We start from the raw sequence: 144179 nt of genomic DNA, 5'->3' as shown, positions 1-144179 counted from the left end.
GATTCCACTCAATATCAGCAGATTCTGGAGAACAATGTCCAGGAATCAGTGACAAAGCTGAAGTTGTGACGGGGCTGGATCTTTCAACAAGACAACAACACTGCTCAAAATCTACTAAGGCATTCATGCAGAGGAACAAATACAACGTTCTGGAATGACCATCTCAGTCCCCAGACCTGAATATTATTGAAAATTTGTGGTGTGATTTAAAGCGGGCTGTCCATGCTCGGAAACCATCAAACCTGACTGAACTGGAGATGTTTTGTAAAGAAGAATGGTCCAAAATACCTTCAGCCAGAATCCAGACTCTAATTGGAAGCTATAGGAAGCGTTTAGAGGCTGTTATTTCTTCAAAAGGAAGATGCACAAAATGTTTCTTTTGTGGTGCCTAAACTTATGCACATGCCTAATTTTGTTTAAATAATTCTTGCACACTGTGTGTAAATCATATAAACTTTATTTCACTTCTCAAATATAACTGTGTTTTCCTCTAATATGATATATTTAACTGAAATTTCTTATCCAAACGACCAATGATTTATAAAGGAAAATCATGAACATTTTGCATACCACTGTACGTTTGTGTGTGTGTGTATTGCAGACCCAAAACAAAGACAGGGTGGGGATAAACAAGAAAGACAGTTAGCTCAGCTCAGTGCTATCATAGCAGTGTGTAGATTCAGATTCAGACAATGCAGGCTCCGCCTCCTTTTCTTTATTTCTTTTTTTAATCAGAGAGGGTGAATTAAGAACAACGGCATTAAAATACAATGCACTGCATTTACATCTCTAACAAAGGCTATTATCTGCATTCTTCAATTTGATATTGATTGTTCAAATCCACAGCGTAAACCTCGTCACATTTGAAACAATAGGTAACAGAGGAGTCCGAAGTTCTCCTTGTTCTCCATTTCCTAGATGTGCAATATATAATGACTGCGGGTCAGTGGTACAGGGAGTCTTCTTTCAACTGGAAGGTCCATATATAGTCCATGTATAGTCTTAGTGTTAATATATTTATATATTGTAAAACATTTTGGTAATGCATGTTTATTATTAATTATTTTTATCTTTACTGTCTTTGCTACTGTAACAATGTACATTTTCCCACTGCGGGACAAATAAAGGACTATCCTATCTTGTCTTCCACAGTGCAACTACTGTGGTATGCAGAGACGACCGACTACACACAGCAATAGAAGACAATAGAACCAAGCTTGTGATAATGTCAAGCAACAAATCACAAAGGCTTAATCAGTTTCTGACCATTTTAATCACACATAAGCTGGGTTCCAGTTACATAGGAGCCGAGCTCACATGAAAGTAGTGAAGTCATAGGGGGGCTAACACATTACCAACCACCATTATTTAATCGAAAACAATGCAGTTTTCATTGCAATGCCTATCATTTACATAAAGGAGATAAGCAGTAGAAACAGAAACATAATAAAACAGCCCTGTTCAGAATGGTCAGTTTAGAGTGCCTGTCTCTTTAAATGCAAATGAGACACAGGAAACTATTTCAGCGTCACTGAGGCTCCTGCAGCTAACAGCAGTTAGCATTTGGAAAAGCTATTATTTGCCGACTCTAGCCGGCACATTGTCGTCATATATAAAATGCATCCACTGGACACGTAAATCCTCTGAGGCTTGAAGTTTGTGTAGAACTCTGTGCTGCACTGTGCAGCAAAGAATAGAAAACTCCTCTGCTCCCTTGCCTTCACTCTCGCAGAGCTCCGCGAAACAACAATTCCAAATCCGATGTCAGATACAGTGCGGAAGTCAACACGGCGTGTTTTATCTCCTGTACTTAGACTCAGAGGTGATTCTGGGGTCTGAGTAAAATATAAACTTAGTAAAAAAAAAAAAAGAACCCACATTATAAAACAATATAAATATATAGAAAAATTAATTACTGTAAATAACTGAAAAAAAAACATATATAAACTGAGTAAAAAAGATATGCATTACACTGTAAATAATCCTCTTCATTTTCCAATTTACAGAAAGAACTTCACACAGGTTAAAGTGAGGTGGGGCCCCTTTAGGGAGGTTTCCTACTGAGATGTCATTGTGCCCATTGTTTTTTTAAGGGGACTGGGAGGTTTCTGGTCACTGCACATTTCAGTAAAAACAGCCCTCAGGCTCTGAGTGTCGGGGGCCCCCTATCAGCTCGGGGCCCCAAGCAGTTGCCTGCCTTGCCTGTTCACTCTGCTTAGACTGAGGCAGACCACAAAAACATGACTGAGTCAGATTTTTTCACACTTTGCCTACTGATAGGGCCTCCAGCATGGGCGGGTGGTGTATAGGGACGATTTGGGCGACGCACTACCAACTAGGAGAAAGATAGTATTTTTCCCAACCAATTCCAAAGATCCTTAGTACTAATAATCCTTTCAACCATCTTTGCCAGCAAAAGTAGTTATTATCAGTGTTCTAGACATATTGTCTATCACATGGAGAATCGCCCCAGCATTCTCCCATTGACTCTCATGTTAAAACTTTTTTTCAGAAAATTACTCTCCAATGCCTTGAATGAATGCCAAAACTACCATCAGCATGTCCATATGGGCCCCATTAGGGTTATAATCAGGTTGACAGGTTGGGTCCCAAGTGGGTTTGTCCATGGCTTCCATGGTGGCTCCACCCAGGTTGGTCCTCTTCAAGCTCACGCCCAGTTAGTACCTTTTCCAGGCTGCCTGGGTACTAACTGAGGATGGGCTTTAAGTGGGCAAATTATGTGGGTCCCAAATGGTTTCCAGTAATATGGGTAAAGCCGGGTGGGGCCAGCATGGAAACCACGGACAAGCTCGCTTGGGACCCATACTGTCAGCCTGACTATAACCCATAACCCTCATGGAGCCCATATGGACATGTTGGCTGGGTACATGTTTGAAATTAAATGTATACATGCACTTCTTTGTTTATTCGTCAAACAAGACCAGACTGTAAATTAACCTCCATGGAGGTTTTGAGTAGGAGGGTTCAAAGATGTTGCTTTGATGCAGCCTTGAAGCTTCTTCTCAGTGTTGCTATGCAGCCATGCTACCTTGAGGCTATTAGAGAAGTGGAAAGACACAACCACGAAAACACACGCAAACTTACACACATCTAGAGAAAGAGGCAGACGATACATCTCTGAGGACAAGGGATGAGTCATCCTCTATTCCGGTCCCAACTCTGACCCAGGCGGGTCATGTAAACAAGACAAGGAAACTGAAAACCTAAATATGGGGGTTGCCTATGCAGGCGGAAAATGCAGTAACTGTAGGGATAGGCAGACCGCTAAAGATTCAACCAATAAGAAGAAGTTAAAGGTCGCTACGGAATGCCTTTTGCACGGAAAACAAATAGCACTCGCTCAGGCACAGCCAGCTCCTCTAGCCTGCAGGAATGTTGATTGGTGGGTTGGGTGGGCAAATGTTCCTGGAGCACAACTCCACCTCTCCCAGTGATTTGCATCTGTTCAGCCTGTAAAGACATGTGCTCAGCTGTGTACGAGTGTGACTGTAGTGTGAGCTCAGCTGCGAGTGTGTCATTGTGTCCATATGAGTAAGGAACAGTGGGCTGAAGTTGCTGCTTTTGTGCATGTGGGGGCATGTGTTGCCTCTGTGTGTGTGTGTGTGCGTGTGAGACTAAAGCCCAATTTATACTTCTGCGTAAAGTGCTCTGGGTAGGTTACGCAGAGACTCTGCGTCGTCGCAGAGCCTGTCGAAGAGCCTTTGTGTCGTCTCCGACTGCACAAAATATTTTTTAAGTGTCCGTCACTCCGTCAAGGGACAACGGAGACGGCAAGAGCTGCGATTGGTTCTCAGGACAGGCCGAGCTAAGCTGCTCTGTGCCGGCTCACAGTGAGCACCGAGCGTCCACAGAGGCGGGGCTGATCCCCGCCGATAACGCCGCTGCCAAACTATAAATACGTCATATCTTAACACACACAGCACATGTTTAGACTCTAAATGGCCAATTTCTCGCCTCAAATTATCTTAAAACTGCGTTCCGTCACACAGAAAAGTGAGAAATGGCTACTGTTTCAACAACAACAGTCTTTCTCTCTCTTTCTTTCTCGGACGCCATTGCTCACTCTAGCCTGAAGCAGAACAACCTTGCGCAGCGACCCCTACTGATCGGGCGGGAAATTGCAGCTGCAGCGCGTGTCCGTCACCACGACGCAGAAGTATAAAGGCTCGAGGCGTCTTCGTGGTGACGCAGACGGATAACGCATGCGCAGTCGGAGAAGTATAATGTGGCCTTAATGTGACATTCTCCTGCTGCTTTAATCGCCTGGTCCGTACCTCAGCTGTCCCAATGGACCAACGCCAGACGACACACATAGCTATAGTGTGTGTTTATAGTGCATGTGTGTGAGTGTGTGTGTGTGTGTGTGTGTGTGTGTGTGTGTGTGTGTGTGTGTGTGTGTAGAAGTGAAGCGGTGACACACACTGGTCTGGTTGAAGCGTTGGTCAAGATAATACAAGTTTATGCATCTGTGAGAACACCAAATATGTGAACAAACAAAGCATTAAAGCATTTCCATCCCTCAGGGCAGCCAAGACATGTGAGTCACTTTGTCATCATCATACTGTTAAATACAGGTTATGCAAGCCTCACACAGAAACTTAAACAAAGAATCAAAATAGTTTCACAAATTAATTTTCTTAAATTTGGAATTTAACTACAAACGACTCTACTCTTCACTTACACTCACAGACTGGACATAATCTTCTGGTTGCAGCATATACTCCCACTTTAAAGCCTCAAGATGTTACCGGCAACCGAGCATTTGCAACAGTCACATTTGACGATACAAACTCATATGTGCCATGCATTATCTTTTACTTTCCTTTCAATGAGATCATGCTGTTTTTACAAAATTGACAACATGTGTTTGTGTATTGTGGAAGACCTGTAACTACTGATTGAGGCCATTCACTTCTCAGGAAAACATTTACTGATGATATAAACCATGTGAGGATTGGGCTCTTCTTTTTGCAATCAGCAGAGCTGTCCCCTGGTGGCTCAGTGCTACGTCCATCCCACTTCCTAGATTTCACTTTTGAAACTGGAAGAGTATGTCCATTTTTATATCTCTCGGTTAGCAATACATCCAGAGCAGGTCTGGTTTTTTTTTTGCCTTTTTCCTGTACAGAGCTACAGTTTTCGAGTACCGTAAAATTCGAAATTTATTGTCTACCCCTTTAAGTCCTGCGTAAAGTGCTCTACTTAGGTTACGCAGAGCCCTCTGCGTCGACGCAGAGCCTGTCATAGAGCCTCTGCGTCGTCTCCGACTGCACAAAATAATTTTTAAGTGTCCGTCACTCCGTCAAGGGACAACGGAGACGGCAAGAGCTGCGATTGGTCCTCAGGACAGACCGAGCTAACGCTGCTTTGTGCCGGCTCACAGTGCGCACCGAGCGTCCACAGAGGCGGGGCTGATCACCGCCGAAAACGTCGCTGCCAAACTATAAATACATCATATCTTAAAGCAGACCTAGAGAGGTCCTGTTGCACATATATGTTAGTTATGGAGGTCTACTTAAATACATTAACTTGTTTTTATGGTCAAAAACCTCCTAGTTGCTGTAAACGAGATGATTTCCTCTTTTCTGACGGTGTTTCCCAGCCCCGAGACTTGAGACTCAACTCTCTCACTCAGAAGACAGAGTCTTGTGATTGGCCAGTATATTCAGCACACCCGCTCTCAGAAGCGCAGCTCCCCCCTCTGGAACGGTGGATGCACTGCTACTCATTATCAAAACATTGTTTTAACAATGTTTAAAAATAGCTTCTTCACGACTCCCCGCCGCAGTCCCTTTTATGACTTTGACCCAGAGTCAGAAGACACTGTCGCTCGTGAAACACCTCCACACGACGTTATTCTTCTTCTGCGGTTCAATGTACGCAACCGGATGTGCCCGGACTAGTGCCCGGAGCAGGAGGATCTGCTGTTCAGGAGAACCGGTGTTTACGTAACCGGACCAGGTTTTTTCAGAGATGTCGCTGAGCCCGAGATTACAATAAAACACAGCGTTCTCAGCAGTGGCTGAACTGTTTGTTTAGAACCTTCAGGGCTTCTTAAACAAGGTAATGATGCAGATACACACTAAAAAACAGCGTTGGAACTTCCGGTCTAGGTCCGCTTTAAAGGGACAATATGTAGTATTTATGGGTTTATATTACCCAAAATCCACTTTTGTATACATATTATGTGCTCCTGCATTGTCTAGTCGCTGTATAATATTCTTTGTATCATTTTCGTAGTGTTTCAAAAAGTCATTTAAAATAACATGGTCACGGGCCGCGGTTGCATAGCCACTGTTAGCAGCGAGACGCCATGTTTCTGCCGGAGCCTGTAAGGACAAACGCGAGAGAACAAATCAAGCGTCTCTTTACTTGTAGCGGAAGTCCCGCCTCCACTCTCTCCGCTTCGTCTGCTACGGCCGCGGTAGCTCGCCCTCTCCCTCACCTCACGAACCTCATCTGCTGACACGGAGAAAGACGACGAGGACGACATTTGACCAGCTGCGGATACCGTAGCGCTCAGGGAAGGGAGGGGGTGAGCAGAGCAGCAGGTCTTTGTTGTAAATTTCAGCCTCTCCTCTAGATGGCACTATAAACTACTTACTTCCCCTTTCATACACACAGCACATGTTTAGACTCTAAATGGCCAATTTCTCGCCTCGAATTATCTTAAAACTGCGTTCCGTGACACAGAAAAGTGAGAAACGGCCACTGTTTCAACAACAACAGTCTTTCTCTCTCGGACGCCATTGCTCACTGTAGCCAAAACAACCTTTCATAAGCGACCCCTACTGATCGGGCGGGAAATTGCAGTGCGTATCCGTCACCACAACGGAGAAGTATGAAGGCTGGAGTGGTCTCCGTGGTTAGGCAGTCGGATAAGGCATTACGCAGTCAGAGAAGTATAATGTGGCCTTTATCCTCACTGTTGTACAACCTCACCGTTGATGCTCCCCCTTATTTCCCCTCTCCTGGTCATTTGTTTTCAACAGAGCTGTCGAACACAAACCATAGAGCCATGTCCATTTTGCATACTTCTGGGTTTTTCAATTCTCGCCATTTTGAAAAAAAACAAAACAGTTTGATGTTTACTCGTGTGGCCCCTCACTTGGTCAGACAGTCATTCCCTCTTCCTCCAACAATGGTCTTCTCTCCTTCTTTTTCACCAGCTCTAACATGATGAATGTCTAAAATAACACTATCGCTGCTTTGATCTTATAGTGCCTGGTTAAAGGGTGCTTGTAGTTCTGTGAAGCAATTTGTGTTTCTCACAAGACCCACAATTTCACAAGACCTCCTGATACTGAGGACTCCAGTTCGGCAGCCTTGATCTTGCAAGGTTGGTTTTCCACTAAGAGACAGTAGCGACAGTAGCCCCCAATCTCCCTGCAACAAGACATTTAACCATCACAATGACTCTAAAGATGTTAAATTAGGGTACAAATCCTGCATAGTTCCACTTCAATTACTGTGAGAGCAACAAACACAAGTTCCATGAACTTTAGTTTTATTGGAACAAATAAAACCTAACCACAGCACGTACAAGCGATTGTCCTGCTCTGACTCCATTTGGCAGAGGGCAGGAGAGTGTGTGTGTGGTTCAGAAAATAGAAGTCAGTGTGCCAAAGTGGATGTAGGGACAAAGGAGCTTTAGACCATATGGTCAGAAGGTGACTTGGTTGTTGACTTATTGGATTGAACTAATCTGCTTTTACATGATTAGGAATACAAGGAGTGGAGAGAGAGGACAATGCACCATTCACATTAAGAAACCAACTTATTATAAAGCAGTTAAGATGAGATAGAAGAAATCTAAGAAATATATTTACAAGGTAAAGCTAGAAAATAGAAAGGGCTTTCTAAGGAGGGATAGTTACTGACAGAATATCAACAATGACTTCACTGCACGTGCAGCTGTTTCCATGGCCTTGTGTGGGAGTCAGACACTCTATATCTCGCTGATAGCATGGCTGCCAGCCAAGGACAGAAGGAAGAACGCACTTAAACCACTGAGCAAAGACGCACCAAATAAAATGTACTCTTGCTTAATCTCGCTTCATCGCAGACAGGCTTTTCCAGCTAAAAACTAAAGTTTGTAAACTCGCTCACTCTCCTGCACCAAAGTCCACAGAGACAACCATCATTTTTAACTTGAGGCGACTCAGGCGCTGCTGGTCTACTGCTGTCTTGTTTGGAAAGTTTGGGTCACTTATGTCAATCTGAACAAACAATTTCCAACCACTGAAGTCAAAGATAACACAGTTGAACTTAGCAATGGTGGCAGCTATGTATTGACAACTCCTGTGTGCCATGATGTAAAGTTGCTGACTTTCTCTAAAGTGTTTGGAGTGGGCTTGTGGTTTACAAAAATGAGTTTCTAGCTAAAACAGGGATATTTCATTATATTAGCTAAGATTATCGTTGCCTTTTGTTAAGTGGTATTCCTCTCTTTCCCTGTTGATATTGTGTTAATACACTAAACTATGTCCTTAAACATTTTCTTTTGGATATAACCTTCCAAAAAAGCAAATATCAGGCTATCACAAATATCATATGAAGTCAGAAGTTCACCAAAATATTTGTTCATATATTTTTTTAACCTGAGATCTTGGTAATATAAATAAAATGATAATGAGGGGATGCTGTGAACGATAAACCAGATTACCCACACCAGTAGGAAATTAAGATCCCTCCTTTGAAGATCTGCAAGCAATTCACACCTGTGTCAGATTCCAGTTTACATACCCAACCGCCCACTCGTCACCTCTCTCTCTTTTTTCTTCTTTTACAGGTGATGTTGCTTAACCGGTTGTTCCTCCGGTTGCATAGATACCTGATTTTATCTTCCCTCGGGACAAACGCCTGCAAGTGTAAACATCCATGAATCATCATCGTTGTTACAGGAGATGATCAGTCTACAGTCATTCTAACCACAGAGTCATCTTCTTTTACCCACTCCTTTCTTCACTGGAGTATTCCTGTGCACGACAGACAGATTTGTGCAGAGGAAAGGGTTATTATGAGGATTTTACAAAACAACAAATACATACGTTTGGTAAAGAAAAACAAGATTATGTGGCCAGAGCAGAGGTAAAAGTCACTTAACTGCAAGGAATGTAGAGTTGTAAAGAGATTATTCAAGCCAATTATTCAACCAACTTATTCCTGGAGTTCCTAGCCCGAGTAAATGACCTTTGCATGCAGTGAGTCCACTGCAGCACTTTTCCTTTTTTTTTTTGCTTTTCCATTAGATACGGTACCTGGTACTTTTTTGGCACCTTCTTTGGCGATGTTCCAAGTGAGTTGAGCTGATATTAAAATGTTAACAGACTGCCGGCCACTGATTGGCATAGAGTGCTGTTGGAAGAGTCAAGATTGCGACGTCCCACACAGGAATCATACTGAACTGTAGATCTTAAAACCCCCCAAATCTCCAACATTTAGCAAGGACATTTCTAAAATCTCAATATTCAACAAAGGAGTCTGGTGTATTTTGTGACAGCATTGCCGAATGCCGTGAGATTGTGAGCCGAATCACATCCCATTCTGCTGTGTTCAGTGACTATGTCAGACAGACTCTGTGCTCTGGTCATGCAGGAAATACTGAACGATACGGTGAAAAAAATCTTCTAATTAACTGATTCTACGACAGCATTTACATAATATAGTAATAACCAAATAGAGTAGAGTCGAGTATTGCAAGAACTGTATAAGCACCAAGCACCTAAAGGAGCTGAATGTTACCACACAGACAACAAGGCTGATGTCACAAGTCACAGCAGGGTAGACACAGCTGCAGCTATAGTTTCACACTAGTACCACATAGTGTCAACACTTGCCTATTAGCTCACTATAAACCTGTAGCCATTATTCCTTTTATTGGCTGCAGCTGGTCTGGCACCTTTATAAAAACATTAAAGCGTTTTTGTAAGGTAACATCTTGTGTAAAACTGTGTGTAAGAGTTAACTAACTTAGCACCAGGGTTACAAAATTCCGGCAAAATTGGAAACTTTCGGTGTAAATTTACGAGAATAAATGGGATGTTTTCAAAAGTGAAGGTTGGAAACTTGTATAAATGGTTGGTAAATAATATATTGTAGCATAATCTTGGCTACAACAATCAGATTTGATGATCAGCAAGTCAGTTTTTCACATGTGTGGCTATAGAACCACAATGTCACCAGTGTGACATTCCAAAGCACCATTCTCATGCCTGATACCATTATTTTAAAAGATTCACTGAAATGAAAATAAAAACATACAAGTTTTCACTTTGAATGAAGGCGTTTGAATTTTGCCCATCTCTCATTGCACAAGCTTCTCTATCACTCTTTTGTTCACATAGCATTGTCCATATGTATCCTTGTCTGTTTGCTCTTTCAGAGAAATGTTTTAAGTCTGTAATACCTGTCTGACTCCAGGCTTGTCCAGTGTCCCGCATCTGAAAGAGGAAGCAGGGACAACAAAACATGGCACTGGTCTGAGGGAAACCACACAGCCAGTCCTTCTCATGCAGCTCCTGGAGAAAAGAGTGTAATTCCTTCCTCTGTCTTTCGTTTGCTGCTTTATGACGACGTTCTGGTGGTCGGGTCAGAGTTCTATAAGCCAAAGCTTTTCTTCTATGAAACGGCTTATTTTGCAGCGGGAGAAAGTTGTTGTTGGTGTTTCTTTTTCCATGATGAAACCGGCAATTAAGCGCTGGTAAAGTTAGCACAACTCGAATCGAGCGGAGGCATTTCCGTTTCCGCCGGTATCACAGGCGTCCGATCGGCTGTGGGAGGTCTTTGGCCATGAAATAATTCAGCGCCCGAGAGTTTTATTATCTTTTACACCACGAGGGTTTGCCTATATGTGTGTCATGGATGTGTTACATCGATGGTCTCACTCTGAGCAAAAGTTTACGAGATCGACGTGAGCGCCCGAAAACCGGAAATACGTCACCAGACCGGCAATCGCTATAAACGGGTCAGAGAAGTTAACGTTTTTAAAGCGCCCATAGAGTGGTCCTGTTGCACATATGTGTTAGTTATGGAGGTCTACTTACATACTTAACTTGTTTTTATGGTCAAAAACCTCCTAGTTGCTGTAAACTCTTTTCTGACGCTGTTGCCCTGCCGCGATATTTCAGACTCAAATCTCACACCCAGAAGACAGAGTCTTGTGATTGGCCAGTACCGGGAAGTGACATGCACCGGGAGTGGATGCACTGCTACTCATTATCAAAACATTGTTTTAACAATGTTTAAAAATAGCTTCTTCACGACTCCCCGCCGCAGTCCCTTTTATGACTTTGACCCAGAGTCAGAAGACACTGTCGCTCGTGAAACACCTCCACAACGGACGTTATTCTTCTTCTGCGGTTCAATGTACGCAACCAGATGTGCCCGGACTAGTGCCCGGAGCAGGATGATCTGCTGTTCAGGAAAACTGCTGTTTACGTAACCAGACCGGGTTTTTTCAGAGATCTCGCTGAGCCCAAGATTACAATAAAACACAGCGTTCTCAGCAGTGGCTGAACTGTTTGTTTAGAACCTTCAGGGCTTCTTAAACAAGGTAATGACGCAGATACACAATAAAAAACAGCGTTAATTGGAACTTCCGGTCTATGTCCGCTTTAAACTAGACTTGAATGCAGATTACACACGGTAGTCACGGACTGTACAATGTGTAGCACATTTATTTAAAATGTTTTTATAAATTATTTATAAATATTCCAAATTGGAATATTTCCAAAGTTCCCAAACTAAAGTTCCCATGGTACGTTTCTGGGAACAAACCAGTATTTTTCCACCCCTTTACAACCCTACTTAGCCCTGCTAGATACTAGATGTTGGCATGTTTGAATCATCACAGACGTACGTCTGCTCTGTATTCTTCATGACTGTCATGGACGTTCATAATGACACGGCAGTGTCAATATCACACACTGCCACGAAGTTGCGTCACAGGGAACTGACTCATGTGTCCCGATGTTCACAGAATGGTTTGACCCACTGTAGTGACTCACGACAGCTCCTGAACCAGAGGCTCTCACAGATACTGCACTTTTGTTTCATAACACTGGTCCCAAGCATTAAGTTGCAGAAACAACTCTGGTTTCAAGAGCTTCGGGTTATGGAATTTTGTTTCTTTTTAAATCAGGCACTGCGGATCTTCCCAGAAAACTGATTTTCAAGAAACTGTGCTGAAAGATCAGATTTTTAAAAAGTAATCCTTTTAGGGTTAATGAGCAGAAATGTTATCCGACTGTGGAGATACAGATCTTGGAAATGTTGCCCTCACTGAACCCTTTTAAGGTTGGGACATGTGTGTGCAGATGCCCCTTAGGGTCTGTGTAACGTACATTTGTCATTCGCCTATCTGCCCATTTTCACATGCCAACTAACACCCCCCGCCCCTCCCTTGCTTGGAACCTCGCCAGAGCAGGTACCAAAAAAAGCAGTATGGGGTACTATTCCTAATGGAAAAACAAACAAAAAAAAGGAATAGACTTGAGAGTCGAGTTCAGTAGGGCTAGACCTCCGCTTCCGGAATAGAATATGAGCTGGAGTAAGTGGAACAATAGACTGACACAGACAGACCCTTGGCTCTTTGTGGACGTGGAAGTATGACCAGCTTCCTCTAACAGATAAAACACCACAGATCACCAAACAGCAAGAGAATTCAGTTAATAATCATTTTTATTTTCTTTAGAAAAAGAAACTATCACAACTTCATTTGGTTACTGTACAGTTTCTCTTCTCATAGTCACTCAGTCTGTGATTTCATGCTGGAATATCAAACACCCTCCTACTAACGCACACAACTAGTACAACATGACAATATACAATTTTTTTCTCTTTTTCCATTTTTTATATTTTTCATCCTCTGATATTCTGGAGTGAAAAGCAATAGAAACTACTTCTATTTTAAAAAAATGGAGACAGAGTAGAAATCCCTGACAACTTCGCTTAGAAAACGAGGGACGGGAGAATAAAAGTTGGGAGCGGTGTGGTCCATAGTAACATGCACAGGGTGTGTCTGTGTGCGTGTTGTGCAGATTTTGGACAGCACCATAATTCACTATATATGTTTGAGTTTAAGAGGTTCCTTGCCCTACATGAGACAGAAATATATGGTGGGGGAGGAGAGAATGTAGGTCAGATTGTGGAGCATGCAGACCCCCTTTCACAGACACACTTATATATATATATATATATACATATACAGATGTATACATATGTATACATATATATATATATATATATATATATATATTTTCTCTCTCGCTCTCACAGGACAGAACTGCATGCATGTTCATCCATAGTCGGGACAGAGGACTGAAAGTGGAACACAGTTATTATAAGATTAAGGGATGTATCAAGTATGTCTCCCTGAGAAACACTTCTTTCTGCAGTACCATAAAACCCTACTTTGTCACTGACCCATCCTGTCAACTCACCTTCACCTCCCACAGAGGGAAGAAAAAAAGAAAAACAATCTTGGCTCATATTAAAACATGCTACTCTTCATTTTATCCCATGACTCTTGTTGACTTGCATCACTCCTCCTCCATTAGAATTAATGCACCAATGCTAGCAACAGAACAACAGCTAACAACCAGGGGGCAATGGACAAGTGAGATCCATAATAAACTTTTCCAAAGGACAACTTTCCTGGCAGTTGGCCTACATGTGCACATGTGTGCAGTGACTTTCGGCTCTCTGCCTCACACAGCACTCTCACACAAACCAGTTTGTGAAGTACAGAGTGTGGCGGACGGTGACATCTTTGTGACAGAGTTCCACTGGAGCTACTGTCCTCCCCATCCCCCACTCTCTCCACTCAAATGTGGGAGCTGAGAGGAGGAGGATGGGACTGTAAATAGGTTGCCCTATGCTCCCTCTCAATGCCATCGCCACCAAGCGAAACCACATACACACATGTATGCACTTTAACCAAGCTCACATTCAAGCACCAGGGATCGGGAAAGGTAGAAGAATCGGAGCTCAATTATAAAGTAAATACTTATTGCTAAATAAAAAATGACTACATAATGCCAATCCCTCAATATCTGTACAAAGGCATTTGTGTTATTTGTGTGAGGGATAACTTTATCAGTGTCAGGGCCCAAACACTACAGCATGATTTTATTATCATATATAGCAATTGGTGTTTGCTGTGCAAATCTTTGTTTGCCAACTCTAAACTGATAAGAGTCATCTATGTAGCCCTTTCAAGTGTCACTTGTATAAAGGATTGCCCCAGAAAGGGCGGCGTGCTGAGTGTTTAGGGTGTGAAGTGAGGCAAGGGACAGTGCAGGTGTGCTTGAGCGTGTTTTACTAAAAACACAACACTCACATGATGACACACACACACACACACACACACACACACACACACACACACACAGGTTCAAAACATTTGCTCATTTATAGAGTTGTCCACTCACACAAGGAAGGTTTTTCTTTAAAAAAAAAAAAAAAAAAAAGCATTATCTAAATCAAACCATATCAGTTTGGATGTGTACAGAATCTCCACAGTCACTCGAGAAAATCCTCGGTATAAAAACCTTTTTTAGACCGTTTCTTTTAATCTCACTCTCTCTGTTCAGCTAAAATTAAAAACCAGAAACTGGGGTGTCGACACCTCTCAGTATAAAACAAATAAAAGAACAATCAAACAAGTCAAAAAGTTAAAACCTAGGCTCCACTTTCCCCTACACTCTGACTCCTCCTGGGAAGTGCAGAGAAGGAGAGAGTGGATGGAGAGAGGAGATAAAAGAACTCTCTCTCTCTCATTCTAGGAGACCAGCTTAGGTAGGACAGTGCGAAGAGGTATGGCCTCCCCTGAATCTCCCAACATGTTGCTCCTTAGTTTGTTGTTGGCAGCAGGGGTGCCTAAGCCTGGCCCCCCTTTGGCCATGATAGAAGGGAAGGAGGTGCTGTGGTGCTCAGGGAGTCGTTTTACCATGGCACCTTGGCTCTTCTCCTGTATTGGAGGCTTTGGCAGTCTACGATACAGCCAAGGGTGCCTGAGGGCCTGGCTAGGGGTGAGACGAGATGAGGGGTCCCAGTCCAAACACTTCTTTATGAAGTCAGTAAAGGTGGGGTCCTCACAGCCCTTAAGAGCAGCACTCCATTCCTTGCTACCAGGAGGGCCTCTCATCTTCCCACGACGGGAGCGAGAACCTGTCAGCACAGTGGCCCCTGTGGGAAGGGTGTTGATGCCACAGTAGCGAGGGTGGCCCTTTGAGTTGATGAAGTTCTTTGCCCTTTTGGCCTGCTCCAAAACCTTCTGCGGAGGCATACCCAGAAGCTCCATGACGCAGGCCAGCTGGTCGCCCTCATCTTCGCCAGGGAACAGAGGGTAGCCAGTGAGCAACTCTGCCAGTATGCAGCCGAAGCTCCACATGTCAATAGGAAGGCCATAACGTGAACCGAGAATAACCTCTGGAGCCCGATAGAACCGAGACTGGATGTAGGTGTAAACACGCTGGTGTTCGAAACAGCTGGAGCCAAAGTCAATTACCTGAGATCAAAGAAAGAAATGCATAAATGAACATCCACATCAGAGGTCCAAAAGGGTTTGCAGATACATTGGAGAGGCCAGGCTTCTTACCTTGATGCCGCTACGTCCCTGCTGTTTGAGCAGGATGTTCTCTGGCTTGAGGTCACAGTGGATAATTCTGTGTCGGCTCAGGGCCTCCAGGCACTGCAGGATGGAGTGTGCAAACTTTCTGACCAGTGGCAGGCTGAAGCCCTGGAACTTGTTGCGCTTGATAAGCTCATATAGGTTCATGCTCAGCAGCTCAAAGGTCATACAGATGTGATTGCGGAACGTGAAGTTTTCTAGCATGTGTACAACGTTCATGGTGCCATTTCGATCCTGCTTGCGCAAGTGCTCCAGGATGCGGATCTCCTCCTGCGCCTGTCTATGGAAACGCTTCTCGTTACGCACCATTTTCAAGGCCAAGTGTTGCTGTAGTTTGTGGTCGTATACCTTGGCCACCTGGCCAAAGCTTCCCTTACCAATAATCTGAAAAGGACAAACGATAAGAAGATAAGAATCTGAGGTATAAATTTAATTAACAATTATTCATAGTACCAAAACATATGTGTCTGACCTTAAGAAACTCGTAACGGTAGGCGAGGTGGTCATGGGGGACATGAATGTAACCACCCTGATCATCATCATAGCCACAGTTGTTGTTGCCACCAGCAACAGCGGGCCTCTTCTTGGCGTTGGGTCCCACAAAGTAGATGTCGGGGTAGGAGTGAATCTCCGACTGCTCCAAGGTGGTCAGTTGAGATCGGTACAGTCTCAGAGCCTGGTCAGGAGTGAGTGGGCCACACAGCTTCCCACTGTTCCCTCCACTCCCAACTCCCTGTGATTCTGTGGAGCCCTTACCGGATTCAGTGCTGTCATAAACACACAAGTTGTGTTGTTATATTTTTTCACACACACATATTTCTTCTTAACTTTTATGTAGCAACAACACAAGCTTTGAGATGCATTTTGAAGTGAAAGCAACCTTCATGCGTTTCCTCACCCATCTACACTGTGCTCCTTGGACACACTGGGTACCAGGGCAGTTTTACTGGGCGTCTGTCCAGTGGTCCCACTGTTCTGGCTGGATGCTGTCGTTATAGCATTTATCTTGCGGTTGTTGGTCGAGTCTTCGTACAGGTACTTGACCTTCAGCTGGCCACCTCGCACAGTTACCTGATCCCTCAAGACAGTCTTGTTACTGACAACCTTCAAGACAGAAGAGACAGGCATTTAATGAGAAGCATTAGAAAATACAATTGGTATACACTTTCCTGTAGCTTGTGCAGTCTGGTTGATTTTCACCATTTTCTCTTTGGAGCTCACCCTACAACATTGGGGGTACATATTTTTACGACACCATCCATCCGCTTTTTCCTTACTGTTGTATAAGCTCACCGCTGACCTCCTGATTCTAAGGACACTGCGCTGGCGGCCCTGATCTTGTAAAACTAGTTTTTCAGCAAACAGACAGTAGGGGGAGTGGAGACAGCCCCCAATCTCCACACAAAAGGCCACTTAATCATCACCAATGACTCAGAAGCTTTAAAATTGGGGTAGAAAATACTGCATGGTCCCACTTCAAACAACACAAATAGCAAAGTTTAATCAGAGGACACAATGGCCTCTCCCTTGTGATGGGGGTTCTGTGGCAACTAGGCCTGTCGCGATATTCAATAAATCAATTAATCGCACGATAATTAAAATTAGCTCGATAATTTTTCTGGCCGCGATAAATGCCATTTGCATGCTTTTTTGTTTTCCCCGTCTCTCTCTCTCTCCCTCTCTCTCTCGGGTCCTAAAGTGTGTGAAATTTGATGTAGTATGCATGCCAGGTGGCTAGGTGGCGCTGTGAAGCACTGCCATACAACAACACCAGGAGCGCGCGCATGCGCTGAAACTTCCTTCTACTTCTTTCTAGTAGCGCAGAGTCGCCCACAGTCGAAAACCAAAACATTAACTCGGCGTAATTGCTGAAATGACTCCTGGATCGGTATCACCCACCCTCCAGAGTGGATATCTTAAAAAAGCTCCGCTGTCAACCCTTTAGACGGGAACGCGCCAGCGCTGCTCACGCTGACACGGCGCTGACACGACGCTGAACCTGGGGCGAATGTGGTGCCAACTTCAGCGCCGTGTCAGTGTGAGCAGTGCTGGCACGTTCTTGTCTAAAGGGTTGACAGCGGAGCGTTTTTAAGATATCCACTCTGGAAGGTGGGTTCATTTTTTTGCGTTTTTAAGCCCCAAAAACGCCGTCGCCGTCTAAACGAAAGGCACATCTGATAAAATATTGTGTCGGATTCACCCGGGAGCGTTGCCGTGTAAAGCCAGAGTAACGATGAGTGAACCGTCATGTCAGTCACTTGTCAGTCTCATGGTGTGTGGGGAGGTGGGACTCCTGGCGTAGCCTACCACAGCAGAGTGCAGCTAACCCATTTTATTTATTGCTTTTGCTTGTTTGCTAATTTATTGTGTTCTAGTGTTAAATATTCTTTAAAAATAAAAGTTTATTTCTCTTTGAAAAGGTGTACCTGCATTATTATACCATTATCATTGCATTAGATGAAAATGATCTCAGAACAACAATATTATCGTTTATCGCAATAATTTCTGAGACAATTTATCGTCCAGCAAAATTTGTTATCGTGACAGGCCTAGTGGCAACCCCTAAAGGAAGAAGCCCAGAGAAGTGAATGTAAAAATGCAAAACATAAATGCTAGAAAGAATTCATCAGTTCCCATCCTTGCATTAGAGTATAGTAGTTAAAATGTTGATGGTACCTCATATGGTAATGTTTGTTTCAAATCTATAACACAGAACAATTGCAACTGGATATTTTATACAAAGTGCTAGTCTTTTGCGTTTAAATTGGTGTCTTTGGGATACATCATATTATACATATCATATAGTATTAACATAAAGTTGAGGAACAGACTTTTGTTTTAGCTCATTTGCAGGCAAATTGTTGAGATGGAAAAAAACTGAAACTCTTCAGATCCATTTAAATGTTACCAGCACATACTAAGAGGTGCTTAAGTGACACTCATCATACAGTATATCATCACACAAGGGAACTTCCAATGATGTCATCATTATTTACTGTGCAAAGGTAAAATAAATATGGAGCTGACATCAAAGAAACAGTAAAGTGCACCCCTAGCAGAGATGCAGATAGCAGTGGATGAACCAGCACAACTGGATTCTTTGTCGAAACAACAGACCCACCCCAACTCAAACATTCGCACAACAGCCCATATTAATGTCTAGTGTATGTTTGCTAGCTGGTCGCAAAGAGGTAATCATCTTTTGGAAAGATTTTGATATTATTTAGTTTGGGAGGTTCATTATGACTTATGACACCTATAATGGTGTATCAAATAAATCAAGTAATGGGAATTGCATTTATGAGCATTATACAGAAAGACTTCTTTAACAGGACCTAAAGGGTTAGAAGAGTTCATGAAAAGTTCTAGAGTTTTGCTTTTGCTTGCAAGTAAACAGCTTTGTTTCAGCAAACCCAGGAATTCTTTTTCGCTTCGCTCTCCGTCTCCCTCTTTTCTTTCTCATAGGCAGAAAGAACCATCCACAAGATTATGGAGCACAGGGGAAAACACAGTCATTAAAGTTTGATTATACTCTTAAACTCTAGAAGCACTGTCGCTGTTAATAAAACACGCCGACATAAACCCAGCATTGCCTTCCTATTTCTGGAAAGGCATATTAACTGGCTCTCTCTCTCTTTTTCACATGCATGGCACAGTGGTCTCACCCATTTAAGGGAGGGGGAAACGTCTGACCTTAATAATTTCTTTTCTCCCATTGATTTTGTGGCACTCTCTGTGCTGTAAGCACAGCTGAGCTGGTCTGTGGCTTAACCCTTGTCAGCTGATAACAACAACACAACAAGAACCATACATTAAAAGTAGGTGTTGACAAGTTCTACTGGAGGAAGATTCAGGTCAGCATGTTTACATTTTAAGTGCGCGTCCTAAAATAGAGGTGGAATGCAGAATGGGTTTCCATACATGTAACCATATAACTTATTACAACAACTCTACTGTTGACCCAGAGTTTCATGCAGCTGTTGCCTCGAGGCTGTGATACAAACACAGCGAATATCATTGATTTGGCCTCTTCACCAAAATACACACAGACACAAATCTTCTAAACCATAAGCAACAACAACAAGAAGAAAAATCAAAGTTTTCTACATGTGGAGCATCAACTGTGTTGGATTATTGGCGAACCGGAATGGGAATACTACTTGGGGGAGAAAAAATTAAAAGTGGCAAATGATGTAGACAAAACCCAATGTGAATCTCCTTTAACGTGGCAAATGTTGTGGATTTAAAGTCCTCCGTGTGCAAATCTGCATGGAACAACAGATGGAGAAGAGCTAATCTCTTAGCTGTCAGTGAAACACCTAAGTGCGCCTTTTCCCTGTCCCTCAGCAATCACACAGAGGGTTACTCAATGTAGGAAATGCATAGATGTTTTGTCAAACACATCTGCATGTCCTAGTTCATGGATAATGACAATACTAATGTGTTAAAGTGCTGAGCTGAGCTGTCCACCCCTCTATGCCTTTGTATTGTTTATTGTATTATGGCTTGGAGCTAAGTGCTACAACATTTCTTTAGTCGTGTGTCCCTCGTCTAACATTGACCAGGGATGATCATTGGTTTACCAGAGCACAGGGAAACTTTTGAGTGTATACGCTGAACTGGGACTAGCTAATCAGAGATTAAACGATTAATCGATGAATCGACTATTAATCGATTACTAAATTAATCGCCAACTATTTTGATAATCGATAATCGGTTTGAAGCTTTTTCCATTAAAAAAAACAAGATTTCTGGTTGCTTTAGCTTCTTAAATGTGAATATTTTCTTGGTTTCTATGCTCCACATAAAGAAATCATTAAAACTGAATCATTTTGGTTTGTGAACAAAACAAGGCATTCAAGAACATCGTAATTTCCAGGTTTGACACTGATCAACGTTTTTCAACATTTTCTGGACCAAACTATTCATCGATTAATCGAGAAAATAATCGACAGATTAATCGATTACGAAAATAATCGTTAGTTGCCACTCTAAAGCTAATGTCAGTCACATTCAACAGAGGATGTTACCTCTGCGAGAGTGACAAGGGGAGAAGGACAGGCCTAGAATAGAAAACTCGGCCTAACCTCTGTGCAAGCTCACTGATGGGAGATTACACGAGACCGAAGAGGAGTAGGAGAAGGGAGTTGATTAGTGATTTTGTTTGTGGGTCACATTTTCAAGCCCAATAAATCTTTACAATGCATCAAACAAGCCATTTTCCCTCTAATGGTGTGAGAGGCCATGGAGTATCACAGACGGAGTGTGTGTGTGTGTGTGTGTGCATTTTCAGCCTAATGGCCTTTTTCAGAAAGGCTACCACAGCACGATAGCAGCTGTAGTTGGTACCAGAGTTGCTCTGGTTTGCCAAACAGTCTAAATTAACATTCAAACTATAAAAGATAAATAGATAAGGAAAAAAGCAGCAGCATTTACAGTATATGTATTGTTTGGCAAAAATGTGACTTACAATAATTTCCACTGAAGCATGGAAAATAGACACATGCTCTATGACTGGTTCTTGTGTTATATGTTAATAAAATGAGGACAGCGGTAAAATCCACTGATACTGAATTTTTTTCACTTTCAAATTACAAATGCTCACAAGGCTAGTAATCACTATTAACCCTATGTATTTAAATCGACCGGACACAAAATGGCTACTTTGTCTAATACTGTCACGCGTTGTTGCATCTCCTCAGGCAGTCAATCAATATTGCTCACATCTAGAGCTGAAACGATTAATCTATTACTAATTTAATAGCCAACTATTTTGATAATCGGTTAATCGGTTTGAGGCTTTTGTCATGATGAAAACAAGATTTCTGATTGTTTCAGCTTCTTAAATGTGAATATTTTCTTAGTCTTTTTTTTCAGGAGTAACGGGGGAATCTCTCCCTGAAGAACAGGATGTTGGGAGACAAAATGTGCTTCGGCAGGAAATAAGACTGCTGTTGGCTTTGTGCGGATGTTTGTGTGTATACTTACTGTGTGTTTGGGCATCGGCGGCAGCCCAGACGGACTGTTTGTATCTCCATCGTCCTTGAGGATGTGGTCAGTCCTCATGTACGAGTCATACAGGCCGTCACCGTGGCGTGCTGACGGGACAGAGACAAAAATAAATAAATCAGTGTGATAATGTGGAACCGTCAAGTCTGCAACAAAGATGGACTCAAGGATAAAAAGCAAATCTAATCTTCACCATAAAGGCAGACAGTCACTTGTTTGTTTAAATCAAGCAAAGTCCAATTGATTATTTCTCCAACTGACCCATGACCTCGGGTCCAACAAATCTGTAGACATTGCCCCCCAGCAGGACTGTCATACTCCACTGCTCTTTGTGGATCAGTGGACATGCATCGTATCTGCTACAACACTGCACTGTTAAGACAGTCAATTTATTGCAGTCAATATATTGAATCCAAGGCCAGGGCTCCGACCTTACCAGCTTAGGTAGGGCTTAGGGTCTCGGATCGCTAGCGCTGCAAGTGGTATTATTGGCCTAATGGGGGTAACAGATGCCTCTGTGACGACAGCATCTTTCCATCTGCCCATCTGTCCATTCAGGCCAAGTCATGTAGTCCACACACCAGGTGTGCTCAGAAATAGAGCTCATATGTAGAGATGTGGTTCCTGTCATTCAATAGAGCCGTGTGTGTGTGTTCACCTTTTGTGGCATCACGCCAAACGCCTATATGAGATGATACAGCGAATCCATAGACAAAGGGAGCACTTGGGACTTAAGGGGGAACTAAGTTTCTCAAATGACAAATCCTCATCAACCTGCTGTTGCAGCAATTTACTTGAGCATGGGTTACAGGTAACAACAACCAGTATGATCGCTGATAGTTTGAAGATGCTAGTTGTTGAGCTAGCATATTAGCGAAAACCAAAAACAGTGGAAGGCAGGATTGGGGTTTTCTAAACCCAGCCACTCAAGACTGTTAAAGCCATGTGCCTGATGCGTCACAGCCTATGTCCCTTGCGCTAGCGCATCCACAGAGCAGCTCCAAGACAGATTATACTTGCTGCCTGGATACAGACGCATTAGACCTGAACAGCACAGCAAACAGAGGAATTAGGGCTCTGCACACAATATTAGGCAGGCATAGACCCCATTAGCCTGAAGCAAACTTCTAATCACTCAGTGGGGGCCTCTGCACTTTCGGCACAGCATCTGACACCGCTGTTGTCTGAGCAGTTTCTCACAGGAAAAAAAATTAAACACAGCAGCCCACACTTCAAAGTAACCAAACATCCAGCCTTTACGTTCAGCTGGTGTTCAGCTCTCTCCTTTGCGGAAAAAAACCCTCTGCTGCGAGTAGCAAAGACTGGGGGAACAAGGTTCAGGGAACCAGGCATGCAGCAGATCATGTGTCATAAAACGTGTCAGTGGGAGCATGGTAGGGTAAAGACATAGTCTTTTGTCCTACCCATGACAAATTGTCTCCTTGCTGATAACTCAGTACAATGTACAGAATATGGTACATGTGACTGGAGCTTGAGAGCAATTGCCAAGATTCACAGATCTCAAAGGTTATTCGACACGGCACAAATACAGTCTGTAGCAATGCACATGTCATGCAAAAACAAAATATGAGTCACGGTGCTTATGAAGTCATAAAAAAACTCTGATTATCAGACTATTGTCGGAAAACACAGCAGCGCTTACTGGTAGTCTCTTAAAACAGACCGAAGTCTCGTGATTGAAGTGGAGTCTCAATAAAGATAAAATGTTTACAACCCAGGTCTGATTAAATGTTCACAACACAGACATTAGATACACGTGTCTGTTGCCTGTCCACAGATTGACACAGAGTTATATTTTAAATACGTATATATATGTACACTTGTTGACACTTTCAACAACATACTTGTTTTCCAATTGAATTGATATATATCAGTCTTATTCATTAATCGACCACTTTAAAGAGAGTTGTAATACTGTGTCATTGAGCTGGTTTTATTCAACATATTCACACCGACTTTGTCAAATTTTGAATCTTGCACCATTCACTCACACATTGTCTTATCCAGTCTCGTGATCTTTCCAGTAATAGTTTGTGCTTTTTGTAATAATGTGTCCTGTGTCCAGGCTACAATCAAAATCCCTCTCGGGGTATTTTTGGTTGATGACAAAACCAAGAATAAATGTATTATTCAAAGCAAATGTATGGCATGTGTTGTTTCTTTAAATGCAAAGACTTGACCGGTGAAAACAACACCTGACTCATTAACACACAATCCTGCTTTGAAGACAGTGAGCACTTCAAAAACAAGGAAACAGAAGGTAATGACAAAGAGTGGAACTCTTTGTTGTAGTTACCTGTTGCTATTGGGCCCTCTGGTTTTCTGCTTATTATCATCATGTTTGAAATTAATATGTGAAGCCAGCATCCGAAGAGGAAAGAACGAATACAAAAGTGGAAAACGAGTGTTCACACTACGACAGCACGTAGCAAACTTTGTTGTTGTTGGCTAATGATAGCAGTCCCAGCACATTTGAGCAGCGGTTCTGACTGAACTGTTTTTTTTCTTCTTTTATGGCTTTTTATCTATAGTTTATCCTTGAATTTGTTAAACAACGGAGTTGAGTGTTCAGCGTGCTGCTCTCACAGTCGCCTTGGCTGACATTAGCCTTGTGGACGCCGTTTGAAAAAAACTGAGCAGGCGGTGGTGGGGGTCGTTTCTCGCTGCTAGCTAGCCAGCTAGCTCGCACAGCCACAAAAACAGTCGTCCGTCCGGGTGCCGCTCCCTCGGTTAAAAATAGTCTGAGTCCAAATATTACACTTCGGATGTCTGACCCTTGTGCACTTCGCCTTTCTCTGTCGGTGCAGTGAGTCGATCCAGTGCACCATTCCCGTGCTATTCCCGGTTAGCTGACTTTGTAGCTAGCAAACAGCGATGCTACCACTCGGTGAAGCCCCAAGGACGGTATCCTCCTTCGGGGCAGCTTGGGGCTGCTTCTCTGCTCTTTTTTTGGAAGGGCGGGCTAGCCTAAATAGGCTAGCTCCCTAGCTGTGTTGATGCCCCATGTTGGCTGCAGGAACAATCGGAGCATCCCTCTCGAGTAGAATAGGTTCACCTGGAGTCTGTGCGATAAGGCGGCGGCGTTTAATTCCCTCTTCTTCGCTGTAGGAGTATCTTATTCGACGCAGATGGGAGTTGTTGCTAAGGGCGTCTTCACTGAGCCCGTGGTCAGCAGGCAAACAGAGGGAGGTCGCAGGGCGGCGCTTAGTATCCACACAATAAGCAGAAGGGCGACACATAGCGGCCAACAACTGCTCTGCAGAGGATAAGCTCTTGTTTATTTGAAAGGAAAGATCCGACCTAACCAACTAAATAAATTCTGTCATCATATACAGTTGGAATGGCAGGGGCGAAAATTAATCCAAAATGTGACCTGGGGCCAAAGGCAGTCCAGCCCTGGGGACTGTATTTGTGGGGAAGCATTATTGTTTAATTTCTATTACCGAGATGGGACTTTTCTCTGCATCACTGAATATAATTTCCTCTAAGGACGCCCTTTGGAACACTGTCATGAAGGGGCAGTAGGGAATTTCATAACGGCACCCTTTTTAATAGGAAGCACTCCCATACAGTAGGAAACAAAGTTTCAAGGGAAATGTAATCTCATCCAGGAAGTACTGAACTTATCTTTTAATGAACTGATTGTTATGATGCAGTACCCTGAAAACAACTGCTTTACAAATCACTTGTTTGTGTCCCGTGTAAAACAAAGTCATGGCAGTTTCATGCAGCCGTGCAGTGATGTCTCCCTCCATGTTGAGGAGGTATTATACTGTAACAGAAACACAACCAAACTGTGAAGAGGCGCGCTGGATACATGTCGTGGAAACACGGCATTATAGGGTACTTTTCTCCACAAGAAAGGCACTCCTTTAGAAACAATACTTTCAAAATGTATACTTTTGCTTCAGGGCCACACGGTGTAGTGGTTAGCAGCAAGAAGACCTGGATTTGAGCCCTGGTCAGAACAAGGGCCTTTCTGCATGGAGTTAGCATGTTCTCTCCGTGTGTGAGTGGGTTTTCTCCGGTTACCAAACTTGAGTGTTTTGACACGGTGGGTAACTGAGTGACCTTGGTGGAGGTTTGTGCTCCCTGAGTACTTTCACATGTTTATTTTTAAGCTTGGGATTGAAGGGGTTAGGTGAAGTTAAAACACATTGATCAGCTAACTAACCATTCACCCTGGGTTAGGGGAGTTGGGAGTTAGGGTTCACCAAGTTAGGTTTAACTGGCTTGATTTATTCATCTTCTCTCAAAGTAAACCATATTTCAGGGCACTGGACTTCAGTGTGTGCACCATTTTCTGACCTATCATTGATTAAATTGATTGATATAAGCATCGATTCATCACAAAAACAATGTGCAGATGATGGGCTGCTGGAAACAGCAACCTGAGGACTAAGAAGACCTGTCTTCAGACCCACACAGTGCTGGCTGTTCACTTTACATACCCTGTTAGGAAAGCTGAACCGTGGATTGAAACTGGAGAGGATATGAGATCTATACAGGTCTAGATATAGTTAGGAGCAGGGCAGAGGACAGATGAAGTGAGAGCAGCAAGGCATGAGAGGGGGAACAAGCTATATTCAGACAGTGAGACATGCTGGGCAGAGGGTGATGCTAATCTTGGCCCTTTCTCAGAGGTGAGAAGAGGGGTCTGTCTATATTTGCTGCCATAAATAAGCATAGTGACACAGTTTTAGGTGGTCCTCTGGGCAGCAGCCAAGATTTAAGGCCAGCTCGACCATGCAGAATATTCTTAGACGGTGCTGTATAAAGAGAGTAGGGTGACAATGCCTATAAACTGATCTGCTTATTGCACTTTCCTCTGTGTGGAGTGGACTCTAATCGCAGCCAACACATTTACAACCACAGCAAAAGCTGGGACCAGGTGCAATGCTATACCTATAGGTCCCTGCAGGGGTTGGGAATGCTCTATTTGATCTGTCAGTCTGTGACAGACACTAACACCTGTGGGGTTTATTAGTCTCACACCTTATTTTGAAGGTCCGGTGAAAACAAAGCAAGACTTAATGCGGTCACATCACAAAGCGATTTAAGAAATCATGCACATCTATTTGGGAAATTAACACACAGCTAATTATCTGCATGGTGAGGATATGCCGTCGTACTTGTAGTTTGTGTGCTCTATTGCCCCCTGGTGGTGAATTGCAGTACATGCTCAGCTCTTCCTCTGGTCCTGAACAACTGTTCTCTTCAAAAAATAAAGAAATAATAGATGTGATGCCACAACCAATAAATACAGATTTGACTGTGTAAATTGTGATTATGCAGTAGTAATAGTACTACTGTTATCAGTAGCCACAGCACATTTTACCTTAATGGGTTTATTTGTGAGGACACAACATCAATAAATATGCCTGAGTTTTAGACTTTATTTTTATATGCGGAATAAACTAAGGGTCCGAATTCCTGTACAGCACGTCCGGTATCTGTTTACTCCAGGTACCTGTGAACGACGCGAGTCTGCTTTCTCGACAATGTCGTGGAAACACAGGTCAGTTCCACATCCGTGTAATATAACAGAGTGGGAGGACGACATGAGGGAATGGCCTCATGCCTCAACATATGAGGATAATTGAAATTATTTTGTCGGCATGGGTGGTTGAATGAAATTAAATTATGAAATGATTAAAGTAGTCAATATCACCCGGGTCAACTGTTACTTGGGACACAATAACAACACTTAATCATAAGATTGAAACACGTCTGCGGTCCTGGATGATCTTCTGTGGGTTTATTATCAACAAAGTCAAACAAACAGACATAGGAGTGCTTTTAGCCACAGCACGTTTCCTTGTTCGTCAGAGGATGAAAAAAGGTTGTTCAGTGCTTTGCGTCCACATCACCGTCCCTGTCTTCGTTTACATCAACTGCTGTTATATAAAGCAGACTGCACACACGATAGCTATTTTCTAGAAGCGATATTATCTGTGAAAGTTGTCCTGTCTGCAGCATGAAGCTACACAACTACTAACTGGAAATGTCAAACAGGAAGTCTGTAACATAAACTAGCCTACGCTGTCGGGGGCCGACAGCAAGGGGTATATCTGCGAACTTGTCCAATCCTCAACTTTCCAATATACCCAAAGTACGCACTCGCACTTGCCACTAACTGTTTTAATTAATTATTAATAAATTCAACAAAATAAGTGTTAAATATTATGATATAATGCTGACTACACTTTATACATGTTCAAAGTAATACATTTATATTATGATGTAATACATATTATGAATAAGTGCTAAATAAACCCATGATATCCTCAATGTGTCCAAATGAGCTCAATAATAAAGAAAAAATGCCATAACTATTTTTTCTGTGTTCACAAATAAGTTAACCAGTTAACTTATTATGTAACTATTACCAATCATAGCCAAATTAATAATGATTGTACTTGTAGATAGTTGTTACATTAATCATTGTACAAAATTTGAAGGCAATATCTCCATCAGTCTGGAAGATAAAGCCGAAAATGTGTTTTTAGCATAATAAATTAATTAATTTGCTAATTAATAATAAAGCTACAAAGATAGGGATAATTCTCAGGTGGTATGTGATGCCCATGAAAAATTTGAAGCCAATACCTGCAATACTTTGGAAGATACAGGTGAAAATATGTTTTTTATATCATTAATTAATTAATTAATTAATTAATTAATTAATAATAATGGTAGACAGCTCAAAATCAATAGGGATCATCTACAGGTGGTATGTGACCCATAAAAAAATAAGAAAATGTAATCTCAAACGCCTTTCCAGTTATTGCGTTAATGGCTAAAATCTGCGGACGCGGACGACGATGCGGACGCGCGAGACCGATTCCATAATATCCGCGCGCGTTTCTCGCAGATATAATAATGGCATACATCTACTTAAATGTTTCTGCTGAAATTAAGGTCTATTGAGATGATTGCTTTATTGAGATTGAAGCTACCAAAGCGATGCTATCAAGTTAAAGCAGCACACTTCTTGTCGTGGTACTAGCAGTTTGAGTCACTAGCGATCATTTGTTACACACTTCTCACAGTTCATTTACATGCATGTAAAAATCCAATAATATCTCAATGTCATGTAGGCAATTCATAGTCCGATTACTCCTGCATATGCTTCGTCAGACATGGCATTCTGCACATGCACCAAAACCTCCTTTGACCCGGAAGTAGAAGGAGACGATGTATAAGGGGCAGCTGTGGCCTAGTGGTTAGGGCTTCGAGCTCGAGACCGGAAGGTAGCCGGTTCAATCCCCAGTCCGCAGCTGAAGTGCTGTTGAGCAAGGCACCTAACCCCCTCACTGCTCCCCGAGCGCCGCTCACTGGCATGGCAGCTCACTGCGCTGGGTTACATGTTCTACACCTCACTGTGTGCTGTGTGTGTTCACTAACTCACTGCAGAATTGAATTTAAAGGGTTCTTAAAAAAAAAAATAAACTGCAGTACTGTTGCTGGAAAAAAACAAACAACACTATGGTGTTGGTCCAGCAGGTATGAAACATACAGAACCACAACACGGTTCCATCTCGTGTGCAGAGCCTGAAAGAGGCAGCACTCGTCCATTTACAAGTCAGTGACCTTTGAAAAATTTTGTGTAAAGTACAGAATAGGGATACTGGTAATGGGATAATGGGATCATGGTAGAACTAGTCATTTTCTGATATAAAACGTACTTAAGTTTTAGAAGTAAACGTTAGAATTGAGCGACAGTAGCTTGAAGGTTATGCGTTCAATTCCCAGCTCCACTATTGCTCCACACCAGCCGATGTGTCCTTGGGCAAGACATTTAACTCCACGTTGCCCCTGACATTGGGGAAAACATGTTAACTCACACAGAAAAGTCTCCCTCTTGTGAACCCAGGTTTTCATGCAGCAAGGCAACAGTGCTAGCCACTACAATGCCATGTGGCCCTATTCTACATATACAGTTAGGCCCATAAATATTTGGACATCGACACAGTTCTCTTTATTTTGACTCTATACACCACTACAATGGATTTGAAATGAAACGAACAAGATGTGCGTTAACTGCACTTTCAGCTTTAATTTGAGAGTATTTACATCCAAATCAAGTGAACGGTGTAGGAATTACAACACTTTCTATATGTGCCTCCCACTTTTTAGGGGACCAAAAGTAATTGGACAATTGACTGAAAAGCTATTTCATGGACAATTGTAGGCTATTTCCTCATTATTTCATCTTCAATGACACAGGTAAAATTTCTGGAGTTGATTCCAGGAGTGACATTTGCATTGGAATCTGTTGATGTTAACTTTCTATATGAGATCCAAGGAGCTGTCACTGTCAGTGAAGCAAGGCATCATTAGGCTGAAAAATCAAAACAAACCCATCAGAGAAATAGCAAAAACATTAGGTGTGGCCAAATCAACTGTTAGAACGAACACTGCAATAAAGGGATGACCTTTTTTTAATTATTTCACTTTGATATTCTGTACAGTTCTACAGATATATTGATACACACATCTTTCAATAAAACAAAAATGAATAGCTAAAAAAAAGCATTAAGTCTCAACATCCTAGACATGATATCATGTGGACGGTGTGAGCCGTGAAATAAATAACACACATGAACACAAGGACACACATTATGGCTCGAGGGCAAATGCCGAAACTCACCTCACACAGGGGAACACGGAACAAAAGGCACTGCCAGCAGAAGAGTCCGTGGTGATGCTGAACAGGTGTGGGTTGACTGAGAAGCATGCGCTTATGGACAATAGGCCTCATTCATTAGCAGGTACAACGGTGAAAAGTTGTTTCATGGTTCAGTGCATTCATTTTTGATTAAAATTGCATGCTGATTACAGTTAACCCATAATTTGTAATTCTAATGAATTGTAAATGTTTCATTATATGTGCACTCAATGTTTAAATACTTGGTAAGCAAGGCCTAATGAGGGAGTGCTGATGACACACAAGACGAACACAATTCACATTTTCCTCACTGATCAACAAGGACGTATGGACACACACACAAACATGTTTTTATATCTTAGTGAGGACACATCACTGACATAATGCTTTTCTTAGCCACTTACCATAACCTTAACCACCACAACTAACCATAACCCTTACCTTAACTGTAACCTAAACCCAATTCTAACCCTTACCCTAAAACTAGGTCTTAAGCCTGAAAAAGCACATTACAGTTGTGGGGCCCAGACAAAATGTCCTCATAAAGATAGGTTTGTACATTTTTTGGAGCTCACAAAGATATAAATACAAGCACCCCCCCCCCCACACACACACACACACACACCAGCAGAAATGATACCAAAAGAAAAGTACTATTTGAAATCACAACAAACTTAAACCTTGTCACTCTTTGTCCAGTGTCTACAGAGTATATATGCATTGCAAACACATCGTTGGTACATTGTAGCCATTATCATGAATTTCATATATTTTCAGTTTCTTTTTTTTTTAACCTTTTTTTTTTGAGTGGAAGGCGATAAGATAGACAGAGAAAACTAAAACAGAAATGCATGCCCAGCCCCAGAATTGAGGGCCATTCAATTGAGGACCTGCATCAATATGTGCAAAACAGAAGCAGATAAAAAAAGTTTTTACGTACACCTTCTTTTACATCCATATACTTTCAAATGTCTCTCTTCCCTTTAAAATCCTCTCAAAAGATCTGTCCCTCTAAGCCTTGGTGTAAAAAAATATCATATCATATCTCACATTCAAATATAACCCACATACCACGGCAGTGTCCGTAAAAGTGTAAAATCTGTAAAGGTATTTGAACTGTGTCCCTTCACTCGCAGGTGAAGATCATGCAAGGTTGGTTCAATCAGGTACTCGGGGGAGATGTGAAATCACAGTTTCATCGACTCTTATAAGAGATTAAGATTGTGCGCCTGTTTGAAGGAGCAGGGGCAGAGATTGGAGATCTTTCTGTCAGCATCTTCACTCCTTCACATGGCATTTTGAGTGGACTAATGATAAAAGTGTGCAAAAATAAGGTATAGTTGGGGTGAAGGAGACTTTAAGTCTTTTCCTTGCTTGACACGTGCTCCCTGAGATAAATCAGATAATGGATCTCACTTTCTTGTCCTTCCATTCCTTCCTGTCCCATGATTTGAAAACAAACAGCCCCACTCTGCTTACAGTGAAAACACTGATGTCAGACAGTACTCCAGTCCTAACCCTTAACTTCTCCCTCACAAATCCATGTTATGGGACTTTTTCAGTACACTGTTCAAGCACTACTCAGCTCAACTGTACTCCCTATTTTGGGATAGTACCTGGTACCTGGTGAGTTTTTTGGGACCTGCTCTCTCTAAGCTGATACTAAAATGTGTCCACAGATTGCCGGTCACTGATTGATCAGAGAGTTTTGTCACTGGTAGAGTGACTGTCCACAGACTGAGCAGCAAATAGCATCAATATCCTTTTTGTTTGTGTCGCGTGTCATGGCAGTTTCGCACAGCCACGATATGGTGGCCCCGCTCATGTTGACAACTACATGTATCATACCCAAACCGAGCTGAGTCTAGTAGATCCGAGTAGAGCTAGAACCGTATAATGGAAAAAGTGCCATTACACTTCAGCAACAACATCAAAACGTCTGATGATAACAACCTCCATACATCAGATCAGAGAGAAAAAAAACCAGGAGAAACACAGCATGATTGTCCTTCCACCCCGAAGAGATGCAGAAAAATACTTGTCATGCCTTCTGTCTGTAGTCTAACTCTATGTGCAGAGGGTTGAGCTCGGAGACACACATGCATAAGTAACACTTGCAGTAGCAGCAGCAGTAGCAGAAGAAGAGTCTTTTAAAAACACCATTGATTCACATCAGTGCCGCATGAGATCTCAAGTCTCAGGTCTCACACACAGAAGAGGTTTAGAAGTCTCTTCTGTTTGTGTCCTTGGCAAATGAAAACACTACATGTCCAGTCAGCGAGACGGCCGCACACACAGACCCTGTGCACTTTCACGTCGTCATATTCAACCCCTGATTCTTTCCATGGCGAGTGGACATATGGAAAGCGTGCGTGTGGGGGGCGGGGGGGGGGGGGGGATGTGTCCTGAGAAAGTGTATGCATAAGTGTGTGTGTGTGTGTGTGTGTGTGTGTGTGTGTGTGTGTGTGTGTGTGTGTGTGTGTGTGTGTGTGTGTGTGTGTGTGTGTGTGTGACTGTGGGGAGGGGACGAGGACAAGTTCAGCTCCGACTCCAGTCCTGGAATAGATCACTGGTTCTTGAGGGGTCAGCACTCAAAGGGTCAGTCGCTCCCTGGTTTGAGGTCACACAGTAACAGGTGAGGGGGTCAGGGGTCATGTTGTTGCAGGGCCTGTTGTAGTTTCTGCCGATACGTGCCGTATTTTTGCTCCACTGCCCGCACACGCTCCGTCTCCTCTTTCTCCAGGATTACCAGGAAGTTTTGCAGCTCGGGAACAGAGAACGCATGCCACTGTTGGAGGAGTGAACAATATGAGTTAATAATGCTAAAGCAATTACACAATTAGGGAATGTATCATTAGGATATATTGATACCAATACTATTATTGATGCGGTTTCATCGTTCTTTTCTCCTGTTTTAAGTTAGGAGCTTAGGTACGTTTCTTTGTCATTTCTTTTCTATTTTCTTTTTGTAGGTAAGATTAGGTTTTGGTTGTTATTTTGGCATTGTTCCTCTCTGGAAATTAATAGCGCTGTTACACTTGGTTGAACAGTCTTTCGATTTATTTGGCTTTATTTGAAAAGAAGAGGTGGAAAACGCAGGCACGCACGGGTGCCAAAGAATGGAATTGTTGGGGCTGGTACCGTACTGTACCAAATCGAACCGTTCCACTCAGTGGAAACATAGCTTTAGTCATTGTTGGGTAAAGTCAGATAGTACCAACCATATATATCATATGTCGATACTTAAAGCTCACATAGAGTGGTCCTGTTGCACATATATGTGAGTTATGGAGGTCTACTTACATACATGAACTTGTTTTTATGGTCAAAAACCTCCTAGTTGCTGTAAACGAGCCGATAGAAATCTGTCTTTTCTGACGCTGTCCTCAACCGCGAGATTTCAGACTGAACTCTCACCCCCAGAAGACAGAGGCCGTTTCTCAATACCCAAGTATGCCAGTATGTACTTGCTTACTTGGAAAGTACATACTTGAGAAGTACGACTGGAGTACATACTTGCCAAGTACGGGAGTACACGAGCACGATTCTTCAATTGGAACAGCAGCTACTTCCTTGTTCTACTGTTTGAATGGTGGGTGGCTCGAAGCACTTAAGCCTCATTACCGCCACCTACAGTGTTGATGAATGAACATATAAAATACTTTTAATAAATACATATATTGTTGTTATTTTCACATTTTAAATATTTTATACACTATAAAATGTGTCCATTATATGTAAATACATATACAATGACAGTGCGACTTTAATATAAAATCTAAAATTCAAAGTTACAATAAGTTAAAACATTAATATTATACAAACGTTCACACTGTCAGGTCAAAACGTTTGCATTAAAAACAAAACATGTCAACAACAAATCTATGGATCACACCAAGTATGTAATGACGGAGCCGTCTGAGCCAGCGGATCATTTCATCAGGACAGGCCGAGGTGACGCTGCTCTGTGCCGGGCACTGTGAGCGCCGAGCGTCCGCAGAGGCGGAGCTGATCACCTCCGACAGCGCCGCTGTCATACTATAAATACGTCATATCTTATTACACAAACATGTTTGGATTCTAAATGAATCATTTCTTGCCTCAAATGATTTCAAAACTGCATTCCGGGACACAGAAAAATATTTATTTCAGGTTTATATTTGTATTTTATCCTGCTATGTTCTGCCGAAATGCATTCTGGGATATATGGCTTTCCCAAGTATGCTCAAGTCACCACCCGATGCATACTTGGTAAAATGGGCGGAGCGAGAACACTTCCGGGTATGAGAACCGTACTCGCTGCTCGCGTTCTTGAGAATTGGAACAGAACTTGGACTGAGGCTGATGATGTTTTCACAAGTACGGGAGTATGCAAGTACGGACAAGTACGCACAAGCATGGATATTGAGAAACGGCCAGTCTTGTGATTGGCCAGTATATTCAGCACACCCGCTCTCAGAAGCGCAGCTCCCCCCTCTGGAACGGTGGATGCACTGCTACTCATTATCAAAACATTGTTTTGACAATGTTTAAAAATAGCTTCTTCACAACTCCCCGCCGCAGTCCCTTTTATGACCCGGAGTCAGACCCAGAGTCAGAAGACACTGTCGCTCGTGAAACACCTCCACAACGGACGTTATTCTTCTTCTGCGGTTCAATGTACGCAACCAGTAGTGCCCAGAGCAGGACGATCTGCTGTTCCGGAGAACCGGTGTTTATGTAACCGGACCGGGTTTTTTCAGAGATCTCGCTGAGCCCGAGATTACAATAAAACACAGCGTTCTCAGCAGTGGCTGAACTGTTTGTTTAGAACCTTCAAGGCTTCTTAAACAAGGTAAGGACGCAGATACACACTAAAAAACGTAACTTAAATTGTATTCAAGTTCTCACCTCCACCTCTCCCGTCTCATTTTCCTTCAGGACAAAGGTCAGTTGCTCTGGGTCCGGCCCTGCAATCAACCTCAGGAGAAGCGGGTGCTCGCACAGAGGAAGCTTCTGGAAGAGATCTGTGTTCACGTAACGAAAAACACACGGTTATTTCATGCTGTACTGTAAGTTTAAATGCTGCAGATGATCAGGTCTGTTTTGCTCACCCTGTCCATCACGGTGAGTCAGCCTGTACAACGCAAACTTGCGGGGATTGTCTAACACCATGAACTTCTTCAGCAAGCTCTGGATGACCTCTCTGGTGGTGGTCAGAGAGCTGATGTGGAGGTGCTTCACACAGTCACATGGTAGGTAGAAGGATGTCTTGTTTTCACTTTGCCCACACTCAGTCTCTTCCTGGTCCACTAAAGGTGCCTGATCGTGGCCGTCCGTCTGCCTCGACGCTCCCTCTGAATCCCGCTGAATCGCCTCCACAGAGGAGACGGTGACTGGTCGACTGAGCCTCAGGTGGACCTTAATGAAACCTGTGTAGGATCCGTCTGAAGCCTGGAACACAAAGAGAGACAGAGGGAGACAGTTAGAGTAGAAAGATATATGGTTCTCTGAAGCAGTGGTTCTCAACCTTTTTGAGTCGCGACCCCAAATTTAACATGCACGGCTGTCCCCGACCCCGCCATCCACACACACACACACCGGTGTGAACGCATGATGGGTATGATGGATAAATCACTGTCCGTGGTGCTGAAACAACGCCGGATCAATACACCGTTGGCAACGTCGCATTTACATATCAGACAAGCACTTACGATCACACTTCAGCTATTCGTTTTTATTTAGAAACACTTTTGGATTTTTTGAAAAACATACAGCAGCATCAAGAGGGTAACTTTTTACGCGAGTAATAGACCGACAATTGTCGCTACATCCCATCGTATTGCTGGTAGTTGAGCCGGTTAAAATGTAAACAAATAACGCAAACTTTTTTTTTCTTTTTAATGAAATGAAACAATAACTAGGGATGGGAATTACACGGCATTTTGAGAGTTGACTGTCGAGGTTTAGTGTCAAATTTTGTCTAGTTTTTTTTTTTGCGGGGGTGGAAACTATTCTTCACTGTACTAATTAATATTAAGCTCAAAAACATGGCTGTACTGTCCAATATTGACCATCAAAGCAGCGCTAGTAAAAATGAGGGGCAAAAAAAAGAGAAAAACTCTCCGCTGTCACGGATGTATCTCTAGATGGCGGTCAGGTGGTGAAAAGCTGGTGTATCCAGTGTACTTTTTCGGCCCAACAGCTCGTCGTCATTCTAACGTCTGATCGGACGCTACATTAATTTTGATTTGTTTTGATGGGCTCTGTCACACTGTCCAGACTTAAATGAACTTAACAGAGCCATCGTCACTGTGATGTGACACCTTTGCTTTCCCTGAAAACAAAATGGCTTCTGTACAAAGAGGGGGCTCATAGGGCAGCTCTGTTAGTTTGATATGAACTCACCAGTTTCATGCCAGTTTCACTGACTTGGTCGTTATATTCTTCTATTCTGGTCTGCACCTCTTCTACTGACAGATCCTTCGTTCCTCTCTCCTCTTCCTCTTTTGCTTCATTCTGCTGCAACGGGAGCAAAAGAGAAAATGTCACAACTGAAATATCACAGTAATAATTTGAGTAGTGTCACCAGGAGATGGTGCTACTTCCTCCATTACAAGTCCTGTCAAAGATGACAGGTACAGTATTGTGGTCTTGGACCTGTGATGACCTTTGAGTTTAAAGGATTAAAGGATAAGTACCTTTGATAATTGCAGGCTATGATAGCATATTGCTAGTCAGCCAAGGGTCAACGATCTAGTGATGATGAATAGATGAGGCCTTGTGAAGCGCAGCGGCACATTACCCAAACTGTATTGATACTGTGTCGGTACTGTGTCACTCAATACTGACACCTCCTGGATCTTAAAAATCATTAGTGGCAACCCAATAACTATGGAGGATGAAAAGTGTCAAAATTAAATAAATAAATAAATAAATAAATGTGTCATGAATTAATTAAATGTGTCATTAATTAATTAAATGTGAAATTAAATGTGTCATTAATTCATTAAATGTGTCATTGATTCATTAAATGTGTTATTAAATGTGTCATTAATTAATTAAAATACCAATTAATTTTATGCAATAACATATATAATTATTTCACTATTTCATTAATAGTTTCATGTTCAGAAAGTGCCAAAATTAAATAAATAAAAGTGTCATTAATTCATTAAATGTGTCATTAATTCATTAAATGTGTTGTTAAATATGTCATTAATTCATTAAAATACCACTTCATTATATGTAAAAAATGTATATATTTACTTCACTATTTAATGAATTATTTCATGGTCCATGTTGCAGTGCATCATTAATTGATTTTATCTGTCAAACTCGGCTATCAAAATCAGTGGGCGGGGCTAACGCTGATCTAGCCTGATCCATTGCTTTGGTCTGAAGTAGCATGCCTTGAGAGAGAAATAATGGAGGAACTTTCTCGGGAGTTGGTGAGAGAAATTTTCAATAGTACCCAGCTGCAGCCCCGGAGACCAACACCCTGGCGTGACAGATTTTGTTTAGTTAGTTTTACAAACAATCTTACAACAATAATCACCGTTCAAACAATAAAAAATAGAGATATCTGAGAGACTTTGTGAGTCAGTAGTGAGCTCCCTCAAGCAAGAGCAAGAATGTGCTCTGGGGGCTCACAGGAAGGATGGCAGTCTACCCATCTTCCTAGTTAGTTGCTCCATCATATTGAAAGAATAAAAGTTGTGAAATGTACAATATTACATGTTTGTTAGTTGTTAGTTTAGTTGCTAAAAGTTGTTAGTTGGTTAGGGGTTAATTGCTGATATTTATTAAACGCTTAAGGGGGGAGGGGGTCAAACCTGGGACGGATACTGTGAAATGCTCGATCAGTATTTTGAAGCAAATGGAACTGACGACATGAGGAAGCGGAGAGCTGTCCTCATAAGCGTGGTAGGGGCATGAACGCATTCTTTAAAAAGAAGTGCACTGACTCTGATTTCAAGGTTTTATCAAAACTAAAGCTGAGCAGCATCTTGGACAGGGCTGTACTGTAGGCAGAGTAATAGCTGTAAATGTTTTAGACTAGTTTTATAGCCTAAAACTAGCTTTACACGACACCGATCTGAACACAAACCGCAAAAGTGGCGTTGCTTTCCCACTTTTTATTTCGCGTTGAGACGAGCGTCTTTGGGTGGAAATCTGCATGCACACAGTGACGCAAAAGTGTGTGAAATTTGATGTAGTATGCATGCCAGGTGGCTAGGTGGCGCTGTGAAGCACTGCCATACAACAACACCAGGAGCGCGCGCATGCGCTGAAACGCCCTTCTACTTTTCTATAGTAGCGCTGAGTAGCCCACAGTCAAAAAACCACAACATTAACTTGGCGTAATTGCTGAAATGACTCCAGGATAGGTATCAGAGCAGCTAAGGCAACTTGAATGTCGGACTGATGGGTATAATCCGACATGTTTGTTGTTGTTTGGCTGTACTGCACATGGATCTGACGTCAACTCGTACAGGAGGATAGCCAGTGTGACGACGCTGAAGTGGGCACCACATTCGCCCCTGGTTCTCTTTAGAGAACCTGAGGAGGGTGGGTTCATTTTTTTGCGTTTTTAAGCACCAAAAACGCAGAACCGGGGTTACGTTCTTTTTCTAACTTCGTTCGGTGTTTCACTATGGGAGATATGGACTACTCCTGGATTGCATAAGTCTCCCGAAGCCTAGCAACCACAAAAAGTTGCGTGACAGAGTCACTCCAACCCAGGGGTACCGGCATCTAGCACAACTTGCGCCAAAGAAGGACCCGAGACATCTAGCCTATAAAACTTGACAAAAGTGTGAGGCGATGCCCAGCTTGCTGCAGCACAAATGTCCTGAACAGACACCCCTCTGAATAGAGCCCAGGAAGTGGCCACACTCCTGGTGGAATGAGCCCTCAAACCCTGGGGCGGCAGCAAACCCTTGCAACTGTACACCACAGAAATGGCCTCCACAATCCAGACAGCCTCTGGCGGAACAATGGCTTGCCCTTATGCTTATTGGACCAGGATACAAACAGCTGGTCTGCCCTTCTGAAACCTGCCGTCCTACTCACGTAGGTCTGTAGAGCCCTCACCGGACACAAAGTGTTAAGTCTCTGCTCCTCTTCCGAGGCGAATGGAGGCGGGTGAAACGCCAGTAACTCTACTGTGGGACACCTGTATGACAACTCCACCAACTTAGGCACAAAAGCTGGGTTGGGCCGTAAACAAACCTTGGAGAGACCCGGACCGAACTGTAGACAGAAGGGGCAAATAGACAGCGCCTGAAGGTCGCTCACATGCTTTGCCGTAGACAAAGCCAAAAGCAGAACCGTTTTCAGAGACACAAACTTCATGCCCACTGCCTCCAAAGGTTTAAATGGATGCTGGGAAAGGGCATCTAGCAGTGGCACGACTCTCAGCACCTCTGAGAGTCGTGCCTCGCCGGTGGAGCGTGAGCTCCCTCTGGCGGCGAGGGGGGTGCATGACATTGTTTTATTTTTGTGTTTTTTATTTTGCACTTCGCCCTCAGCTTTGTGCCTGGCTGCGAAAGTGCTGTTTTTATTTGTACCAATTTTGAACATGGTGGAAGTGCTTGGTGACACTTTAACTTGTCGGGACCCTGAGTCTCCCCCCTGTGGGCCTGCAGCATGGGAGACTGAATGAGGAGCCCTGGAGAACATGTAACGGTCAGGGTTCCAGAACCACACATGACAGGGTCCTGGTACTTCCCCTCCATGATTCTTAACTTGACCGGAGGGGAAGAGGGAGAAGCTGGGGATGTAAGGACGGCCGCTTCTTCTTTCCATCAGTGGGGTGAGACGGGCGGTTCTTTGCTGCAACCGCTGCAAAGGAGTGTTTGCCCCACGGTCTCTGGGTGTCAGACCTGGGCTGCTGGTTGCCCTGCTAGCCAGACTGCCTCTGAGGGTGGGCACTGCCCTGATGTCTCCTCACTGCAGCCACTGAGGCTGCAAAGCTGGACTTGGTGGCCTGAGGGGGGCGAGGGGATTGTCTCCTTGGCAGACAGAGATCAAAAGCCTCACCCTCCTGCTTTCTGAGGGTGGAGGTTTCCTTCATTTTCTCCAAAGCTTGGCCAAACACACCTTTGGCGGGGTCGTATGAGGCGTCCATAACCTCCGCCTTCTGTGCATCACTCAGGCTGGAGTGGTTCAACCACAGTTCTCTCTCACCAGAGACAGCAAGGCCCATGACTCGGCCGCTGCCCTGCACTGCTCCCCTGGATGAGCGCAGGATGAGGTCATTCACCACGCAAATTTCATCCCAAAGAGCTGGATTTGGTGCTCCGGAGTCCAATTGTCGGCCCATCTCCTCTAAAATCTCAGCCAGGTACGCAGACAGCAGTGTAACTGCATTGAGGGAGCAGACTGACTGTGCTGCATATTTATACATCCTCTGGAAAATGGAAGATGTGACTCGTTCCATTTTACTGGGCAGAGAGATGGTAGATGAGGCTGAGACAGAGCGGCGATCAGGGTGAAGGTGGTGAGCCACTGAAGGTTCCACTACCGGAGGTTCGGACAGCCCCATCTCTTTCATCCCATGGATCTCCAGTTTAGAGCAGCCCTTTGCAGGGAGTTTACTCTTAAAGGGACAGGACCAAAAACGGCTAATTTCTTTCATGCACACGGGCACGGCTGGAAGGAGCTGTTTGGCTGGTGGTTGAGCTAGTGGAAGTCTCTTACCATCATAAAGGTCCCTCTCAGTGCCCCCTGCGTCCTGTACAGCAGGCCACTGTATTCCCAGCTTAGCTGCAGCTCGTTTACAAACATCGTAAAGGCTGCTGTCAGCTGGAGGAGCGACCTCAGATGCACTGGAGGGGCGAGACTGCACTGGGAAAGTGGCATCGTCCTCGTCCTCCTCCATTTCATCTAAGTTGAGGATGTCTGAGTTGGCGTCACCCTCAGCATCCTCCCCCGGCTCTGCGTGGGGGAGCTCCTCGAAGAGTGGCGGCATGTCTGTGTATCGCTTGTCCATCATGTCCGCCCAGCTCGTAGTAGCGCGCGCCATGTAGGGGGTTTTAGCCACAGCGGTTTCTCCCGACAGACATGGGTCTTGAGAATTAGCGACCGCCACTCTAAGTCTCCTCTCCAAAATTTTCTCTGGCATATTCGCGCAGTGAGGACATGACTGCGGGTCAGCCAGAGACGCCTGAGCGTGTTTAGCACTCATACATGCAATGCACATGGGATGAGGGTCCAAGCCTGATATGGAAGACCCGCATGACACGGGACACAGGCGGGATGCAGCCTCTTTGACCTTCGAATCCGGCCTTTTGGAGGGGGCCGCGATCGAGGACATGGCAGCTGGCGACGAGAGAGACGTTAGTCATGCACGGAGATCGTTCACCAAGCACCGTAAAGGCAGCACGCCGTAACGCGTTAGCTTCACTCCCGGTGACTGATGAAGATTATCGGCTAAGACACCGTGCACCCGGCAGGTTAGCTGTGATGCACCCGGCTAACAAGACACCGCAGAGTTAGCTCGACGTGACACGTTGGCTCCACTCCCGGTAAATACTCCGCTAACAAACAAATGTCAACCGCACCCCGCTGACTCGCCGCAACACGTTAGTCTGTGGGTAAAATATCTATAATTAGCCGACCCCTGGTAGGCAATACAAGGTGGCCGGCGGAGCAGCTCGCCTTGACGCGGACACTACACCAGGATAAAGTGGAAAAACTTCTTGCGAAGTACTTACTCAGCGATATCAGACGTACGCCAGGGACTGCGTTTGGCGACAAGGACCTTAACGGTATGTCCGTGAACCGGAATTGTTTCTTCACGGGAAGAAAGGGAGAATGATTTTGAGGGGCGGGTCGGCTGTGATTGTATGAAGGGGGCGGTACCCAAGCACAGAGAAAGATAAAAATATATATATATATATAACAAACCAATAAACCAATAAGAACCAGCGCGGCGCGGCGTGTATGTAAATTCCTATGCTAGAAAAAGACCTTGAATGCACCAGTGTTACTGCGGCTGCAACTGACGTGTGTGGATCAATAATGAGGAGAGAACGTGGAAACACGACAGAAAGGCAGCCTTTGGTTGAGAAGAAATGTAGGACAACATCTACATCTTTCTGCAGTGCTTTCAAACGCGTGCTCTTCATATTATTGATCCACACGTCACTCCCTAACTGCAGGCACGTAACTGGTGCGTTCAAGGTGTTTTTCTAGCATAGGAATTTACATACACGATCAACAACAAAGGGCTTGCGAAGGTTGTGAAAATTTTTTTCATAAATAAAATATATCCACTGGACACAAAAATCCTCTGAGGCTGGAAGTTTGTGTAAAACACTGTGCTCCGCTGTGCAGCCACTCTTCCTCCCTCGCCTGCACTCTCGTATTTCACAGGGACAAGGAGGAGCTACGGTGGAGCTGTGAAGTACTCTGCCTGGCGGGGTGCCAACATTCACGGCGAAATGTGTTACTATGTCGTCATTCCGAGGGAGGTTTAAACATTGCGTGTTTTATCACCTATACTTACACTAAGTGGAACCACTAAAACATGACTGAGTCTTGTTTTTTCACATTTTGGGGACTGGTATGGCCCCCTGAGTCCCAATTATCAGTACTAAAATGATTTAAAAAAATGGGCCCTTTAAGAACACATATTGCACTTGGAATGAAGGATTTTTTATATACATTTTTAGTTGAGCTCAAAGGCTCAAACTGACCAGATGGTAGCTACCTGCCAGGATACTCCTCACTTTCCTCCCCCGGTCTTTCTATAAAAAATTACCAATTATTCTGATTGCTGTTGACACCATTTTAGAAAGCTTGTGTTTATTCTTGCAGCTAAAGTGTGACCATAACAGGCAGGAAAGTGGAAAGTTGGAAGACTTTCAACAGCAGATTTTTACACATTTATACTGAGCTTTCTCAGAAGATGTAGGCACTGAGAGCATTCTTAACCTCTTCTTCCCTGACCCTCCTTTTGGAGTCCCTGCTCGAAAATGACATGCCCAAACTAAATAGAGTAAACCTATGCAGTTACAAGCTCTATGTGGATTATCTTGGTATCAAAATAAAGATAACACTGTGAGATTCTACCAGAGGTGTAAGTTTCACTGTAGATGCCACTGTGTCAGATTAAATGTACATGGAACACAGCATAACTGAAGGATTTTTTTCTCTCGCCTAAAAAATATTGCATTTTAAAGCAAATATCCCCTTTAAAATATGCAGTAGGAGCTTAAAAACACATGGAGGTCATGTAACGTGGACATGAGCTGTGCAAAGTCTGATGCTGCTGAAATAAAGCAGAGTGAAATTACAGCGGTTTTAGTAAAGAGATGTCTGGGCGTTCTCACTTTTGGCACAGCTTGGCACCATCTGTGCCATTTGAGATTTCTTAGGTACCAAATTATTAAAAACCAATTTAATTTTATTTACATGTCACTACAGATCTAAAAATAACTTGTTTTGAAAAAAAAAAAAGTATAATAACTCGCCGTTAATCGATGCTCCCTGTGCGGTGCGCAACAACAACTTTGTGGCTCTGCAGCACCTTCAGTTACGGTAGCTCTGGCTTACCTTGGTCAATTAGGGTGATTGACAGCTCGTTTTAAACCTCTAAATCGGTAGAATCAGACCCCAAATGCACGTCAATCACTTCATGAGCGAGTCAAAAGGACATAAATGCATATGACGCATTTGGGCGGACATTCGCCCTTCTCTAATCACAACGCTCTAATGTCGCTCTGTAATGATCAATCAGACCGGGATTTGTCCCCAAAGCATGCTGGAAAGTGTAGTTCTTCATTAGAAGTGGTTTTGTTCCGGTGGAAATAATTTGTTTTGATAAACAGCAAAGGTAAGACAATATTTCTGGTTGTATTTCTTGAAAGTCAGTTGTGGTTTTGCTCTTATTTCGGGGCTGGATCCGTGAATCTTGGTCGTAGAGTGACGTTTTTTTTTCGCTCCTGCTGTTTGATCAATCGGTGTTTTAACTGTGTTTCGTGAACATAATAATGGTTTATATGAGCTTTTAGCTGACTTTCTGACCTTTCTGTGGGTATGCAGCATGTCTGTGTTTGTTAAAGTTAGATATGGTTTTATGCCCCTTTTTCGCTGTGTCTGACGCTGCCCCCGATCCCAGGGGCAACCATGAAGAAGAGGTTAAGGATGCACTCTGTGTTTTCAGTGAAGTTCAACTGGAAATCCATCTAATACTGTGTGCCGAGATATTTCAAATGTTTCTACAAGTTGGGCATCTAGTGAAACTGTGCCCATGTTCAGCACCTGCTTGCACATAATAGAAGAGCTATTAACATTATCAAACCTATCAGGCTACACAGTCAGTGCTATTGTAGGAATTAAAAATGCAATGAACGTAGGTGTGAGTGTGAGAGTGGATGGTTGTTTGTCTCTGTGTGTTGGCCCTGTGATGGACTAGCGACCTGTACAAGGTGTACCCCCATTTTCACCCTATGTAAACTGGGATTGGCAGCCGCACCACGGTGACCCTCATGTGGAGGAAAAAGTAGTAGAAGATGGATGGATGAATCTTTGAGGCTAAGGCCATAGTCTGACCAAGACAGGTAATTCGACAACTTGCAGTCCAACATATGGAGGAGAAAATCGATTTATTGGCCGTGTATGTCTGACTCCACCTCCGTAGGTGGCACTGTATCTCTCTATAAGCGAGTGCATATTGAATTGAAGTTTCCTGTTGACCTTTACTTCACAGAAAAACAAACAGCAAAGATGGCCGGCGGTGAGATGGATCATGCTGTGGTTCTGTATGTTTCATACCGGCTGTACATGTTCATCATGATACAAATTAAATCGAACATGGTTCTTGTGGTTGCTGCGTTGTTAGTTTTTTTCTCAGTGATTCTGGCTGGACCACAGAGCGGGCTACATGGAGGTTTCTTTTGGGCCACATGTGGCCCACGGGCGGCAATTTGTATATGCTGGATCTAAGGGTGTTTCCTCCACCGTGTGGCCTCTCTTATCAAAATCTACTTGTGACAACACTCTCCCATCCTCCATCTTTGTAGAATGAAGATCAGCTGCTGCTGGGACTGTAGCTTTAGTGGATTCTTATAAAGTCTTCTTCAAAAAAACTGCAGCTCTGCAAGGAGTCAGGAAAGGCCATGAATGGAGCAAATCACACGTTTGCCTCCTCCACAATATCAACAGCAGTGCCTCATTTTTACTTTTACTAGGAATGAGAGGGTGATCGAGAGAGGCAGAGAAATGAGGAAGAAGGGAGGGAGGCAGGCTGTGAAGAAGGCCAGTGAGGAGTAAGGACTGATGAAAGAGCCAGCCTTAGCAACACTGAGTTTGACTAGGTTATTTATAGTACAGCGGGGATGCTCTATCTCACAATAGCTTTTTTCCTCCCCTCTTCTCCTGTTCGTTTGCATTTTCTGGGGCAGAAAGAGAGAGAGAGCGTGAGTGAGTGAGTGAATGTGTGTCAGAGTGAATGCAGGGCAGGAATGGTTTTTGAAGAGGAGTCCTCGGTTTGTGCTATGAAGTCACTCTTTCATTCACAACAGAAACAGCTTCCCTGACTACATGTGTTTCTCTGTATGAACTGCACACACATGTAGATCAAGTTAGAGGTACTGTACCTTGTGGAGATGAAAAACACATGCACACCACAAAAGTGTAGGTGTTTAACTATTCCTGCTGAACAATAAAGAGGTGAATAACAGTGAATAGGCTGTGTCTGTGAGTGAATACAAAGAGCAAGGACAGAGTGGCTGCTTTTACTCTGTGCAAATATGTGTCCTTCTGTCAAGGCAACTGCAGTCATGGTTGCTAAATTTAACAGATGAATTAAAACCATTCTGACTGGAATAAAAGTGCATTTAACCATCACATTATAAAGTATTACAAGTGTGCTGATGATCATTCATAGAAGATCGGAAAGGAAAACGAGACAATCTTGTGTGAACATGCTACACTGGTGGGTCAGGAATAGAATCCGAGGCACATGAAGGAGCGGTAATCACAAGTCTAAATCAACAAAGTAAAAGGAAGAGTGCAGGAATTCCTGCGTTTGTATACAAGTTTCTAAATGTATCAGAGGCGGTGCCCTGTCCACCCATTCTGCATACCAGTGAGAGTGGTCACAGGACAATAGTGCAGTTTCCGCCCCCGAAGAGTTCCACAAAGTCCAGGGCCATGGCTCTTCTGACTGGACATAATCATGAAGGAGCCGTTGACCAGCAAGACACATGCACAGAGACATGCGACCTAAAAAAAAAAACTTGCACTAAGATCAACTATTTATGAAGTGTTAAAAATGAATTCATTCACATTTGGTTCCTTTTTGTTCTTTAGCATGACATTCTTCTTGGAACCGAGTGATACATTCTCAGACTAATGGTAATATTCTTCTTACATGCAGTATATCAACCCTACATCAGTAACGTAGACACTTTATCATGTAATATTACCGGTACTATAGGGTTTCAAAGGGGTGGAATTTAGAAATATTCCAAGTGAAAATTTGACATGGGAATTATATGGGGGGGGGGGGGTGCTAATCTCAGCTGACATTTTAACACGTTAGCATAAAGATCGCTAGCTTAAAATGCTAACAGTCCACGCACCAGCAGTCTCTGTGCTTCTTTCGCTGTCATTGTGAAGATGTTCAGCCACAGACAATTAGTGTCATGTTCTCCTTGCCTTCTTGTCAAACAAAGCTTCGTTGATGACAATCACGCTTTAATTTCGCACTGCACGCACACACACACACACACACACACACACACACACACACACACACACACACACACACACACACACACACACACACACACACACACACTGCACACATAAGCACAGGAAAGTTCTATGCACTATCTCTCCCCTCTCTCTCGCTCTCTGTACTGCATATTAATTAGCCATGTGTATTCTCCGTGATCGTCAGCTGATTGACTGAAAAAGCAACAAAAGCTCTGGAATGTGAGATCGCCACACCCAAACTAGGAGTGATTCACAGCCATAAAACAACCTTAATTCAAACACAAATTTTATGGTTTTAAGACCCACAATACTGTGTCAATAATGTTAACATGATAGTACAGCTGCAGCGCTCACCGCCAGCATATTAAAAATGCATAGCTTTTAGGACTATCAATGCTTTCTGAACATATTCACACACTTTTTAAAAAATACTGCGATAATACCGAAAACCGAGATAATTTTGGTCACAATAACCGTGAGGTTCAATTTTCATACCGTGACATCCCTAGTACTAAGCTTGTTAAATGTTTATTGGACATTTCTGGCTACAGACCAATAAGTGTAAACAAAAATATTGGGTATTTAGCTGGTTTCTATATGGTGAATTTTAGTGTATTATTGGGTTATAAGCTGGTAATAAGCAGGTAGCTACAGCCCCCAATTACTAGCTATTTACCCAGTAAATATATGGTAACAGAAATGTGTTACTTGGTATTAACCTGTAATTAGAAGGTAAGAACAATGGGCATAATACTGGGTGATTACCCAGTAAATTATAAAGCGTTATTATATTAATACTTAAATTACATTATATTAACGCTTATATTACTTAACACTAAACTGTAGAACTGCAATCCGGTCATTAAAATTATTACAAATGGGATTTCTTTCTGTTTTTTTCCCCTTTTTTTTCCTTTGGCGGCCCTCAGGCCAATGTTGGGTTCCTAAATTGGCCCTTGGTTATCAAAACTTTGAGAACCCCTGCTTTAGAGTGTCCAATTTATCTAATCCCCATATTGCAGGTTGTTGGACAGTGGGAGGAAGCCGGGGGATCCCGGAGAAAACCCATGCACACACGGGGAGAACATGCAAACTCCATGCAGAAAGACCCACCGGGGATGAAACCCGGGTCTTCTTGGTGCAAAGGCAAGAGCGCTAATCACTACACAAACCGTGTGGCCCTGGATCAAATATCTACCTCATAATATCATCAAAACTTACTTGACTTATGTTTCCAATTTTGAAAATTTCCAGAATTTTGCAACAACTTTGCAATTTTGTACCAACTACTTCAAAATGTTCATACATGACTCTGCGACTTTGTGCTGAATAACATTTTAGTTTACAATTCCTCTCAACATTCTATTCTTGAGTTCTTTTTTTTGTGCCCTTGTCCACTTTCTTCATTTTATCATATTAGTTCAAAACATTAAGTGCATGCAAGGAATCATCCCAGACGCCACTATACAATACGATCACATTATTTAAGTCACAATACGATATTATCAGGCTATTTAAGTTACAATACGATGTGATCACGATATTTAAGTATTTAAGTATGAGTATTTGTGAAATCATATATTGCGATTTACTCACAAAACAGCTCTAGTAAGAATGAGCACTTGACACCATCTAGTGGACTGAAATGTCAATTGAGAATTTTTTAATGCTAACCCACAAAAACTTTAATGTTTACTAGATGCTTTTCGTGTCTCAAAAGTGATATAATATCGCCAAGCAAGATATTGCGATATTTCAATATAACAGGTGACAGAAACAAGTCCAGGCTAGTAAGATGTGTGAGATATCTAGGACTGTTACATAAGGAACATACACACATACATATGCCATGTATACACACACAAACCCTCGGGGTGACAATGGGTGTTGATGCTCTTGCTCTGATGAGACCAGACAACAGAGGTCAAATTGTTGCTGTGAAGAAGTAAGTGTTAAAGAAAACTGATGTGTGTGTGTGTGTGTGTGTGTGTGTGTGTGTGTGTGTGTGTGTGTGTGTGTGTGTGTGTGTGTGTGTGTGTGTGTGTGTGTGTGTGTGTGTGTGTGTGTGTGTGTGTGTGTGTGTGTGCGCGTGTGTGGACATCATGATCTTCAGGAAACACTAGACTCTGGGATCTATTACAACTGTCCTGTCTGAGAACGTGATCTAACCCTAACACTCAAATAAAAAATGCTAAAAATTCCGTTCATTGGGACAGCTGAAACAGTCGTATCCCTAACAATCACCAGTTCATGCCTAACCCTAACCTAAACCTGACCTCAATTCATAGCACAAAACTTGACAAGTTCCTCAGAAGTGACGTTCTGCCTCATAAAGTCTGTCAGGTTTTGGTTTCCTTGAGGACTACTGGTCCTGACAAGGTCAGTGTTTATGGCAGAAAAAGAGCTAAGAAATACACGATCACATGCAAACACACACACACACACACACACACATGATTACCTAAACCTTAACCATCATAAAGATAGGTTTGTTTGTTTGTACACACACAAAACACATTAAACGTGACTGGTTTATCTGGAGTTCTGGAAATAGTTTTAAGGAATGTTAGCAAGTCAATGCATGGACGAAGACTAAAACAGTGAAGCAAAACACCTTAAAACAGAAAACAGGATCATATCACAGTGTCACAGGATGCCACACAGATCTTTGCATATCTCTTCTCAATATTCAAATACAGGACAGAATGGAAATTCCCTGGATCAAGGCAGGGCTACATTTAGAGCCTGCAACTGAGCATGATGTTCAGCAGCTCATGGTGCAGCTGTATCATATAAACAGCACAATATTTCTATGCTGGTGTGGTGACAAAGAGTTCAGTCTCCATCAGCTGGCAGCTTGTGTCCTGGCAGCCCAGACAAACTAACCCCAATAGCCTCCTGTCTCAGTGTGGCAGCGAGCCTGATTCCACATGATGACAACACAGCTGGTCAATTATTCAGAGATTATCCCGGGCTTCTCCAAGTCAGACGCCACAAGCAGCGCCAGGACAAGTGCAGTAAGAACAGGGCTGGACATGCTTTGCATCAATGCAAATGTATTTTGTCATTTATTTCCAACGGACAACGACTGACTCACCTGATGCTCTGATTTCCCCTACTCTCATTTCTGGGTCCTGTTCTTTTTGTATAAACCTATGGGTGCTCTGAAACTCTCTACCACATGATCTGTGATAACCCATTCTGGTTTTCTTGAAAAAAACTCCCCAAAAACCACCTGTACACAACCTGCTTTTAAGAGCTAGAGCCATTGTAATAAGCACTGCAGCTGTCTTAGTTTGCACTGCCCTTTTAATTTTCCATCTTCAGTCAAGTGGCCTTGAAAGACTTTATTATTATCATTATGATAAAGCTGCATTCAAGTTAAAAACCAGACAGGAAACACAATTATGTGTAATAATGTAAGTACAGTCAACCATAACAGAATCTCAGGAAGGGCACAGGGTGCCAACAAAACCATGTGTTGCCATGGTAACTAGGAAAATGGTTTGATACAGTCAAGTAGTTGCCCTGCACACAACACGCACACACATGCACACACAAATTAAATGCCGCTATCCTTCTTGGGTTACTGCATTGACAAAGCCTTATCCTTAACCTTAAACAGTTAATGCCTAACCCTTATCTTAACCTAAATACCACTCAAACGTTAGCCTTAAACCAGTTCCTAAGAGATGAGGTTCTGCCACATTCGGACCAGATTTTGGTCTTCGTGAGGACTGCTGGTCCTGACGAGGTCAGTGTTTATGCCCGAAGAGGTCCTACAGAGGTGAGAAATACAAGTATACACACAGACACACACAAACCTGTCCTCACCCCCTATGGTTTCTAAGTTTTGTGATCCTCAAAAAGATACCCATACAAGAACACACACAAAACCTTCTCTCTCTCTCTCTCTCTCTCTCTCTCTCTCTCTCTCTCTCTCTCTCTCTCTCTCTCTCGCTCTTCCTACCTCTTAAGCACCAGTGTTGTTACTACGGAAACCTCTCCCACACAGTGTAGAGAGGAAACCTCTATGGTATCTGCAGGCTAACATAATTAGCTCATAGTTTTTTTTCTGCAAAAAACAAAGCAAACGTGACATCGTATGTGGCCCAGAGGCTGAGATGAGATGAAACTCCACTGCAGTTACGTCTTCGCTCTCCAACCACTGCTGAAATCTATGCTGACCTTTCCACATAATATATGAGCTGTCAAACGTGGATCAATGTTACACAATGCTTGGCCTGACAGTAGAAGCCCTTCCTACACTACACTCTCAGACACATTCACACACAGACCTGGAGGCCTATTTAAGCACTTCCTCTCCATAGTTCTGCTTTTCGTCTCTATCTTTTCTCCATACAAAAGTCTTTCTCAGACCCACTGAAACATTAACGATCTACGTTTGTCTGACTCCTGCAGTTAAATCATCAGAGACAGGCAGATTCTGTACCTTTGCCGAGTGCCGGGGCTTGCGGAACAACGAGGTCTTGGCGGTGAAGAAAGTGAAGTCTTCACTCTCATCGTCCAGGCTGCAGTACCCGCTGCTCATGCTGTTACTGCTAGTCATGGAGGGGGTCATCACCGTATTCACAGTCATAGAGCAGTCCAGGGTTGGCCTCCAGTTCTAGGATGGAACCCGAGTGGCACGTTGACGGCGAGGGGAAGTGCTGGTTTATCTCAAGAGAGCGAGAGGCAGGGCTGATGTGGCAGTCGGAAGCAAATCAGAGTCACCAAGCCTCTAAGTCATCCAGAAGAAAAGTCAGTGCTCCTCTGCTGAGGCATCCACAGAGTTTATGTCCCACCTGTGATGACCAGACAGGTGAACCCGGCTCAGATTCAGGGCTTTGCGTGCCACCAGAGACGGGACCAGGAAATCGGAGAGTGAGCACAGACGTGTCACTTCCTCTTGACATGTGTGTGTGTGTATATGCTCTCACACACAAAAATGACACACACCACGCAGCATATGCACCTGGTCATTTGCAACTAAAGATACACACAGACATGTAACTCTCACACACTCACTGTCATGATGATGGGAGTCAGTTTACAGCACGGTGTCAAGTTTAAGCCTGGTCACCTGAGAGCACCTGTTACTTGCGCAGCAGACACACACTCATAAAAGCATGCAGACGATACCACATCCTGCTTTTGCCTCTGTCTCTGTGACGACCCACTACACTGCAGGTTCACTTCAAGTCCTGGTTTGCGGCCGCAGCTCAGTTACATCGGTGGTTTGCTGTGTGTGAGTATCCATCCGTCTCCCTGGAGTCCAGAGTAAACAGCAGCAGGAAGATCTGTGGCTACAGCGACAAGACATTCACTGCACCCTGCACTGCCTCCTCTCTCCTCTGATCCCCGCTGCTTTGGAAATACTACAGAAAGACTCTTTCTCACTCTCTATCTTTGCACTTGCTTTGCTCTAGCCTTCGCTCGCAGCCTTGCTCAACTATCTGTGCGTTATCAGCTTGCAAGCACCACCTTCCTCTTCTCTCTCCCCCCCTCTCTGTCTCTCTCGTTCTCTCTTCCTGCAAGCGAGAGTACCGTGCAGAGCCACTTCCTCTTGCACACACACACATACACAGAGACAGAGAGGGAGGGAGGGAGGGAGGGAGGGAGGGAGAGACATGGGTAAACAGAAAGAGATGCTGAGTGAGAGATATGAAGCCTCACAGCTCCTGGTTTACATACATAAGAGCTGAGAGGTTGAGGAAGATGGCTGCTTTTCCTAGTGACAACACTAGAAGCCATTACAACCAATTGATGAATCTGATGATTCTTTTCTCAATTCATCAATAAGCAGTTGTTTGGGTCATGACATGCTGACAAAATGACATCATTGTGATCATTAAATTGTTAAGGATTTTGTTGTTATATGGATCAAAGAAGAAAATATTCACAGTCAACACTGAAATCACTTGGAGACATGACACACATCTTAGTAAGGACACATCACTGACATAATGCATTCCCGAGCCCCTTAACCTAACCTTAACAGTCACAACTAAGTGTCTTAACCTAACCCTAACCAATTCTAACCCTAAAACCAGGTCAAAACCAGGTTTTCAACCTCACAAAGATATAAATACACACACACACACACACACACACACACACACACACAGAAACAGCTGCTCTACCACTGCTGTAAGATCTTATCGTTGCTTAATGAGAGCTTAAGAACAATAATGAGTGATTTCCATCAGTATAGGGAGTACAGTGACCTCTGACCCCAAACTGACCCGACAATCTGCCCCCTGACTCTGACAGTGACCCCCCCCGTCAAAAGCACTTTAATGCTGCTGTCACGGCAGAGATTGATAGAGCATCTGCCTGCTCATGAATGTGTGATTAATAGAGTTTTCACAATAGTAGAATTTCAAACTCAATACCAATTTTCAGGAAATTACTAATACTAATAAAGTAAAAAACAAACATAATAGCCACTGTTTTTTTGTTTTTTTTAAATAAAGACTAGAATAAAACATATAAATAGCAATGGTGACAATAATTTCATTTCTGATCAGAGTTGAAAATGTTGTCCTTTCTCAGCTTTAATCTGATATTTTAGGAGAAACATCACATTTCCACACATAAATATATGCATTATCCTGCACTGTTGCTATCTATACTAGTGTTATAATAATGTTCAGTAGTAGAGTATCAATTTTCTTTTTGACAGCTTTATACCGATTGTCACTGGTCAAAAGAAACGTTTAGTCCTGGGTTTAAATGTTTTTTTTTTTTTCCTGTATTATTGCCATGCCAAGGTCAAATAACGTTTTTTTTAATCTAATTTGGTTTTCAATCTGCATTAGTGTGAACAAGACCCAGGTGAACACGCTCATTTCTGCTTCATCTACTTCACTTTTGGCAGAAATGTGTCACTCTTCGGCACATTGCTATGATGCCATTAGCATGGCTAATAAATATTTGTATCAATGCGATGAATTGAGAGAACAACTGAAAGAAACGGAAGTAAAAAAAAATATTACATGATATTTTTGTCTTTCACAAGGGCCATCGTGTCAGATTATCAATCACAGTGGCACGTCGAGTCTTGCTGTGTCTTGTTCGGGGGACTGGCAACAATACAAGTATGATTCTGACCAATCATCGTTCACGCCACTGTATGAGTTCATCGGTCATCGGGGAGGCGGAGCAAGGAGTTGTCAATCACGGCTACTGAAGAGCTGAGGATTATGCTCGTGGTCTTGTGCTCGGACACAAAAAGAAAAGAAAGACAAAAAGATTGGCTACCCGTTCCGGGGGTCACGAAGAGGACAGTATGGACTGTATGTCCTTCAGAAAGAACATGAGGTAAGTTATGTGTACAATAGGGGCGGGTCGGAATATTGATTTGGTGATATATCGTCGTCCTTCCTCGTACAATGCGATAAGTGATATCAACATTTTAAAGTAAACAGTCCCTGCCAGATTTATTCACTGGGCTTCACTACTCCATGACTCCTGGCCAAGGAAGATGGAGTTAACAGTGTGATAATGGCAGAGAAAGCTACATTAAGAGATGCTCCATCCACATTCAATACATACTTATAGAACATAAGTTGTGTCGAGAAATCCTGCACTTATAACTTTTACCAGATGTATTGTTTTCTTCAGTTAGACAGATATCATGAAGATATCAGGCAGGGCTGGGTCAAAAAACATCGATTCAACAATTCAAATCGATCATCTATTTAATAATATGATATCGATTCCTAAACTATTACTATTACGACTAACTACTATGTTCTGATTGGCTGATAGGTAAGACAGCTGTATGAATGAACTACGCAGGAATCGTTGTATAATTAACAGTATTCTGTAAAAACATTTTCATAACCAACTATGGGCCTGATTTACTAAAGCTTTGCGCGTGCAAAAACGTGTGCAAACTGGATTGCACACGCATATTTGCGTTGATGCTGATCTACTAACAGGGCGCAATGAGGAGTGCGTCCCTCAGAAGGGCAAAATAGCACTCGCAACCAATTTAGCGTTCTTGCCTTAATGCATATGCAATGTGGGGCGTTTATACACAATTTTCCGTGTGATGGGAGGAGAAAATGTAAATATGTTATTTTAGCACGTGCAAACCTGAAAACTGATTGCGGTGGTTATTTTTGCGTCTATATTAAGCACGTTTGAAAGGCAGGTCTTAACTGGCACAGCGGTGTGCACATGGCTGCGGTTATTTATAGTTATATTATATTTGTAAATCAGGAAATCACGCTTTTCCAGAGCATGTTCAACTACGCGTTCACAGATGACACACATTCATTTCTTATTGGTATATATGAATAAATTAAATATACATATCCAGAGGAGAAATGCGTGTTTGTACTGGTATGGGCTTACCTTGGTCTGCAGTTTGTGGTTCAAGGAGGGGTCGTACCTATGTTCCCTGGTTAAGACCGGAGGAACGGGGAACCCCGCTTTACCTTAACGGGTCCAGCTCTAACCTGGTCTACTCTCGGTGCACGGCGAAGCGCAGGCGGCACAGTGCGTAAACGTCACCAAAACCTCACAGGCAGGTTTCCACAGGCACATTTAAATGCAATAAATAATCACAACAATCACTATTTAATATAACTATCTGAATCAGCTATAGATATATCATCGATTGTCCCGTCGCCTCTGATGTCAGATCAAAGGCTGTTGGCACGCGTAATGGAAACTCAGCCTGACTGAATGAACACAGATGAAACCAGGGACAAACTGGGACTAAAAAGCCGTTGTGATGATCCGCTTTATTTATTTATTTACTTATTGACAAGAAAGTCCCACATCCATTGAAATTAGACCTATGTGTCATCTTGAGAGAAACAGCAGAGCGCCACCTGGCAGCTGTCAGTGAGCTGCAGGTGAGTCAGGAGAAGAGCGCAGCACCTTTTGTTTTTTTTACTGCAACATCCATAGTCCATAGTTTTCTTTGTTTGATACATCAGGTAATGATGGAGCTGTCCATCATACTGACGCAGGATTAAAATAATAATATAAAAAGGTCCTATGGACCCTGGGAACAAGGATGTCACGTCCCTCGATCTCAGTTATCTGCTCATCGCAGAATGTCAGCTGTACTTTCTGTTCAGTGGCTTCAAATTTCATTCTGCGCTTCCGTTGAGTCTGCTCTTTCTCCATGTGGACAACTCTTGACTAGCGCAAAATCCTCATTTAAATAGGGCGGTCTTAACCACTTCTGCGCCTGTAGTCAATTGCGGTCACAATCTTATGTAAGTTATGCTGCATCAGAGCAGTCTGTTATCCAATTGCTCAACTTCCAGGAGCATGCCACAGGGATGTCAGACTAGGCAAGAAAATATTAAAGAATTATACGCGTACCAGACTTCTTGTTGGGGTGTCATGGAGAGCGTCAATTATACACTACACGTCCGTTCATCGTTTCCCGATGTACACAATTGGGTTTCACAGTATAAATGTGTCCCACATGACCACAACGCTTGAAAATCAGCCTGAATTCATGTAGCCTGATCCCAGCCTTACACTCACTGAGCTTAGTGCCGTTGTCTTCTTCTACTAAATCGTCCATGACGAAGGACACGGGGGTGAGAAAAACACCACAGGGCAGAAACACCCACTGGTAACAGGAATGGTGTTTGTTGTGTTTTTAGCAGTTTCACCCATGTTCACAAAGTCCATAGACTAATATTAATGAGAAAGAGGCTCCAGTAATACAGTCAACTCACATTTGATTATATTTAAGCCTGTGCACTTCAAGAGAGCAGCAGACTGCAGAGAAAGTGTTGTTGTGTGTTGCCCTTTCATCGAGTGTGTTTCTGTCCAGAAGACTGATTACCTGCTCTTTGCTCTTTGCTTCCATCAGTGTAACCATGTCCATGTCACCATGGGATTGTGTGTGTGTGTGTGTGTGTGTGTGTGTGTGTGTGTGTGTGTGTGTGTGTGTGTGTGTGTGTGTGTGGGTGTGTGTGTGTGTGTGTGTGTGTGTGTGTGTGTGTGTGTGTGTGTGTGTGTGTGTGTGTGTGTGTGTGTGTGCACTTCCATGTGCTTCCTCTTTAGAACATTTTCTGACATAAATAGTGACCATGTCAGTCTAATCTTTAAATTGTGTATAGGTTAAGGTTAGGTGAGCTGGTTAGTATAGGTTATGGTTAGGCTGTCCAAATGACTGCAGCAGAGTCCTAAGAAGAACAGCTGCATGCGTGTGAGTGTTGTATGCTACACACAAAGAAACACACATGCATGCATACTGAGCAGCACTACTGCTGGCGTCAAATCGATGATGCACGGTCAGCCTGCCGCATGTATGCTGAGGCTGCAGCAGTGCGAGCACGACCTCCACGACACTGACACATGCTCACAGCAAGAACTGTGAAACAGACAAAGAGGGGAAAGAGGAGACTGCAGGAGATGAACTGTCATCTCTCCTCTTATCTGCAGCATAAACGCACTCTATCGAACAGACACGTGTGGGAAGAGGCAGGCCTTCGTCACAAAGCTCCAAGATACATCATCTGTAGTTGTGTTTTTATCTGACTTACAGCTCATCACTATATGTTCCATTAAACATACAGAGAGGAAAGGAGAGATGAAGAGTAACACACTACTTTTACTCTCATTACTGTAACTGAGTAGTTTAAGTATGAATGAATGTGAGCTGTATTTATTGCCAAGCTGTTACCGGGAAAACCTGATTTCTTACCTCCTGTTACAGCTTATCAGGCCTTTAGCTAGGATTTTTTTAGAGGGTGTCCCCCTCTTGCCCTCCGGTAACCCGGTAAAACAAATGCGGGAAATTTGAAAATGTGAGGTAAAAATGGGGCATTCTGAGGCTTTTGGAAGGATTCATTAAGTAAGGGCAAGTAACTCAAAATGAAAGATAAAAAACTAAAAACCGAAATTAATTATTATGCCAATTTTGTAACATTTTTATTTTTTTATTTAATTTTGTTGTTGTGGCTGGGACTGTTAATACTTGCCTCACTAAAGTCAAGGCATTGCAATTATAGAGGGTGCCTCTCATCTGTTGCGGGCCTTTTTTTTTCTGCGCACCGCCCCTGCTGACTGACGCAGAATAGCCAATATCTCTATGCGCAGTTATATCCCCACGTCCATATATGACACATACATGTTAATGACAAGGATCGAATACAGTCGCAATGAAATACAGGGGATCCGAGTAGATCTTAGTAAAACGCGTTGACAGATTCTCAAGAGCGCACTTTTTATTGTTTTCACTCCGTGGTCTCATTCTTTTTTGTAGAAGACGCTTTAGCTCTGTAATTAAGGGAATAACAGATGCATCAGGTGAGCTGATCTCTTTAGTTAACTGCTCAAAGAGAGAGAGAGAAGAGAGTTCTGTCTCGGGGAGTTCATAATCTGCGCTGCAGCCAAGTTTCGCTTTTGCGCAAAGAGTTCTATTTCATCCTTACTGACCGCCAGAGGCGGTGCTTTAGCACTGGATATCTCCATCTCGCGCATGCGCAGGTCGAGTGTTTATACCAACAAAGTCACCCATGACCCCTGATGACGCCGGCTAGCCTATATCTTCCGGTGACATCAGAGGATCTGTTCCTTTTCATCTTCTCGCTATGCAGGTATACGCATGTCAGTAAATCCTAGCTGAATTAAAGCGTTCATCGCCGCTTTGTCGCCGGTAGCCCTGTGACAATTTGTCGGAGCTGCGAGCTGCTCGCCCTCCAAGGGCTGCGACGAGCGGAGACGGAGTTTCGTCGCGGTTCGCCGTGGACACTCCGAAACAGAAGTTTGGATCAGCCAACGCTACAACTGGCTGAGTATACCAGGCGTCTTTCGCCTTTGAGAGTATATCTTACTTTGTTAAATAAATCGGTGAAGGCGTTGTACTCGCTCCCGCTCCCGACATTTTTCTTTGTATTGTTACGGGCGCTAGCGGTTAGCATTGTCTGCTCGACCTAGCGTCTGTGTAATTTGTAATCGGTACACAGTCGGTGGTACCCGCCTTTTGTTGTAGTTTTTCTATGTTGGAGAAGCCAGTGTACTCGCTCCCCCCTCCCAACATCAGTACTTCTACTGTCCGTGAGTAATTGTACAGCGTTTATCGCTTTCGTTTTATTTTACGGTGTCGGTGACAACAGCGCGCGTGCTCTTTATCCCGACACTTGTGCCTAATTACGGCGCTAGAGGTTTGCATTATTTGCTCGACCGGCGTCTACTAATCGGTACAGCTAGTTGTACCCGTCTTTTGTTGTAGTTCTATACGTCGGTGAAGTCAGTGTACTCGCTTCCTCTCCCGACATCAGTACCTCTACTGTCCGAAGTGAGTAGTCGTACAGCGTTTATCGCTCTCGTTTTATTTTCCAGTGTGGGTGAATACAGCGCACGCGCTCCCTATCCCGACACTTGCGCTTAACTACGGGCGCTAGAGGCTAGCATATTTGCTCAACCGTCTGTATTCCGGCGCAGCAAGCTGATCTTTGCCGGTGAAGGCAGTGCTCTCGCTCCCGCTCCCAGCATAGGTGGATGCTGATGCCCTCATAGTTAGTGTGAAGAACCCACTAACTGTATTCGGCGGTGCGACACCTGTTGGTGAAGGTGGTGTGTTCGCCCCCTCTCCCAGCATCTGTTGTTTTCCCACTCTACAGGGGCGACTGTCACCATGCTTGGTGACCACTCCTGCACGACCTGTATGGCCTCTCTGCAGCCAGAGGATGGTCACGATAGGTGTCCTCCGTGCCTTGGCCTCGAACACCTGAGGGAGGGGCTTTCGGAGGATTCGTGCATGAACTGCAGCTTCATGCCCCGGGCAGTGCGGGTTGCCAGACTAGCTGAGGTCGAACACCTGCTGGGTCATGTTCCGGGATCGGACCAGTTGACCCCAGCCCAGCGACCGCCTCCAGCACAGCCTAACCGGCCTAAGCGTCGGGCTGCAGAGGCTGTGGGCGCCTCCTCCGGAAGGAGGGTCAAGGAGTCTAGACTGGCCTCCAAGGTGGACCAGTTGACGGAGGAGTTAGACCAGATGAAAACCCTCTTCCTAGCCATCCAGTCTGGGACCAGTGTAGTGGACGTGGGCGTTTCCGCTTCCCCTACCCCAATGCTCGAACCAGATGAGGATGTGCTCTCTGTGGCAGCTTCAGCCACTGAGTTCACGGACTATGGGGCAGACCCGGTTCCCCGGGGTGCTGCCTCTCACGCCTCTGGGGGGAGCTCCTGCTCCTCAGCCCGCAGTCGCGGTGCTGGGTCAGGGGATGACTCTATGGGGGCCATCATTCGCATGGCCCTTGCCCGCCTGCAGGTGGACATTCCGCAGGCTCAATCGGCTCCCGCCAGCGCCTTTTTCAGGCGTGAACCAGCCCCTATCGCCTTAACTGTGCCCCCGTCAGATGAGTACCTGAGGGAGTTGCATGCATGCTGGAGAGATACCAGAGCACTCTCCCACGCAACATCAGATGGCCGGGCGCTAGCAGCCATGCAGGATGCAGCCAAGTTCGGCCTGGCCCGCATGCCTGCGGTTGAGCCAGCTATAGCGGCTCTCATTGTCTCACCCGATGAGGCTCTAAGACAGGACGCCAGGTGTCCGCGCCCCCAGTGTCGGGCTACAGATGACCTGCTCTCCAGGGCCTATGACGCAGCAGCACGCATGGGACGCATTAACAATTCCCTGTCCCACCTGATGCTTGCTCTCTCAACATCCCTCCAGGGGGCCACACTGGACTCTTCCATCCACAGCTTCAGTGATGCATCTCTACAGGCATTTGCCCTGATGTCCAGAGAACTCGGGCGCCTGATGTCTACACTCGTTCAGGCTCGCCGCCAGGTATGGCTGGCACAGTCACCTCTCACTGAGGCGTGCCGGAGAACCCTCCGCAGCATCCCAGTGGAACCCGGTGAGATTTTTGGGTCAGCTGCTGTAGAGGCGCTTGAACGTACGGTCCAGGCCAGGCAGACTCGACAGCAGCTCTCGGGGCTTCACAGAAGTATGCCTCCCCCAAGCAGGCCTAGGGTCTCTCCAGCTCCCCCCAGGCGGCACTCTCAGCCACCGACTCTCCCCAGTGGCTACCTTAGGTCTCGGCAGTCGGTTCAACAGCCGGCTCGACAAGGCCCTGAGGCCTTTCGAGCCCCCGACAGATTGCCCCCAAGACGTCCTCAGAACTTCGACGCTGCCCGTCGTCCCCCCAGGGCCCCTAGAGGCCGGGGGACCAGGCGCTGAGAGTCCGGGGCCGGTTGTCGGCTGTTTCTCCCAGCAGCAGCTCAGCTACTGGGCTGCTTCCACCACGGACCCCTGGGTGATTTCCACCTTAACCCACGGGTACAGACTTCAGTTCCGACGCCGGCCCCCAAACTATGGCCAGGTCAGGATGACCATCATACGCGACCTGGCAAAAGCCGATGCCCTCAACCAGGAGTTGTCCACCCTCCTGGACAAGGGTGCCATCGAGCCAGTAGATCCCCTACCATCCGGGGGTTTCTACTCGATCTACTTCCTAGTGGAAAAGAAAGACGGCGGACTCCGCCCTATCCTCGATCTGAGGGGACTCAACAGGTTCCTGAAGGCCCTGAAGTTCCACATGCTCAGTACTGCAGAGGTTCTGCGTACTGTTGCCAGGGGGGAATGGTTTACTTTAATAGACCTGAAGGATGCATACTTCCATGTCCCCACCACACCACAGGCAATTCCTGCGGTTTGCTTTTCAGGGTTGCCATTATCAGTTCAGGGTTCTCCCATTCGGCCTCTCCCTTTCACCACGTGTGTTCACCAGGTGTGTGGCAGCAGCCCTCTCACCCCTGCAGGCGCAGGGCATGAAGGTCCTGCCATATCTGGACGACTGGCTGGTCTGCGCGTCATCCCGGTCTCAGGTGACCCGAGACACGGAGGTTCTACTCTCACATGTGGCCCAGCTCGGGCTCAGAGTGAACTTTACAAAGAGCTGCCTGGTTCCCTCACAGAGAATGCTCTTTCTGGGGGTGACCCTGGATGCTGTTGCCATGAGGGCCTACCCATCACCTCGGCGTGTAGAAGACATCCTCCGCCTCCTTCTCCTCTTTCAGAGGGGCCGCTGCTTGCGATACGTCCAGTATATGTGCCTCTTAGGCATGCTGACAGCTGCTGCCACTGTGGTTCCCTTAGGGTTGCTATCAATACGCCCCCTTCAGAGGTGGCTGAACAGTTTCCACTTAGACGCCGAGCGACACCGGCACAAGAAACTCAAGGTGTCACAGCGCTTCCTCCTTGCTCTGGCCCCATGGAGGGAGAGGTCATTTCTCCTCCAGGGCATGCCCATGGGCTCTATTGCATCCCGTCGAGAGACTGTCACAACAGATGCATCCCTCACAGGGTGGGGTGCTGTGTGGCAGAACCGGACAGCTCGAGGCCTGTGGAACGCACAGGACTGCTTGGACCATATAAATGTCCTGGAGCTACGGGCAGTACACATGGCGCTACAGTTTTTTCTTCCATTCCTAAGAGGGAGGAATGTGCTGGTGCGGTCAGACAACATCTCAACCGTCTCTCACATAAACCACCAGGGGGGAACCAGGTCCGCACGGTTGCTGCAGGTGTCCCGGGACCTCCTGTTGTGGGCGGCCCCCCGCCTAGCCAGCATAAGGGCGATGTATTTGCCCGGGGAACGGAACTGGGTCGCAGACTCCCTATCACGCTGCAAGCCTCCACCAGGGGAGTGGCGGCTTCACCCAGAGGTGGTGCTCAATATCTGGGATGTATTCGGCAGGGCAGAGGTGGATCTCTTTGCCACGGAAGAGTCAACCCACTGCCCCCTCTGGTTCTCACTGATGGAGGAAACCAGCCCTCTGGGCCAGGATGCTATCGCCCACGATTGGCCAGAGAGCCTACTCTACGCCTTTCCACCGATGCCTCTGATTCTTCAAATACTGCAGAGGGTCCTACAGCAGGGCCACAGGCTGCTACTGGTGGCCCCCTTCTGGCCAGGGAGGGCATGGTTCCCTCTGCTACACAGGCTCTGCCAGGGCTCACCGTGGCGTCTCCCCGACAGGTTGGATCTCCTGTCTCAACTAGGGGGCCAGGTCTGGCATCCCGAACCGCATCGCCTCCAGCTCTGGGTGTGGCCGCTGCAGGGCCCGACCCGCTGCTGACAGAGTGTCCAGACACTGTTCAACATACCATACTGAATGCGAGGGCGCCTTCTACCCGAATACAGTATGAGAATAGGTGGAAACTGTTCTCTGCCTGGTGTTCAGACAGGGGTGAAGACCCTGTGCACTGTACAATTACAAAAATTCTCGAGTTCCTACAGTCACTCCTGGACAGCGGACGGTCCCCCGCTACCCTGAGGGTATATGTGGCGGCCATTTCTTCTCAACACACTCGAGTTGATGGCAACACCGTGGGGTGCCACAGACTTGTGTCTCTTTTTCTAAAGGGAGCCTTAAGGTTAAAACCCCCAAGGACACCGAGAATTCCAGCCTGGGACCTGCCCCTGGTGCTGGATTCCCTGTGCCTGCCCCCCTTTGAGCCCCTGGCGCAGGCGGAGTTGAAGTGGGTGTCTACAAAGACTGCCTTTCTCCTCGCCATCACTTCAGCAAAGCGTGTCGGGGAGCTACATGCTCTCTCCGTGAGTGACTCGTGTCTGAGGTGGAACTCAGATGGCTCAGGGGTCACTCTGTGGCCGAATACGGCTTTTCTCCCTAAGGTTCTGTCAGCGTCAAACCTTAATCGACCTATTCACCTGGCACAGTTTATTTCCCCAGCAGGGGAGGAAAGGTCAGGACTTCTGTGTCCCGTCCGGGCCCTGAGAGTCTATATAGAGCTGACCACAAGCATTAGACGTTCAGAACAGCTGTTCCTCTGTTACGGAGGCCCTAAGGAAGGCTGTGCCCTTTCCAAACAGCGGCTCTCGCACTGGATTGTGGATGTCATCAACCAGGCGTATAAAAACAGTGGTCGCCCCCTACCATCCGGGGTGAGGTGCCACTCTACTAGGGCCATTGCTACATCATGGGCGGCACTGCGCGGTGTGCCCCTGGGGGACATCTGTGATGCGGCATCGTGGGCATCACCAACTACCTTCTCCAGGTTCTATCGGGTGAATGTGGCCACCCCCCACCCACTGGGTGTGGCCCTGCTGCCCGCCTCTACTGCTCCCTCTCACTGAGGTACGTACTGGCATTCCTCGTGACTTTGTTGTCATGGTCATCCAGTGCTAAAGCACCGCCTCTGGCGGTCAGTAAGGATGAAATAGAACGAAAGTTACGTATGTAACTACGGTTCTATGAATCCTGGATGACCGCCAGAGCGTTCCGTCACTCAGAATACGCGTGGTTTCGCGAGAAGATTCTGCAGGAACAGATCCTCTGATGTCACCGGAAGATATAGGCTAGCCGGCGTCATCAGGGGTCATGGGTGACTTTGTTGGTATAAACACTCGACCTGCGCATGCGCGAGATGGAGATATCCAGTGCTAAAGCACCGCCTCTGGCGGTCATCCAGGATTCATAGAACCGTAGTTACATACGTAACTTTCGATTTTCCAGCATTCAATAGGTGCTATTCCACCGTGTCCTCGCGCCTTGTTGGAATCGTTTTATTGGTGTTCCAAACTGATCTTTTGCGGCCAGCACGCGCCTCTCTATACCCACGCGTCATCACAACATCGTTTTGGTGGTTACCGGGGGAAACGGGAGGAAAAAATAGGGCGTCTTTTGGACGTCCTTCCTAAAAGTAGGGCGTCTAATTTCTCATTATTTTCAGTACAGGGCCCCCAGGACGCCCTGCTGGCTAAAAGCCTGGCGCTAATTAAAGTTGTGGAATTAGTTCATTATACTAACACTAAAAATGAGCAGTAGAAAAGGGCCAAAGTCAGTGGCTATATATTATATATTATATATGATTGGCTAAGGGACTATTGTGTATGAGGGGGGAAAAATATTAAAAAACTACTTTAACAAATGTGTATTATATTTATTTTTCTCAGAATAACTTATATATATACATAAAATATATATATTTCATAAAAAACGACAACTAAGAACACCCCTGAACATTCTGTAAATTGATTCAACAGGAAGTAGTCATGCCTCCACCTCAACAACCCTTTTTAAATTTTATTTCTAGTCATGTCATGTTGACTATTAACTTTTAAATTCTCACCTTAAGGCGAGCAGTGGAGGAAGAGGAGGAGGAGGAGGAGGAGCTGCTGCTCGTTGCAGATGGAGGTTTTTCCGGCTGTCTGTCCCTCTGGTTGCAGTCCAGCTGAACCTGACGCTGACACTCCAAGTGACAGGTGTAGCTGCAGTCTGATGTACACACAACACACAAACACACACTAATTAAAAAAAAAAAGAGTGCAAGCCAAGGCTATGGAAGCCCGTGTTCTGCCACTTATAAGAAAAAGAAGCAAATAACCAAGTCATAATTATGGGTTAGCATCCCATCATTATGAAATGCTTCATCATAATTATGATACTATTTCAAAATAAGGGCTGAAAGTATCTCGTAATAATAATATATATGATAATAATTAATTCTTAATTCGGATTAAAGTATCTATGAGAGAGTTAGTCCAACTTACAATAAAATAAGTCATGATTATGAGAAAGTATTTTATAATTATGAGATGTCAAGTCATCATTATGAGATTATAAGTCATAGTTATGAGATAGTAAGTCATTATTATGAGATACTAAGTAACCCTCTTAGAAATAAAAGTGCTAAGTATAACCATATAAGGTTCTTCGGCTCGTCTTCATGGGCGAACCCTTTTTGGCTCCACAGGTCGAACCGTTTTATAAAGGTTCTACCTGGAACCCTTTTGGAGGGTTCCACCAAGAACCCTTTTAAAACCCTTTATTCAGGAAAGGGGTTTTAAAGGGTTCTCTGGATCAAAATGGTTCTTACTGGAACCATTAGTGTTACCAAGAACCCTTGAAAAACCCTTTCTTTGGGAAAGGGTTTTTCAGAAGCAAATGGTTCCAGGTAGAACCTTGTAGAAGGACACTTTTGGAACAATTATTTCTAAGAATGTATGACTTGGTTAAGCATTCTTTTTTTCCCTGGTGGTTCAAAGAGGTTTCCATACTGAACAGTTGGACAGAACCAATCAGTGAAAGACAAACCTAATTTAAAGACACTGAGCTGATAGTTCACTCCTGTTACAGAGTGTGTTATGAAAATAGCCACACAACACAACCTTTACACAGGGAAATAGCTCCATCTAATGGCTAATGACAGACTTTTCACACTTAAGATACAAGACTGTACTGTTTAACACCCATCTATTAAACTCCAGGATTGTCTCATAGACATACAGACGTGGATGACTCGTAATTTTCTGATGCTTAACACAGAAAAAACTGAGGTCATGGTCCTTGGGCCAAAAGATATAAGAGCAGCACTTGGAGCTCTAAACCTAGGCAGTAACACTCCAGTCCCTTGCACTACAGTAAGGAACCTAGGAGTCCTGTTTGACCAGGATTTATCGCTGGATGAACATATTAAGCATATATGTAGAACAGCCTTCTTCCACCTTCGCAACATCAAGACAATTAGAAATATTATATCAAGACAAGACTCTGAGAAACTTATCCACGCCTTTATAACCTCTAGGCTGGATTACTGTAACTCCTTACTGTCTGGATGTCCTAGTAAGTCCCTGAGAAGCCTTCAACTGGTCCAGAACGCAGCAGCACGGATACTGACTCGAACCAGACGACGTGACCATATAACTCCTGTCCTGGCTTCTCTTCACTGGCTCCCAGTGAAAAGTAGAATCGATTTTAAAATACTTTTACTTACATACAAGGCCCTGAACAATCAGGCACCTTCTTACATTTGTGACTTAATCACTTTATATCAGCCGAATAGACCGCTGCGCTCCTTGAACTCAGGTCTACTGGTTATTCCTAAAATAACTAGAAGTAGAATCGGTGGTAGAACATTTAGCTACCAGGCTCCTCTCCTGTGGAACCAACTTCCGCTTTCAGTCAGACAGTCTGACTCGGTCTCTGCCTTTAAGGTGAGACTGAAAACCTACCTTTTTAACATAGCCTATAGTCGAAGCTAGATCAGGTAGTCCTGATTAGAATAGTCTATCTTATGCTGCCATAGGCTTAGACTGCTGGGGGAATTTCCCATCATGCACTTAGAATGAGCACACAGACTTTGCACGAGCCGCACTTTCTCTACCCCGTCCTTGATTTTTCATCCCTCACCACTTACCTGATGTACCCCCATGAGATGTAGCACATAAATCTACATATAGCACATCTCTAACTGATTTTAATCTCTTACAGTTCTGCTGACACCAGTGAACGACATGAGGTCAGGACAGGAAAGAAGACTCCGTCATCCTCAAGTCTCTGACCACAACAGTCTTCACTACAGGCTGTGATAAACCCAGTGATCCAGATGATCCTGGCATTTAAAGACTTTTTTCATTTTTTTTTCACTTTTTATTCTTGTCATTGTGTATTGTATGTTTTGGGTAACATCTACTGCACGTCTGTCCGTCCAGGGAGTGGATCCCTCACCTGTGGTTCTCCCTAAGGTTTCTACCCTTTTTCCCTTTTACAAGGGTTTTTTTTTTCCCTGGTAGTTTTTCCTTACCCTGGTCGAAGGTCTAAGGACAGAGGATGTTACCAACCCTGTGAAGTCCCGTGAGACAAACTATGTTTTGTAAACTGTGGGCTATATAAATAAAGATTGATTGATTGATTGATTGATTAAGTGTTGTGGAAAATGTGTTAAAAACATGACAGATTGATTAACCCGCATGTTGCCATAATAAGGAAAAACAATCCAGTCTCCAAATGACGCCTCTGTGTGGTCTAATTTTGGGCTTTAGGTGACAGGAAGTCCTTATCACATAAACAAGTTGGACTATTTATATAACACACAACCAAAAATCATGCAAAGCAAGACATGATGTAGTGTATTCATGGATGGCACATTTATTTATTAAAGGCCAACAGTAGCAGGAGCACTTACTAAAGGTCAACTTACACTTATCTCGCTGCTTTCTTTTTTTTGTTTTTAATTATGGTACTTTCCCCAAAACTTCCCCCAACTGTCCACTGTTTTTTTTTATTTCTGTTCCACATGTGACTGCCTCATCTTTTTTTTGACTTTGTTGTTGCCAGAAGCAACTGAGACACAGAGTCTCTCTTCTAAGTTATTTACTGTGCTAGTCCATATATTTTTTTTTTTTCTGTTATTTTTTTCCGATTAAATGGACAAAGAGAGGACTGCAGCTATACGGGGGAATCGAAGTCAACTCATGACACCGTTTAGACATTTGTTTTCATTCAGATTGTTTTCTGGTGAAAATGTGTGAACAGGAAACACGCAGCAGTCTGCTGCACCTCTCTGTAGCTGCGGTCAGACTGGGTTTCTGTTTATGTCATGAAAAGAGAGGGGGACACATGCATCAGCATAAGCGCTGTAACCATGGCAACACACTTTTTGATGACCACTGTATGGGACCAATGGGTGGAGACTTAAAACATTTATTCCCCCCAAACTGCTGAACGACTGGATTTTTTCAAGCAATATACTGAGAAAAATTTGTATGCAAAAGATGAATATCCCCCTGGTGACAAAGACGCTGATTCGTCGGCTGCAACAGCACGAGTGAAATTGTTGTAATAACCACATGTATATTTTCATTTGACTGGACCTTTAAAAGCTATGCAATGAAATTTGACCTAACCTAATAAATACCCAATGTATATTTAAATTGTAAAATAATATGCCTTATTACAGTCTGGCACTGACTGGCATTTAACAATAAACTTCTTTAATCTTAATTAGGGGATGCTGGGACTAGGAGAGTAAGGACAGGGACATGTCTACCAAAGGACATTCTTTTCAGGACAGTTTAGAGGTCACTGCCTGGAGAGAAGAGGATGACAGAGACATGTTTGGACAGAGAGTGTAAGGGAAGAGCTGTGACGCAGGGACGTGTCAAGGAAAAAGAGGAGTTCAGTTCAGGGAAACTGCTCGTGGCAGGTCAGAGGTCACAGCAAAAAAGAGAGAAAACAAGGGAAGGGAAGAGAGGAACTCCTTTCCTGTCTATCTTTATTACACTCACTCCATCCAAGAGAGTCCATATCTGCAATAAATACTTGTCTTTTTACTCATTGACTTGGTTTGTTGAGAAGACATTGACCACTATAAGTGGTGCAGATGTTGAATGTTGAACTCCAAGTACGTCTTGTTGATTTCTCCTTGTAAACAAACAAAAAAGTTGTGTTTACAGTCGGTGTTACACACCAAGACTCCTCATGTGCATCGCGTTTCTTAGTATCACGTATGTGCGGGTGTTTTTCTCAAAACAGAAATCGTTTGTGTTGGGCGTTGGCAACTGTCAAACGGTTCCACTGAGGAGTGGACACTTTTCCTGTTCCAAACCTACAGTACGATACGCCACTGTCAGCAAGTCATGGTTCAACGAGGATCCAGATTTTTCTCACACTGATAACAAACAGTTTCTGTCTCTCAAACACAGACAGATGTATAAAAGACATAGGGCCTGATTTACCAAGATTCCAAATAGAGAGCGCTAAATTGCGTGCGCGAGTTTAAAGACTGCGCCTGTTACTGGATTACATTTTGCGGGTGAACTACTAAGATTGCGACCGCAATTGACTACAGGCGCAGAAGTGGTTAAGACCGCCCTATTTAAATGAGGATTTTGCGCTAGTCAAGGGTTGTCAACATAGAGAAAGAGCAGACTCAACGGAAGCGCAGAATGAAATTTGAAGCCACTGAACAGAAAGTACAGCTGATGTTCTGCGATGAGCAGATAACTGAGATCGAGGGACATGACATCCTTTTATATAATTATTATTATTTTAATCCTGCGTCAGTATGATGGACAGCTCCATCATTACCTGACGTATCAAACAAAGAAAACTATGGACTATGGATGTTGCCTTAAAAAAAAAAAGAAGGTGCTGCGCTCTCCTCCTGACTCACCTGCAGCTCACTGACAGCTGCCAGGGGGCGCTCTGCTGTTTCTCTCAAGATGACACATAGGTCTAATTTCATTGGATGAGTGACTTTTTTGTCAATAAGTAAATAAATAAATAAAGCGGATCATCACAACGGCTTTTTAGTCCCAGTCCGTCCCTGGTTTCATCTGTGTTCATTCAGTCAGGCTGAGTTTCCATTACGCGTGCCAACAGCCTTTGATCTGACGTCAGAGGCGACGGGACAATCGATATATATGATGATATATCTATAGCTGATTCAGATAGTTACATTAAATAGTGATTGTTGTGATTATTTATTGCATTTAAATGTGCCTGGAACTGTGGAAACCTGCCTGTGAGGTTTTGGTGACGTTTGTGCACTGCGCCGCCTGCGCTTCGCCGAGAGTAGACCAGGTTAGAGCTGGACCCGTTAAGGTAAATCGGGGTTCCCCGTTCCTCCGGTCTTAACCGGGGAACATAGGTACTACCCCTCCTTGAACCACAAACTGCAGACCAAGGTAAGCCCATACCAGTACAAACATACATTTCTCCTCTGGATATGTATATTTAATTTATTCATATATACCAATAAGAAATGAATGTGCGTCATCTGTGAACGCGTAGTTGAACATGCTCTGGAAATGATTGATTGCGTGATTTCCTGATTAACATAAAGTATTTTTGTTTATGGATTTCTCAGAGGATATGTGCGTAACCGCAGCCATGTGCGCATTTCTACGTCAGATGCCCTTCCTGACGCAAATCTCCCATCTATTTGGGGTTGGGACCAGCACAAGGTGTACACTGGATATGGCCCCACTGTGGCTGGGGTTGAGTAATGGGGATTGGGCACCTTGCTCGGGGGCACCCCAGTCCTTGACCTGGCGGGGATTGGAACGAGCAAATCCTTGGTTACACAACAAGTTCCCTTTCTGCTATATTTCAAAACATTTCAATATCTGAATTTCACTCACCTTCAAATTCATCAAATGGCTTTGCTCCTATCTAAATCACCTAAACTTTCAAATAGATTTGTTTGTGCACGACCACTGAGATCAGTTGATGGAGCATCTTAAAACCCTACTCTTCATCAAAGCTTTTGGTAATAATTGATGGTGCATATTTAGATTAAGATTTCCATTAATCATTCTTATTTTGTTCTTGTGTATTTGTTCACCTCACCTCTCATCTGTCCCCCATTTTTTGTTTCATCCCAACCAGCAGAGGCAGATGGCTGCACATCTCTGGTTCTGAGATTATCCCATACATAGCACCATGCACATCGGGATAGAGCTGCAACTATTATTACTATGTAGTAACTACAACAACGATATTTTCATCAATGAATATGTTGTTTATTTTCTCAATGAATCAAGTGTTTGTTTGGTCTATAAATTGTTGAAAAAATATTGTTGAAAAATGTTGATTGAATAGAAATGATGATGTTCTCAAATGTTGTTTTGTCCACAAACCCACACAAGAAATTTAAAAATCAGAAAGCTTGTGTTAATTGAAATTAAATAACTGATTATCAAAGTAGTTATTTAGTAATTGATTAATCAAATAATTGTTGCCCTACTCGAAATATTTGATTTGGTTTGATTTGACTGATAAGCACTTTGTAACATTGTTAAGAAACGTGTGTGTGTGTGTGTGTGTGTGTGTGTGTGTGTGTGTGTGTGTGTGTGTGTGTGTGTGTGTGTGTGTGTGTGCAGGCCTAATGCAACACACACACACTCTTGTGACGCAGTGTTGGATGTGAGTGCTAATTAGTGGTTGGGGAAACTGCAGCTGTGATCGAATGACCGAGAAGGTTACACCCACTTAGCAATTCATTGTGAACCTGCTTATTCGTGCAATTATCCAATCTGCTGCCACATGAAGGCAGTGTATGGGGTCAGGCACACATTGTAGACGTCAGGATCATCAGTTACTGTCACATCAGCTGTTCTCAGCCACTTTGACTGAGACATATTAGTTGGGATTTTAAAACATGGTGATTTGGTACAGTACAGAACGCTAAGGCCCTCGGTCGGGCTTGTGTTTCGACTGAGCACAGTATGTTTACTTGGTAGGCAGGCCAACACTACAACAACACAATGGACAAAAATGGAGGACATCCAGCAGGTCGTGTTTTTCTATTCGGTTTTTGGCTGTTTGTCTCAACAAGACATCAAGCAATCATGTATGCGAATAGAGTGCGGGCGTTGAAGAAACACCAGTTGTAAAGGAGTGACATGTTTCTGTTGCCCAATCAGCTGACTACCGTGAGTCTAGCTCCACCCATACCTTACCATTATTCAGGTACCCCATGGGAAGGGTAACAAAAAGTGGAACAGCTGGAGCCAGTTATTTTGGAACCGAACCATTCCACTCTGTAGAGACTAGGTATGTAACGATACACTCAACTCAACTTTTTTTTTTTTTATCAAAATGAGCAACAGAAATTATGACCAAATAAAATTATCTTTTATTCGTGGGAAAACAGTCTCAGAGGTGCTGTCTTTACAGAAACTCTGTAAAACAGTTTGTGTCCTCTTATAAAAAGTGCAACTTACATCTTAAACAACAAAATACATGAAAAATATCTCGTTCCTTTAGAAACACTCTCACAGACCACATTATACTTCTCCGACTGCGTAACCACGGAGACCCCTCGAGCCTCCATACTTCTCCGTTGTGGTGATGGATAGGCACTGCAATTTCCCGCCCAATCAAAGTTGTTGCCTACCGTTGCCATGTCTTCCCTCGTTCTGTGCCCCGTACCTACGTAGTGACGTAAGTCACCAACCAGTGACTTTTTTTAAGATAACGTAACCTATTTCTTAAAAGAAAAAGAACATATCCTACTTCTCTCGCAAACGCGATTCATTTTTTCTGTCAACCAGTGCGAATCGTCATGCATTTGTACCGGTTATTAATTGTGTTACGATGCATCGTTACATCCCTAGTGGAGACATGACAAAAGTGACAAGTCAGCCAATCGATTATTGCAGTATTGCTGCTGACTGTGTCTGAATCTTCTCATGGCTGCTTCCAGCATATTAATGCACCTATATATCTATAACTGGTTTCATTAGCTTGAGATCGATGTACAGCATTTCTGTGGACTCCCCCAAGTTGTCAGCTTTGAATCCAATCAAAAACCTTTGGTGGTGATGCAGAAGAGGAGTTTGGCAGCACGAACGTGCAGCTAACAAATCTGCAGAAATGATGTGATCACGGAGCAGGATAAAGCAAATGTTTCCAACATCATGGGGAGTAAGAACCTGTCTGTCTTGACAGTAAAGGGAGGAACTACCTCATGAAGGAGGACAGTAGGAAAGAGAAAGTCAAAAGGGTCAACATAATGAAAAAATTTTCTGTTTTCTGATGGTGGTTTCAGATAAAAAAAATCCCTCTGGATGGCAGGTTTGAACTCGAACTGCTTCCCTTTTGCTCTTCTATGGAAAGTCCATCATTACACAGACCTTCAAACAGGGAAGTTGGTTAATTCAAAGAAAGCATGGCTGATTCCCCTCTGCTTTGTGTTTAAGAGAATGTGCGTTCAGGTCCACTTATTGTAACACAACATGTTTTAAAAGTCCAGATTTGGATTCTACGCAAGTTTTTTTTGTAACTACAGTCCTTTCATCCTGCTTCTACCAGCCAATTTATTATGTACATAGGACTTCCACTAGTGTCAGGGGTGACACCTGCTGCTGCAAGGTCTAAAGTGGATCTATGCAGGATTTTTGCCCTAATTCAACACCTTCATAGTTATTGTGATGGTTAAATGGCTTGTTGTGGGGCTGTTTTCACTCCCTCTACTGTCTGTTAGTGGAAGACAAGCCTTTTTTTTTTTTTTTTTTTGTTAAGATCCCTTTAAGATTTTAAAATCCCTTATTAGTCACTTAATTAGTGGGGAAATTTCCAATTACTGCATTTAAGCCAAGATAAAAGCCACCAAACCAGAGTCCTCAGAATTAGGAGGTCTTGTGCAAGAAACCCTAATCGCTTCACAGCACACACACAGCCTAGCCAGCTAAGATCAAGACAGCTATAGCATAATTTTAATGTTCATCATGGCAGAACCAGCAAAAAAGAAGCAGAGAAAACTGCTGTCGGAGGAAACGACTGTGTGACCGAGCGAGGGGCCACACGCGAGTCAACATCGCACCGGCTTTTTTCGAATGGCGAGAATTGAAAAAGACAGAAGCCTGCAAAACAGACACCAAACAATGGTGGTTTCAGATAAAAATCCCCTCTGGCTAGCAGGTTTGAACTCGGACCGCTTCCCTTTTCCTCTTCTGTGGAAAGTACACAGCTTGTGTTTTCCATAGAGTTAAAGGCGACAAAGTGACCAATTTCCACTTTAATATAATCTTCTAAGTAGTTATTTAAGTTACTGTTTCCTTTACCTCATTTCAAATCAGTCTGGACATTCTCCTCAAACACCAACAAAGCATTTTCACCCAGGCAACTGATGCTGACTGCATATTTTTTTCTGTGTGAGCCATTCTCTGTAAACCTCAGCAATGGTTGTGAATGAAAATCAGAGCTGATCAGCAGTTTTCTGAAATACCGGCACCAACAGCCACATTCGAAACCATTTTGATGCTTGGTTGAAACTTCAGCCTTCAGTCGCCTTGACCATGTCTACTTGCCTAAATATATTGATTTGCTGTCATTGGCTGTTTAGACATTTGCGTTAAAAAGCAGTTGGACATGAGATTTGAAGATGAGCTTTTCTGTAAGATATCATCTAATCTACTATTTAAAACAACCCTCCAGATATGATTCTATGGGTGAATTCAATTTCCTTGCTTAACCCTCAATCTTAACCCTCAATCTCAAAAATGCGCTCCCTCTAGTGCAAGTGCTGTCCCGATTCTCAGAAAAATTAAGTTGAAGGGCAAGTTTAAGGGCTATATCGCCCTCAATATTGAGATTTTCCGAGACCACCCTTGGGAGCAAGGGCTACCCAGAATGCATTGCGGGTTTTCACATAACAAAGATGGCGCCGAAAGCAGCGAAACGAGTATGCTACAAATTAAGTATTTTCTTTGTTAATAGCGATATAAAAATGATGAAAACAATTGTATTATTTTAGTTTAGGCCCATATTTTGGATTACTGAAGTCATTGTTGCGTAACATTTATTTTTATTTTACGATCTTTTGCTGGCCGGTGTGGACAAGTGATCGTTTGCTATGGTTTACTTTTCAATAAGCCGTGGTGTGTGGTAACTGTCAGCTGAATATGTCCGTGGTTGTGGTATTTGTATGAGTATCATACAAACTTAACTAACCAAACAAACTTGACAACCTAATAACTTGACTGACAAACGGATCGTAATAAATAATCCTGGCGTAAATGTGTTCTTCTTCTTCTTTTTTGGAGTTGACAGACTGGACGCAGCTTTCTCGTTATTCTGCCCCCTACAGTCTGAAGAAGTATCTGCATTTAAGGGGTGTCCCATTTCTAAGTGACAAAATAACCCTCAACACTTGGTTTTGAGGGCCAGTTAAGATTAAGGGTTGAGCTTGAGGGTTAAGATTGAGGGTTAAGATAGGAATTGGAATTGGCCCTATATATATGGCAACTCCAAACTTTAAACTCCAAATGCTATGTTTTGTGAATTATATTCCTCTGCTGTTTTCTCTGCTGCTCCTGTAATATCAGTGAGACATTTCCTCCTTAAATTAAAGTATTATCATTTATATAAATGTCCCGGAAGAGGACACTGAGAGATGACTGCAATAAAGTTGAGCCACAGACACTCATTAGTGTCTGTTGTTCTCTGTGTGTGTATGTACTTGTATTTGTTACCTCTTTAGGACCTTTTCTGGCATAAACACTGACCTTGTCAGGGCCAGTAGTCCTCATGGAGACCAAAACCTGGTCCTAATTTGCCAGAAGCTAATTTCTGAGGAACTGGTTAAGTTTAGGGCTGATATTTGAATTGTGGTTAGGTTAGAGTTGGCGTTAAGCATTAACTGGTTATGAATAAGGGTTTGGTTAATGAAGAGTCCTAAAAATAATAGCTATGCAAACCTGTGCGTGTGTTGTCGCTACAGTAGACGGGGTTGTGGTGTGCTGCTTTTCCACAGCACAAGACTCTCGCATAGACTTCACCTTTGTCTCACATCCCATCATTCCAGTCAGGCTGCTTTCCAGCTGACACTGCCTCCAGACAGAGTGGGACGATGATGCGGAGAGATAGATGGCACTAGCAATCTTCACCAGTGCAGAGGAAAGACACGAGGGAGCTTAGAAATACAGCATGTAACAATCCATAAGTAGTGGCTGTGTTAACTTCCACTGCTGCACTTGGGTCGATAGAACCCGCTGCAAGTGAAAGAAGACAGGAAAGAGGGAGCTTCGATTACAGTGTATTCAATGATGACGGCTGTGTACTCAAAAGAGGACAGTGTCTTGGTTTCTAATATGGTCCCCATTTCACTACCTAAATTCACTGTTTTGTTCTCTTGTCTGAAGATGCTTTAGTCACTGTAACCTGAGATGTTGTTTTGTGCCATCAATACTAGACTAAGTGCTGTGTGTGTGTTTGTGTAAGAAAAAAGAGACAGGAGTTGCAGATAGGGGATGTGGGTGGTTGTTTTCTTTCTTTGTGAGACAGTGGGTGTGGGACAGACAGGGGAGGGTAAGAGACGTAAGTCAGGCCACGTCTGTGTGAGAAAGGAGGGGGTTAAAAAAGAAGTTAGTCAGGTATAATGTAGGGGTGATGATATTAAAGCAGAACTTTGCAAGTCTTCCCCTACAGTTTCGGAGTACACCACTGCAAATATCTATCCATCGTCTACCGCTTTATCCCCACTGTCGTAAAAACTCACAGTTGATGCTCTCCTCTCCTCTCCATGTGAATTTGTTTTCAACAGAGTCAACAAACACGAGCCATTCAAAAAGAGCCGGTCCTCCGTTTATTCTTCTGCTTCTTTTTCACCTTCTCTGCCAAGATGAACGTTTAAAATAAAGCTATAGCTGCCTCGATCTTATAGCGGTACTTGGCTAGGGTGTGTTGCCGCACAGCAATATGTGTTTCTCGTGAGACCTCCTGATTCTGATGACTGCGGGCCAGTGGCCATAATCTTGCAAGGCTGGTTTTCCACTAACTGTCAGGGGAGTGTAGACAGCCCCCAATCTCCCCACAACAAGCCATTTAACCATCACAATGACTCCAAAGCTGTTAAATTAGGATACAAATACTGCATAGTTCCACTATAACACTACACTAATGAACCTAAAGGGTGCTCCACAGGTCTTATGAGGGAATTAAGAGCAGCTTTAGGGTCTTTGATGGGGTTTAAACAGTCTGATCCCATCATAGCTCATTTAGAGCAGTTAGCCATGGTCTGTGACTGAGTAACACACACACACACACACACACACACAGTTCCTCTCATATTTGTATCTCCCTCATTTGAACTCAATGAACTCAAATCTCCCTCGTCATCTGTGTGTGTTTGTGTGAACAGTAACTTCAGATTTGATACTGACAGTGTTTATCATCATCATCACCACATCATCTTGTTCTCTCCATCTGTGCAGCTGCAGGTGATACGTGAATTAACTAAACAAACTAACCAAAACTGGTGCAGCTGGTGAATTATGTGTGTTTGCGATTTACATAAACAAATTTAGATGGATGCTCTACCTGCGGCTCAGTAACATTAACATCTCCGAATTTTAAGATAATGAAGACAGCAGTGCTGGATGTGGTTCTCTGTATAATAAGATTGTTTCATTTGTTGTTTGCCATCCAAATGTAGCCTTTATCTGCCCACATATCTGTCTATGTATCCAAGGATGAGGTGATTTGTCTGCAATTAAAAAAACCTTTTGATATTGATGTCACAACATAGCAAATATGGAAAAAGTGATGAAACAAAACTAACTCAAGGTCTGGACCATCTCCATAACAACTGAGCCAACTCCATCAGCACATGAAGACCACAACCTGGGGCAAGAAGCTCCAGAAGACTTCCAGTAAAAAGGCTTTGAGTTCATTAATCCAGAGATTTAGACGGTTATAAAAAAAATCCAGAGAGATATTCAGACTTTTGTTCCCAATATATAAAAGTAAAAATGTTCCATTAGGCAGTCAACACAATCACTGTTTGCTTCAGGCAAACCCCCCAACCCCCTTCCTGTTTGTCACACAGGCCTTTATTTATACGGATATATCCTCTAATTTGAATCTGAGATTATGCTGATGACATCACTAAGGTTAGTTTCTCAGTCTTTTCTATCAAGTCTTGTGTGGTAAATGGTCTGTATTTATATATCGCTTTTCTAGTCTCAATGACAGTGTTGCCATTTACTCTCTTTCACACAGCACATCTAAGTGTAGCACATTTTTGTATCACACATACCCACTCACATGCAGCTGTCACAGCCGTCAGGCACGATGTAGGGTTAGGTGGCTTGCTCAAGGACAAATAGACTACCAGAGCTGGGAATCAAACCCACAAACCTCCAGTTGAAAGGCATATTGCTCTACCACTAAGCTAACGTCGCCCCCTGTATTCAACATTACCAAAAATAAATCAGAAATACTGTTTTCGCACCTTTACACTTTTTGAATTGTACATTATATATAGTAATTATTTTATAACATTTACTCTATATTTTACCTAAAATTTTCTTCTACATTTAATCATATTCAATCACACTGCTACCCTTTGTGTCAATTTAAGCTTCCTCCTATGAGAGATCCATACCAAGTACCACTTTTCTTATCCTACCCTCATTATGTTCATTGATTGTTATGTACAAACTAAATGGACTGCTTCTTTAATTTGGGCTCCATCATTCCTCTACTCTTCCCACACAAACATATTGAAACACTATTTGTCCAGCCATAATATTATATATTAATATAATATAAGAAGCATCCTGTGAAAGAAACATGTATTTGAGTGAATAAGAAGAGTTGTCTGCAGCCACATCTGAGACACTGATCAGACTAGATTTGGACAAAATTCAGAAAAAATTCTCAGCATTTGAGAAGAATTTTCAAACAGTTTGAGTCATCCAGAATTATGACGCACATCATTGGCGGAGGATAATTACAACGAAAGATGCAACAGAAACAAGAACTGAGCCTGTGGTTTGGGCCACTTCTTTCTTAAAGGATTAACCGAGTTTCCTTCACAGGGAACCCATCTAAAAATACACACAGTCTGTCTGCGGTAACCTGTGCTGCTGATGCTGCTTCCGAAGCTTCAGAGAGGCAGCAGCATGACGTCACTCAGGTGCAGCAGTGAGTTACTGATGAGCTGATACCCTGAGTCATGTTTGGTGTGAGTCTTATCAGGCTAACACAGGACACCAGCACAAAAGAGCTGCAGTAAACACCGATTCTTATTCAGTTGTCAGTCCTTTTGCTGTAACTGGATCAATAATTTGGCAGCACACAGCTGTTTTGTTCTGTGCTGCTATATTTAAGATACATTTTAAAAAACTGAATTAAAAAAAAGAAACTACATGAGTCATTCCCTTTGGGGGAAAACATTGGAAAAATCGATGCCATGTAGCCTCCAACAGTCTCACTCTTATCTCAAATTCCTGCTACAAATATGGAAGTCAATATGATAACCCACTTATCATGAGGGTTTTCCAGGAGATTGAAAATGTGTGGTTTACTGTCTTTGACTCTGTCCTGAAGCTAGAATAAACAGTATATCCTGCTGCTTTTATCTGACCCTTTAACTGGTGTGTTCTGATGTTGACAGTCTTACACACAGTCACCATGTGGTCTTACACAAAAGAGAGCTGGACACTAGATCAGCCAATAGACACCAGGGAACAAAGAGAAACAAGGGCAATTCAGTCCAGACAGATGCACATAATACCCAAATATTTTGGCCCACAGTCACCATTTGTGGCCAACAGGGCTCAACCTGTCTACTCATCATCAGAGCTGTCCTGCCAGAATAATCAGGGTAACTTGTAGAACATCTAATTCTAGTTTTCACCATTCCAATCTCCTCTCCGTACCTGCGGTGGGGAGCAGAGATCCATTAGAAGACGATCGTCTGAGGATCCGCAGCCCGTCACTCCAGGAGCGAGACTTGGGCAGCCTCTTCAGGAGCCGTCCCAGCCGCCGCGAGACCTGGCCGAAGCAGGCGCTGCTTACCTCCCCTTCCGAATCACCTCTGACCTCCCCAAGATGCAGCGAAACCTGCCCGAGGAATGTCCTGCTCACCCTGATGCCTTCAACCCTCCTGGGCCTGACCCCAACCCCTGCTTCCCCCGTTGCATCCCCCCGCCCTGGGACAAGCGGTGCTATCTGTGCCATGGGTGCAGCATGGTGGCACCATCCAGCAGGCACAGTCCTGTGAGCGTAGCCCTCGCTGGCTCTCTTCTCCTGGCCCCGGCTGGCCCTGTCCCGCTGAGGACTGCTCCAGCGCCAACCCCCCAAGTTCCCCACTCGGCCATCCCAGCGCAGCCACTCTGCCACCGGTGCCACGCTCCGAATAAACAGCCCCCTCTCCGCTCGCTCTGCCACCCCTCCACCTGTACTCCTCACACACTCCCTAATGTTCTCACCTCTCACTCTTCTTCATTCCTCTCTCCTCTCCTCTGCACCTTACTGATTTTCCTCACGCCTCAGTGTGCAGTCGTGAGACCTGATTGTCCGCTGTGCTACTTCTTCCTCTCTAACATCTCTGTTATCAATGCTGCCTCATCCTCTCTCGTTCTCTCTCCCTCTCTCCATCTCCACTGCAGCACCCACACACTCTGCAGCAACAACCAGTCAGCTTAAAGCGACAGAGACCCCACAAAATACAGTCACACAACCCTGGTTTCTCTGCTCTCCTCTCCTCTCTTTGCAGCGACAAGAGCATCTACAATCCTCATTCAGTCACTGAGGACATGATGGGATGTTCATACAAAAGACTTGAAACCTCACAAATCACTGCAGAGCTGGTGTGTAATGTTGCCTCCTCGCTCTTCTCATGTTTTTCTGTCACCTTGGTGTAAAAGCCCACAGCCTGGATGAAGTGACTCAGCCATCCTTTCAATAGCAATTTTTGCTGCGTTTGCATCATAGTACAGTTCAGTTTGGCACGGTTTGGAATGATAAAGCCTTGGGTCAGGCTTACATTTCAACAGTAACATCCAGTTTGCCTCGACTTCTTTGGGATATTTACAAGCAAGAGAGGGATGTTTTTCTGTCCCCCAATCAACTGACTGACGTGAGTGGAGCCAGACTGTACCGTACCATTCTACTCTGGTACCCCAAGGGAAGAAACTGAATTGTTCCATTCTTGTCACTGTAAGGATGTGTATCACCTCTAAAGTGTGTGTGTGGATGCTTGTACGTGTGGATAGATGTGTTGAGGGGTGTTATCCTCCTGCCCTACTTCTGTAAATGTGAAGTGCATGACATAACCATGAGCAAGCCAACAATAAAGGTTGTTTTGCTCTGATGTCACATGCTTTCTCCCACTGCAGTGCTTTGCTGAATGTAGCCTCAATATGATGTAATGTGTGTCTTTGTCTTATTCTTTAATCCAACATTTCTCGAGAACATTTTTGTCCTGTCCTCTCTGCCGTCCTTGTCTCACTCGGCAACAAGGACAACCTAAATATAGTCTGCTTCAAAGTCCCCACTGTTCTGCCATACATACAATGGAGCGGCAATGCACTTTGATGAGGTCACACACTGACATGTTTCTGCACAAGCAAAACACCAATGTCTGTGTCCTAACTTCCAATATCTGTCAAGGTCATATGATGTTAAACTAAGCAGGTGAAGGCTCGTTGCATTCTGTTTTTCTTAGGCCCCGTTCAGACCTGGTATTAACAAGTGCAGTCAGTGCTTCGATCGCATGCCGAATAAATGCAAATGTTCACACCTGGCATTAAAATGTAATTCTGGATGTGTCTCCTAAGCACACATATCAGATCTGTCTAATCCTAACCCTAACCCTGCCCTGTAACCAAATACACAAGGACTTCATGACCGTGATCATGAACACAATGTTTTTAGCAAGTCTGTGTCTGGTGTGAACATGATTGTGTGTTCAACACAGACCTTGTCAGGAAACCTGAAACTAATGAGGGAGTACATAATTTCAGAGGAACTGGTTACGTTTAGGGCTAAGATTTGAATTGTGGTTGGGCTAAGGTTAGGGTTCAGCATTAACTGGTTAAGGTTAGGGATAAAGCTTTGTTTATGTGGTTCGGATGAATGGAGGCCAGTGCAAGTAAAGACGAAGTCTGTTTTTTTTCTCGCCTTTTTCTCTACCACTATGTCCTCACTATTGTAAAAATCCACCACTGCTGCTCCTCCCTCCATTCGCCTCTCATGGCTATGTGCATTTATTTTCAAAGGAGCCAGCGAACAAAAGCTGTGGAGTCATGTCCAATTCTTGACATCTTGCCAGTCCGATGTTTACCCAAGACTTCCCGAGACCTCCTGATTCTGAGGACTCCAGGTTGGCAGAGCTGATCTTGCAAGGCTGGTTTCCCTCTAATAGACACTAGGGGGAGTGGAGAGAGCTCCCAGTCTCCCCACAAACCAGCCATTAAACCAGGGGTGTCAAACTCATTTTGGTCCGACCTCAAGGGGGCTGGACCAGTAAACTCATCGCAAAATGACATTGAAGTGATAAGTCCACTTTTTTCTTTGTGTTAATTACTGCAAAGAAGAAGAATTGTAAAATTCTATGTATTAAATGAATTATTCTTTTACAAAATATATCATGAACAGCCAAATAATTTTTAAGAAAAAAATACTATCACTCGGTTCAACATTTATTTCAGTTATACCTGAGCACAGTGTATAACAATTAACAAAACATTTACATTTGTCCCTGAAACATGGCATCTTTTAGCCTACAAAAGTGCATCAAATCTGTACATATAACAAAAACCTCACATACATAACATGTATGGCATTTATAAGAAAAAGTGCATCAAATGTATACAATGTATAGGGGGTGTGTGCCCATCTAACGTTCCGGAGCCACTGGCGGACCGGATCCGGCCCGCGGGCCATATGTTTGACACCCCTGCATTAAACCATCAGAAGCTGTTAAATCATGATACAAATCCTGCATAGTTCTGCTGAAACAAGAAAAGCTTCAGTAAACCAAAACGCTCTACTCATGCTGCTGTAACATGAAACAAGATTAAAAAGAAATCTTGTGACTGTCAGTGTATAAATAAATGAATGTTGTTTTTGTGATTGGTATGTCAGGACAAGAGGGTCATGTACCATTTAAAGGTCCCCTATTGTGCAAAATCAACTTTTTAATCTTTTAGTACTTATATTTGGGACTCAGTGGGCCATACCAGTCCCCAAAATGTGAAAAAACAAGACTCAGTCATGTTTTAGTGGTTCCACTTTGTGTAAGTATAGGCGATAAAACACATGTTTACACCTCCCTTGGAATGACGACAGCGAGCATTTCACCGTGAATGTTGGCACCCTGCCAGGCTGAGTACTTCACAGCTCCACCATAGCTCCCCACAAGCTTCACAAGCCCTTTGTTGTTGATCGTGTATGTAAATTCCTATGCTGGAGGGACACCTTGAACGCACCAGTTAAGGCCACATTATACTTCTCCGACTGCGCAATGCGTTATCCGTCTGCGTCACCACGTAGACCACTCGAGCCTTTATACTTCTGCGTCGTGGTTACGGATAGGCGCTGCAATTTCCGGCCCGATCAGTAGGGGTTGCTGCGCAAGGTTGTTGTGCTTTTGGCTACAGTGAGCAATGGCGTCCGAGGGAGAAAGACTGTTGTTGTTGAAACAGTGGCCGTTTGTCACTATTCTGAGTCCCGGAATGCAGTTTTAAGATAATTTGAGGCGAAAATATTGGCCATTTAGAGTCTAAACATGTGTTGTGTGTGTTAAGATATGACGTATTTATAGTTCGGCAGCGGCGTTATTGGCGGGGATCAGCTCCGCCCTCTGTGGACGTTCGGTGCTCACTGTGAGCCGGCACAGAGCAGCTTAGCTCGGCCTGTCCTGAGGACCAATCGCAGCTCTTGCCGTCTCCGTTGTCCCTTGACGGAGTGACGGACACTTAAAAAATATTCTGTGCAGCCGGAGACGACGCAGAGACTCTACAACAGGTTCTGCGTCGACGCAGAGGACTCTGCGTAGCCTACGCAGAGCACTTTACGCAGGGGTATAAATTGGGCTTTACGTGCCTGCGGTTAGCGAGTGGCGTGTGTGGATCGGTGATATGAGGAGCACGCGTTTGAAAGCACTGCAGAAAGATGTAGATGTTGTCCTACATTTCTTCTCAACCAAAGGCTGCCTTTCTGTCGTGTTTCCACGTTCTCTCCTCGTGTTGTTGATCCACACACGTCACTTTCAGCCGCAGTAACACTGGTGCGTTCAGGGTCTTTTTCTAGCATGGGAATTTACATACACGCCGCGTGGCGCATTAATCGTTTTTCTACGATTTTAATGTTTTTATGATCGCAAGAAGCCAAAATCGTGGTCACTCTATGCATTACGGTGAAACGCAGTAACAATGGGTAAACGGACATTACTATGGGGTATATGGAGAGGGGGTTGTGACGACGGTGCATGACAATAGGTGATAAGTGGCGACACTCCCCTGGAAGCAGTGGACGTGTGTTTACCTGGGTCCCATTCACCAGCCACAAAACCGAGCGTTCTGAAAAAGGCTGTTTTGGCAGAGTTATTGAACTGCTATTGTGCTTCATCCTTATGATATTTTGACTAAAGCATGACACAGGCATGTTCATTAGGGCACCAGGACCTAGTTTAACTTTAATAGGGTATAATATGGGACCTTTAACACAGCTCTTCTCCCCCGTTTTCTTCCTTCCCTGTGAATGCAGCTTTGAAAGGGACCAATGTGGAACGGACAAGAGGTTCCTAAAACAAGGCCTGTACTGTGTTCACAGTTAAGGCGAAAAAATATATCCTCTAGAGAGTGATCAGGAATGGCATGGGGAATATGCTGGGAGGGTAACTGAAAAAGTCTGGGGCATGTGTGTGTGTGTGTGTGAAAATATGTGTGCATTGACCAGCACATGATGACCCCCACATTTTCAACTGCTGTTTGAGTAGATGCAATAAAACAACAGGGACCTCCACTCGGGGTACAACTGTTGAAACGCAAATATCGTCAACATTAAAATCCTGAGCTCACATTTGTGACGCGTTGCATTCCTGAAAGACATTTCTTGTTTTGAATTCCTGTTTTTGAGGTGCTGTGACCTCCAGGACGTTCACCTCATCACACAGAGCTTTGACAAATGGAGCAAAGACTTTAAGGACTGACAAGAATCCAAAGTTCACTCTCGATATTATGTTCACACAAACACAGCCGCTGGAGAACAAAGTTCTCTGAATAGGCTTCTCAAACTTTAAAATCAGTTTAACTTCAAACACAAAATCTCAACTAAAGACACATTGGAGGAGATTTTCAGGAACAACATTTTCTTGCATCCCCCAAATAAAAGTATACATTTAAATGTCCTGACCCCTGGATCTCCCAGGTGCTTTTTGTTGAACTATTACTATGTTTGGACTTTTTGTTGTTCTGTCTTCTTTAGACTAGGTTTTTAGTGCTCGTCCTGGTTTTCAGTTCCTTGTTTCCTGGTTTATTTTGAAGTTTTTTTTTGTGTGTATACCTTGTCTAGTTTTGCTTTCTGTCTTGTCTTCCCTGATTGTCTGCCCTGCCCTAATTTGATTCACGTGTCTTGTCACACCTTGTTTGATCGTCCCTGCCTCCCTAGTGTATTTAGCCTCCCCAGTGTCTGTGTTGGTTAATTTTGGTTTGTTGGTTTATTTCAGGATTTCTTAATCCTGGTCAGGTGTGTTGGAGCATGGAAACATCTAAAACATGCAGATCAGTGGCTCCCCAGTACCAGGAGTGAGAAACCCTGGTTTATCTGGTAGTTTATGTCACATTTCAGTTCAGTCTGTTGCTCATGTTCTGGTTTCATGCGTTCTTGGTAAGCTCCTTGTGTTTCTGCTCCACATTCTTTTGGTTTATGTTTTATTCTTTAAATTGTGCTTCATTAAGACGCTTTATGTTAATTTTTTTATATCTGCATTTGGGTTACATTAAATACCATGTTAGGCAATACTAAAAACCTCTAAAAAAAAAGTCTTAAAACTGTGTCTCAGTTGAAGATCTTCCTCCTTCACAGAATTAGCTCACAGAGGTGAGAAACAAACTCAACACTGCTGTGACAACTGTGTGATTCCCTGAGGGCTTTAATTAAGTATTAACCTGATGTCTGACTCCATCTGTAATCCCAACCTATCCATCCCTGAGACATAATCCCAGACAGTAGACACCCATAGCTGGGATTAAAGAGGCTGCCAATCCCTCTCCCTTATCCTTGGAGTCGCCTGACAAACAGCACAACATGAAGAAATGAACTAATTAAATCAATAGATGTAAAACAAAACCTGTTACACCGGTTATCGTCCTGTGTAGTTATGGGATTTTTTTTTTGATAATACAACTATTTTTTTCTCTCTTCTACATTGTTTTTTACTGTAATCTGCTTTCTAGAGCGTTCTACAGCAAAACAATTGTTGTTTCTGAACCCACATCCCAATTTGAAACTATGCAATTTGCAAATCACAAAGGCTGCAATTTAACTGTTCTATTTTTATTGGTCTATGTTCTATGCCAATTTAAACAATTCAGGACTTGCACTACAATCATTTCTTTAAGTTCTCCTTGTTGCTTGCTTGTTGTTTAGCAGAGTTTTCCCAAGCTTTTAGTGAAACATTGTCAGCATAAATTAAGTTTGGGTTCATTTACCCATCATCTCTTGGAAATAGTTTGTTTTCCAAATGAAAATGATATAAAGTCTCAGATATGACTGTAAGTCAGTCGGTACATTATGCACAAATTTGTTCTTGTCATGATTTATATTACATTTTGGGAACCAAAGAGTTTACCATAGTCCCAATAAAGAAAGAGTGGATTAGAATATAGTAAATATCACTTTTTAAATCTATAACAGGATTAATACTGAACTGAAGCTTAACTTGAAAATATATTAAACAATCAAATTGCAATCACAGTATCTGTCATTAAAATAGTAATATTTTCCCAAATTAGCCTTAAATACAGTACCAGAGCCTACACTGTCACACTTTTGAGACACTTGTTTTATGCCTCATAAAAAAACTGATGCCACTAATGTGTGTTTTCATGCATACAGGCAGGGGGATAATGTATAGATAGAAATACCACATATTAAACTCACAGTTATAATCCCAGGAGGAGCAATAAAAGTAAAAAAGGAGCAAAAACATGGGGGGGAAAGCCAGCAGTAGGAATTAATTCAGTGGTCTAAGTAAAACAGCCGGGCAAAAAACTATACCATGAGACTGGTAGCTCTGGGTAAAAAGCTTTTTCCCTGGGACACAAGGAAAGAGTCAAAGAGCGTTTTTTTTTCCTGTGTGCTTCATATGCAATAAGGCAGCACAGATAGAGGGAGGGTGATAAATTAAAGACAGACAGAGGGAGCGAGGCATACAGTAAGACAAAGAGACAAAATGATGGTTGTTTATGGTTTCATGGTCTCCGTCTCTCACTCCCTGTCATTTGCTGGGTGTAGTTGAAAGGAGAGCATGCATGCATGTGTGCGCAGCTTCTATTTCGGCAGTTTTGGTTGCCACAAAAATACCCTGAAATGCCCTAAATTTGCATTGCCTGACATAAATGTTGTGGTGACCCCCCATGACTGCGCACCGCAGTCACGTTTGATGTTCTCAGAGAGAAGTGAACAGAAAAAGATGGATTGCTCCAGACAAGAGCAAAAAAAACTACAGCTCATTGGCTCGATCCACACAGAACAATTAGAAGTTCTCTGGTTCTGAAGAACCTCGATGACTCTGTGTGTCTGTGTGTGTTGTGAATTGCGCTCCAGTAAATTCTGCTCTCACTCCACTGAGCTCTTGCTGATCTCACACTAAATCAGACGTCTCTGCAGTGCTGGACCAACTCTCACTCTTTTCCCCGATCCCTCGCTCACATTGGCTCACTTCCCTCCCCTATGCTCTCTACTCGTTATCATCCTGCCTCACCAACTCTTTCCACTATTTTCTTTTGCCATCCCCACTTTCAAACACTTGTCATCCATTTTCCCTTTATTTCCCCTTTTCATCTTCATTTGTTCTTTTTATCCTTGATTTGTCTTCTCACATAAAAAAAAAACCCAGATAAAAATCCAGTATCTATATAACACGATGCTCGATAGCCCCTCCTCCTCCATAACAGAGATCTGCTGACACAAAGCCAACTCAGCAACACTCATGGACACACACAGCACTCTTCCATGTGCACATATAAAGCTCTATTCAGGCTGAGCTTGTTTTTTATTCTTTTAACAAAATGTGCCTAACTTATGGCACTTTTCCATTATACGATTACAGTTCTAGGACTTGGCTTGACTTGACTCTACTAGGTTTTTTTTTGCTTCTCCATTAGTGATAGTACCTGCGTGGAGCTTTTTTTGGTACCTGCTTTGGTAAGTTTCCAAGTGAGCTGAGCCAATACAAAAATGCGGCGGCCACTGATTGGTCCGAGAGGAGTCATAACTGGAGGAGTCATAAGCGCGACGTCCAATACAAGAATCAAACGGAACAATGATGAACTGTAGATCAGTTGAAAAGACTTAAAAATCCTGAAAACATGCGTTAATCTCCAATATTTAGCAAGGAAATGTCTAAAATATCAATACTTAACAGAGGAGTCTGGTGTATTTAGCGGAATCACAACCCGCTCAGTCGTATTTCAGTTCAGCCCAGTCATGCAGGAAGTACCGAACGATTCAGTGAACTAATCTTTTTGATTAACCGATTCTCATGATTCAGACGTCAAACTGCTTTAGGCCCACTTTACATTACGCTTTTGACATCTTTAAACACACCGCCCGGAAATCTGGCAGGACACCCTGCTTACAACTTTCCTCTTTACTTGCTCGACTGTACGATCGTGGCTGGCTTCCCGCATCCGCTGTTGCATTGTTACGTAGGCCATCTTGTTCCTGGATGACTCCGGCTTCTTCTGGATCTCGTCCTCCGACCAGATACTGATCAGGCACTTGGTTTCGGAGGTGCTCCACGTACAGCTTCACCCCCGCCATTTTTTTTTTGAACAAAAGTCCCACGGTATATGCTAATTAGCGCGTGCTTTATGCTAATCGCCTAAACCCTGACCTCCCACTGTCGCGAGCCCGACGTGTTCTCTTTATACGCACTTTGAAGTTGTCGAGGACTCCCGCTGAGTTGTCGGGCGACCACTTTGCAGTTGTCGGGAGAAAATTTGAAGACAGCAGGACTACGACAACGGGAGTTCTATTTACACGGGGTTCCCGCTGTCGCGAAAATTGAATGTAAAGTGGGCCTTAGTTTGTGTGCGTCGCGTATAAAACAACGTCACAGCAGTTTCACACAGCTGTACTATGATGGCCCCGCCCATGATAAAGAGGAAATATGAAGTAATGGAAAACAATGTGCCCGTGTTTAAGACAGATTTAACACATCTCCTTCAATGCCAAATGAAATTGGCTTGGCCCCAAACAATCAGTGACCCAGAGCTGTGCAGGTGGATTTATGTCATCAGTCTGTTCCAGCTTTCAGCCAAACAGGCTAGAGTCAGACACTGCAGTAACGTACTGTATGTGACTCTGGAGAGACACCAGGCGCAAGTGTTAAATGTGGATTACTGTGATCTGACATCCTCAGCAGTTTAAAAAAAAGAAAGAAAAGAAAAAGTTAAAACTCTCCCAATAAATCATTAGTTCTTCCTGGATTTAACCAGTGTGTCAGTGTAAATTCTACTATCTTTCCCCCTGCGCTCTTTCTCTGAGCTGAGGCTGCAAATCACACAGAGTCTGGGAGGCAAAGCTGGAACTGGAAGGACAAGATAATGAGCTTTCCAATAGAAGAATGCTGGCTTGCGTCTCATCTGTGAAGCAAAAATGCTTTCAAAGTGTTCTTGCCTGCATCACACTGGCTCAGTCACGAAGGCACATGCTTGTTATGTGTGTGTGTACATGTAGAAACAAAAGGAACTCATGTGAAGTGTTGCTCAGAGGAGAAACTCAAACATGGCTGAATGTGCAGCATACTGTATGTAGAGTAGAAAATATATGATATGATCACACCTCAGGATAAAAAGTGCTCACGATAAGTTGATTGTGGTGAGTTTTCAATGTCGAGATAACCATGAATTTCACGAGTGACTTGAAAATGCTGTGTCGCTTGCCAACATACAGTCCTAGTGATGTATTTTAAGCACTTAGCACTAAGGGAAAAATCTTAAAGATTTCATGTGAGTGACTTAAAAACGCTATATATCTTGTGAACATCTGCGCTGCACTCCATTTACTTTGGAACTTGGAGTGACTCCACCAGAGTTTACCGTTTTCCTGTTTGAAGTCAGAAAAAAACGGAGAAAAAACAGACACGGACAAGATATTGTTTGCAATACTAGCTCTTCAGGGTATTTAGCGCACACAAACAGTGTAGCAACATGTACGGTTAAAAAGTGCTATTAGCAGTAAAATTAGCCGTGTTTGTATGGTGGACTGAGGTTGTTTTCACCTAAGAATATTGATAGTATTAGGAAAAGTATACTTAGTAACATAACTTATGCTAATATTATTATATTTCATAAAGTTAGCAACAAAATAAGCTAAAATAGAAAATCGCCCATGTGATCTAAGGCTGTGGTATTTTGTGCATGCAAACATCGTCGCAACATGTTTACGTTAAATGTCTAACAGTGCTATTTGTACGACTGATTTACTGAGAAACAAATACGACAGAAGTGCTATTAGTGCTGTTTATATGTTGGGGTCGGTGAGTTGGAAATCTGACCTCGGAGGTCATTTGGATATTCGGACTACAAATGCAGAAATAAGTCCTTGATTTGTGATTTCTTTTGAAGTGCCACAAGGGGAGCCAGCATCTTCACCAAGACCTCACGATTTTAAGCAATCTTATTTAAGATTCTTCGTTTAAACTTTAAAATTTTACCTGGAAAATAGTTACAATAAATGACAACATTTGTGTACTTTTCTGTAGCATTTTCCTAACGTTTTGTATATGGACAAAAAGCCTTGCCAAAACACAAATTTTAATATATTGAATTCATCAAATATAATTAAAGCCAATTACAGTTGTTAATGTTTTTATTGAGGATAATCATGACAGGAAATATTCATATTGTCCTTTAAATGTACTGTGTGTATAGAGCTGCAACTAACGATTATTTTCGTAATCGATTAATCTGTCGATTATTTTGTCGATTAATCGATGAATCGTTTGGTCCATAAAATGTCAGAAAATGTTAAAAAACATTGATCGGCGCTTGTCAAAGCTGGAAATGATGATGTTCTCGAAAAGTCTTGTTTTGTCCACAAACCAAAATTATTCAGTTTTAATGATTTCTTTGTTATGTGGAGCAAAGAAACCAAGAAAATATTCACATTAAAGAAGCTAAAACAATCAGAAATGTTGTTTTAATCATGAAAAAAGCTTCAAACCGATTATCTATTATCAAAATAGTTGGCGATTAATTTAGTAATCGATTAATAATCGATTCATCGATTAATCGTTTCAGCGCTGTGTGTGTATTTAGATTCACGTCGAATAATAATAATAACTTGACCTGTGGGGGCGCTACAGAGCCATTTTGCATAGGTTTTTTAAAACCGATTATTTATAAAAAATTTCGCCAGTTCTGATGTGCTTGCAAATTTTCGTCCGAATTCACGCACGTTCAGGGGGTCAAATTCAAGATCAAAGCGGCAAAGGAAAAATAATAATAATAATAATTCTTTGAGTTACAATAGGTTCCTCGTCACTGTTGTGTACGAGGTCCCTAATAATAAAAAGAGTAAAAGGAGCCCTCAACAGATCCACTGACTGTACATAAAAGTTACTTACTCTGACATTTAAGAGCCTGCGCTGTGATCTTCCGGCTACACGCATCACACCAGTCCTGCGTGACGGGCTTGGCTTCAAACTGGTGTCCTTCACCCTTCTCTGTCCGCACCCGTGGGTCCAGCCCGCGTCCCTGGGGAAAGATGGACCAGGCCTCCCTGCGGGAAGGCTCTTGTCGGGCCAGTCTCACGACTCCGCTCCTGGCCTGAGTGAGTCGATCCAGCGGGAGAGAACCGCTGTCTCCTCCCGCGGACAGAGATGCTGAGCGGCTGTGGTGATGCCCGCTGTTCTGCCGAGACTCCCGGTGTCGCTGCGCGTCCTGGGCGACACTGAAGCCGGACCTCTTCAGTGAAGTCTCCCTCCAACACCCAGTGGTGTTTCGGTTTAAATCACAGTCTCTGTTGCTGTTGCGGTCGCCGGTGGTGAGGTTCACGTGTCCAGTTTGTCTGTCGCAGTCCGCGCTCTCCTCGTCCTCCTTTCTGTCCCGGTCCCGGCTACGTGGATATGCAGCTCCTTCAGCGGACGTCATTCCTCCTCTCGCCGCTGTTTCTCCCGCTGGTCCCGGGGACAGGGGTTGCGCTCCCCGCTGTTCCCCCTCAGGAGTGACGGCTTCGCTGAACATCATCTTCTCCCTGGTCGGTTTCCTCCTCGGCTCAGTGATTTTCTTCCTGGCGCTGGTCAGTTTGAAGACAAAGAGCGGCGGTTCTGAGTCCAGCCTGTGCTGACCCGGGTGCTGACCCACCACACTGGCAGACGCCATTGTCACGTTGTCCAGTGATGTGTGTGTGTGTGTCTATGTGTCTGTGTGTGTGTCCGTGTGTGAGTGTTTTCACTCCGTGCCCTGAATGTAAACTCCACTCACGCCCGCGACAAGCGTGTAGTTGTGACGCAAAGCGTTCTGACAGCTTTAAATGCGGCGAGCGCGCTCCCTGTGGACGGCGGGGACGCGCACTCGTGCCTGCATGCCTCACACACTTACAACTGCTGCAGAGGTTTGTTCCATATATCGATGTTTTATCGCGATATGTATGATACAAGATATTGGATATCGTCATGTCCTGATAAGACTATTCCTGGTTTTAGAGGCTGTTGCATTGATAATCATGATATTTACAGTGAATCATTTGTGAAATACACTTTCATACATGTTTCTCGTGAGCTGTCTTTGCATGTGCTTTATGTTTTTACTTTTACTTGTTTAATTTTACAGCGCAGCACTTTGGCCAAATGTGTTTTTGTTGTTGTTGTTGTTCCTTAAATGTTTAAAATTTTAAATAAACTAGATCTGTGTAGCAGGGGTGGGTCAAAATATCAATTTGGTGATATATCACCGTCATTCCTGCTGCAATACGATACCTGATACACCAGGGCAAATATCGATATTTTAATAAATAAATGAGGGCACTCCAAATTGAACAGTCCCAGTCAATTTCACTCACCGGGCATCGCTACTCCACGTCTCCTCATGTCGCTGCTGCTCAAACGAACAAAGGTATCTTGGATGGAAGTGACCTGGTCAAAGAAGAGAGAGTTTACAGCAGGATTGGAGACAGTTATGTGAAGAGATGCTCCATCCATGTTCAATACATAGACTTGCCGCACTGTCTGGTAATCTATTGATTATCACAGAATTGTTGTATTGTGATAGTATTGGCATCATGGACCATGTATTGTGTATTGCATCATATCTTGAGGCACCCTGTGATTCCCACTCTTGATGACCACTCAGAGTTGCTTCACACATTAACACCCATTCAATCAAACAATTGAGTGAACAACTAGAGCAGTCCTTCTCAAATAGTGGGGCGGGCCCTAGCACTGAGCTGGAGGAACTGGGGATTGAACCCACGACCGTGTCAGCATCTTCCTGAAGTTTGAATAATACACACAGTAAAGTACAGTGACCAAAACAATTGTTTAACATTAGGCTCAAAAGACAAGTGTATGCTTCTTTAACCGTTTTCTGCTTTAGTTTAGATCTGATTATTTATTAAGTTATGTAGCAAATGTTTTATATCTAATTTATTGATTTTTTCTTAGGTAAATGTGTTTCAGATGCTTGTCTTTAAAATATAATACATCTTTATAAATTGTGATATCAGATCAGAAAGTAATCGAAGAACTATTTTTATGAACTGTGTCCCAATAAATACCAACTGAGACACTGTATTTAACCTAGTCTTTTGCTGCGCCTGCCGTTTCTAAAGAAATAGGTGAATAAATAAAGTGATGTTAACACTTCCCTTCATTTCAATTATATATATTCAAGAACCTCTTTCTGCATATTGAAAAATGAAAGTCTTCTTACTGTAGGACATTTCCATAACACCACAAAAATGACAACGTCTCTACGATCAGTAACCGCTATAGTATCATTGTATCATGATTGTTAACATATACTATTTTCAAATGTTGTATTGTGTTTGTCCCTCTCAGGTCTCTGATGAGTCATTGTACTGGTATTATCAGCTGTTTCTGTTATTGTTACATGGCTTTTACTCTAAATTCCTAAATTCAATCACAGTGATATTCATGTGAAACCAGAGAGTGAACTGGCATCAAAAAAAAACAAAAAAAAACACAGGACAAACAGACTGGAGATGTTTTTCTGTTTCAAAATGACATGATTGTCTTTTAAAGGAAACATCATTCATATATATAAAAAAAAAACAGTGTGACCAGTTTACAGTACTTGTTTTTGATTATATCAAGTTGCTGATTAAATGTACACTAAATAATTCTCTAGGCACAACTGCTGTGTCACACCTGAAAGTACACCAGAAACTCAGCCTACTTTAACGGTGGAAAAATCTGAGAGATAAAAAAAATAATGTCACATTTGTTTGTGTAGGCTCGAAACAGGAAAGTCAAAACTTTCCACTCTGCCAAAAAACGCGTCATATGACCATCACAAAACCACAGAGACATTTTAAAAGGAATTTGGGAAGAGAGCAACTATGAGATTGTTCTGTTACCACAGTCATTCAGAGCCTTGTTAACTCTTCAGCTACGACTAACCTAGTTATATATTTGAGATTTGCTTTAGAATACCTTTTATTCTATATTCTAAGGAAACACTTAACTGTGTTTATTTGGAACGGTCTACCTCCACAGCTCCCCCTCATTCTCACCTCATACCTACCATATAATGCAGGTGGGCTCAGACTGCCTTAATTTGTTGTGGAGTAAGTGCTTTCACATGCAGCCCAACTTGGTGCAGCTACCAATTACTTTTTAGTATCAGATGCCTCATCTCGAGTAAATTATTCTCTATGTTTATCCAAGTTGTCATTACAGCTGAACCTTTACTCTGCACCCATTAAAGCACTCAAAACCCTCAGTCTGGCGTCAAGCTCATACAATCTTAACTGAATCTGTAAAGGTTTCATCAATTTTGGTAATAAATGACATCTTCTGAACAACTGGTTGATAAATATAACCTTCCCAGGAAGAAGCATTTTCTTTCAAGTACTTACAAATAAGCAACTTCTTTGGAAGGCCCATTGTCCTCGATTGAGAGTCTAACCATCACAAATCTAAGAAAAAGTGGCATCAGTTTCATGATCGACTACTACCGGTTGTAAAGAAAATTCACATTCACGTCTTTATGCGTGGAGAAATTACCTCCAAATAGAATCTCAGTGGAGGACTTGGAGGAGTCCTGTCTCTTATTGTTATTACTTTGATTGATTTGCAGCATTGTCTGCATCTGGCCAAGTGATTGCTGTCGGGATGTTGGGCAAGAAGTCCATGTCGGCTTTAGCTGATATGTACTCCAATGTACTGATCTATATTGGCTGGTGGTCTCCACACCTTTGTCTCCTGAAGTCGACAATGAGCTCTTTCGTTTTCTTTGGGTTCAGGACGAGGTTATAGTCATGGTTCCAGCATTCTAGGTTCTCAAACTCTTGTGTGTGAAGGGAGTAAAGGAGGGGGCTGAGCACAGAATATGCACACTGACTGATGCCTGTTGGTTAAAAAGTCTAGGACCCAGTTACATAGATGTGTAATGAGGTCGAGGTTGTTAACTTTCACAGTCAGCTTAATGGGGGGATGGTATTAAATGCAGAGCTGTAATCAATGAACAGCATCGGCAGTAAGGGGGCCGACAGCAAGGGGTATATCCGCGAACTTGTCCAATCCTCAACTTTCCAATATACCCAAAGTATACGCACTCGCACCTGCCACTAACTGTTTTAATTAATTATTAATAAATTCAACAAAATAACTGTTAAATATTATGATATAATGCTGACTACACTTTATTCGTATATGTTCAAAGTATCCATATAAACTCGATATTGAACACAGAATACCTGAGCTCATAAATTTCTCTCTAGTTTTTAATAAAACTAGTTAACCTATTATACCTTGTTAAATATTATGAATATTAAAATGCTAACCACACCTGCCATATCTTCAAAGTGTCCAAATGTCATGAAAAAGCATACACTGTTTATTAAATGTCATGAAAAAGCATACAATATGTTCAAACTTTCCATTCAATGCATTAATAAAGAAATGGAGGCTTAACTTTTTTTTAAATGATAATTAATAAATGTATATTATAATGTAATAAACATTATGAATAAGTGCTAAATAAACCCATGATATCCTCAATGTGTCCAAATGAGCTCAATAATAAAGAAAAAATGCCTTAACTATTTTTTCTGTGTTCACTAATAAGTTAACCAGTTAACTTATTATGTAACTATTACCAATCATAGCCAAAGTAATAATGATTGTACTTGTAGATAGTTGTTACATGAAGCATTGAACACAATTTGAAGGCAATATCTCCATCAGTCTGGAAGATAAAGCCGAAAATGTGTTTTTAGCATAATAAATTAATTAATTTGCTAATTAATAATAAAGCTACAAAGATGGGGATAATTCTCAGGTGGTATGTGATGCCCATGCAAAATTTGAAGCCAATACCTGCAATACTTTGGAAGATACAGGCGAAAATATGGTTTTTATATCATTAATTAATTAATTAATTAATTAATTAATTAATTAACTAATTGATAATAATGGTAGACAGCTCAAAATCAATAGGGATCATCTACAGGGGGTATGTGACCCATACAAAAAAATAAGAAAATGAAATCTCAAACGCCTTTCCAGTTATCGCGTTAACGGCTAAAATCTGCGGACGCAGACGACGACGCGGACGTGCGAGACCGATTCCATAATATCCGCGCCCGTTTCTCGCGGATATAATTACAACTCTAGGTTTGAGGCCTGTACATACTCCGCAAGAACAGTGTGAACAGTGTGTTCTCGAGGTAGCGGACAAAGTTAGTTCTGGCCGGAATATTTCATACTTCACGAGAAACTCAAGTGCAGAAATCCTGGGAAGTCCTCATAGGGAATGACATTTTACGTGTGAACTACGCACACTTCAAACTGCTGGCCAATCACAAAATAGTTGTCGAAAAGATTCTGCCCAGAACAGACTGCAACAACTCCCAAACTTGCAGTACTGGGAGAGAGCACAAAGGTCTTTGCACAGGTCTTTACGTACATCACACGATAAAAAAAAAGCACATAGTGGGCATTTTAAGTGTCAGTTATATTCCGGTCTGTTCGTTCTGTGAAAAACCACTCAATCTCTGTGGATTTAAAGTGTGTGGTGAACTCTGCAGACTAAAAAGTGTCTTTTTATTGTTCCCTCTCCTCTACTGAGGCTCAGAGATGTTGCAATGTCATTCAGAGAGAGCAGCCTCTCAGCTGCGCTAATGACTCTCCGCAGGGTTTCATGTCTGCTGCTGAGCAGTCAGTCTGCCTTTTCTATACGATTCTGCCATTTTATCATTGTATTGTTATCTAGTTTTGTGGATTTGTCTTTTTTGTTGTTTCTTTTATGTCAAATGTGGGCCTCAGGGAGAGTAGCTGTTGTATAATGTCATAATTTCCACCCTGAAATATTACTACTCGACAATAATGAAGCAGCAAATAAAGTGGGACTACCCCAACTAGTCAGCCATAGTGTGATTCTTACACTCTAAAGTTTCACTGGAGTGAACTTACTTCTGTTATAAAGGAGAAGCTACTGAGTGCTGTTTCCCTGATCTCATCTATTTCTCTTTTATACCTATGATAGAAAGACAGAGAGATACTTTTATCATTACAGTTAATCAACCAGCAACAGAAACAACCACTAGTGTAATCAATTGTTACTCATTTAGTTGACAAATATATACTGTACCTATAGAAAGAAAGTCACATGCAAATACTTTGACTGATCAACCATGAGAAAAAACAACAGCAGATGACTCAAGCCCTTCCATTTAACACAGACACACATACAGTAAACACAAACACCAACAGACTAAGACAAAGCATTTGGTTACATTTTCCATTAAGTTTACCCTCCGATTCCACAGTGGAACTTCTCTTGGACAAAGAAACAGCTTTAATGAACTAATGTGGCTGTTTACTTGGCATTTATTTGTCTTTATCCTGACAGTCCATCACTGTTGCAGCCTATTAGAAACACAATCACACTAAAAGCATTAATGAGGTTTGTATTGAGCTGCTGTACTCAGTTGCCAACCACTCGCACATTCACAATTACAAATCCATCATTAACATTTCCTCCCTCTGCAGTATAAGCTTCTTATCTTAAAATTGAGATTCACATTATGGATTGACTTCCGTTGCTGCAGACAGAAATCCAGTAGTACACTACTCTACATTAGAGGAGGCACATTGACAAGGAGTTCAGAGGTGTGGGTGCATTTGTGAGTTCACATGGAAAGACTCTGCACTTTGGTCAAAGTGTTGTCGGTCTGGCCGAGTTTGGCTCCAGCTCTGCTGCCGAGTTCACTGTGCCCAAACTTAAAGGAAAAGAGGGTCAAAGCACATACAGTCATTACTCAAGTTATCATACTGTACATGGTGGTGAGAGTGCTGACAGAGGAAATCAATCAATGAGAATACAGTCACTTGACTGACCTCTCTATAATGGTGTTGTTGCACTCCAGCTCTCTCACCAGAATCTCCATTTCATCCTTCAGGTGGTGCATCCTGTAAAAAAGCATGACATGCTATGCAGTAAGGCTGCACGATATTAGGGAATCATGCAATATGTGATCATGTTGAGAGCAACAAAGTGTTTGTTTTGTTATGTATTGATATTCAGTTAATAAGATGAATTACAAATGTAACAGTAACACAAAAAGAAACTTTTATTTTGAGCCATCTTAAGCGCAATTACTTTGGTTGATGGTGTATGTGTTCAACAATAGTAAATGTTCATGCATGTGTCTCTTTCTATTTAAGCTGTATAGTGGCTTGGTTACATTATTATTTTAATACATTTTAATGTATAATAAAGAATGATCTTACAGCCGTGGTGTGTGTGTTTCACTGACGCAACCTTTGCCGCAGCACAGCTGTGTTACCCGGTTCATGGAGGACATAAACTTCAATATGTCCAGAACTCTGTTGCTCACCCCTGTCCTCCAGACCTGCACTGGCTACCCATCCCTCAACACATCCAGTACAACGTCCTTCTCCTCACCTTCAAAGCCCTCCATAACCAGGTCCCCTTCCTACCTCACAGAACTCCACTGATTTATTTTTTCTTTTTCATTCTTGTGCTTTTAATGTGACTTTGAGTTCATGAAAAGCACTATATAAATAAAAGTATTGTTATTATTATAAATCCTACCTAACTTTAAAAACATGACCTTACTTAAAAAAAAAAAAACAACAGGACATGCTTTTTATTCGTGAATAAATAAATGTAAGTTCCCACAACATGAGTCATAACCTGACTCCACACACATGTTCACACCTGGAGACCATCTGGTCCTTGTCCCTGGGTGTGATTCCAGGCTGCTGATCTGCTCTTTTGGACTGCAGAGCGAAAAGGATTCTGTCCAGAGTCTGAGGAACAAAGACGATACAACAGAAAATACAAATCAAACACGTGAAAAAAATTCATCTAAAATTATTAAAAAGACCATATGTTTGTGAAAGAGTACATTGCTGGCTTGACATTTCAAAAGTCACTTTCAAGTCAGGGATGAAGAGAAATGCTTACCTTATTATGACACTGTTCACTCATGGCCAGGTCTGCCAACAAGCCTGTTGAGAAAGAGCTGAAGTCATGCAGCCGTGTCTGCATCTCGAGTAAAACACTGCAAACAGAGGAAGAGACAGTGTGAGGAAAATCTGGCAACTGCAATGTGCTGTTGAATCCAAAGGAAACAAGAAAAAAATGTATTTTTAAAATCATAATCTTATTTAAAAGGACAGTTCTTTTTTGCCATCCAGGTTTCATTTGTATGAGGTTATGACACTGCCCCCTGCTGGCACCCTAGCCTGAGAACCAGTATGAGAGTGGTAACATGGATGCTAGCAGGGACACAAGAAAAAAAAACCTGCCAAATTTGCAAAGGTTTCACTTGATAAAATCTATGCCTACTGAAGTATACAATATCATAATATATCATGATCATGATGTTCACTGCTTTATCTTGCTCCTCATTCTCACCACTCTCCACACCAAAGCCCATAGTTTGCAGGGAGTCAGGGACACAGCAGCTTATCATCTACTGCTGCCCTGTTGGATAAGTTTGTGTCACATCTGAAAGAAGGATTTTAAACACAGAAGTCACAAAATAACACATTTAAACTCACCGATGCAGGCAGAGGTGGCTCAGTTTACCCCTGTGTGCCATGATGTAAAATTGCTGATTTTCTGTGGACTTTGTTGCGGTGAGTGAGCAGTTCACATAGGACTATAAACATTACCAAAAACAGATGTAGATTTAAATGACCAACATTTGTAAAGTGGCTAAAAGCTTAGTTTGTAGATGTACTAGGGTTTAGTTCAGAGTTTCTCACTCTTGGTCCTGGGGAGCCAGTGTCCTGCATGATTTAGATGTTTCCCTGCTCCAACACACCTGATTCAAATAAATAGGTCGTTCTCTGGCTTCAGCAGAGCTTACTGACGAGCTGACCATTTGAATCAGGTGTGTTGGAGCGGGGAAATGTCTAAAACATGCAGGAGAGTGTCTCCCCAGGACCAGGAGTGAGAAACCCTGAATTAGTTTATCAAATGTTCGTCATAAACTTCAGTGTCTGTAACCTAAGAATGGTTGTATTTTTGAAGCCTCGTTTCAAAGTGCTATACACAATCTCAGTATGATTTGCTCATCAATTTTGAAGTGCGCACCTATAATTCAGACTAATAAAAATTCAGGCTTAATCTGTTACAGTGAGACTTCTGACTAGTAATGTCCTACTGCCCAGGTTTAATCTTCCTATAATTCTTCATAATGTATTTGTATAGGCTGTGTTGGGCCCAGCCATTGTCATCTGTTAAGGCCTACTGGAAGTCATAAAGCCTGGTGAAAAGTTTGGGGTCATAAAAGGCCTCATGGTTGAGAACAAAGGAACAGACCACCCCACCAGGGGTCCAGTCTGTGAGGGACCCCCTCCCCACTAGCCAGGGTGGCAGATGACATCCAGGGCAGGCAGCCGTTCACCCATTGGTGGACATCACAGGATGCCCTGCCCCCGAGGCAAAGGTAACAAAACTATGCGAACTCCCAGAGTTCGGTCTCTTCACCATAGCTCTCAGCGAGAGAGGACATATGTGTTTAAGAAGAGGAAAACATCAAAGAACTCCATTCTTGCTGGCCAAGCTGTGAAGGTTCTTTCTTTGTTCACTCCTACCCCATTTTTGGTTTTTCCCTTTTTGTTTTATTTTTGATCCAAGGACCCCGTGAATAACCCCTGCGAGTTATTCCCGTTATTCCGGCAGAATAGGAGACTGTGCTCCTAAATCCCGGTCGACCAGCTGTCCCTGCACCAGAGCAGCGCAACGAGACGCCCGCTCCCGTTCTCTGATACCGGTATACTGACCGAAGAACAGATTGAACCACAGATTGAACCACGGATTGAACCACGGATTGAACCACGGATTGAACCACGGATTGAACCACGGATTGAACCACGGATTGAACCACGGATTGAACCACGGATTGAACCACGGATTGAACCACGGATTGAACCACGCGTAACACAGCTCTAGAGGCGCCCTCTCATCTCTCCCATTCTGGCAGAACCAGCCGACGCACGGAGCAGAATCGTGCAACGCGATCCCAGGACTCTTCCTTACTCGTTGTAAGGCAACTCATAGTAAGCGATTGTGTCTGGGCAAAATAGCTATTCAGAGCTTATTATAAACACGGGAGTGCACCCCGGAGTTTCATTGTGTTCTTATTGTTGATGTACTTTTATTTTCTTTCACAGTCACCGTGTGTCTTTTACCGTCACTCTAAACAGCCCATGAACTGTTGTCATAACACAGCTGAAGTTAATCTGATGCAAAAGGTTACACTGTGTTTGGAATTTTGAATATGAGAGTTGAGAACCACCTGCTCCACGTCCTTGTTGAGGCCAAAAGTTCTTTGTATCTCTGCACACACTCCTCCCTTATGAGAGATTTCACTCGCTTAATGTGGGACGACAGGTGGATTCTGGGAAATGAGAGCCACAGGCAGATTAAGGGAGGAGCTCACAGTTGACACCTTCACGGGCTGAGTGAGAAGAGACATACTCACTTCTCAAACTTGTGTATTTGTTCATCATTATACGAAAGCTCTGTTGAGAACAGAACAAAAATGACATTGTAAATTTGAACTTTAACAACAAAAAAAAGAGTGATTAAAATATACAGTGTACACACTCAAAAGGAAACACACGTACTGCCAGTGATTCTGTCTTTGCGGTAATGCTGATGAATTGTTGTTATCTTCTGCAGCAGCATTTCAATCTTTTGACAGCTGTCAGAGAAAAGAGGTCTTTTATAAATTGGTTTTAGAGTCGAGGTTCGGTACAAGTTCTATACACCAATACACCAAAACCCTAATATACATGAAACAGTTCTAGCAGTATTAGGCTTTGGTACTTGCTCTGGCTAGGTTCCGAGTGAGCTGAGCCGATACTATAACAAAGAGTCGTGAGTAGATTTTAAGCTAGAATTTTTGGTCAATGTTGTTAATATTCCAAAATGCCAGTCATGCAGATAGACTGCCGGACATGACAACACTGGTCATGAGTGCGACGTCTGACACAAGAATCAAACTGAACAATTCTGAACTGTAGCTCAGTTAAATAGACCTAAAAATCCTGAAAACATGCTTTAATGTCAAACATTTAGCAAGGACATTTCTTAAATAGTTCACTAACCCCTAATGAGATCGAAAAAAATGAAGTTGTGTACATCGCCCAGATTGGCATTACCGGGGCCCGACCCTGGAGCCAGGCCCGGGAGTGGGGCTCGCACGCGATCGCCTGATGGCCGGGTCTTTGCCCGCGGGAGCGACATCTTCAAGTGGGCCCACCACCCACATGAAGGGCCATAAGGGGCCGGTGCAATGTGATTTGGGTGGCAGTCGTGGGCGGAGGGCCCCCGACGGCCCAATCGCGGGACAACAACTCTAGCCATGGGGACATGGAATGTCACCTCGCTGGGGGGGAAAGAGCCTGAGCTTGTGCAGGAGGTGGAGCGGTACCGTAGCCAGGGGCCGGAGGGGGTCCGGTTCGGGAGCAACTGGATTTCATCTCTGCTTTTTGCAGATGATGTGGTCTTGATGGCTCCTACGAACCAGGAACTCCAGAATGTGCTGGGGCGGTTTGCAGCCGAGTGTGAAGCAGCTGGAATGAGAAACCAAGGCTTCGTGGCCATGGTTCTCGACCGAAAAAAGGTGGCTTGCCCCCTCCGGGTCAGTGGAGAGATCCTGCCGCTGCTCCTCCACATTGAGAGGAGCCAGCTGAGGTGGCTCGGGCATCTGTATCGGATGCCCCCTGGACGCCTCCCTCGGGAGGTGTTCCGGGCATGTCCCACCGGGAGGAGACCCAGAGGAAGACCCAGGACACGCTGGAGTGACTACGTCGCTCGGCTGGCCTGGGAACGTCTTGGGGTCCCCCCGGAAGAGCTGGAGGAAGTGTCCTGCGCGAGGGAGGTCTGGGCGTCCCTTCTCAGACTGCTGCCCCCGCGACCCGGCCCCAGATAAGCGGTAGAAGATGGATGGATGGATGGCTGGATGGATGATTCTAATGATTCAGTTACACCAAAAATAACTGATTTGCCCATCACTAGTTTGTGTCGTTTATAAAACGACTTCAGAGCAGTTTTGCAGCTGTGCTATGACTACCCTACCCACATTGAGGAGGAACTGTATGGAGAGAATTTTGTTCCTTTATTATTCAATCAAATAGAATACATTTAAAATCAAAAAAGAGATTTGAAAGCAAAAAAGAGTAAGTGGCAATCAAAAAAAAAAATCTGAGATCAAAAAAGAACAGGTTGCAATTGAAAAAAAAATTAAATAAATATGAGAGAACATATTTCTTCTAGGGATGTCACGGTATGAAAATTGAACCTCACGGTTATTGTGACCAAAATTATCTCGGTTATTGGTATTATCGCGGTATTTTTTTAAAAAGTGTGTGAATATGTTCAGAAAGCATTGATAGTCCTAAAAGCTATGCATTTTTAATATGCTGGCGGTGGGCGCTGCAGCTGTACTATCATGTTAACATTATTGACACAGTATTGTGGGTCTTAAAACCATAAAATTTGTGTTTGAATTTAGGTTGTTTTATGGCTGTGAATCACTCCTGTTTTATGGCTGTGAATCACTTTGGGTGTGGCAATCTAACATTCCAGAGCTTTTGTTGCTTTTTCAGTCAATCAGCTGACGATCACGGAGAATACACATGGCTAATTAATATGCAGTACAGAGAGCGAGGGAGAGGGGAGAGATAGTGATTAGAACTTTCCTGTGCTTATGTGTGCAGTGCGTGTGTGTGTGTGTGTGTGTGTGTGTGTGTGTGTGTGTGTGTGTGTGTGTGTGTGTGTGTGCAGTGCGAAATTAAAGCGTGATTGTCATCAAAGCAGTCATCATCAAAGCTTTGTTTGACAAAGGAAGACAAGGAGAACATGACACTAATTGTCTGTGGCTGAACATCTTCACAATGACAGCGAAAGCACAGAGACTGCTGGTGTGTGGACTGTTAGCATTTTAAGCTAGTGATCTTTATGCTAACGTGTTAGCAGACTTCACCGTCACAAAAACAACAACCAGGTGGATTATTCAGCGGCTGAAAGAGAGCAGGACACACACGGTAGTTGTCTGAGATGATGACGTGACGCCAGCACCGCGCTATACTGTTATGGGTGAGTTTTCATATACGTATATTATGTCCTGAGGGCTGTCGTCTCCTCCTTCGGCCATGATTCGAGCTTCGATAAAGTTTGAACATCAGGTTGTAGGCTACAGAGTGCACCTGTGCGGCAACTTCAGCAGACGGAGACGCTGGAAAGGCTCACGGTGCCTACACCGCGGGCGCGGTTATTCACCGAGATAATATTTTTTTTTGAAATGAAGACGGTAATTATTATCGTCAAAATTTTTATTGCGGTTTACCGTTACACCGTTAACCGTGACATCACTAATTTCTTCAAATTCAATCAAAACTAATGTTTGTTAGTAAAAACATACAACCATTTTGCTAAATCAGTTCTCTTTGCTTTCAAGTTAAAAAAACTTTGCTTACGAGTTACAAAATTTTGTTTGCAAATCAGTTCTCTTTGTTTGCAACTTCAAAAGTTTTGGTTTCAAATTCAACAGCACTTGATGGGCGGGGCCTTCGCTGGTGGATGGGAGAAGAGTTTCTATTGGTTGGTTTGACCTGACTCCAGCACCGGCTCCGTCTTTCTCATCACACAAACTTCTCCCTTGTGCTGTGCTGCTACAAAGTAGGACTGTGATAAAAACATTTAGTGTTGCATGGTACTCTCGGTGCCAAAACGTCATGGTTTATACACAACAGTACCACCGTGGATAACTAAACTACCACTGAACGCGGTGCCATTTTCCACTGTGTCGCGGAATGCCGCCGGGAGCTTGAGCCAGGAGGAGTAGCGGACTCCCGGCTCCCGGCAGCAGGTCCCGGCTCCATCGGTAGTCCGGTGGAAACTGGCACCACGTTCAGTGGCGACTCTGCTAAGGCTGTGACTAGCAGAGACAACCATGTTGCTGCTAGTCAGTGTGCTTGCAGCAGCAGGGCATCATAATTCATTACTTGTGTTGTTGTTGTTGGGGTTGTGTTATGTTTTTACTTACAAACATTGCCACTTGCTGTTTTTTGCTCTCAAATCTCTTTTTTTGGTTTCAAATCTATTCTATTTGATTGAATAATAAAGGAACAAAATTCTCTCCATAGAACTGTAGAAGAGCTATAACCTCCCTGGATTTGGATTGTGGGTACTTTTGTTATTGTACATTCTGTAATAAACACAATAAGAGTTAGATGCACTCATCTTATACCTGCATGCACTGAACCTTGACATCCATGCCAATGAAGTACAACACAAATAAACATATATTTACACCCCTAGGGCTTGCCCACACTACCTCTTGTCATTGGCCAGGGCCTCTGCTAACTTGGCCTGTTCTATCTGCAGCTGGTCCAGTCGGCTCTGAAACTCATGGATGCCTGCAGTGTATACAGGTAGGTGCTCATGGACCTGTACAGAGAGTAATAACAGACTCTAAACACAACCGCTATTTTAAGAAATAACAAGCCATAACAATTATGATAAACGCATTTATTTTGAAATGAGGAATATTGATTGTGAGAGTGATCATGAGAGTGAACTGTGACTGTGGTTATTGTGACTATTTAGCATTGTTGTAACTATAAATACCAATGTAATGTGATTATTCTACACTAATTTGTAAGTTCTTTGTAAATGTATAATTCGGCATGTTACATTGCAGGACTATTGTAATAAATTACTCAAGTATCTATAGCTCAATGAACCTAATAACTGATAAAGAAATGTGTCACATTCTCGTCTCTGTAATTGTAGTTGCTTCCTTATGACACTCACCAGCTGCAGCTTTCGACTGTGATCAGCTGAGCCTTGGTTTTCTGAGGTACAGTAGCCACTGAGAAGCACATGGGAGGAGAAAAGGAAATAAAAAAAAAAATAGAAAAATGTGGTTAATACCATATATACCATAATGTTGTCAACTAGAAATAAATTGAAATTATTTGAGAGGCACTGGATTATTTACATTACAGTATGACCAACATGATATAAATTAATGGTTTTCGCTATCAACAAATGACACCAGAATCTTTTCAGATATGGTGTAAAAATGTTGTATCGTGTCCATTGTGTGTGTGTGTATCAGGGACATGTAGATTGTAGAACGATAGCATGAACAAACAGATTTGATTGGCTTTAAGTACTACTTACGCGGCTCTTACATGAATAAAGATTTTAACCTTTAGGAAAAAAAAACTCATGTGTCGAACAGGGTTATTATTATGCCGATGGTTACAAATAATCCAATGTATGGGCTCTGACAAATATAAAAATACTGTAGTCAGAGGACGTCAGTTGAGGAGGCACTCTGTAATCCATCCTGAGGACAGATTACGTTCATGCATTGACAGGATGTGTCTTAAGTAAAGTGCTCTATGTAGATTACGCAGAGCCCTCTGCGTCAACGGAGAGGCTGTCAGAGAGCCTCTGCGTCGTCTCCGATTGCACAAAATATTTTTTAAGTGTCCGTCACTCCGTCAAGGGACAACGGAGACGGCAAGAGCTGTGATTGGTCCTCAGGAGCCGAGCTAAGCTGCTCTGTGCCTGCTCACAGTGTGCACCGAGCGTCCACAGAGGCGGAGCTGATCACCGCCGACAATGTCGCTGCCAAACTATAAATACGTTATATCTTAATGCACACAGCACATGCTTAGACTCTAAATGGCCAATTTCTTGCATCAAATTATCTTAAAACTGCGTTCTGTGACACAGAAAAGTGAGAAACGGCCACTGTTTCCACAACAACAGTCTTTCTCTCTCGGACGCCATTGCTCACTGTAGCCAGAAGCACAACAACCTTGCGCAGCGACCCCTACTGATCGGGCGGGAAATTGCAGCGTGTATCCTTCACCACAACGCAGAAGTATGAAGGTTGGAGGGGTCTCCTTAGTTTGGACTCCCCTGAATTAGATGATGCCGATTACAGATGTTAATACCAGGTCAATGTGTGCCAATGTGTCATTTGTGTAGAAGAACTTACAAAGTGTGATTTCTGTGTTGTAAGCTGAGGCAGGACTGCAGTCTAATGGTGATCATCGCAATACTGTGAATGGCTTCTCCACACTCTTTGCGCAACTTCATCCTGAGGATGAATGAGAGAGAGTCAAATAGAGAACTGAAGAATTTCAGTCATCATAAACTGTGAGGTATTTAAATGTAGTCATTTTAGCAGGAGTGTTGTTCACATGTAGCTGTAGTATCCTTGCAGTAGCAGTTCCCGGTGAGTGTGTAGCAACCGAACTATCCTCAGATACTGGTGGACCACTCCTACTATTACCTAGAGACACAAATGGTTTAAAGAAGTTGATGAATACTGGGTTGCACCCTTGTAGTGCACAGTGTACACAGTTGAAAAATAAACAATGAAGACAGCAGCAGCAGTACAAAACCTTGGAAAAATTGTAGTCTGCCATGACGTCAAACCTGGACGGGATGACAGGAGTGTCTGCTGCAATGAAGAGAAGAAAACAACATGAATTGTGGAAGTGATCCATGTTCCTGGATATTAGGAAATGTATGTGAATAATTGTGGTCCACCACGGCCAAAGAGGGCGCAAAACAGGTAAAACATGAAAAAAGTGTTAGCAGACTTCATCGTCACAAAATCAACAAATGAATGTGAAAGTGAATGATACAGCTATGTGTATGAAGTATTGACTGTGATGCTTTTAGCACATCATCATCTCATTCAGGAACAGACTGATCCATTCACACTACACCACAGAGACACTTCAATGTATTTCATTTGTGCCTGTGGCAGAAAGGCAGTTTGATTTGATATAAGAAATATGTGTCTATCTTTGATCCTTCTCTCTTGAGTGTATAGTATATTTTGTTTTCATGAAACAACAAAAACAGATAATGGAAATACAGTGATATGCAAAAGTTTGGGCTACCCTGTATTTTCCTGATTTTCCTTTATAATTCATTGGTTGTTTGGATAAGAAATTTCAGTTTAATATATCATATAGGAGACAAACACAGTGATAATTGAGAAGTGAAATATAGAAAGTCTGCAATATCAGTAGATTCTGGAGAACAACGTCCAGGAATCAGTGACAAAGTTGTGGACAAGTCAGTGACAATACTTATGGAAAGTATCCTTCTAAGTTGTGCCAGGGGCAAACCATCAAACTGAACTGGAGATGTTTTGGCGTGTGAGCGGTTTTTTTTTCCGGCTTGGAGCGCGGTCTCCTCCGTCACCCTGGGAGTGGCTCCCTGTGAGTGTTTGCTCGCCTTGTTGCTGGCTGCTGCCGCTGCGCTTCGTTCGCACAAAGATCAACTGAGCACCTACCGAATCATGACGCGTTCAGGGACCGTCAGAAAACAATGAAGATACATTGAAGCACCAGGTCAGTTGAACGAAGACTGCTGAACAAAGACTTGGGGAGTCTCTCTGCGGGAGTCTGTCGAGGAAGTCTAAATAACGCGCCCATCTGAATTCATCAGCTTCTTTTCCACATTTGACCTCACACTTTACCCCTCTCCACCCACCCACCGGGCCGGGAACCAACTGGACCTTGTCTTCACAAGGTCCTGTAGTACCTCAGCACTCTCTGTTACCCCGCTCACTGTGTCGGACCACCACTTTGTTGGTTTTTCTCTCCCCTTGAAGTCCGCTGCTGTCCTCGCCCCTACCCCTTGCATGATCGCTACCCGCCGCAATCTAAAATCCCTCTCTCCCTCCACTCTCTCCGCAACTGTTCTTTTCTCGCTGCCGTCCACAGAACAGTTCTCTCAGCTGTCCACCGAGGAAGCCTCCTCAACTCTGTTGTCCTCCCTCTCCTCCTCTTTAAACACTCTCTGTCCCCTCATCTCACGACCGGCTAGATCATCTCCCCCCCCTCCCTGGCTGTCTGAAATGCTACGAACCAACAGAACGGTGTTACGATCGGCAGGGAGAAAATGGAAAAAATCACATCATCCAGATGACCTTTCTCACTATCACCACCTCCTGTCTGACTTTTCTTCAACGGTTTCAGCAGCCAAATCTCCCTTCTACCTGTCAAAGATCAACTCCTCTGCCTCCAACCCCAGGAAACTATTCTCCATATTCTCTTCCCTCCTCACCCCTCCCACCGCTCCCCCTCCATCCTCCCTCATTGCTGATGACTTTGCAACTTACATTACGAAGAAAGTAAGAGATATCAGTTCCTCATTTACTGCGACGCCCTCCCAGATAGCACCTCCCCCAACCCTCACCTATGTCAGCCTTACCTGCTTCAGCCCTCTCCCCTCTGAAGATGTTCACACACTAGTGACATCTAACCGTGCCACCACCTGTTCACTCGACCCGATTCCCTCCCCTCTTCTCCAAAGCATCTCGCACGACATCTTGCCTCTCCTCACCACCCTGATCAACTCCATCCTCACTTCTGACCGTATTCCAGCTCCTTTCAAGACAGCTACAGCCACTCCTAAAGAAACCCACTCTAGACCCAGCCGATACTCAAAACTACAGACCTGTATCTCCTCTCTTGTTCCTCTCAAAAACCCTGGAACGTGCTGTCTTCAACCAACTGTCTTCTTACCTTTCACAAAACGACCTCCTTGACCCTAATCAGTCAGGCTTCAGGACGGCTCACTCCACTGAGACGGCCCTCCTCACAGTGACTGAGTTCCCCCGGGCCGCCAGAGCCTCGTCCCACTCTTCGGTCCTTATCCTGCTCGACACAGTCATGACGCGTTTGACACAGTCAACCACCATATCCTCCTCTCCACTCTGGCCAAATTTGGCGTTACCGGCTCTGCCCTAACCTGGTTCACATCATACCTGACAGAACGCACCTTTCAGGTCACGTGGAATGGCTCCTTGTCTAAACCCTGCTCACTGGATACTGGTGTCCCTCAAGGCTCAGTACTAGGACCGCTTCTGTTTTCACTATACACTAGATCACTAGGCTCTGCAATCACATCACATGGATCTCTTACCACTGTTAAGCTGATGACACCCAGCTGTTCCTCTCCTTCCCCCCATCCTCCAACACCCATGTTGCCACGCACATCTCGGAATGTCTGGCAGACATTTCCACTTGGACAACTGCTCATCATCTCAAGCTCAACCTTGGTAAAACTGAACTCTTCATCCCGGGAAAAGACTGCCCTCACATGGACCTGTCGGTCACTGTTGAAGACGTCGATGTATCGCCATCATCACCTGCAAAGAATCTGGGTGTAATCCTCGATAATCCTCGATGGGGGTGCAGGGACTCCTGCACCCCCAACATCACGGCGGTGGCCCGATCCTGCAGATTTGCCATCTAAAACATCCGCAGGATCTGGCCCCTCCTCACAAAGGAAGCAACGCAACTCCTGGTTCAATCCCTGGTCATCTCCCGCCTCGACTACTGCAACTCGCTATTGGCTGGACTCCCAGCCTCTGCGACTGAACCGTTGCAACATATCCAGAATGCTGCAGCGCATCTCGTTTTTCAATCTACTCAAATTCTCCCATGTGACCCCCCTCCTCCGTGACCTCCACTGGCTTCCTGTTGCGGCCCACATCAGATTTAAAGACCATGGTGCTGGCTTTCAAGGCCATCAACCGAACTGCAAACACTGATCAGACTAGACCCCAGTGCGAGCACTTCGCTCTACTACATCAGCCGGGCCGGCTGGTACCGCCATCCCTGAGAGCAAACAAAGGCCGCACAACGAAGTCCCGACTCTTCTTTCTTCCACCTCAGTGGTGGAACAAACTTCCGACCAACGTCAGGACAGCAGAATCGCTCGCCATCTTTCACAAAAGACTCAAGACTCACTTGTTCAGACTTCACCTCGACCCTACATAGCACTAACCTCCCAACCCCCTCCCCCACAAAAAACTTGTATCATAGCACTTATGGAAAGTATCCTCGATAAATAGCTGCTACTTTGCTCTGATGAGAACTTGAATATTGTTTCTATCTTTTCTACTTTATCAACAGAGATATGCTGCGGTTTCTTTCTGGTGACAAATGTAATTATTGTAAGTCGCTTTGGACAAAAGCGTCTGCTAAATGCCCTAAATGTAAATGTAAATGTATTTAACTGAACTGTCCTATTTAAACAACCAATGATTTATAAAGGAAAATCATGAAAATGTACAGGGGTGCCCAAACTTTTGCATACCATTGTATGACTTCCGGAGTGTAAGGACAAGAAATTATAACAGAATAAGCCTGAAAGTGACCAGTAAGTTGGAACAGTAATTAGAGTCATGCCTGAGGAGCTTAGGTGCAAGGGATTCAATCATGTGAAGTTGCAAGACCATGTTTTGCCTTAAATTAGCACAATTTTAAATTCAATAGGAAGCCAGCTAATCACTGCAAGGATGGGAGTGATATGGTCTTGTCTCTACTGTGTTAAAAGTCTAGCAGCTGGATTTTGGACTAGTTGTAGATGAGAGCTGGCCTTTTGAATGATCTCTCGTCTACAGAGAGTTAAGTGAAGAGATAAAAGCATGGACAACCTTTTTAAGGTCAACTCAAGAAAGGAAATGCTTTCCTTTGGCAATATTCCTAAATTGTTTGAAAATTGTTTGATATTAGATGAAAGTTTGAAATAAATACGGTATGACCTGTTTTTATTCTGCAAAGAGCTACTGTAATGAAGGATCTTTGAAACGAGACTGAAACAGGTGATTTACAAGTTACATTGTGTTGAGTAGGGGAAAGTGACATTGGAAAACACCTCAGATCAGAACTCTTTCATACTTCCATTGGGGAACAGCAAAGAATGAAAAAGAAAAATGGTTCAGACCTCACAAAAACATGTCTTTATCTTACGTTCTCTGAAGGGAAGGCTGATGTTTGCTTCAGGCCTGTAGCTGAGCAGTAGGACGGGCCGTGTGGGTGATGTACGCGGGAGGTTGACGACCTTCATGTTGCCCTCCAGGGGAAGGTCATGTCCGAGATACAGCAGCTGTTGCTGCTGTACATCTATACCAGTCTGAGATGCAACCTCCTCGAAGAAGACCGACACCCTGTGGGTGAGGATGAGGAGGATGTATTATTTTCTCATTCATGATTATATCGATAACAACCGCTATAGGCTCATGGTCTATTTAAACCACTGTATTTTAACGTTGGTCATAATGGTGTTAGAGCTCAATGTTTTCTCATGCACTACTTGTATGAAATGTTTGAGAAACACTGCTATAAACAATACCCATATAAACATTGATGGTCATAGCATGACCGCACAGCCCTCCCCGTGGACTGTGACACGCACACACGCGCACACGCACACACGCGCGCGCGCACACACACGCACGCACGCACGCAACTTACCACATATGCCGGGAGTGTTTGGTTGTGGTCCGCCATCTGGGCGAGTCTGTCCGGCAGCGAAAGAGCCGTCCAGAAACAAGAACTCATTTATTTGGTTCCGACCCTAATTGGCCTAGTCCACGGCGATTATGACGATGGGGAGGAATGAGGTGGGTCTTGATCAAACCCCCACTGTGCAGTGTCATTCTACAACTTAGGAAAACAAACTGTATTGTGTTTATATTGTAAATCTGCATATATGTATATTTAAGAACGTGTACGGTTGTTTCAGAGTCTGTCCTGTTGTCCATCAATTCACTCTGACTCTGATGTTTTTGGCTAAACCCACTTCCACTCGACAGCGCACCCTCGGCTACCTTCACAACTGGTGGCAGTGGTGGGATGGCCAGTAGAGGACAGTAGTGAGTTTTTTTTTTCCCCTTTTGGTGAGCGGGTGAATTTTTCCACTTAGCCTCTCCGGTGGATCATCAGGTGGTCCTCTGCTGGGGATGCGATGCCACCAAAGAAAGACGCTACTACAGCAAAGAAGCTTGGTCCGCAGGAGAGTGGGGCCGTTGGAGGCGATCTTGAAGGTGGTCCTGAACCGGAACTGGCCCAGGTCGCCGAGGATACCTCTTCTGCAGGAGCTAAGAGATATGTTCCGGTCCCATATGGCACGGCAGCAGGCACGAGATACTTATCTGGAGCAGGAAGCAGCACGTTAGGTGACTCGATGGAAGTCTGTTCAACATCAGTTCAGCCTCCTGCAGCGGGAAGTTTACATCAGAACCACCCCAGATCCGGAGGTACCTGTGGAGGCTGCTGCTAGAGGCGCTGGTGCGTTGGAGGCACCAGTGCAGACCTCAGCCATGGGCAGTTGTCCATCATCATCAGCCTACACCCACCGAGTGAGTAGTCAAGGGAGAGCTCAGATAGAGAGGGAACCAAGACTGCAATGTTTAAGTGACACTGATTTGATGTTGAACACTATTTGGTCATGTTTGAGAGAATAGCAGTGGGGTGTCAGTGGCCGACAACTGACTGGGCAGTTAGATTAGCCCCCCTCCTGATTAGCCCCCCTCCCGAGATGACGCCCTTGTTTATGCACTGTTGAAAGAGGCCATACTTGAGAAATCAATTAACCCGGAGACTTGCCGGCTGCAGTTCCGAGAAACTGAAGTGGGCGAAGAGGAGACTCCGAAAGAGCTCTACGTCCGCCTGCGTGATCTGTACCAGAGATGGGTTCAACCACAACATCGCACTAAAGAGGAGATTGGGGAGATGATCCTCTTGGAACAGTACCTGCGTTTGGTTTCTCCAGATCTCCAGGTGTGGACTCAGGCCTGGACATACGCTCAGTGGAAAGGGGTTAGACACTCAAATAGACCCCACCGACAGATTCCACCTGTGAGGAAGACCAGCAGCAAGGGTAAGTCTGTGGTTGATAGGGGTGGTCCATTCAAATAGAGCCTTGCACCGAGAATGAGTGGCTCCAAAACACTAGTGTGTTATTAGTGTGGACAGGAAGGTCATATAAAACCAAAATGCCCCAATAACCCAGCCAACCAAGCTAATATATGCACAGTCCCTAGGTCCAGTTCCCCTAAGAAGCCTGTAGCTCTCCCTTGTCATGCTGTAGTCTTGAATGGGCAGGAAGTTAGGGCACTGGTAGATACGGGTAGCATGCAGTCCTTAGTGTCCTCTGACTTGGTCCCAATACAGCTACGGAACTACGCTGCAATGACCCAATTGAAATGTGTTCATGAAGAGAAAAGGGTGTATCCAACTGCAAGCATGTATGTGCAGGTTAGGGGACATACTTATTTACTGGAGGTTGGGGTGGTGGATACTTAACCATATCCACTGGTTTTGGGCAAGGATTTTCCCCTTCTGCTGGATTTAGTGTCTGGGGGTGGGGAGTGCAATATGACAGTGACAAGGGCCATGGCTAAGAAGAGACCAGTAGAGTCACCGCTTTTTGTATTGCCCTTCCATAAGGCAGACATTGAAGCTCAGCCTGGCAAAACCAGAAAGACTAAGAGATAGAAAAGACGGGAGAAGTTCCAGTTTGGGGTGCTCAGGATCAGGAGGAAGTTTGGAGCATTTGGAGGTTCTTTAAGGGATTCCCCACGAGATGAGCCTAATGCAGCAGCAAGACCCAGACACTGGCCCCTTATACCTGCAGACTCAGGCAGAGCAGCTCAGCGGAGACAGGGGAGAGACTCCAAGACAGTGGTTTGCCATTCAAAATGGCGTACTGTATAAAGGGGGAGGGACAGAGGCGAGGATGGTAGTTCCTCAGAAGGTCAGAGGGGTTGTTCTCGACCTAGGTCATTCAATCCCATGGGCAGGCCATTTAAGCAGACAGAAGACCATGTCCCGAGTCAGCCGTTATTTTTACTGGCCAAATATGGCCAAAGACATTGCAGAATTTTGCCAAACGTGTCCTGAATGCCAGAAAACCGCCAGCAGATGTCCCCCAAAGGTCCCCTTAGAACCTCTTCCGGTAGTAGGGACCCCGTTTGAACGATGGATGGATGTAGTAGGGCCCCTGGAGCACAGTAAAACTGGGAATCGGTTTATGTTGGTGATCACCAATTATGCCACTCGGTACCCTGAGGTCTTTGCTCTGAAGGCAGTAAAGGCTAGAACTGTAGCCACCTGTCTTGTGCAGCTGTTTTCAAGGGTGGGGTTCCCTAGGGCTATAATCACAGATCAGGTGTCCAACTTTATGTCCAAGCTCCTTAAGCAGGCCTATGGGTTGTTAGGGATAAAGGGCATACGGACTACACCCTAACATCCACAGACCGATGGACTGACGGAGCGGTTCAACCAGACTCTCAAGCAGATGTTACGCAAGTTTGTGAGTGAAACTGGTGCAGACTGGGACAACTGGCTCCCCTATCTCCTCTTTGCGTACCGGGAGGTCCCGCAAGCTTCAACTGGATTTTCACCTTTCGAGCTGCTGTATGGCCGTGAAGTGCGGGGACCCCTGGCACTATTAAAAGAGACCTGGATGCAAGATGAGGACTTACCGCAGCCACAGAATATCCTCTCATATGTTCTGCAGATGAGAGAGAGACTAAAGACTATGTCGGAACTGGCGCAACAGAATCTTGAACAGTCACAGCGGCGTCAAAAGTCTTATTATGACCAGAGAGCCCTCTCTCGGAGTTTTGCCGAAGGTGACAAGGTGCTGGTAATGCTTCCAAGTGATTCCAGTAAATTATTGGCAAAATGGCAAGGCCCTTATGAGGTTATTCGTAAGTTAGGGTCTACAACCTATGAGCTCGCCAAGCTGGGGCAAAAACACTCCAGAAGGGTCTTGCACATCAACCTCCTGAAGGAGTGGCGGGAACGACCAGATGCTGAGGTGTTCATGATCGGACAGGTGCCAGAGGAGGATGAGGTGGAGGAGCAGTACCTACCCTTACCAACAGTGGGCACCCTGGACCTCAGCCATCTTTCCCCTGCTCAGCAAATGGACATCTGTCATCTCTGTGGTCCAGCCTTGTTCAAGGCACAGCCAGGGGCATACCAAGCTGGTAAACCATCACATCACCCTGTGTGAGGGTGCGGCACCCCGCCGCATGAGCTACTGCATCCCAGAACGTCTTCTTGCTGGGTTAAGGAAGGAGGTCGACCACATGCTGGCCATGGGCATCATTGAACGATCTAAGAGTGAGTGGTGCAGCCCTGTTGTGTTGGTGCCCAAGAAAGATGGGACCCTCCGGTTCTGTGTTGACTTCAGGTACCTCAATTCGGTCTCTAAATTTGATTAATAACCAAACCCCCCGAATTGATGACCTCATTGACTCTCTGGGTCCTGCAAAGTGGGTAACCACCTTGGACCTTGCAAAAGGTTACTGGCAGGTTCCCCTGAGTGTTGCTGCCAGGGAACTGACTGCGTTCCGGACGCCCTTGGGTCTCTTCCATTTCTGCAAGATGCCGTTTGGGTTGCATGGAGCCCCCGCAACATTTCAGAGGTTCATGGACCAGGTGGACTGCATGCGGGACTCAAACGCACGGATTACCTGTTGGTACCTGTCCATGCAGCCGTATCGCTTTACCATTAGCCACATCTCTGGGCGGAGCAATGCCACTGCTGACTTTCTCTCCCGCCTGCCTGCGTGAGACCAGAGGGGTGGGGGGGTGTGACGGTCATGGCATGACCGCACAGAGCAGCCCTCCCCACGGACTGTGACACACACACACACACACACACTCATTCACAAAAAGAAAGACGTTGACAGCCCGGTCGTTCATGCGGCGACACCTGAAGGGAATGCGGGGTTGCCGCTTGAGCAGGTGCAGTGAGCACCTAGTGACGAAGAGACACCGGGGATTATCCGCGATGCCGCGGACATTAATGTGCTCAAGCAGGGGCGCAAGCTTGAGCACAAAACAAGCATTAAGCCGGAGACAACTTACCACGTATGCCGCGTGGTAAGTGTTTGGTTGTGGTCCACCGTCTGGGCGCGTCTGTCCGGCAGCGAAAGGGAGCTGTCCAGAAACAAGAACGCATTTATTTGGTTCCGACCCTAATTGGCCTAGTCCACGGCGATAATGACCATGGGGAGGAATGAGGTGGGTCTTGATCAAACCCCCACTGTGCGGTGTCATTCCTACAACTTAGGAAAACAAACTGTATTGTTTTATATTGTAAATCTGCGCATATGTATATTTAAGAATGTGTACGGTTGTTTCAGAGTCTGTCCTGTTATATATTTGTTATTTGATTATTCCATGTTCCCTCTATTTGTAAATGGTGCTGGCCACCTGATATATGTTTCCTCGTCTAGTCTATGTGGTTAGTCTCGTCTATGTTGCGTGTCAAGCACTGTGACTCTGCGTACTATGTGGCTAGCAGATTGTCAATTTGGCCGACATTTGAAGTTTTCTGACATTTTGATTTCTTTTGTTCCTTTTGGTTTTTTTCTGCTATTGCCTTATTTGAGTTTTGCCATGGACACCTAATGCTTGTTTTCACCTTTCAAGCCAGAAATTAAATTTTATTGTCCATCAATTCACTCTGACTCTGATGTTTTTGGCTAAACCCACTTCCACTCGACAGCGCACCCTCGGCTACCTTCACATAAACTATGTAACTATTTACAGGCATAATTAAATTTGAGTCACGTAGCGCACATATTCTGACAAGAACTTCATGTAGCACTAGGTGGAGTCAAGTGAACAAGTCAATTAAACAAGTTAAATGATTATATAGATTATAAACTGGTATAACCTGTGACCACTGTGCATCACCTCATTTTACATGTGTTACAATGCAAAGTAAAGTATTATTTTTGTGAATATATACATACTAATATACATACTAACTTAGTATAGTATGTGTATATATGTGGAACCTTTTTTATTTGCTAGTTGTACTGCATGTTTCCCTTCTGTCCATTTTTGTGGGTACATATGGCAAATGCCTGGGCAGACGTACGTGTTGTAGTGGTGTATGTAGATAAAGTGCACCATGGCCTGCTGCAGAGCAAAGAGGTGAACTGGCTGCCGCTGCAGTATGTCTGTGGTGGCAGTGAAGAACTGGTCAAAGCCCCAACACCTGTCCTGGTCAGCCTCCAGTATACCTGCCAACACTGGAACCAGCAGCACCCTCAGACCTCTACAGTCACACACACACACATGGGCAAAGACAGATGGAGGGGGACAGGAGAGCAATATTCAAAATGAGTCAAGATAAGCATAGCTTCTGTTCTCATATAAAGAATATTACTGGTGACATACTGAGACAGTTGGCAGCTGTGAGGAAGGTGGTAGCTCCACTCAATCGGTCCACCCTCCACCCGCTGTATTCCAGCTATTGCACCCATAGGTTTCTCAGTAGTTATTTTATACCTATACAACAAAACACAGAAAATCAGTGATTACTATTCATTGGTCATCTATGATGGATGTTATCCTTTTCCTCGACTACAAGACAAAATAAATCACAATGGTTGGATTATGTCAATAGTTATCAGTGGTTACACTACAGAATTAAGGAGAACTGATGGTCGTTAATGTGAAATTTTATTACAGCTAGAGCTGCAGCTTACTCTGTGCCTGTCCAGGTTTGGTCAATGTTCTCTCTTGCTCAGTGGACAATAAAATGCGGCCTGAGCAACGCGCTTGAAGTGTGTTTATATTAGGGACTGACAGACAGTGCTGACTGCACTGTGCCTGCTCTGTACACCACCTACTAGCTTGACACACAATGTATTCAAAAATGTGGCAGCAATTAGGGACACAAATTAAGACAGGTTTTAGCCACTTAAAAAGACACACCTACTTCAACCTGCACCTACTTCAGTGTGTACTATGTTTAGAGTTTGCAGTGTGATATGCAGTTTCCTGTCAGACTTTTCTGACGGGAAACTGAAGTTTGTGACACTGCTATTTAGAGTTTTGTGTTTGAAGTCCTACGTCAGAGGATTGCCTCAACTATCCAAACTAGAAAGCATCAGATTAAACACTTCTTCCCTGGCCCTCTTTTTGGAGTCCCTTCTCTTAAATGACATGCCCAAACTAAATAGACTAAATCTCTGCAGTTACATGCTCTATGTGGATTATCTTGGTATCAAATTACGGTTAACACTTGTGAGATTCCACCAGAGGTGTACGTTTCACTGTAGATGCCACTGTGTCAGAGTAAATTTACAGGGAACACAGCATAACTGAAGGATTTTTTTTTTCTCTCGCCTAAAATAATATTGCATTTTAAAGCAAATATCACCTTTAAAATATGCAGTAGGAGCTTAAAAACACATGGAGGTCATGTAACAACATGTGGACATGAGCTGTGCAAAGTCTGATGCTGCTGAAATGAAGCAGAGTGAAAATACAGAGGTTTTAGTAAAGAGATGTCTAGGCGTTCTCTCTTTTGGCTCAGCTTGGCACCATCTGTGCCATTTGAGATTTCTTAGGTACCAAATTATTAAAAACCCATTTAATGTTATTTATATGTCACTACAGGTCTAAAAAGAACTGTAGTGACCCCGGTCTCCAAATGCGTGTGAATCACTTCATCAGCGAGTCAAAAGGACATAAATGCATATGGAGCATTTGTGCAGACATTCGCCTTTCTCTAATCAGAACAATCTAATAAAAACGCTCTGTAATGATCAATAAGAGCGGGATTTGTTCCCAAAGCATGCTGGAAAGTGTAGTTCTTTATTAGAAGTGGTTTTGTTCCGGAGGAAATAACTTGTTTTGATAAACAGCGAAGGTAAGACAACATTTCTGCTTGTATTTCTTGAAAGTCAATTCTTGGCCGTAGAGTGATAAAAATGGTACTGCTGGAATCTGTGGGTCCTCTGCTGTCCAGTCGACACGTGTTTTCTTTGTTTACATAATCACGCTGACGCTCCGGTGCTGCTTTTCTATGTTTTTTTCCCATCTCCTGCTGGTTTGATCCATCGGTGTTTTAACTGTGTTTCTTGAACATAATAATGGTTTATATGAGCTTTTAGCTGAGTTTGAACTTTCTGTGGGTATGCAGCATGTCTGTGTTTGTTAAAGTTAGACATGGTTTTATGACGCTTTTGTCGCTGCGTCTGATGCCGCCCCCGGTACCGGGGGCAACCGTGAAGAAGAGGTTAACAGCTCTCACGTCCTAACAAGCTAAAAATGCTAATTTTCTTTATGGAGTTAGGTGCCAGAGAGTCACCTGTTGACAAACTACAGTTTCCAGGCACTTGTAATCCCTCACATAAACACACAATCCTAAAATCCCAAACAATAACCTTTAGTAATTTACCTCTCTGTGATCTTTAGTTCAATTACATCAGCCAATTTGAACTTTCAATAACACAGACAGTTTCAGTTTCATCATTTTATATACAGTACATGTTTATGTAACTTACATGGTTGGCTTGTTCCTTCGAGGTCCTTCATATGGTGTAAAGGGGAGACTCCCAGTGGCAGCGTGATAAAATGTCACACCAATACTCCACAAGTCAACACTTACTCCGTAGGATTTTTGGTGAGCCTTACGCAACACAGCACGTTCATACATGTCTGGATGCTACAAAAACACAAGTGTTGTTATACAATCACTGCATATTCATTTGTTGATAGAAGCCTACTCAAATGAAATGCATTTTGTATAATTTATTTGAGGTATAAATAAATCAAATTATATTATGGCACATATATATCACATTAGACAACTGTTCTGTATTGTTTCAAAACCTAGTGTATCTGCACATATTGCCACTAGAGGGCAGCCCAGTCTTCTTAATGCAAAATCACTTTGAAGAACAGTATCAAGTTCCGTCATCTCTCTGTGAGCCATTTTTCAGTTTAAAAAAAATTGTGTTGTGTTCGCTGTTAATCACATCACTGGTGGTGAATTTTACAACAATGGTAGAGTTTGTTTTTTTATGAAAAACAACCAAACAAACAAAAACACATTGTTCCGAACCATACAATGATGGAAACACAGCATATCTCACCAGATACTCTTCAGTTCCATAGATAGAAACAAACTTCTCATCATCCTCCAGCTCTCTTGCTGCTCCGAAGTCCGTCAGTTTATAAACGGACTTGCCGTCCTCCCCGACCTGCCGCATGATGTTGCCTGGCTTTATGTCTCTGTGAACCACACCGTTCTCACGCAAGTGGTTCATCCCCTGCACTGAATAGTATGGAGAGAGCAGTACCCAAGTTACAGATATAAGCACATGAAATTACTGAGCAATATCAGATACACCCACCCACCTACACACTGCAATACAGTGAGGAACTCCGTTTCAGGCAGGCCAAAGGCATTTTCTGGTTCCTCGAGCAGACTCAGCAAACTTCCTCCTGAACAATACTCCATCACCAGTACCTTCTGCTTAGACGGCAGCTAAAACGAAAGGTGGGAGAGAATATGACTTGCCATAATTACAAATATAATCCTCTTCAACACCTTGCATTTGTGAGAGCCTTACCTCTTCTACAGTGTGCAGCTTTACAATATTACTGTGGTTGAGCTTCCTCAGCATCTCAAACTCTCTCATCTGGACGTCATGAGGGCGGTTGTAGCTCATCAAGTTAAACACCTTGACGGCCACCAGCTCCCCCAACCTCTGTACAAACACACACACAGACACACACACACACTTTTATATATAAAATACGTTGTTTTTCTTCCATAAACCGGGTAACGGGGCAGTGCACCTCTTATTTTCCTTGTGCATCCTCTTAGCTATTCATTATATGATGTCTTGCTCAAAAATGATCCTATTACCATAAAAATATCAAATTGATGCCAGTAAACAATACTCCTGTTTGCTAGAAAATGCAAAATGACTACATATATACCAAAACTGTCAGACAGTCATGTGGCTTAAACAGCTTTGAATTCATGTAAAACTCTGCTGTCCCTGTTTTATGTATTTGTCCACAGCAATGGCCATTTTGCTATTGCAAAATATTGAGCAATACATATTCCCGCGAGAATTCATTCCCTAATATATAGGGTCATGACTACAAATGAGACTCTTGCAGCCTTTAACCTCTTCTTCCCTGACCCTCCTTTTGGAGTGCCTGCTCGAAAATGACATGCCCAAACTAAATAGAGTAAACCTATGCAGTTACAAGCTCTATGTGGATTATCTTGGTATCAAAATAAAGATAACAATTGTGAGATTCTACCAGAGGTGTAAGTTTCACTGTAGATGCCACTGTGTCAGAGTAAATGTACATGGAACACAGCATAACTGAAGGATTTTTTTCTCTCGCCTAAAAAAATATTGCATTTTACAGCAAATATCACCAAAATATGCAGTAGGAGCTTAAAAACACATGGAGGTCATGTAACAACATGTGGACATGAGCTGTGCAACGTCTGATGCTGCTGAAATAAAGCAGAGTGAAATTACAGCGGTTTTAGTAAAGAGATGTCTGGGCGTTCTCACTTTTGGCTCAGCTTGGCACCATCTGTGCCATTTGAGATTTCTTAGGTACCAAATTATTAAAAAACAATTTAATTTTATTTACATGTCACTACAGATCTAAAAAGAACTTGTTTTGAAAAAAAAAAAAAAAAAAGTATAATAACTCGCCGTAAATCGATGCTCCCTGTGAGGTGCGTAATAACAACTCTGTGGCTCTGCAGCACCTTCAGTTACGCAGCGCCATAGGTCTGGCTTACCTCGGTCAATTAGGGTGATTGACAGCTTGTTTTAAACCTCTAAATCGGTAAAATCTGACCCCGGTCTCCAAATGCACGTCAATCACTTCATAAGCGAGTCAAAAGGACATAAATGCATATGACGCATTTGGGTGGACATTCGCCCTTCTCTAATCAGAACGATCTAATGTTGCTCTGTAATGATCAATCAGACCGGGATTTGTTCCCAAAGCATGCTGGAAAGTGTAGTTCTTCATTAGAAGTGGTTTTGTTCCGGTAGAAATAATTTGTTTTGATAAACAGCAAAGGTAAGACAATATTTCTGGTTGTATTTCTTGAAAGTCAGTTGTTGTTTTGCTCTTATTTTGGGGCTGGATCCGTGAATATTGGTCGTAGAGTGATAAAAATTGTACCGCTGGAATCTGTAGATTCTCCGCTGTCCAGCCCACATGTGTTTTTTGTTTACATAATCACGCTGGCGCTCCGGTGCCGCTTTTCAATGTGTGCGCTGTGACGTTTTTTTCCGCTCCTGCCGTTTGATCAATCGGTGTTTTAACTGTGTTTCGTGGACATAAGAATGATTTATATTAGCTTCTAGCTGAGTTTCTGACCTTTCTGTGGGTATGCAGCATGTCTGTGTTTGTTAAAGTTAAATATGGTTTTATGACGCTTTTGTTGCTGTGTCTGACGCTGCCCCCGATCCCGGGGGCAACCGTGAAGAAGAGCCACTCGTGCATGAGCTTCGACAGACAAACGTTAGGGTTAGATACAAGAGGAAGCAATAATTTCCCCCTTAAGGTCCTCCCATTTGGTCCCTTCACTCCCTCGCCATCAGAATTGCCCTCATAGTCTTTCTTTCTAGAAATATACAGTATATATATATATATATATGTATATATATGTGTGTATATATATATATATATATATATATATATATACACACATATACACACACACACCATTCATAAAGTGACTGTGATAACTGCAGCATAATTTTCAAAGGTCTCTGTTTCTGTCCGTCCAGACTGACTCGGACACAACAAACAAAAATAAAAAATTTTCATTGCTCCAAAACATTGGGGTGGTATGAATGGCAGGCATATCCACAGCAGACTTAATGCACTTGTAAATGAAAATAAACTAATATGGATGTAGCCTCAGGAGACCAGGATGTGGCCAGCAGGTCTCACACAGAGCTCGAGCAGCACTGACCATGAATTTCCCTTTAACATCAGCATAACACTGAAAACATTCTCATCAAAAACCTCAGGACCAACCCACACGAACCGCAGCCTTCTCTCGTCACACATCCTGCAGTCACTTTTGAACCAGAAAGTAGGCCAAGAACATCTGAGACAAATGGCAGCAGTGATGTGACTGAGCAGCTCAGTGGAAAAACAACTTTGCAGTGTGTTTTGATGGTTAATAATACTATATACCTTGTTGCGTGCTTTATATACACTCGCTGTAGCCCCTTGTCCGAGGATATCCTGCAGAGACCACAGGTAGTTTGTTGTGCTGGCTGTCATCATTCCCGACATACTGAGAGGAAGAGATAGCGTATTATGAAGCAGAGCATTAGAGAAACATTAACAGACAAGGAAGAGATACATGCCTTCATTACACACAACTAAGGCTGGGTGATGGGCTTATAACACAGAAAAAAAAACACTTAGTATACATAGAAAATGTTTGCAAAGTTGAGGCGAAGTATTGTATATGTTACATAAAAATGTGTGCACTTAATACATAGACATGTCACTGAACCTGAATCTTTGATATGTTTAGTCGGGCTAAAGCACTTACACACTAAGAAATCAACACACGAGACTGTACCTAAAAAGGTTCAAATGCTTTGTCGCTCCAGTTGTACCCTATCAGGGTACAATCACTGTACCTTTAAAATGTGTACTTGCTTGTTTGTACCACTAAAGAAACTTTTCTGCACCCCTAGTGACAAAAATGTGCTGATTGGTACACACTGAGAAAGGTACAGTGCATGTACCCTGATAAGGTACAACTGGAGCAACATCATTTGTACCTTTTTAGGTACAGTCTCATACTTTGATTTCTTAGTGTGTACTCTATTAATCAATTACTAATCACTACTAAATTAAACATCAAATATTTTGACTATAGATTGAGCGGTTCAAGTGTTTGTTTGGTCTAAAAAAAAAATTAAAACATGTTTTCAGACATTTCAGTTTCTTAAATGTGAATTTTTGGGGGGTTAGAGGATAACACTCTCTTTGAGAACATAATTTCAATTTTTCAACTGTCATTTTAAGGAACAAAGGATTACTTGCTACTTTAACTACTATTACTACTACAGATTAACTGATTACGAAAATAATGGTTAATTGCAGACCTAATATTTGGTGAAGTAAATCAATATAAACTGTCGACGCATTAATGCTCAGCCCTACTTGACATGACATAACTACCTTATATCAACATTACAACACATTAAATATTCTGGTATTTACCTTACATACTATTAAAAACTTAGCATTGTGATAAGCGGGGTCATGACAGTTATATATATATTAAGATATAATCATCATGTAAGAAACATCATTTGTACTGTTGTGCTGCCCTTTTTTAACTTGGGCACCTGTGCCCCCAAAATGTCTGTGAACGCCACCGACGAGTTAGCTAGCCCATGATTCAAGTATTTTAAGCAAAGTAAATGCTAACAGTCGCTAATAAAATGTCTGCAACTGTGCAGCATAACTTCATAAAACACGGAGTTGCCTTCATGGACACAGCTGAGACGTGATAACGTTGACCCAGATTCAAAACGACACCTGTAACTTTTATTTGGAACGTTAGCTTACCTGCTGGGACGTGTCGAACGGTGCTTTAACCGTTCCCGTGTGTCGTCCGCTGTTCTGTTGTTGCTGCTGTTGTTTGTAGCACGACTTTAGTTTTATCCCGTGTTAATCCGGTGTCAACACAACCGGCGTCGGTCTCTTCGGTTTTACGGTAAAACCCAACTTGTCTGCCAACAACAAACCTACGCGCCTACGTGTGTGTGACAACAGCATTCATGTGACGCGCTGCTTTCCCCATTCACGCAGGCGAAAGCCTCCACGGACTCACTTTTCTCAGCTTCCCACTCAGTTCGTGGCTTTTGTCGCGAGCTGTGAGGTCTGATTTAGGAAGTGTGGGCTCGTCACGGGGCGGGATCTGCTCTCAGAGTGACTGCGGAAATACAGGAACATGTCAAAGATGAACCCTCGACCTTCTGTTCCGAGCAAAATTGACACACGTTTATACCATGGATGTATATGAGTTCCATCTGTGACTCCCCAGTTAAGTTTGTTGTAGCGCCCCCTGGGGTTAGGATAAGGTTGGGTTCAGGTTGCAGAGACATACTATTGCAAAAAGTGTGGCTCGCGGCCCACTACTCCAAGTGCACCTGACTGCAGTACGCAGATCGGGGAGTGGCTCAACGTGGGTGGAGCTAAACGCTTGACTCCGCCCGCTAAACGTTTGATTCAGCGCGAGTGACATCTGGTGGCGGAGATCAGGTAGCACATACTCAAATGTCAATGCAGTATAATTATATATATATATATATATTATATATAATATATAATATTATATAATATTTATATATAGCAAGAGATGATAATGTAATTATATAATTCCATGTTGTTTTGTAAATCCCTTTTTAAACTAGAAGCATTTATTGATGGATTAAAACATAACAAACATGGATATTTAAAGTTGAATTTCTCCATATTGGTACAGTAAAAATGCTTGATATTTACTGTGTGTAGTCTTAAATGTGTAGAAGACAGAGATACCATCCATAGCCAGGAATTATTGTGCAAAATATTTTTACAGTAGCTCAAAAGTGGCCGATTATGCCACTTGGAAAATATGGACTTTCATTATGAAATTTCTCCACACAGTAGTAGAGTAAAGATACTTTGATCTTTTTTATTCATGATGGGCAGATGAAACACTGGAATGGAACATGTTTTATTCAAAATCTATGTCAGTATTATAGTTCACCGTTTTAATACCTTTATTATGAAGTTATCCGGACCGGAAGTAAATACGCTGTTTCCATACGCCGTTTCCACGCATTTATCTTAATGCTGAGAATACTTGTGCACTAGAAATTTAAGTGCGACTGATTTCACCACGGAGATCGAAGTCGCGGCTGGCTTGACCGTAGTGTTTATCCATAAATTAGTTCATTACACGAACAACGAACGTCAACTTCCCTCTTAGCAGAAACGCGCTCAATATTTTGAACTCAAACATATGTTCTCCCTCTTCCGCCTGGTATTGGGCATATAGTGGCTCAACGTGGGTGGAGTCAAACGTTTAGCTCCACCCACGTTGAGCCACTCCTCGATCTGCGTACTGCAGTCAGGGCTTACTCAGAAAACCTGCTAAACCCGGTGATACCTCTCACGGCGTTTTTGTACAAAAAAAAAAAAACATTTTAAAGTTCACAGTTATGTGTTATTGTAAGACATTTATTAACAATACTTAAACACCAACTATAAAGTCTTACAAAAAGACACTGAAATAAAATAAATAATATACATTTTTTTCACTTAAGTTAAATATTAATTAAGTAATCTTAAAACAAGCCATGCAATGGTTACATTTAAAAGTAAAATAAAGCAACATAAATATAAAAGTGGTAGTGCCCCCTCATCTGCCTCATCTGGTGCAGAAAAATGGTCCTTTTATTTCTGCGCACCGCCCCTGAGCTGTTCTCTTCTCCCTCTCCTGCGCCGTTCGTCGCTCCTGCGCTCCTGCTTCTCCGAGCGGTCATTTCATATCTAAAGCAGACTGGATAATTTCTCTACGGGTTTTATCCCCACATAAAAATAATGATCTTTATGACGAGGGTGGAGTACAGTCGCGATAAAGTGCAGACTCTGAAGAGCAGAGCGCACTTTTCATCGTTTTCACTCCGTGATCTTAATCTTTGTGAAAGAAGACGCTTTAACGCTGCAATTAAGGGAATAACGGATGCATCAGATGAGCTGATGTCTTTAGTTAACTGCTCAAAGAGCGAGAATGTTCTCTGGTGCGAAGTGAATGTCGAGGGGAGTTGATAATCTGCGTCGCACGCAGCCAAGTTTCGCTTTTGCGCAGAGACTTTCCAGCGTTTAACAGGTGCTGTTCCACCGTGTTGTAGCTGTGTTTTCAACCGCCGAATAATCAGTGCACCCCTTAATATAACCTAATAATATAATCTTTATTGACAAGAACGATGTAACAGTAATAATGACGCACTTTATAGTATGACTTGGGTTTCAATTGGCACCTGGACAAGCGTGCGCTGCACTGATTACATGGGGGAGCATGCGCTCTTGTGCAACGGTATAGAAAAAGCCGTGGTGTATAAAAAAAAATCTATTTTAAATAAATAAACAAGCAACGCTAAGCCTGGCGGCCCCGGCTTATAATACACTGGGGCAAACCCTGGGTGAATACCAATTCCTTGCTCAACCCTCAATCTCAAAAATGCGCGCTGTCCCGATTCTCAGAAAATTTATGTTGAGGGGCTAGTTTAAGGGCTGTATCGCCTTCAATATTGAGGGTTTTCTGAGACCACCCTTGGGAGCAAGTGCTACCCAGAATGCTTTGCGTGTTTTGATATAACAAAGATGGCGCTGAAAGCAGCGAAACGAGTATGCTACAAATTAAGTATTTTCTTTGTTAATAGAGATATAAAAATTATGAAAACCATTTGTACAGGGGCGGACGGTGTAAAGGGGTGATTTGGGCGACGCCCTCCCAACTAGGAGGAGAAAGATCTTTTTTTTCCTCAGCAATTCCAAGATCCTTAGTACTAATAATATTCCTTTCAGTCGTCTCTGCCAACAAAGGTAGTTATTATCAGTGTTCTGGACATATTATCTGTCATTGTCCAATCAGAATCATCAGATTCAAGTCACGTTTTATGGTTCCGCCTCTTCTGGGGCGATTTGACTGACGTGAAGAATCGTCCGAAAATTCTCCCTTTGACTGTCATGTTAAAAAATGTTTTTTCGAAAAACATTCCCTGCAATGCATTTTTAATGAGGATTTGCTTGACGTGCTTGCATCATATGTAAATTGAGCAAAGAGAGGAGGGGATATCTTCTCTTCACTTCACGTCTCTCAATAAGTTCTTCGTCTCTCTGCTCGTAGCTCTCTGACTCTGAGCAAAGCGAAGCTCACCGTTTTAAAAATACACTGAGGATTGTGCTCGTTTAATCGGTCCCGGCATGAACGGATAAGTACACGTAGTTTGACCAGTGCCACGGAGTTCACGCGTTCATACGTGTTAGCTGTTTATGGCTCGTAGCAGCGGACAGCAGTCATTTGAAGCTACGTTCGTTAGCTTGTTTGCTAACATTGTTGACTTTGTATTGCTCTGCTAAGGGTTTGCTGCAGGTTTAAACTTCACACAAATCAGACAATCATGTTTCTACCGGAGCCTGTAAGGACAAACGCGAGAGAACAAAACAAGCGTCTCTTTACTTGTAGCGGAAGTCCCGCCTCCTTTCTCTCCGCTTCGTCTGCTACGGCCGTGGTAGCTCGCCCTCTCCCTTGCCTCACGAACCTCATCTGCTGACACGGAGAAAGACGACAAGGACGACATTTGACCAGCTGCGGATACCGTAGCGCTCAGGGAAGGGAGGGGGTGAGCAGAGCAGCAGGTCTTTGTTGTAAATTTCAGCCTCTCCTCTAGATGGCACTATAAACTACTTATTTCCCCTTTAATGAATAATTTGACTGCACTATCTTGTCATATAATTGTTGTATGTATCTGGTAAAGGTTGTGAAAGCTCTTGATCCTTGGTCAGTTAATAAATACTTGACTTAATATGCTGCCCCTGTCTTTATGTGGTTGCTGGACACATCTTGTGTCCTGTTTAGCTGTTTTACATCATACATTAGATTCATGTAAATAATATTTGTTTATCAAGTTGCCATCTAGTGGACACAAGGAGGACTCTTAATCATCTAACAACAAATTGATACTGTCTTGCTTTATGCACCTATTGAATGGGTCACCTTACGATTATCAGAAAAAATTGCCCACCCCTGAAATTTTCTTCAGGAGCCGCCACTGCCATTGTATTATCTTAGTTTAGGCCCATATTATGGATTACTGACGTCATTGTTGCGTAACATTTATTTTTATTTTACGATCTTTTGTCAATAGCCGGCCGGTGCGGACTCCACGCTCTTGGTGCTTTTGACAAAATTGGTGCTTTTGACAAAATAACCTGGATGGTTCAGCACAACACCATGGTTCACCTGCAAAAGCTCATATCTCTCCCAAAACAGTTCACTTATGTGTTAAAACTAAATTTCTTTCTCATCTAAATAGTCAGTGCCCCCAAAATGCATTGTCCCTTTAGCATTGTGTAAGCACTGCAAGTGTTTAGATGTTTTGTCATTACATCAGAGGACCATTGAAATATCCCTCATGTCCACCTCTCAGTCTTAGCCCAGTCTTAACCTTCAATGGTTACTGTACTAGTTTTTTTGTCTTGCTAACATAATACAATTGTGTAGAATACTGATTTTTAAGGATTTTATGGTAAGAGTGCCATCCAAGGTTTGACATCACACATTGCACTCATACTGCCGAGGAAATTGTAACCATTTTTATTCACATATAAACTAACTTCCATACATCAGTGTAAAAATATATATAGTATATATACAATATACTGTCATATGAACACATAAACAAAATAAAGCTGGAGATTCAAAACATATACTCATATACTTTCTCCCAGCAAGCGGAGAAAAACTCCTCAATAGGATTGAGGAAAGGAGAGTAAAGTGGTAGGAACACCATGACCATCCTTGGATGAGTAGTGAACCAGGATCTGATAAGCAGGCCATGGTGGAAATTTACATTGTCCCACACAGGTGCATACTTTGGTATGTGAGGCCCTACCAGACCTCTCATTTTCAGGGATCAAATCAGAATGAAGGTGGTCCAAGAAAATGAGGAGCTTCTGTGTAATTGAATTGAAAAATAGAACTTTGCCAGCAATCTGTCATCTTAGATGACAGATCAGATCAAAGAATGTGTCAATTATGATATATTTTTTCAAATGTTTCAAGAGATTCATATATGATATTCATGGTATTATATTCTTGACTCATTTTGACAATTGAACAGACTATCGTGCAAGTGATGACTTACACAATGAAATGATGCTGACATGTTTGCAGAGAACAACCATTAGGGGGCCAATGGCGGCCCGCAGAAACATTTCTGGCGGCCCGCGGTGAATTACAGTTGATAGTTTTAATCCAGGAGGTACTAAGCTTGTTAAATGTTTATTGGACATTACTGGATACAGACCAATAAGTGTAAACAAAAATAGAGTATTTATTTTAGTGTATTATTGGGTTATAAGCTGGTAATAAGCAGGTAGCTACAGCCCCCAATTTCTATTTACCCAGTAAATATATGGTAACAGAAATGTGTTACTTGGTATTAACCTGTAATTAGAAGGTAAGAACAATGGCCAAAATACTGGGTAATTACCCAGTAAATTATAAAGCGTTATTATATTAATGCTTAAATTACATTATATTAACGCTTATATTACTTAACGCTAAACTGTAGAACTGCAATCTGGTCATTAAAATGATTACAAATGGGATTTATTTCAGTTTTTTTCCCTTTGGCGGCCCTCCGTCCAATTTTGGGTTCCTAAATTGGCCCTCAGGTATCAAAACTTTGAGAACCTACATCACATGTGTCAAACTCATGGCCCCGAGATAATAATAAGTGATGGCTTTCCCTCCTCCACACATCAAGTTTACCTCGCCGGTAAACGACAAAAACCGATTAAATGTGGACTTTAAAAACACAGAGCCGGAACCAGAGGGGGGTTTTAAGGGGGCCCAGGCCCTCATTTTGTATTTTGCTCCCTCATTTAGCCTAAAACATCTGACAAAAATATTGTGCTGATCAATACAGTGAAATATTGCGATATTTTGCATTGTGGTATTATATTGCCTTTGAGACACCAAGTATTGATTGAACACATAAAACACACTTACAATACAAACAATAACTAATCCCTAATCGCAAAGACCTGTACCACGAAATCAAAACACAGTCATTTTGCATATTTGTTGACAAGGCAAAAAAATAAATAAAAAATTAAATTAAATAAATAAGAAAAAAAACACATGTACCAACACAAATAGGAGAATCTGTATTATAGAGTCATATTTTCTGTTTCCTTTTGCTCCACAAATGTCAGGAATGGCTGCCAGATTGCATAAAATTTCGACACAGACCCTTGCAGAGAGTATCTTATTTTTTCCAGCTTCAGGTATTGCATAGTCTCGTTAATCCAGTGGGAGTACAAAGGAGGAAGAGGGTCTTTCCATCTGAACAGAATCAGTCGTCTGGTCAGCAGTGTACAAAAGGCCACCATATTGGATTTACTACCTAAATCCACAACCTGTGGAGTGACACCAAATAAAGCAGTAAGAGGGGATGGATCTACTGGCTGCAGTAATATTTTATTTAGAGAGTGTCGAAAATGGACTGCCAGAAGTCAAGACAAGTCCAAAACATGTGTAATAGAGTCGCAGGGCCTTGCTTACATCGATCACAGATAGGGTCAAGCTCTGGTCTGATTTTAGACAGCCTAACCTTTAACCAGTGAAGTCGGTGTACTATCTTAAATTGTATAACTGTATGTCGTTCACAAACAGATGATGTGTGGATCCTCCTGATAACTTTCTGCCATACTGCATCTGGAATCTGTTCGTTTAAATCCTCCTCCCATTTGTGTTTAAGACCATCTAGAGTCGACAACTGAAACAGATTGAGAAGGCCATATAGCTTCCCTATAACCTGCTTTAAGTCTTTCCCTAGCTTAAAAATAGACTCCAACAAAGATACTGAGGGGCAGAGGGGAAAGCATGTGAGGCTATAAAACTCCGCAATTGCAAATATCTAAAGAAGTGGGATCTAGGGATATGAAATATATCAACCAGTTGTTCAAAAGACGCAAAATTTTTATCTACATAAAGATCCTGTAATGAATGTATCCCACTACTGAGCCACACACCAAAGGCTCCGTCCGACATTGAAGGAGGAAACATATGATTTTTCGTTATCGGAGCAAAAAGGGTGAGGCTGTTAAGAGCAAATGATCTTCTGAACTGAGTCCAGATTTTAACCGAATATGCCACAACAGGGTTAGAGGTGTAATAAGACATGGGTTACTAGTGGGAGCTCAGTGCATAGTAAAGCTGACAAGGAAGAGGGTCCACAGGAAGTATGCTCCAAAGTTAGCCATTTAGGAGTATTTGAGTTGTCAACATCTGACATCCAAAACAACAGTGCTCTAATATTGGCTGCCCAATAATAATAAAAAAATTGGGAAGTGCCATGCCACCCTGGAGACGCGGTCTATGCAATATGCATTTCCGTATGCGTGGATTTTTTTTGTTCCAGATAAAGGCTGATATGAGTTTATCTACGGAGTTGAAGAAGAACTTAGTCAGAAATATGGGAAGGTTCTGAAACAGATACAGGAACTTTGGCAATACATTCATTTTGATGGTATTGATCCTTCCACTCAAGGAGAGAGACAGCAGATCCCAACGTTTAATATCCTGTTTCAGATTATCTAACAGGGGCAGAAAATTTGCCTTGAATAAATCTTTAAAGTTACGTGTAACCCAGTTTCCCAGATATTTGAACTTTTTTGCATTTGTTTTCAAAAGGGTTGAATTAAAAGAGATGTCCTCTGCAGATGTGTTGACTGGCACTAATTCACTTTTCTGAAGATTTATTTTATAACCTGATATTTTGCCCAGCAGAGTAGGGAGGCTTGACGAAGGGTCTGAACTATATAACAACATATCATCTGCGTAAAGCGATACCTTACACTCTAATCCCCCTCTGATAATTCCCTTAATAGTAATATCCTGTCGGATAGCTAATGCCAACGGTTCAATTGCAATGGCAAATAAAAGCGGGGACATTGGGCTGCCTTGCCTAGTGCCTCTTTGCAGTTTAACATAGGGAGAGAGATTATTGTTGGTACGTACTGCAGAAAAACTCGTCTAATGTCGACTCATCCTCTAGTGATTCAGAGGTATAGAGGCCGGAATAGTAGCGAAAAAAACAAGAATTAATCTCCAAATGATCTGTATGTCTTAGATCATTTTCATCGCTTACCTCGGATATGTACTGATTAGGGGTGTCAGGGTATGAAAATTGAACCTCACGGTTATCGTGACCAAAATTATCGCGGTTTTCTGTATTATCGCGTTGTTTTTTAAAAAGTGTGTGAATATGTTCAGAAAGCATTGATAGTCCTAAAAGCATGCAGCTGTACTATCATGTTAACATTATTGACACAGTATTAAGGGTATTAAAACCATAAACTTTGTGTTTGAATTAAGGTTGTTTTATCGCTGTGAATCACTCCTAGTTTGGGTGTGGCGATCTCACATTCCAGAGCTTTTGTTGCTTTTTCAGCATCAGCTGACAATCACGGAGAATACACATGGCTAATTAATATGCATGCAGAGAGAGCGAGAGAGGGGAGAGATAGTGCCTGGAACTTTCCTGTGCTTATGTGTGCAGTGTGTGTGTATGTGTGTGCGAAATTAAAGCTGGATTGTCATCAAAGCAGTCATCAACAAAAGCTTTGTTTGACAAAGGAAGGCAAGGAGAACATGACACTAATTGTCTGTGGCTGAACATCTTCACAATGACAGCGAAAGCACAGAGACTGCTGGTGTGTGGACTGTTAGCATTTTAAGCAACGATCTTTATGCTAACGTGTTAGCAGACTTCACCGTCACAAAAACAACAACCAGGTGGATTATTCAGCGGCTGAAAGAGAGCAGGACACACACGGTAGTTGTCTGAGATGATGACGTGACGCCAGCACCGCGCTATACTGTTATGGGTGAGTTTTCATATACGTATATTATGTCCTGAGGGCTGTCGTCTCCTCCTTCGGCCATGATTCCAGCTTCGATAAAGTTTGAACATCAGGTTGTAGGCTACAGAGTGCGCCTGCGCGGCAACTTCAGCAGACGGAGACGCTGGAAAGGCTCACGGTGCCTACACCGCGGGCTTGGTTTTTCACCGAGATGATAATTTTTTTTGAAATGAAGACGGTAATTATTATCGTCAACAATTTTATCGCGGTTTACCGTTACACCGCTAACCGTGACATCCCTAGTACTGATTAGCAGTCTTCTGACGTAATTGGTGTGCTAGAATTTTCCCCGCCTTTTCTCCATGCTCATACGAGCTATGTCTGCACTTTAAAATTAGATTTTCTGCTTGGCGCGTCGAGAGGAGGTCAAACTCTGTTTTAAGCAATAGGCGTTGTTTGAGTATATCATCCGAGGGCGAGTGACTATATACCATATCCAATTTCAGAATATCATCTGTCAGCTGCTTAAGACGCTTGGTGTTGGCTTTCTTCCGCATTGCACAAAAATAAATAATCTGCCCCCTTAAGTATGCCTTCAGCGACTCCCACACCATAGAAAATTACATTCCCGGTGTCTGATTGTGGGTGAGATAGAATTTAATTTCTGTGTTGATAAAGTTAAAAAGTGTCTTCTGAAAGAAGTAGCGGGTTAACTCTCCATGGACGATAGCCACAATCCGCAGCGGGAATGCATAACTTCATATTCAAGGGAGCATGGTCAGAAATAACTATGGACTGATATTCGCAAGCAACTACTATTGGAAGGAGTTTCTTATCAATAAAAAAATAATCTATCCATGAGAACGTTTTATGTACAGGGGAGAAAAATGAATAGCCCCTAGACTTAGGATTGAGGAAACGCCAGACATCGGCTACACCATAAGTCTGGAGAAAGAGCTTGATTGTTCGAGCTGACTCTGATTCAAATGAAGTTTTAGAGGAGCTACGGTCCAATTTTGGGGAAAGTACACAATTTGTATCCCCACCTAGAATTAAGTGATGTGAATCCATGTTAGGGATGCGAGAGAAGGTATTAATAAAAAAGACATGATCATCCCAATTTGGGGCATAGATATTAGCTAAAATAACTGGGAATCCGTACAGTCTGCCCGTCACTATAACATATCGCCCTGCAGGGTCCGATACTGTGCCAGACGGTACAAATGGAATATTCTTACTAATCAGGATTGCTGCTCCCCTTGCTTTAGAGCCAAAATTGGAGTGATACAATTGTCCTATCCAACCACCTCTCAGTCTATGTATATCAGTAGTGCGGAGGTGAGTCTCCTGGAGGAATGCAATGTCAGCTTTAAGATGACTAAGATGTGTTAATACCTTCCTGTGTTTTACAGGATGGTTCAAAGATTTCACATTCCAACTTACAAAGTTAACCATGTACCCCGAGATCATTCCTACATTACTCGTATTAACCATTAGTGTTCATAAAGGACAGTATTCTAGAAATACACCTCGAAACGTCAACAAGACAGAGTTTTAAACACAGAAGACAGTCAAAAATACAATCAAATAGCACAGGTCTGGTGAGTTCCCACCCCCTGCCGCCTAACTGAACCCTTCGTAAACAGGACCACACATTAAGTGATGGTAATGTGGAACAACTTAGTGTAGTAGGCCGCTTCCTGCCTAATCTCGTATTTAGTAATGGAGCTAGATAGCGCAATGAGTCTATAGTGACTTTTTAACAACCCTGGAGCAATATATCGTGCAATAAAATAATAAAATGAAATAGATAAGTAAACAAATAATAAATAATAATCGAAAAAAATAAAATTATACGAAAATATATGAAAAAATATTCACCATGAATAAATAAACCTATGCTTCTTGGCACGTATCTGTGTACATAAAACTGAACAGAAATATATGTGGGTACCACTTAAATGAGAGATTGTCTGTACTAAAACAAACATTAACAAGTAAAAAAAGAAAGGAAAAGGTATTTGAGTGGGATTAACAAACCTTCCACAATATAGAATCCGATCATAGGAAAAGAGATGAGAGCAAAACCGAAAAAGGTGTCCTCACTTCGCAACTTCCGCTGCTGGGATAAAAGTCTTAACGTAAGCCATTGCCTTCTCCGGGTCCAGGAAGTCTTTGTTATCTCCATTGTAGGAGATGCGGAGTCGAGCTGGGAACATAATCCCTTAGCGGATCCCTTGTCGACCACGTAGTAGGTTCCTGACGTTGTTGAACGCAGCCCGGGCCTTTGCGACACTCGCGGTGTAGTCTGGAAATATGGCCACTGGATCTCCCCTGTACCTGAGTGGGCTCTCTCTCTGGCTCGACGCAGCACATCGACGCAGTCTTGGTAGTAGTGCAGTTTAGCAACAATAACACGGGGTTTTCCATTAGGCTTCCTCAGTGCAAAGCCTCTGTGGGAACGGTCCACCAGAATGTCTTTATCCAGATGCAGAACTTCCTTCAGTAGTTTAGAAACTGAAGCAGTGGAGCTCGAGTCAGGCTTCTCTGCAATCCCCACAATAGGAATATTGCACCTTCTCATCCGTCCCTCCATGTCCTCAGCCTTCTCCCTTAAATTAGCCAGCTCCGTTTTAAGGTCAGCAGATGGTCTGTCATCTGCAGCGCGGTAACTTCACCCGAGCACGCTGATAAAAATAAAAGATGGCGGCCTTCATGCTGTCTATGTCAGAGCGGATAGCTGCAGTGCTGTTAGCGATTTCAGACTTAACTTCTTTCAGCTCGTTCCTAATGAAGTCAAAGTCATCACTGAGTGCAGACTTTAGTTCGGCTCTAATAATAGCAGATATGTCCGCTCCAAGCGAGGAGATAATGTCCGCTTTCAGGTCCGCGGGGTTCATTTCTGCTGCCGGCTGTGTGGGCGTCTGCTCACCGCTGTTCTTGTCACCTCGTGTCGCGGAGGCTTCGGGCCTAGTGCTCGAGGGGCCGCTGTACTTAAATTTACGGAGTCTGTACGTCATTAAAGTAGCGTTTGAAGCTCAAACTTGCTCCAGGGTATTTTGGTCGCGATAGTCAGGTTTTTTTTAACAACAAATATGCAGAAAATGCGCTTTGAAATAGTATTTTTGAAAAAGTTAGGCAGGAGCTCAGCACAACAGGTCTTACTCATGGATGTATAATATGAACTGGATAGAGCACCGCCCCTTCGCTTCCGTTCATTCCTATGAAGCTGCTCACCCAGCGCATATGCCAAAAAAGTTTTTGACTTCCGCGTTTATTTCCGGGTTATGGGGCCCATAGAGCATGCACAGTAGTGTCCCTACCATCTTTCCTCTCGGCTATGTGAACGAGCCGTCCGCGTTATCGACTTGCTCGGCGCGTACATGAACAGCGTAAGGCATGATGGGAGTATTGCTAATGACGTGCGCTAGCGGATTTCATGAATACCAGCGTCACGTTAGCTTCTACTTTAAACCATGGATTTGTAAATAAATGCAAAACCAACGATAGCGAAGTGAATATAGTGAAGCTGAAAAGTACAATGACGGAGTTAAAGATTAAAACGATCAATAAAAATGGTTTATTTTGGTTAGGACCGTGACTATTACTTTATATGTGTTACAGGAATCGTGTTGTTTTGTCTGATTTCCCTTATATACTTATATAATTATTATTAGGAACAATAACAATGTGTTAAAGTAGGTTTATAACTCCCGATTATTTCACTCAACACGTTTGTATTCAACTATAATTCGCGTATTCATCACATTTAACAGTAACTTTATGAACCGATAGTGAGACAAACAGCCTCCCCGGGAGTCAGTGGTGAAGTGACCGCAGGTCTCAGTGCATCACACGGTCACAGCTCCGTAGTCCACACCGTCATCAGTGTCACGATGTCCGGGACTGAACACAGTGATAAAGTGCAGCATGTCAGTCTCCTCTCCTCAATGAATCCACAAAGCAGCTCGTTAATACATCGATAATACGTTTGAAAATAAATGTTAATGAGCGCCGAATAAACTACTAAAACCTGCTTTGTCATAATATTTAAAAAATGTAAACGAAACCCCCTCATTGTCTTCATTTATTCACATTTCTCATAAAGTTTTCATATCGTACGGTTCACTGACAGCAGCGCTGTTCCCGAGACGCCACATGACCGCGCTTTGCTGAGCTCGTACACAGCTGTGACGTCACTCTGAGAAATACGATTTGTCTGGGCTTTTTATGGCCTTTAGGAATGTTTTTCAAACATGAAACTCCATGAATTAAAAATACATAATATAAAGATTTATAAAAGCCTGTGTCCATGTCACGAGGTGTCCTGTGGACACTTTTACAGGCGTCTCTTTTACTATTGCGGTCAATGGGAAAATTGCTTTTTGGGCTCCATGGGATTTTTTGTTGCAGTACCCACAGTGGCCACCATGCAAAAATTGTCTTCAAGGCAGAGGGGGCGGTGCTCTATCCAGTTCATATTATACATCCATGGTCTTACTCCATCACCAGCTCACTAGAGCCCCCCTTGTTTACATTTTAAACTGATGATACAAATAAACCATTGTGGATTAGCATGAAACAAATCAATTGATTTTTCACTCTCACTCGATCTGTTGTACAAGTATATCGCAAATACTTCATGATAATATGGTCTCGCGGAGTCTCTGGTGATTCCCACCCTTAGCTTTCACTAATATCTGAGCATGACACGTCTTTAATTTCAAATTTGATCTGTGATTTACTTCTATAAAACTTGCTTTATGCTGTTTTTTATGTTATCACCTGGCACTCGACTTAGACACAGTTTTCAATTTGGGGCCCCTCTGTGTTTGAGTTTGACAACCCTGCTCTACGTCCACGCGTGCTCAAACAGACACACACAGCGAGAGAGAGAGAGCGCTACGGAGTTCTATGTTTTCTCATTAACAGATTCTGAGCATTAATAAACAACCTGGGGAAAGAATAAAGTAATTATTAAAAGCTAATCTTGCACACTGGATGAGGTGGTTGGTTGTGCTACTGAAATGCACACAGGAGAATCCTCAGCTCCACTTCTGATTATTAAACATACATACACACCATTAGAATAATAAAACCTTTTTTTGACTTAAGTACAGTATATATTTAAAGGAGCAAGCTGTGTTTTTTTTGTTTGTTTGAAGTTGTTGTGTAGCTGGTACTACAGTGATGCAATCAGCCAGCTCACCATTCGGCCAGCATGCAAGGAAAACCTGAAAAAGGGCGTTTTAGCTGCCACAAAACACCACCACCGCCACCACCACCTCACACCGTTTAGAAAACACATGTATGTGTGCATATGTACAGTCCAACATTACATATTAAATTGCTGAGTTTCAGTGGTCCCCTACGCACATAACAGAGCTGCAGGAGAGAAGCAGTAGATGCTTCAAGCTACTATCTGTTTTTGTTTTTTTTATTGCTAAATATGGATTTAGAATTACTGTTGGCCATTGGAAAACTAACTCTTATTATGCTCCTGTTGTGGTACTAGTACTGAACAACAATTTTAAAAACAATATCACCAACATATCAAACACTGAAGCAAATTATAAAATAAAGCTCTTATTTGGCCCAGTTTTCTTTCATCACCCAATGAGTCCACTTTTTAGCGTCCTCCACTTCTGCAGCAGCAGCAGCAGAAAGTCAGCGAATTTCATTTTCACACAGAGCAAAAGAGAATTAAGCATTTCACAGTCTATTCTTAGGGATCAAACAATCCCTTCCAGTCCGCTAGTCATGGGGGTCATCAAAAAAGAAAGAGATAAGAAACCGTCATAGTTTCTACTATACAAAAATCAAACAGTGCTTTTTGTTCCTCACATAGATCTGTGTGTAATGGTGAGTAACACACTCTTGCAAACCCACTCAAACACAATTCCAAAGATCACAAACGAGTTCCAGGTGCTGCAGGTGTCCATCCTGAGTACTGTTCCGTTATAAAAGGTTTTTAAAATCCAGTGATCACTGGAATCTCTGTGATGGCAAAGAAAAAAAAGAAGACTACACTTCATGACAGTTCAAAGCTGCCAGGAGACGCTCTAAAGGGAACATGGCATCTTCAGAATTTCACCTGCACACCAAGAAGTGAATGCTACAAACAGGCAAAGGGTTATGTGAAACAAGTGCTTCTTACACCTGGGAGAAGAGTTTTGTGTTGTTCAGATGTAGAGGTCTATTAAGCCTGACAAGATTTGTCGTTGGACTGGGGAGGAGGTGGAGGCTTAGGGGGAACAGTGGAGGTTGGGGAACCCATCGCTGGACTGCCACCTCCTCCGCCCTTTGGGAAAACCACCGGCTTGGGCCTTGTTGCTGGCGGACGCAGCTCTCTAAAGGAAGGTACAGAGGAGAAGAGAGAAGAGGAGGACAGGGAGGGAGATGTGGCAGAGGGCAGCGGGCTGCGTTGTTGGCTCTTGGCCGGGCGGAAGGAGGAGGGTACGTCGCTGGCAGAGGAGGCGCTGAGCTGAAGTGGGTGAGCGTGCGAGGAGCGCTGTCCTGCAACAGACGGGAGTGGAGTGGACTGGAGGGCTCTGAGGCTCCCCCTCCTCCACCTCCACCACCCATACCTTTCAACTGCTCCAGTGTGTCCAGAACCACATCAGGGGCGTGTGTATGTTTGGAAGAGCCGTGTCTCTCTGACTTACTGAGCTCAGTCAGTGCGGAACTCATCACCGCCTCCTGCAACAGAGAGACACATAGGCCTTGTTTAGACTGCAGCCCAAATCGGATTTGTAAACACATCTGATCTTCCTGAACAACTGTTCATATATTACAAGTCATCAGATCAGATCTGCGCATGTCCATATTGACATAGTCTGGTCTCGTCTTCCACCTGGATTTCTATAGTCGCAGCCCCGGAAAAACTAGCAGTGTAAACAAAATAAATAAAATGTATTATGTAAAAACCTCTATTCCCTTTGTCACCTGAAAGCAGCATTTCTATGTTGACCATTCAACAGACTACAGTGTGTCTAGGTGTCAGGTGCTGGACCACTATGTTTAGGTATTTCAACAGAAGGGAAGCGGTTTCCCTGGAAATATTATGGCAGAAAATTTGAAAAAATGTGTATCTGTATCACGCTTAGCAAACTAAGGATGAAGCTTGTCGAGGCCTGTCAATCATCTGTGGGGCCCTGGGATTAGCAGGAAATGAAGGGGGAATATGTGTGTGTTGTCTTTGAGGGATTTCACAGTGTATGGACTGAAAAGAAGAAGTCTACGTACATCAAGCAGTGCAGGGCACATGAAACTTTAGGTGCCGTCGTAACAAACAAGGGCACATTGGCTCGTTTACATTTACATGAATATAACTTGAACTAAGTTCAAGCACTTTCAGTGACCCATGTCTATTTAAGGCAGTTTTCCAAAACTTTCCTTGAAGGACCTTGAAGAAAAAATTCAAATTCACAAACTTTGAAGGATATCAAGGACCTGTGGGAACCCTGAACAGAAATATGCCTGCCCTTGTCTGAAATTACCTTAAATTCCCAGGAAATACATCTTATTATCTTATCTTAAAAATATTAATCCCTATTTGGACAACTACGCAAAAAACTGTTTATTGACACCGAACTGTGCCACTTAGTGGAAGCCGAGCTAAAATAAAAACACCAGCATATTAAATGATGCCTGACCTGTGAGCTGTGCTCCACCTGGGCTATAACCTCCGGGTCCAGCGGTCTGTGGTTACTGAAGCTCTTGGAGCACCCTGCTGTTGTTGTTCTCTTTAGCTGTGGACTCTCCACTTAGATATTCAATGATGGCCAAGATGAATTAGCAGTTCCACATTCATTTCCTGAACGTATAGTTAGAAGAAGTTACAGTACCTTGGTCTTCAGAGAGGAGTGGCGAGTGACTGAGTTGAGGATGCTGTGAGCGCTGACGGGTCGTTTGTCTCCGCTTTCTTTGATCAGAGCCCCCCCGACAGGAGAGACGCTGTTCTCCCTCCTCCACTGGCTCCTGGACTGGTGCCGTCACTTTTGGAGCCCCGGAAAGTTCTTCTGATGTTCGCAGACTCGGGACGTTTCCTCATCCTGAAGGAGATCAATATTTAACTTAGTGCATCAAAAACCAAACAAGAACGTTAACTGGTTAATTGGTTACTGTGAGAGGAAACTGGTACACACTTGTTGAGGTTAGCCAGGTAGATGTCAGCCACATGAGCTCCAGTGGGAGAGGGAGCACTGCCCCTAGTGGAGACTCTTTCCTCCAGCAGATCCCTGGAGTCCACATCAGGCTTGGGACTTCCCCGTCCCCCGTCAAACCTGAAATAATCAGTCTGTACTTAACACATCATTGCTAGAGAAGGCACAAATAAAGTATAGTAAACACATACACTACAAAGGGGATTCCTGTATTAGCACACCTGGCTATTATCATTTTTATTACCATATTTTAGTCCTGTATAACAGTTTACACCAGGGGTTCTCAAAGTTTTGATACCTGAGAGCCAATTTAGGAACCCAACATTGGACTGAGGGCCGCCAAAGGAAAAAAACAGAAAGAAATCCCATTTGTAATCATTTTAATGACCAATTGCAGTTCTACAGTTTAGCGTTAAGTAATATAAGCGTTAATATAATAACGCTTTATAATTTACTGGGTAATTACCCAGTATTTTGGCCATTGTTCTTACCTTCTAATTACCGGTTAATACCAAGTAACACATTTCTGTTACCATATATTTACTGGGTAAATAGCTAGTAATTGGGGGCTGTAGCTACCTGCTTATTACCAGCTTATAACCCAATAATACACTAAAATTCACCATATAGAAACCAGGTAAATACCCAGTATTTTTGTTTACACTTATTGGTCTGTATCCAGTA

General features: G+C 43.3%; 3 protein-coding genes across 4 annotated transcripts; all 3 read right to left on the bottom strand.

The window, feature by feature from the left end:
* Positions 1 to 14766: 14766 nt before the first annotated feature.
* Positions 14767 to 24783, bottom strand: dyrk3 (dual specificity tyrosine phosphorylation regulated kinase 3). Its single transcript, XM_083888404.1, has 6 exons — positions 23982 to 24783; positions 21644 to 21753; positions 16554 to 16759; positions 16128 to 16422; positions 15623 to 16039; positions 14767 to 15532 (listed from the first exon to the last, which is right to left on the bottom strand). Exons 1-6 carry the CDS (start codon positions 24022 to 24024, stop codon positions 14804 to 14806), a joined length of 1800 nt encoding a protein of 599 aa, XP_083744530.1. The 5' UTR covers positions 24025 to 24783; the 3' UTR covers positions 14767 to 14803.
* Positions 24784 to 33000: 8217 nt separating this feature from the next.
* On the bottom strand, positions 33001 to 92656 carry rassf5 (Ras association domain family member 5; the record flags this gene model as incomplete). The annotated part of the gene is made up of 6 exons (XM_083888303.1): positions 33001 to 33144; positions 35247 to 35362; positions 35450 to 35789; positions 36744 to 36857; positions 65155 to 65300; positions 91900 to 92656. The coding sequence occupies 6 exons, from the start codon at positions 92654 to 92656 to the stop codon at positions 33001 to 33003; spliced, it is 1617 nt and encodes a 538-aa protein (XP_083744429.1).
* A 5618-nt stretch (positions 92657 to 98274) lies between these two features.
* On the bottom strand, positions 98275 to 126520 carry ikbke (inhibitor of nuclear factor kappa B kinase subunit epsilon). Of its 2 annotated transcripts, XM_083888703.1 has the most exons (22): positions 126253 to 126520; positions 124855 to 124957; positions 122232 to 122369; positions 122017 to 122146; positions 121752 to 121933; positions 121161 to 121321; positions 119044 to 119154; positions 118742 to 118921; positions 117721 to 117792; positions 112807 to 113003; positions 108430 to 108488; positions 108226 to 108317; positions 108021 to 108122; positions 106820 to 106877; positions 106341 to 106453; positions 102625 to 102701; positions 102480 to 102519; positions 102294 to 102395; positions 99950 to 100046; positions 99701 to 99792; positions 98857 to 98928; positions 98275 to 98738 (listed from the first exon to the last, which is right to left on the bottom strand). In XM_083888703.1, the coding sequence occupies exons 2-22, from the start codon at positions 124954 to 124956 to the stop codon at positions 98675 to 98677; spliced, it is 2241 nt and encodes a 746-aa protein (XP_083744829.1). In that variant the 5' UTR covers position 124957; positions 126253 to 126520; the 3' UTR covers positions 98275 to 98674. The 2 variants fall into 2 exon arrangements, with proteins under 2 accessions (XP_083744829.1, XP_083744830.1); XM_083888704.1 differs by lacking the exon at positions 117721 to 117792.
* Positions 126521 to 144179: the final 17659 nt, after the last annotated feature.

Source organism: Microchirus variegatus (genome assembly GCF_963457635.1).
Source record: "Microchirus variegatus genome assembly, chromosome: 4".
NCBI classification, from domain to species: domain Eukaryota; kingdom Metazoa; phylum Chordata; class Actinopteri; order Pleuronectiformes; family Soleidae; genus Microchirus; species Microchirus variegatus.
This window is presented reverse-complemented; position numbering and strand designations above follow the sequence as displayed.

Bases quoted from the DNA above. Each gene is read 5' to 3' on its own strand.
- dyrk3 (XM_083888404.1), bottom strand. From the start codon at position 24,024: ATGATGATAATAAGCAGAAAACCAGAGGGCCCAATAGCAACAG. The intron at 21,754-23,981 runs GTAACTACAACA...CTGTCCCGTCAG, and splicing joins AGAGGGCCCAATAGCAACAG to CACGCCACGGTGACGGCCTG. The intron at 15,533-15,622 runs GTAAGAAGCCTG...CTTTGATCTCAG, and splicing joins AGGGACGTAGCGGCATCAAG to GTAATTGACTTTGGCTCCAG.
- ikbke (XM_083888703.1), bottom strand. From the start codon at position 124,956: ATGTCGGGAATGATGACAGCCAGCACAACAAACTACCTGTGGTCTCTG. The intron at 121,322-121,751 runs GTGAGATATGCT...GTGTTTTTGTAG, and splicing joins ATGGAACTGAAGAGTATCTG to CATCCAGACATGTATGAACG. The intron at 108,489-112,806 runs GTAAGATAAAGA...TCTTCATTGCAG, and splicing joins CAGCCTTCCCTTCAGAGAAC to CAGACACTCCTGTCATCCCG.